The sequence below is a fragment of the Aythya fuligula genome, chromosome 2 (genome assembly GCF_009819795.1).
Source record: "Aythya fuligula isolate bAytFul2 chromosome 2, bAytFul2.pri, whole genome shotgun sequence".
Classification (NCBI taxonomy): domain Eukaryota; kingdom Metazoa; phylum Chordata; class Aves; order Anseriformes; family Anatidae; genus Aythya; species Aythya fuligula.
In genome coordinates this window covers 111,635,214-111,779,280 of record NC_045560.1, presented here as the reverse complement: position 1 = coordinate 111,779,280, position 144,067 = coordinate 111,635,214, and the positions used below count along the sequence as shown (strand labels likewise).

The 144,067-nt window shown below is 36.7% G+C and overlaps 1 protein-coding gene across 1 annotated transcript; it reads right to left on the bottom strand.

Moving 5' to 3' along the window:
- Positions 1-59,602: 59,602 nt before the first annotated feature.
- ST18 (ST18 C2H2C-type zinc finger transcription factor) lies at positions 59,603-127,194 on the bottom strand. The gene is made up of 20 exons (XM_032183221.1): positions 127,141-127,194; positions 125,184-125,214; positions 109,628-109,818; positions 104,555-105,352; positions 101,590-101,724; positions 99,728-99,818; positions 97,658-97,762; positions 96,047-96,252; positions 92,558-92,769; positions 84,398-84,643; positions 78,292-78,407; positions 75,541-75,603; positions 74,648-74,716; positions 69,561-69,623; positions 69,386-69,466; positions 67,736-67,957; positions 64,903-64,991; positions 63,266-63,369; positions 60,786-60,929; positions 59,603-59,963 (listed from the first exon to the last, which is right to left on the bottom strand). The coding sequence occupies exons 3-20, from the start codon at positions 109,800-109,802 to the stop codon at positions 59,823-59,825; spliced, it is 3,060 nt and encodes a 1,019-aa protein (XP_032039112.1). The 5' UTR covers positions 109,803-109,818; positions 125,184-125,214; positions 127,141-127,194; the 3' UTR covers positions 59,603-59,822.
- Between the last annotated feature and the right edge of the window lie 16,873 nt (positions 127,195-144,067).

Below are 144,067 nucleotides of genomic sequence, written 5' to 3'. Positions count from 1 at the left end.
ATTCTCAGGTCCCCTGGAGCAGTCACGTTGGCAGTGCTCCTTGCTGGGTGTGGGCAAAGGGTGGCACACACCTTTTGGGAAGAAGTATTATTTTAGCTGCCAGAACATACGTTATGCTCAGTTTGTATTTTGAAACGTTGAAAATACATGCTAGAAATATATATATATATATGTATATTTTTAACTGAAAGATGAAATAAAACCAAATCTGTGGCCACAGTCATTGGTCTTGATATGCCACTTATGATCTGTTTGACCTTCTTTATGATGTTTGACCTTCTGATTATTTTTCTAGTTTATTACTCATGCCTTCATCTTCTTTTCTCCTGTTAGGAACCAACCTAGGATCATAACAATGAAAGGGTTCCAGTAGTCTGTAATCATTGATAATTATACAACCAAAATCAAGATCAATAAAATGTAAAAAAATAAAAACTAGAATTTGTTACCAAGTCAAGTGTTTGTCTTTCAGATCTCATCTGTAGAATTTACCTATTCATCTGTATGATATTTTACAAATAATAGCGTATTTTAAGCCAAACATTATGAATACTTTCATTACATATTTTTTCCATGTTCCCTAATGGGAAAAGAAATGTCTTCCTTCAGTGTTTCTGCTTTCATCCATTTGTAGCTTGTCACAGAGGTATATTAGTATACAACATGAATATTTCAGCAGAAAGTGTCACCTCTGTCCTACTCATGGATTGTAAACTGTAAGCACGAGACATTCTCCATGAAGATATGTTGATTTGTCTCTAGCTGTAACTGACAGTGAGTCAACAACAGATTTTGTGTCATTCTTTGCTTAAATCAAGAGGGTGTTTTGCTAAATTTATGATGTTATTTTCTTTAGAAGCAACACAGCATTTCAAACTGAGAAAAATTATATGCCACCATGATTAATACTTTGAAGCCAAACAGTTGATGAGCTTCCCTTGAATGAGTCACTATTAAAAGGAAGTTACTATATTTTGCATCTTAAATAATCGCTCAATTTTATTCTGAAATAATAAGTGTTGGGAGATTTCCTGTTTTTTTTGTTTTGTTTTGTTTTGTTTTTTTCTGATTTTTGTTAATCAAATATGGAACAATATATAATTTCATTTATATAAATTAACTTGTAGAGCCACTCTTCTTGTGTATGAGCTAATAATACATTATCATTAATCCTCTTAAGGATAGTCAACTGGCTTCTGTGCGATAATTTAAGAGGCTTTTAAGTCCAGTCATTCACTTAGAGTTAGCTATCTGTTTCTTACATGCTGCTTTTAAGTAGGAAAGATGAAAAAAGCTATCAGTATGTTGCAAATTTGTCAAAAATCCACATCTCTCTTCATTTCTAACACATTTAATATTTTGGCAAAGTGAGAAGGTTAACTTTTTTCCTATGAAGATTTAAATCTTTTAAACAATAGAATTCAGTTGTTATACATATTATGTTAATCTTGTTTTGGATGTATAAACCCCTCCTTTGCCATTGTTATAATTACTTGAATATGGATACAGAGAACAATATGCATATCAGTGAACTACATAGCAGTAGCAGGGGGTTACTTCCATGACTTTATGGGATGTAAAAGTAGGTAGGAGAAGATAAAGAGTGAAGTGAAGTAGATGGGTAAAGGGACAAGGCAGGAAAGAGAAGAAAGAGATTATGACATGCAACTGGGTTTGAGAAGTTACAGAAGATTGCAGAAAATAGCTAATGAGAACAGTGTAAACAAAGCTCAAAAACACAACTTTTTTTTTTTTCTCTTCCTGACTACACAAATCTCTTTGGTCATTTCTGCAGCTTTCTACTATCACTAAGTGCAGGATATTTTCTGTCTGCAGCCTTTTTCATACAGGGAGATATAGACTGAGTTGCAGCTAGGCCATAGTGTCTGTATCATGGAAAAAGTGTCACTAGCATATTTTGGGAAGGCTCTGGAAAGAAAGAGTATGCAAAGAAGGAAAAGAATTTAAAAAAAAAGACATTGAAGGCAACATCTTGTAAGAGGTATACTGATAGTGAGAATGGTAGACTTGGGCACCTCCTTGCATGCCTATTTGTGTGATATGCTGAACACTTTCAAGTGACTGACTTTTAAGAGAAATTCCCTTCTGACAGTCATGATGGCCCTTGAACTTACACCAGAGCAGGGGTGTGCTTAAGGTATGTCAGGGCAAGCCAGGACCATGGAATGTACCCTTCACTGATGGGGAACAGTGGACGTGGTGCTTGGGGACGTGGTTTAGTGGGTGACATTGGTGGTAGAGGGTATGGTTGGACCAGATGACCTTGAAGGTCTTTTCCAACCTTAATGATTCAGTGATTCAGTGATTCAGTCCAATACCACCTGAGCTAAATAAGCAAAGCAGAGTGGTGCAGCAACAGCTCCTGTGAACAACCCGTCAATCACAAGACAAGGCAACAAGCCAGAACTAAGAAGGTGAATGCAGGAAGTCGAAACAATTTAGGGATGGAGATACGTATACTTTAGGTATACTTGCACTGTACAGCAGCCTGAGTATAAATGAATCTCCAGGGGCCATGGGTAGGGTTTGTGAGTGGAGGTCCCAGGTGGGCCTGCTAAGGCCAATGAGTGCATTTAGCCCTGATATTGAGCTTTTCAAAATATTGAGCCCAAATTAAGCTCTTTCACAGGTTAACTTGGCAGGCCAAACTTTGCAGTGAATATGTCAATGTATAATAACCAGATTAACTTTGTACTGGCTAGTCATGTTTAAGGTCCACCGAAAACAAAAAGCAACAAACAAACAAACAAAAACCCACCACATTATTTTAGATGATCTGTTGTGGTCAAAAAAAAAAAAAAAAAAAAAAAAGTTTGTGATTTTTTTCATTTGTTTTATTTGGCCTAACACATAAATCTTACTGTGCGAGACAAGGACAAATAAGCAGACCATTGTTAATGTATGTTAAGCCTTGACTTAGGCTAGCATTTTCTTATTGCATGCTGCTAATAGTGAAAGACCTTGTTAAAGCCAACTCATTCTAATGTGCAACAACAGGAATGAACATTTTGTACTCCAGGTCTGAATAAGTGTCTAAGCCTCTAAATCATATGGAAGATCCTATCATCCTGATTCATCACAGTTCTCAAATTTCTACCAAGCCAAAAAAGTGAAAAACTAAGTAATCAAATATTTGACAAAAACAAAACAAAACAAAAAACCTATAAATCTTCATAGGGATTGAAGGCCCTTAACTGTTCTAGTCAATCTCTTTTTAACTTTTCACAGAATTTACATGAAAAGAAAAGCTCCACTAAAGAAAACCTAGGTATAGGAGAGAAAGATTTACTTGACTGGCTTTTTGAATAGTGTGCAAGTTAGTCAGTCTGATGAAGTCAGTAGCTTCTCATCAAGTAAAATAGTAGCTTCCAATCTATGGGAATACATATAAATAAGCATGTAAAATAGCTAAAACTTTCATAGCAAATTAAATTATTTGGGATCCAACTAGGCAACTGGGTTCATGTGGTTTCTTCAGATACATAGGTATTAAGAGTAAAATTATATACAGGTATAGCATACGTATAAAAAACAACAATAACAACAAAAAAAGCCCAAAGCTACAACTATTTAGTCACATTCCCCTTTGTTCACACATATATTTTATTATAAAATATTTATATGAAGACTACTGCATAGCTTCATATATTGTATGATTCCCTTCAACCTTCAGAAAAGTTGTCAGATTCTTTAGAAGATGATTTAGGAATAAATAAATAAAAGTAATTGCAGTCATTTCCTGAACCTCAGCTGTGAAGAGGAGGTGGTAGAAGTGTCTTATTTTTGTGGAATAATGCACTAGAAACATATTTTAGAAAACCACAGAGAAAGATGCATCATAGACATCAAAGAGCTGTTCTGAATAATTTTACAAATGGCACACTTTCTTAGACTCTTGTTTAGGATTTTTTTTTCTCTTCTGTTATGACAGAGAAGCAGCTTTAGGCATTGCTCAGTCCAGCTTTGTCCCAGATCCTGGAAAATTTGTGTGACATTTCTTATTTGGAACTTATGGGCTTTTGATCATTAGGGTGGCTTCAATTCCTTGTATAATATGTGTGAGGCTGCTGTTAGATGATCATCTAGCCAAGTGAGACCCCAAGGCTTTTTTTTTTTTTTGGCCTTTCATTTGCTGCTGTCTTTATTATTACTGACATTAACGAAGTCAATGCATTACTTTTCCTTATTCTGGCTTTCTACCCAGTAGCCAGGAAGAATCATTGCAGAAGAAGTAGTAGAAGAACGGTAGTTCTTCTTTCTTCTTGTGATTGTAAGAACCATTTAATGACCTTCATTTAAGTCATTCACTGACCTCCTTCAAACCTTAAAACTAATTTATTTTTTCATAGGCTAATCAGTTTCTGGCAACAGAAACAAAGTACATGCCTGTAGTGTTTGTGTAGCTTTTCTTAACTAATTTAGCTGTTGCAGAGGAGCGACACCATTCATCTCAATCAGATCCTGGAAATCAAAACACAATCAGATGCTGATGATCTAAGCCATAATAAGTACTTGATTTGTGACTCTGAGCTGTAGGGAACTGTAATGGCTGAAGACATTTGTAGTTAGACGATGAAATATGTTCTTCATTCAAAATGGGAAAGCAAAGATCTAGCAACTGAGTAATGTAAATTGCCTTCTTAGAGATGCATGCTGCAAACTTTCCAGGTGTGCTAATGAAAATCTGACCTGCTATAACCTGCTATAATGTTTCCAAAATTTCAAACCAACTTACTCAAAACCTGTGTTGCATCTGAAGACATTTAAACTTATTAAATATAAATATATATGAAAATGAACTGTGGTAAACTTTTTCCTTGATGTTTATTATGTAAGCACCCTCTAAATATTGTTAAAGTTGCTCGTATACGCATTTTTATTTCCATAAAGGTCAGAGGAGGCCAATAACACCCAAAGGTGGTGTTATTGGAAAGGTCAATAACACTTCTTTATTTCCTCTGCCTAATATCAGTATAAATTTTTGAGGACAGGGAATGTCATTGCATGTTTTTATTATTGCATTTCACCTATGTATCTCAGCTATCACAATTCTCCCTTTTAATAGATCAACTGGCTTTTGACATTCTGATGTTCGTGTGGTAATCTTTATGCTGATAATTCTGATTTTACAAGAACTGATTTGAGAAATATGGCCATTAGTTAGCACAAATGAGGGAGGGAGTTATGTCACACTAGTCATAATTGTTACTAGTTCTCAAGGGAACCTTGCATAGATCTTAAACTAAAATCATACTAAACAAACCAAGAAGTTTGAAATAACTGTCAGCACTTTACTGAGGAAAGTTTATTAAAAATCTACAGAGAGATTTGTGTTTAGTTGGCATCCTACTGTTTTTTTCTTCCAGATGGGACATTAATAGCAGAAAGATTGATTTGTTTTGCCTATTTTTAGATTATTTTTCTTCACATGGTAAATACTAGAGCAGCATCATAATGTTAGCAAAGCCCCAAAACTCCTAAACCTGGCTGGGAAGAATGTAAGCTGAAAAGATTATGTGAATTTGGTAGGATTCTTCATCCAACAGAAGGCAGTGTTTCTCCAAAAGGACCTAAATCTGCCAGTCAACTCATATAAGTGAACACCTCACTCATACAGAAAATAAAGGACCATGGTATTCGTTACGTCTACCCACTCCTGTTATATTTAATGCCAAAGTTTTTAATGGAAGTTGAAGGATAATTTTTAATACAATTAAATAACAGTGAAATAACGATACTTTTCATTCCCATAGCTTTTCAATGTAAAGATAATTATCTTTGCAGATCTCTATAGAATAGGCATGTATCATTATCCTTACCTTATTGAGTACAGTGAGGCTCAGGTAGGTTAAACAATTTTCTCAGAATTAGAAAGAAAATATGGAAAACCAAGAATAGTACTCTAATTTCTTGTCACCGTGTTCTGTTCTGTGTTCACAAGATCAGCCTTTATTAAGTTGTCATCTGAAGCACCTTGTAACTGGTTATGCCATGAAGAAATTAAATGAGAGGTATCCAAAGATGATTTAGGAGTGTATTGGGTTTATGTGACAAGGTTTTGGTAGCAGGGCTCTGCAGGGGTGGCCTCTGTGAGCAGAGCCCAGCAGCTGGCCCGTGCCAGATCAGAGCCAGCTCCTGCTGGGTCCAAAATGGACCTGCTGCTGGCCAGAGCTGAGCCAGAGAGTGATGCTGGGTGGGCCTCTGGGAGAGCAGACTGAAGAAAAGAAAAGATAAAAACCAGCAGCAGCTGGGAGAGAGGAGTGACAACCACCCCTGTAGACCCCAAGATCAGTGCAGCAGGAGGGCAGGAGGTGCTCCAGGCACACAGCAGCAGTTCCCCTGTGGCCTGTGGAGAGGCCCCTGGTGGAGCAGGCTGTCCCCCTGCAGCCCATGGGTCCCACATGGAGCAGATCTCCACGCTGCAGCCTGTGGAGGAGCCCCCGGTGGAGCAGGTGGATGTGGCCTGGAGGAGGCTGCAGCCCATGGAGAGCCCCCGCAGGAGCAGGCCCCGGGCCGGAGCTGCAGCCCGTGGAGAGGAGCCCATGCAGGAGCTGGGGGTCTAATAAGAGCTGCCGCCTGTGGGGGGACCTTTGCTGGAGCAGTGGATGAACCCTCGTGGGACCCATGTTGGAGCAGTTCTGGAAGAGCTGCTGCCTGTGGGCAGCCCCTACAGGATCAGTTCAGGAAGGATGGCATCCTGTGAGAGGGACTGACCACAGCCCCCATTCCCTGTTCCCCTGTGCCATTCAGGGGGAGGAGTTAGAAGAGGGTGGTTGGGGGGAAGGTGTTTTTAGGTTGCTTTGAGTTTCTCAGTGCTCTAGCCTGTAATAGGTAATAGGTAATAAATTATATCACTCCACCTATGCTGAGTCTGTTTTGCCCATGACGATGGAGCCCTTTGCATTGTATTTTCACCCCCCTTCCTTTGAGGAGGGAGACTGAGAGAGAGGTTGTGGTAGAGTTCAGCTGGGTAAAATCACCACAAGGAGATAAACTATCAAGGCATAGATTATAAAAAGCATTGCACTGAAAATGACTTTTGTCAGACATAGACCATTTGAAGTCCTCGGTGTGCTTCTTTGTTGGATGCAAATTTCTCGTGGACTTTCTCTTCATGACTGGAGGACTCATCAAAACAACAACAACAACAAAGGTTTGATTATATAGCAGAAATAGCCAGCTTGTGTGACAGCTGGATTTCATCTAAGCATAACAAGTTTTCTTATGCTGTAAGGAGCCCAATATACTGGTGATGTCCTCTAGGAGCTTTCATACCATAACCTTTCATTTTTTACTAGGAAAGGGTGAGTGATCTGGAGCTCATGACATGCAGGGAGAGAGCCCTTAGCTGTAGTTTTGGCAGTCTTACTTGTTTGTGGGAAACTGGACAAAACAGGTGTACCTGCCATTATTATTACTATTTTTTTCATTTTTCAGTAGATCTCACCAGATTTTGGAGAACACTGCAACTTGAAATCACTAAAGGAAAACAGTCTCCTGACAAAATTGGATTATAGCTGTCAAGTACAAGCAGAATTAAAATCCCAAACATCCATACAGACTGGCTGATTAAAGATTTGCAAGCAGCTCTGCAAAGAAGGAATTGGGAGTACTGTTAGATGAAAAGCTCATCATGAGCAAGCAACATCTGCTTACATTCCAGAAAGCCAACTATATCCTAGGTTGCATCAAAAGAAGTATGGCCAACAGGTCAGGTGATTGTCCCCCTCTACTCCGCTCTCATGAGACTCCACCTGGAGCACTGCAATCAGCTCTTGGACCCTCAGCGCAACAAGGACATGGACCTATTAGAGCAAGCCCAGAGGTGGGCCACAAAGATGATTAAGGGGCTGGAGCACCTGTCCTACAAAGGCAGGCTGAGGGATTTGGGGATGTTGAGCATGGAGAAGAGAAGACTGGGGAGACCTTATAGCAGCCTATCTATGCTTAAAGGGAACTTATAAGAAAGATGGAGAGACTCTTTACAATGACTTGTAGTGATAGGACAAGGGGGGATAGTTTTAATCTGAAAGAGGGTAGATACAGATTAGAGATGAGAAAGAAATTATTTACTCTGAGGGTGGTGAGACACCGGAACAGGTTGGCCAGAGAAGCTGTGGATGCCCACATCCCTGGAGGTGTTCAAGGCCAGGCTGGATGTGGTTCTGGGCAACCTGATCTAGTGGTTGGCATCCCTGCCTATGGCAGGGGGATTGGAGTTAGATGCTTTTTAAGGTCCCTTCCAGCCCAAGCTTTTCTATGATTCTATGAAAAACAAAAATAATAACTAACACTTAAGGTAATTTTTTGTTTGTTTGTTTGTTTGTTTGTTTGTTTTTCCCTGTAGGAAGAAGATACCTCAATACTAAACTGTAAGGACCATATACCAAATAGGGTGCCTGAAGTAAGTAAAAAATTGTAATCCTGACATTTCTATTTGGATTTGTCTTTAGGGGGCTGACATTTGGATGAGTTCAAAAACTGTTTTCATGAGTTTTTGCAAATTTCATCGACAGCAAAATTTAGCTGCTTTCACTAGGCATCACTGCCAGTTGCCAGGAAAGTGTCAGAATTCTTCTCAGTAAATCTGTTTCTACAGTTTTTTCCCAGGTAGAAAAAAAAATGCAAAGAAAATCTAAGAATCTAAGAAAATCAAAGACAATCTTCTGACTAAAGAAAAAAAAAAAAAAAGAGAACTAGATTTGGAAAGAAAAACCCTGAAAGACACCTCTCCAAATACATTTATATATATGTATATATGTAAGTGTTAAGAATATTATTTTTGTCTTTGTAGCAAGTTCTACTGTTTACTGATCTCATCATTGGTAAAAAAAAATGTGTTACAACCTCCGCAATATTTTTGTAATAGTTGAGAATGATAAGGTTTAAAACTGTACAAAAGAACAATCCTTCTGTTATTAAATGTTTCTCTCTAATGTTTTCATAGGCTATTTTGCATCTTTTTGCTCTGTAGTCTTTGCTTAAATAAGTCAGTACATTTGCATCTCACTCCATGATGATGACTGTACAAAATGAGTTATTCCTTCAAGACCTGATGAGGCATACTGCTGATGGGTGGACCCCAGCCTACTGATGCGTGGTACACCAGAGCTGCCTGCATACAGAACCTCATAACACTTGCTGCCAGGAGTGGGAACACTAAAGAATAGCCTGCAAAAATGCTGGAAGAACGCTTGAAAATCTTACTGCAGCTCTAATATTTTATTTTATTTTATTTTATTTTATTTTATTTTATTTTATTTTATTTTATTTTATTTTATTTTATTTTATTTTATTTTATTTTATTTTATTTTCTGAGAAGATTTATCATGGTATTTCAATTTGAGGGCTATAAACAAGAAGTGCTTTGCTGGCAGTGACCCCAGATACATTACTGACTGTATGCCTTACTTGCCAGAGGTCTTAACCCACTAATGATAGAATGCTTGGTACTCTAAGGAGAGGAATACCCAGTGCTTCCACAGTAAACATGCAAACCATGCTTGAAAGGTTTGCAAGATGCAGTCAGAGGTTCAAAGCAAATACTAATTCTAAATACATAAAGGACTTGCAGTACTGGGGTTCTCTCTCTCTCTCTCTCTCTCTCTCTCTCTTTCTGTCTTTTCTCTCTCTTTGTTTGGGATGGTGGTGGTGATAAAACACTCTTGGGTGGATTTACATTTTTTGGGGAAAGTTTTTTGCAGAGACAGAAGAGAAAGCTTGGTACAGAAGAAGAAAATAATTGCAAGCTTATACATTACTTGGAAAGCATTCATTCTATAAGAACATAATCTGACACACACAAAAAATAAAAAGTAAAAAAAAAAAAAAGTGGTATTCGTCATGTCTAAATCTGATGTAACAAACACGAGTCCAGGGTCTCTTGCAAAACCTCATTTGCTGGACTGGCTTCTGTCTTTAAACCTATGTGTGTTTTGTTTTGTTTTGTTTTGTTTTCCTGCAAACTTATGTTTATTATGTTTGATTTGTTTTTGTTTTTGTTTTGTTTTGTTTTGTATAACCGTTTGCAGTGAACATGGGAGCCCTAACACAGAACTTGCAGTCCCAGGGCTTCTCAAGCTTCTACATCTACAGCATCGGACCCCTTAGCTAAGGTCATTCAGAGTCTGTGACTATAAGGCCCACTGGAATGAGTTGTATCACAGAAGGGAAGGAGAAATACTTAGACATTTCTGTTCATTTAGGAAAGGATTATGTCTGCAAGCATAATGCCATTAACTTTCCTTCTCAGATGTAGAGAAATGTCAGGCAAAACCCTAAGGGAACCGTTCTGGTATGATTTCTTTTATATTTAAAGATAGTGTTCAGGAGAGGCAATCCACTTGTTAAAAGGGTAGGTGTTTTCATCTGAAGTGAAAAATGGAAGGCATTCTGTAAAAGACTTGAAAACAAATTCATCACTTCACACATTAGGCTATCTAGAGATGAGATTTTGGCACAGCTTTTGAGGATAAATGGCATGTCTATTTGATCAAAGAAGTTTTTGTAGATTAGCTGAATATTAAATATGTAAATATACTCGCCTCTAACAGGTATGTAATTGGCAAGAATGATCAAAGTATCCTTTTGACTCTCTAGACAGATACCAAGTATACATTTTCCAGTGTTAAGAATTGCTTCTGTTTCCCCCCCCCCCCTTTTTTTCTTCTTTTTACAGCAGCCTCCTCATCTGCTCTTCTTGCGGGGGAGGGGAGGGGAATCATACTGATAAAGACTTCTTTTGAAAGGCAGAAAGAGGAACATTTGTTGTGAAATACTGATCCTTTGGAAGCAGGAGATGGTAGCTGATTGTGGCAAAGCCCACTCCATCACTCAGGAGTCTGACATCTCTGGCAACAGGCTGGCCAAACTGCATGAATCTGTTGTTTGCATTGCATACATCCCTGTGCTAGCAGCTGTTATCATACTATTAGCCTTCTGCGGTCCTCATATAACCTCTTGAAAGTTATATGGGCTCCATGCTCTGAGACTACCTGCCAAATATTTAAAAAAAGAATAATCATTACCTCTCACTTTCTTTTCATTTTCCACCTGGGGGAGAAATAGCTTGATTAGTTTGGGTGATGATAGGAAGCTGGAGGAAATCCAATCAGGATTTTTCAGTCTGAAGGATTTATTTCCTTTCATTTCATTTATTTCCATTCAGCTGAAGGTAATGAGGTTATGCAGGTCTGATTTCAAAGGCCACAATTTTGAAATGATGGCCTTTGCTTAGGTATACTATAGCTTTAAATAGGTGATTTTGATGAAGTTGCATAAACTGGAGTATAATCCACTGTCTTCCCCTAGAGACATGTTGGCTCAGCAGTGAAGACATGCAGTTGTGTTTTTGTTGTTGTTGTGTTTTGTTTTGTTTTCCTCTCCAGTAAAGCACACAAGAGCAATCTGCTGAGTAGGAAGTGCTATTTTTACATAATCACTTTTCAAACTAGAGCCTCACATTTTGAAGACATTTTGAAGAGACCAAACTAAGTGTCCTAACAGTCACTTCTCTGGCTGCAGAACCGTGCAGGAGAAGCTGTAGCATAGGTCATTTAGTAATTTAATAATTTCCTCTTTAGCCATTCTGCTGTCAACTAACTGAAGTATTTCCCAATAAGCATTCTTCACATTTCTGGGACTTTCCATCTAGAAATTCTCTGCTTACATACAAATAGCTTATTTTAAAAGAGCTTTTTGAATTGTAATTATATAAAAAATAATGGAAACGTGTATATTGTGTTTTCAAAATTAATTTTAATTTACTGGGATGCATTGCTTTAGTATCTGAGCATATAATTTATTCTCACAAACAGCTCTCTGAGATAGAGAAATGTTATTATTCTTATCCTCATTATTCGCATGGGAAACGTTTTTCTGAAAGACATTCAGTACACGCATAAAGGAGCTAAAGCCATCTTTCTTATCTCAAGACAGTGCCTTAAGAATTGTTCAAATGCTAATGAAGTAGCAAATGTGATTAAAGGACTTGTTTACAAGTGATGCAGAGATATCTCTCCCTTGATCATACTTAGTGTCTCTTTTCCTCTGTCCTCTTACTTAGACAGCTGCCATTGACCCACGGTTCCTCTTGTTAGCACCAACACTAGAAGCAGCATGTTTTTCCCTATGAGGGTTAGGATAAATGCTTCATGATTCTTTTGTCTAGGCCTTCCTATAGTTTGGGATGACTCTTAGCAACTCCCCTCTAGCTCTTGCCTATCACAAAGAAGCAACAGTGTTAAAAAAAAAAAAAAAAAAGTCTTCCCCCCCAAGAAAAACACATTCATAAATAACCTGATAATTACATGTTAACAATAACTATTCATAACTTTTGTTGAAGGCCGACCTTTGGCTAGAAAGCAATTTTTTTTTCACTAATTTTCTTACTAGTTAATATATGGATGCAAATTTATCTCATCCATAATTAGCTTCTATGTATAATTGCTGCAAAAGTTTTTACTTAAGAAGCATGGCATGAGGCAAATTAACCTTTTTGAATGGCAAATGGGTTGCATGGTGTTTGTGATATGCAGCTGACTTTTTTTGAGGGGAAAAAAAAAAAAAGTGCAAAAAAAGGAGTAGGTAATATAAGGTATTTTTAAGGCCTCCTGCCACTTCTTCCTTGCAACGTGAAGCACAAGTTCTGTTTTCTATTCTGTTTTCAGAGCTCAGTTTAAGCACCTGCAGAAAATTTTGTACTGAGACAGCATGGCCCGTTTCCAATAATTGGGCTTTGAACTGAGCTCTCACTCTCTTAACTTACTGGCTTGGTGGACAGAAGTTACTAAACATTAGTCAGCTTAAAGCCAAAGCACTTTTTCATTTGCTTAGATGGTGCTGAAAGTTAATTTTAGGCTTAGTTGGACAAACGACTTTTCCCACCTAAGACTGACAAAATGTCTTACTGAGTTTTGAAAGGGGCAGAAGGAAAGCACAACCAAGAGTGTTTGTGTGCCACTTCCATACATGTCTCTGGGCATTTATCTTTTTATTGGAAAAACATTTTTCCTATGGTCTTCTAAAGCAAAAGAAAATAGTATTTTAATTTTAGGACTGGACTTAAATTCAAACATTGTACTTCCAAATGTGAGGTAGATTTCCAATATACACATTATTATAAGCTACTAATTTGCTGCTCTAGTATTCAGGTAAAGAAACAAAACCACACTGTATAAACAGGCAAGTGAGTGCATATTTCCAAGTAATAACATTTTGTAAGTCACCTTGGAAATCACCCAAAGGAATTGTAATATCCAAGCAATGGATTTAAGTCACTGTACATCCTTGCATTATAAACAAATAACAATTATGATATGTTCACCTTCTAAGATCTAAAGTTAGATACTCATCTATGAACTTGAAGAGCTGGAATGCTTTGTATAATAAAAATATCATTGGTTGTTATATTCTTTACATCCTTGTTGTTATATATGGAATGGAAATATATATATATGGAAATTCGTGTCGAGAAAGTGGTTGATATTAATAAAGAAGGGGGAGATTTGAGAGTGTGACCATGGGGGTCGGCAAGATCCGTGGTTAATGATAACATTAGACTCTTAACGATGAGGCCATCAGGAATGTAAAAGAGGGAACAAAGAAGGGTGATTCAGGAGACTCCATGCAGTCTCGGGTTGCTTGTTCTCCAGTCGTTAAGGCATGGAAGTTTCTGGGTGTTTGCTGTTGCTATTATATTCAAAGTTGTTTGACCAATGAAAAGTTGTTTTGAAAAGGACTGCTGTGGGGAGAAGGGTATAAGAGGGGAGCCTGCCCTCAAAATAAAAAGAAAAAAAAAAAAAAAAGAAAAGAAAAAAAAAAAAAAAAAAGAAAAGGCAACACGATGAAGTTATGTCATCAATAAAGAAGTAGAAAGAAGGAATGAAAAGCAACAGGCTGGCAGAACGGAGACCAGGCATATTGATCGCCTCATGAAGATGGGTTCAGCCGAAGTCAGCAAACTGCTCAGAGAAGCTCATACAGAAAGTCGCTGGAAACGGGCACAATGGAGATGGAAAGAAGCTCCAGCTGAGAGAAGCGGACCCACGCACACAACTGCCCCTCGCTGGTAAACGGTTGCACATTATGGGGAATCATACGTCCTTAGGAACAAAGACTGTCCTGGTAACCTTACAGCTTATTCTCTTTATTAACAGACAGTTTATGAGCCTGAAATATGGGACCAAATTGAGGTCAAGGTGTGCGACTCAGCAACTAAAGACGACAAGGTTGCAGCGGGATTGCTCGGCACCTGGTGAGCAATCTCTGAGGCCTTAAAGAGCCATGTGGGGCCACAGTCAGAAACGTGTGGTTTGCCAGTGAGGGAGCTGCGGGCTCCTTTACTGATCCGACTGCTACGCCATCGGCCCCTCTGCTGCTACAGCCATCGCAGGCTTTTGCTGTTCCGCCCCCTGCTGACCTGGACGTGCCTTTTGACCCAGGCCCTATTGGCCTTGAAAAGGAGATGGATATGCTTTTCTTCGATCCGGGAAGAACGGGATACATAAGGCCCGAAGGCCGAGTTGCTTGACAACTTAAAGCAAGACATATTGTTCAAAGGGAATGGAAAATGGATACTTGTTTGTAATCAAGAAAAGGAATGGAAAATTGAGACTGTTAAGTCATGGGACTTATAGGATTGTTTGTTTCCTTTTCTGATTGTACATATGTGCGGGTTTAGTATGTAAAAGCAATGTTCTGTATATTTAGAAATTTTGATGTTCATGTGTGCGTGTTGGTGGAGCATAGACTCCCCGCACACCCAGCGCTGTTTACTTGCCTTTTATACCTTTTATAAATATTACTAAATTCAGATTGAGTTGAGACTTCATTTATAACATTGTGTAAAAAATGCAGTCCACTGAAGTAATTTTAATTCTCACTGTTTGATGTCTCATCTGTATTTTATTTTTTTGCTTTCTTGCATAACAACAGTTTTGTCAGCAACCTCAATGATAATTGAATATTATTTTGGAAAGAAATATTTTATTTTATGCAGTTTATTCAATAAGCTTTGTTTTAGCATGTTTCAGAAGTACTCAGTTGTTTCTAAATTTTATCTGATGGGTTGAACTAAAAAGTTTCTTCTCCTTCAGTTTTTTTTTGTTGTTGCTGTTGTTTTTTTGTTTTTCAAAGAGAACATTTTACTAAAATTAATTGTAGGTCACAGTTAAAAAGTATGTATTAGATTATTTGGTAACACAGTTATGCACTGAGGCATTAGTGTATGAGCTCTTCTGTTGTAGTGCTTTGTCTGAGGAATCTGCTTCTAACTGAAAAACCCCCAGTACAGAAATGCAACTGATACCAAGTAGTGAGAAATTATGTGGTAGAAAAACATTTGTAAGAGAACTTCTTTTCAAATCTAAAGATGAAAAGGCAAGCTGAGACAATTTCCCCCTCTAAATAATTAATAATATTATTATTATATCCAGGATCTGTGTAAAAGGCTGAAGGCCTGTACAAGGAATGCAAGATTTATTTTTCTATTGCTGTTTATTTGAAATATGTACTGCCAGCTCTGGCTGATCTTTTTGACTAGCCAGGTTCAAAGGCTGCCTCCTCAGCTGATGGAGTTCAGTTCTACTTCATGCTAATAAAGCAAAATCCACAGAGACAAGGTGAGAATGTGGCTCACTAAGGAGAAAAGGGTGCAGTGTCGTCAGCTAAGCAGCAGGAAAGAAGAAAACAAAAACTATCCCATGAATAGGTTAAAAATAAGCATGCTCTTAGTTTCTGCTCAGTTTCAGTTGCTGAGAAGGGAAAATAAGGTTTCAGTTCTATTCACTGAGTTTCACCTCTTGTTTACAAGTGAAAACTAACTCGTTTATTGTTTTTCCCAGTGAAAGAGCTACTAGAATGAATGAGCACTTGAGAAATATCTGTTAGAACCTGTGCTGGGGAAATTTCAGTTTCAATTAAGCTTTTGTTTAGCTTTCTAAAACATGCAATGTCCTCAGAAGGTCAGAAAAATATCCCCTTCCTTTGCAATCGTTTCGCAATCTGTATTTTCTTGAGGCGTGCAATGCCCTCTGCTGGTGCGTAGATTTTATATCAAGTTAGAGCACAGGAAACACGGCCAAGTTAGATGCAAAGTTAACAGCTGGGAAAGCATCTTCTCTTGTTCTGTGATTTATACCTCAGTGACAGTGCTTTGCTAGCTATGTGCAGCCTGTGTAACCCTTGTGGCAAATGGCTGGGAGTAACAGTGAGGTTTTATTCAGTGCATCTTTAAAGAGGCACAAAGCCATTCCAGCCTTGCCATGGACTAGCTGTGCTGCCTTGGGAACATGTAAAACTCCTGTCAGTGCTGAAGAAGAATTAAAATCAGAATTATGCTATCATAAGACTAGAAAGAAATCACAGGCCTCATTAAGAAATTAAGGCTCATATTTCACAAAGAATAATCAGATGACAAAAAAAAAAAAGAAAAAAAGAAAAAGGATTTCTCCTGCTAATGTACATCAGTTGCCTATGGCCTATGTCTAGCATTTTTTCAGAGCTCATCTAAGCCTTCATCCTGGCAATTGAACGGCTCTGTTGCTGCTGGACATAATGAATTTTTATTTTTTTATTTATTAAACCTTGTTAACACTTCGTATACCAATACATTTATATAAAAAGAGCTGCTGTGAATCTGTCTCCATCTTTATTTAGCACATTCACAGAAACCCCACGGTGGAAACATTATATTTTATTCCAGCATATATTCATATTGGAAAAAGAATTTGCCTGGCAAGTGTTGGGAAGGTTTTCATTTGTATCTTTTATTTTTTGTAAAAGAAAGGATGAAAAAATTATTGAAAAAGTGCTGAATGAAGAATGGGCATAGACAACCTTCTTTCTCCACCCTTGCATCTCAATCCCATTTCCTTTGGAAAACTGGGAAGTGGAGCTAGTCAGGGAAAAGTAAAGAAAAAATATATATGAAGTGGGAATTGGAAATGGACTTCAAGTTGCAAGTAAAGATCTTGTCTCTGCCCATTTTATTCCTGTGATGTTCCAAAAGACAAGGGCTCTCGATCAATATCAATGAGAAAGTAGGGATATACTGGATAGATACATTATTAAATTTTCTTGGCCCCATTCAAAACAAAACAAAACAAAACAAAACTATTTATATATAGCTTTATAAATCTACTGGCTTTTTAACAAAGAAGTCACTTTTCTATGTCAAAGACCATCAGTCTTAAAACATTCTAACCTTCACGCCCAAGACAAGACACAAAGTATAAACCAGACATAAAAGAAAAGAAAAAGAAAATATTACTTACAGGATTGCAGCAAAAGAGAAAGAGCTGATGCACAAGACTTTTTGAAAATTCAGAGACACTATTTTGTTTCACTTCAGCTGTATTTAAATACTACTGGTGCTGAAAGGTGTTGAGATTATCCAGCATAAACCGATCTAGACATTAAAGAAATTTTTTGCCTTTGGTCAGATTGCTTGTGACAGTGCTGTGTGTTGCAAAGGGCTGATTGTGAAATCAGGCGAACAACAATAATTCAGAAAGTTCATTTGAACATGACAGAGCTGACTGGAGGCTCATTATAAATACCAGCTTCATGTAAGGAAAAGCAGGGGGAATTGACTTCAGTATCCCCAGCTGGTATTATTCCTGGGGGAGAGACACATACACACACGCACACGTGGTCAAAATAAATAAATAAAATACTTGCTTGCGAAAGGTCAAATTTGTTTCCCCTACAAACATTTTTTAATTGAAAATGATTAAAACAAATAAAACAAAACATTCCAGTTGTTTCAACTTCGACATCTATTTGACTGAAAACCATTCTACACATTCAAACAAAAATCTTATTTTAGGTTATGGCTGTTCTATTCTTGGGAATGACCTGTCCATGCCTTTAAGACCTCATCTATTATTTATATGATTCATATAGAAGCATGTTTTGGCAGTTCACCTGAGATATGCTAATTAGATGAGAAAGCTATTGTCCATTTTTAAGTGTTTGCCTGCACTAAAGTCTTAAGCCAGCTCTTTTCCAATTAGTGCAGATATCTTCCCCCACATAACGTATCTTCACATATGGGTACAAGTTGTGGGTTTTGTTTATTTCTTTCTTTTCTTTGTGGGACACAAGTTCATTCTGACTGCTCTCAACTGAGTAAAACCTGCATTACCTTGAGGAAGAGGCTGAGACAATGTACCAGTTCAGAACTAGTGCAGAGTAAGCATTCACCACCCTGAAGCTGCCACACATTCTCCACACACTGCAATTGGATAGTTACTTCTCTTACTGAAGGTTAGCACAGTAACACTGGACTATGTTTTCTTCCTATTAGAAACATTCAGTACTTATGGAAATGTATATATAAACATCAAGTAAAAGATGTAGTGAATGATCCATCCAATGTGGTCTGAAACCATGAACACCAGATGTAGGGATGAGACAAGAGGATCTAGAACTTCATACCTGCAAACATCAGCAGAAGCTGCCAAGAGATGTATTTTAAGACATGCAGTACTACCTACCTCAGGTATGAGGCCCCAGAAATTGAATACATGTCCTCCAGAATTATGTGTCTGCCATTTGGTATGGCAATCTGAACAGGGTCTGAAAAATCACAAGGCTACTTTTTTTTTTTTTTTTTTTTTTTTTTTTTTGAGGGGGGGTAAAAGTAGTGAGGGACAGGCAGGACAATGTCAGATTGACTCTATGGTAAATCCCATAGTCAAAGCTAATCCTAATAAAAATGAGAGTTCAGGAAAGGCAAGGGGAAATGACACACATTACAATTCTAATAAATAATTGCCATATAGATTCTATTTTGTGGCTTACAAACTTCTGAGGGACAGGTCATTTATTTGTTGGAGATACTGCTTGCATTTATCTGACATTCTGTCCCTGAATAATTTCTCAGTTTCTCAAACAGTATTGTATTGATTACCTTTCACTTTTTATTGTATGTTCCTTAAAGAACAAATCACCCAGAGTGCATTAAGGAGTAAACTGACTTTCAATTATATGCCTTTTTGTTATGCTAGGTGTTTTGAATTAGTGGCATATCAGTTTGAGAAGTGTATACAGCTTTGTCTATTAATGTACTTCCATAATATCTAAAAAAAAAACGGGAGCTGCGGTCTTGGAAAAAATAGTAAATCAGCTGAGATGTAACTATTCATTCTACAGAGAATTTCATTGAAATAAAAGGCGATTAAGTTAATTGAGTGAGGTCAGACACTATTGAAGCAATCTATATTTCTTTAAAGCAAAACAGTATGCAAATCATATATGTAAAACAAAGAGAAACAAAGTGCTAATTTAAATCAATCCTGAACAACAACAAAAAGTACAATGTGAAGCAAATTAAGAGAATTGTAGTTGATCTACAAAGCTTAAAAATAAAAGGGGGGAAGGGAGGAGGGGGCTGGGTTGAGGGATCAGACTGTATCCTGGAACAGGTTAAGGTCAGCCAGGCTGAAAGTGATATGAAAGGAAAAACCAGAATCATATAACATACTATATATGGTGAACTGTACTTCAGGCACAAAACCTGAAGTGTGGGAAGACAATATTCCTTTATTCAGTTTAATATATTTATTACTACACAAGTCCTATCCATTCCTCAACCCCTGTTTGTTTTCTCTTCCTCAACTAGTTGATGTGGGAAGTGATGGCCCTTGCTATTGGGGCTTTCAGCTCATCATGAGAGGACAGGAGACATGAAAAGTACCAACACCGTAATCAAGGACCAGTGGTCTGCCAGAGAACATGCTTTGGTCAGGATTAAGCTTTAGGATTATGCAGCATCCTAAAACCAATTTTGTACTTATGCAACACCTGAAACTACCCAGGACCTCAGAGAATTCTCCTGGAGGCAATGTTAAGGCACATGCAGGACAAGGAGGTGATCTGGGACAGCCAGCATGGCTTCACTGGGGGTAAATTGTTCCTGACCAATCTGGTGGCCTTCTGTGATGGAGTAACTGCATTAGTCAACAAGGGAAGACTGACTGATGTCATCTACTTGGACTTCTGTAAGGCCTTTGATACGGTCCCACATGACATCCTCATCTCTAAATTGGAAAGATATGGATTTGAAGGGTGGACCATCCAGTGGATCAGGAATTGGCTCAATGGTTGCATCCAGAGACTGGTGGTCAATGGCTTTTATGTCCAGGTGGAGATCAGTGATGAGCCTCAGGGCTCTGTTTTGGGACTGGTGCTTTTTGATATCTTCATCATTGACATAGACGATGGGATTGAGTGCACCCTCAGCAAGTTTGCAGATGACACCTGAGCAGTGCAGTTGATACCAAAGAAGGAAGAGATGTCATCCAAAGGGACCTGGATAGGCTGGAGAAGTGGGCCCATATAAACTGCATGAAGTTCAACAAGTCCAAGTGCAAGGTGCTGCACCTGAGTCAGTGCAATCCCAGACATGAGCACAGTCTTGGTGAGGAATTTACTGAGAACAGCCCTGTGGAGAGAGACTTGGGGCTTCTGGTGGCTGCATCACCAGAGGAGTGGCCAGCAGGGTGAGGGAGGTGATTGTCTCCCTCTGGACAATCCCCAGATCTGGACAAGCCCCAGCTGGAGAAGTTATCTAGTCATCTAAGAAACAGATGAGTTGGATTCTAACTAAATGTCTAACTAAACCCTTAGGCTACAGCTATAGGTCTCTAATCCCCAAAACTCACACAAAAATTCCTGAGCTCATTGTAAGCTGATGATAATCGGGATTAATGACTAGCACTGAATACAGAAAAGGGGCTTATAAAAAAGATGGAGAGCAACTCTTTGCTCAATCTGATAATGACAGGATAAGGGGGAAGGGTTTTAAACTAAAAGAGGGGAGATTTAGATTAGAGATTAGGAGGAAATTCTTCACTCAGAGGGTGGTGAGGCACTAGAATGGGTTGCCCAGAGAAGTTGTGGATGCCCCATCCTGGTGTTCTAGACCAGTCTGGATGTGTCTGTGGGCAACCTGATCTAGTGGTTGGCCTATGGCAGGGGGATTGGAGTTAGATGCTCTTTAAGGTCCCTTCCAACCTGAGACATTCTATGATTTTATTCTGTGAATGTGCGATGTGGGTTCTCAGCCTGTCTTCCCAGGCTGATGTTTCTTCTTCAGCTGCTAACTGCACTACATCCCAGCTGGTGACAGAATGGAGGAGGAAGATGAATCATTTGGATTCTACTGCCACAGAGTGACTTATCTCTGACACAACTGATGTGTTCACCAAGAGATGTAGCCTTCATCCCCCGCTACATGACTGTTTCCCAACTCAAGGCCTCCACCTCCTGTGAGCATCATCTTTGGCAAACACAGTCCGCTGCACCCCAAGCTGATTATTGGTAAGATAACTGAAAATTCATTAATCCCTAAAGACTTTGTTTATGCAGTTCATCATATTGATTTTTTTTTCCAATCTCCTGTAGTAGCTGCTGAGCAGACCTACGTGACTAATCACAAAAGCAGAACTGCAAAACTTACTGTTCAACTTGTGCTCCTTAGTTGTTTCCCATCTGCTCAGCTCTGTGTAAACAGCACATGCTGATGAACATATGGCTCAGGCAGAGTGAAACTAGAAGGTGGGAGAATACCCTAGCAGAGCAAAGAGCTTCCTACACTAGAGCTGGTTGAGCCTTGGGAAGACAAAAATCCTAATTGTTTACTCATTTACCAATAAAACATTTTGTTTACTTGTATATCAAAACAGTTGCCTTTTTTTTTTTTTTCTCCTTTTTTTTTTTTTTTATTTTTGGTTAAAAAGCAAAAATCTACATGAAATGTAGATAGAAGGCTAAGGCTTTTAAATGACAGCATCTTTTACCATAGGTGCAGACTGGCTGATTGGCCTAGAGATTCTCTTTTAGTACATTGTCCAAGCCCTGTGCAAACTTGCACACTGTTCCAGCACTTCCAGCAGTGATGTCTTGTGCCGGCTCAGAAATTATGTCCCATTAATGTGTCATGGGCAAGGGGTAAGTGTGCAACAATATGTATATACGTATAGTTTATATGTATGCATAGTTTACATGTATAGTTTGTATGTGTAATTTACCAGACCTCCTGGTGGTTTTTCACCTTGATCAGCATGCCACACATATTAACTTCATTAGAAGACCACTAGGTGGCAATTTAGCAGCCCTATTTTAAATGTTTAATATATTCCTTTTCTTTATTGCATCAGACACCAATTGATGAATGACAAACTAAACAAAGTTCTGAAAAGTCTGTTTTGGCTGTTCCTGCTAAATTTACTGAAGTGTTTGTTCTTACTGCACCCTCCTTCCTACCCCCAGATGTTCATTAAATTCAGTGAGTGCCTCTGAACACAGCAGTGAAAATCCCCAGCCAGTTGGCAGGACAGGGAATTTTTATTGTGGAAAACAGGAGTCTTTCAAACTATTAACGTATACTTTACATTGCAGGCTATATATGAGCCCTGAGAGGAAGCTGACCCTGCCTGCAGCCATATCTATATGATCATGAAGTAGTTATATGCTTTAATGGGATGTGAATTTATACAGATGCACACCTAAAATGGCAGGGGAGTTGCTGTGGCCCTTATGTATATCTACTAAATGGCTCTATGGTAACCCCCCTCCCCCTCCTTCTACTAACCAAAGAACAGAAAGCTGGTATGAACTACTTTCATAGAAATTCAAAACTTTTTTTTCCAAAGAAACAATGATTTTATGGTTGTCTGAGAGGATTGTATTGCTGCAGAAAGCACTCCACTCTGTTTAGATGACTAGCATCTAAACAGAGAAAGGGAAGTGACCAATTCAAGTACATATGTATGCAAAAGTACATTATTACAAATACTTGATAACTTATAGGGAGAATGCATAACCTGTATAAGAAAACATAGATGAGCTGCATAGAACTCGGCTGCATAGAACATGTACTCAGCTCTGGTGAGGTCGCACCTTGAGTACTGTGTTTGAGTCTAGAGAAGGGCAACGAAGCTGGTGAGGGGTCTGGAGAACAAGTCCTACGAGGAGCAGCTGAGGGAGCTGGGATTGTTCAGTCTGGAAAAGAAGAGGCTCGGGGCAACCTTATCGCACCTTAAAGGAGGCTGTAGCGAGGTGGGGGTTGGTCTGTTCTCCTATGTGCCTGGTGACAGGACGAGGGGGAATCGGCTAAAGTTGCGCCAGGGGAGGTTTAGGTTGGATATTAGGAAGAACTTCTTTACCAAAAGGGTTGTTAGGCATTGGAATGGGCTGCCCAGGGAAGTGGTGGAGTCACCACCCCTGTAGGTCTTTAAAAGACATTTAGATGTAGAGCTTAGGGATATGGTTTAATGGAGGACTTGTTAGTGTTAGGTCGGAGGTTGGACTCATTGGTCTTGGAGGTCTCTTCCGACCTGGATGATTCTGTGATTCTGTGAACAACTATGTTTTGATTGTATACCCCTATAAACTTTTGGTTAATATTGATCTTTAGTCTCTTGCTTTTGAGTAGATGGATTTATGGGTTTTGCTTATCTGTGAAGTAATGCTCAAGTGACTGATCCCAGAACTTTTGTGAAAAGTATTTTTAGCAGCACCCACGGTTTATGATTCAATAAGGAGACATACAAAGTATTCTTTTTTAGTGATCTCAAGTGACACACACTAAAAGCAGTCAGCTTTTGATGTGCTAACATTTGTTCCCATAAAAAAAAAAAAAAAAAAAAAGGCAATAGCATATTGTAAAATTTCAGCCTTCAGATGCTAAAAATATGAAGAAATGGAAGAAAAGAATTGCTTGAAGTCAGAAATCAACAACACAATATGCAGTGCTTCTGTAGCTTCAAAGCAGGCTGACTCAGAAGCTAATGTTTTGGTAGAAAAGGTCAAGATGAAAATGGTTTATGATTCCCAGTGATCTTTATATTAAGTGACTCTTTGGTCTCCAATTACGTAGCTGCTACTTGATGAAAAAAAATCAACCAGTCTGTTAATATCAGAAAATACTGCAAGCGAGCATAGCCTATAATTGCAGGGAGTGAGATGGGGGAGAAAAGAATAAAAATGGGTTAAAAATAATGAAAGATTTTGTGAAGACTGCCTCAATCCAGAAGAAAAATAGAGCAAAGGATGTTGCAGGATAACACAGTAAGAGGAGTCAAATTTGTCAAGAACTAACAGTATGAATAATAGAGAGATTGATACCGACAAAGCATTTCTTTCGTCTGGGTCCTCTTTCTATTGTGTCTTTCATCTATAAAGAAGATGTGATGGGGATTCTCACTTAGGGTAAGAATAGCTTAGCATTAAAAAAGGTTAGCTGAAGTGGGCACAGAGCTAAGAAGGGAAGATAGTTGTTTCTAAACCAGCTAGGAGTAAAGGAAATTTATTTCTTCTTTCATTTATCCCAGTTTGAGAACTACATTCCTGCTTGTTAATATTAATGAATATGAATATGAATGAATTAATGGGAAAAAAATAGGATTTATTGGAGTAAGAGGGTTTGAATAGATCAGAAACTGAAAGAGATTTTAAGGTTCCTAAGTCCCATTTTTGGACAGCTCAAGACTTTGAAAGGAAGAAGAGTTGTGAAGCTGCTTTTCATACTGTCACTGATAAACAGCTGTTGTTTTCATATTTGTTTATATCTCATAGACACAACCTGCTAGAAATCCCAGTGCAATAAACCAAAGATGCATGTTTATGGAAAGGTACTGAAGTCCTAAAAGATTTTATAGCATGTTTAGGTGTTTTACTACTGACATTGTTCTACAAATGTACTTTTCTTATTCTTCTCTAACTAGGAGGCTCAATTAGTAGCATCCAGTAACAACCAATTGGAGCAATAGCCCATGACTGATGTGGACACCGTAGCTCTCACTCTGCTGGCTAGACGTGACTGTTACCAGTGCACATGCTTACCTCATTCTTCAAAGGCTATTATAGATTTCTTTGCAAGACTGCTTTCCAAGCTCTTTTTTTTTTTTTTTTTTTTTTTTTTTAATAGCCTTTTGTTCTTTGTGCTTTGAAGCTTACAGAAGCCCTATGATTTGATATTGTTAAAAGTCCTCCCTCCCCTTTGTTTTTTTGTAGTTTAAGAGAAAAAAAGAAGGCACACAGATTATCTCCCAGGGTTTGGTTAGGCAACAGGTACAGGAAACCTGAACTAAAGGAGTAAAGATCTCTAACCAAGGCTTTCCTTGTTTGACACTCTTTCTTCAAGTGAAGTAGTTGCAAAATACACTTGAAAAGGCTCATAATGGAAATATTTTTTAGATTAGAAAAAAAAAATCAATGAAAGCATAAGAAGTAGTTTCAGTTGTTTGTTTCCTATGTCCAAACTGAGAAGCTTCATGTTCCATTGATAATCAGCAGCAGCAGGAATTTACTCACCACAAAATAAAAATCGTTAAAAAAATGTTTTTATCCCAGACAAAAAAAAAAAAAAAAAAAAAAAAAAAGTGTTGTAAAACACTTTTTTTCTTTCATTTATTTTTACTTTTTTTTTTTTAGGTAATAATATTAAAAAAATCACATAAAATGCTTTCTTTAACAGAATTTTAAACAGTTTCATAACATCCTTTTGAAAATATAATAATTTTCCAAACACTCTTTTCTGCCTTTAAGCCAAGGCAAGTCAGTATATGCAGGCATTTCAACACATGTATCTTTAAATTTTCCAATTTTAACTCATTTTTACAGCAATTGCTATGTTATATGTTCTGTTTTTTTTTTTTTTTGCTGTATTATTTATTTTATTTAAGTCAAAAAGAAATGGCCAACCAACAGCCACTTCTGCTCTCTATCTGAAACTCTCCCAAATCTCTCAAATATACTGTTATTTAAATAACGTACTTAAAACATTAAACAAAGAATATCCTTTATAATGAAATTAAAGGCTATAGAGTAATTGTTTTTATCATTACTTTCTTTCTTTCCTTTTTTTTTTCTTTCCTATTTTTCCAATTTATACCAGTTGTCTTCCTACTTTATAGCTGTCTTTTATCTTCCAGCAATGGCACCCACCATCTGACTTATGATCACTCTGCGGGAAGTCATTGAGTGACACAATAGAGTTAATGAATTGGTTTTTCACCTCCAAAAACCTGATCTAAATACTAGCCTGAGATAATGAGCATGATGGAGTTCAGTAATGTCAGCAGAGTATTAACTTCTGTTTAAAGGAAGAACAAGCACTGGCAGGAAAATGGATTTTAAGAGATATTTGGAGCAATTGCACCTGCATGCATTATGGCAACTCTAGCCTTCCTTCATTAGACTCATATTCACATTATCTCTTTGCCATTTGAATAGAATTTGGCAGGGTTTTATCTGCAGAGCATATCATCTATCAGGGATCTTTCTAGATATTTAAGTTCCCTACCACTGTAATATCTAAGCAGCACACTTACAGTACCTGGCAGTTCAATCTCAGGATATCTCTATGTACAGAGTCAGAAAGGAACACTTAATCAACCAATAGTAACATTTCTCATCACATACATAAATAATGGCAATATATTTCAGAAAAACAGAAGTACTGTAATCTGGCAAGCACTAGGCTAACTGTAGAAGCCTGCAGGACTGAGTGCTCTTTGCAGTGCAGAAAGGCCAAATACAGTTTATTTCACTATGGATCTCTGTCCTTGCTGAAGGTGGATTGCTGGGATATACTATATGCCTTTAAGAGCTACAAGGCTAACTCTCTCATGCTAGTAAGAGGTCAGCAACACCTTTTCCAGCTCTTCATTAGTGCAGAAGTTTAGTGCACCAGTATGCCCATAGATCACAGCTGAAGAAACTGCAAAGCATGTGATCTTGTACAACTTCTCCTATCCAAATGTAATAAGTATCAATCACAACCAAATAAAAATATTTTTGATTTTCCAAGTTCCATAACTAATTAAATAAATAAAAATCTTCATCCCTCCCAGAAAAAAAAAAAAAAAAAATCCAAGAAGAAGGTTCATTTCTAGAATCAAAAACATGCTACAGACTGTCAAACCATCTGGCCAAAGAAAACAAAAAATATTCAAGTTCGTTGGCATGTTTACGTCTTTGTTCCAGCTTCCTCTCTTTATTGTTTAGAGCACATCTCTTCTGCACTCTCATGGGTGACTTTTTTTCAGTTCCAAACAGAAAGCATTTCTCATTCTTAGTGGAGTACACACTGGGAGAAAAACTCATTGAGAGCAGTCCTGCTGAGAGATACTTGGGGGTTCTGGTGTATGAAAGGCTTGACATGAGCCAGCAGTGAGCACTTGCAGCCCCGAAGGCCAACTGCATCCTGAGTTGCATCAAAAGACTGGCCAGCAGGGTGAGGGAGGTTATTTTCCACCTCTACTTTGCCTTTGTGAAGCCCCAGCTGGAGTGCTGTGTACAGGTTTGGGACCCCCAGAACAAGAAAGATGTGGACCCATTAAAGTGAGCCCAGAGGAGGGCTACAGAGATGATCATAGGGCTGGAGCACCTCTCCTCTGAAGAAAGGCTGAGAGAGCTGGGAATGTTCTGCCTGAAGAAGAGAAGGCTCCAGGGAAACCTCATTGTGGCCTTCCAATGCTATAAAAAGGATGGAGAAGAACTTGGGTAGAGTAAAGGGCAAGGACAAGGGGTAATAGTCTTAAACTAAAAAAGGATAGATTTAGCCTAGAGATTAGGAGGAAATTTTTCACTGTAAGGGCGGTGAAGCACTGGCACAAGTTGCCAAGTTATGGATGCCCCATCCCTGGAGGTGTTCAAGGCCAGGCTGGATGGGGCTTTGAGCAACCTGATCTAGTGGGTGTCATATCCAGCTATGGCAGGGAGGTTGGAACCAGGTGATCTTTAAAGTCCCTTCCAACCCAAGCCATTCTATGATTCTTATCACAAATTCATGATGGGCCAATAGCTATGCTGGTCCACTGATGTAGATACATATCTTAAGGCTATTTCAAAAAATGTAATATCTGACATAAAAAGATCCATATGCACTCACCTACTTCCAAACTTACACACACTTGCCCAAACAGTAAAGATTCTTTAGTTGTCACTTAAGATAGCATTTCCTCTGAAAAACAGCAGCAAAATGACAGATTGTCATGTCTGTCAGTTATTCTCAATCTGCACTTTTGATTTTACTTCTAGAAACATAGAAAATAAAAAGACAGAACAGCTGGATTTCAATGAGCAATGGGGAAGGCTGCATCCTCTTAGCTGGAGCTACAAAACAAACACCTGAGCAGTAGTCCCCAGAACTCATCACCAGCAAGAGAAAGAGGCCCAAACAAGTAAAAGCCTAAAGCAACAGCAACAGAAGCCCCTTCCTCACTTTTATCTCCACAGAATTTATTTCCGTGTGTACTTAACATATCTTCAGAGAGAAGCTCTACTCTTCCTACATGCTCCACAAAACTGTTCAACAGATCCAAATTGTCAGAGCTGATAGGGTGGCTGTCCTGTTGCCTTTGCTTTGATTTCTTTCCCTTACAAAACAAAAATCAAGCTTTCACCTCAATATGCAACAAAATCAGATATTTACAAACTAGCCACTGAAACTTCTCAAGGTATTGAAAAAGAGAATAACCTAAGGAAAACAGGATTTTAGTATAGTGAAACTGTTTGTACCACTCTGTTTACACAAAATAAACCCCACTATATTCACCTCTTGCCACATAAGGTTTATGGTTTTCTAAGTGGCAACAGCTTCTGAGTAATTAAATCCCTGAACATTCATTGACGCTTTACACTCTTCTGTGGACTAATAGTGTTTATACATTAACCATTTTTTTTATCTCTCTTATTTTAGTCTTCCAATCCTAGCAAAATATATCTATTGACTTGTATGGCTTGTACAGTAGGCAGAGTGTAAACTGTTTATAGGCTGGTCTATTTTGTCTTAACCTTTGTCAACTTTTCCCTTTCTTCATGTTCTTGTTTTGTTTTTTGATTCATCCCTAACAATAGTCTGCAAAGATATAGTTTTAGTACAGCTTTGTCCTCCTCATGCCCTCTCCTTCCTTCCCTTCAGCAGCTGTCTGCAAATCCCACCAAGCAGCTGCTGAGACCTTTACATTTCACATGTTCATACCCAAGCTTATCTGAACCCAGTCTATGCCTGTCTTCAATCAAAAGTTAATTTTAAACTTAAACAGATGTTTGTCTGCAGTGTTTGCACAGTTGATGTATTTAAAAGGCAAACGTTCTCTCTCTTGGCCTTTGCTATTCTGGATTATACAAACCAAATTCTCTTCAGGTGTGACTGATGTGGGAAAGGTGGTTTTGCTTGGTTGGTGCCCAAGCCAGATGAACCCCTGGTAGACCTGTATGTGAAGTCTGTCTGATTGCTGTGCGTGTTCATGCTTTGTGCTGTCCTATGGTATTCAGTGCCTCAGGGCCTATCTACAACAGCAAGGATCAGTCCAGGCCCACATCTGTACTGGGTCAGGTATGTGGCTTTCAGTCTTGGACGGCCCTGTTGTGACTAGAGCACAGGTGGAGAGAATGTTCCTCAAGTTGTAAGGTAGAAACTCAGTCTCTTTTCAGAAACAGCCTACAGTCTCTAATTTACCATGACTTTCCTGCATCTGATCCACATGAAGTTAACCTTTCCAAACATAAATTTTAAACAGATGAGCTCTCTGTTCATGGTTAAGTTAGTTTTTAGGGCTGTCTCCTTACACTCAATAAAGCTGAACTGGTTTCTGATATGTTTGAAAGTTTTATTCATTTGTTTGCCTTAAACTGAGATTATACACTGTAGCACTCAATTTTGGTGTCTTGCCGCTCTGGTATAATCCAGGATTTACTCACAAACTTCATGAGTATGCACCACCAAAATGCTGAGTGTGGCATACATCCCAGTGTCTTCTGCACCAGGGTATTGTGCCTTTTGGAACCTGCAGACATGTGAGAAGAGAGCTTAAAAAACTTGCATGACCACAGTTCAGGAATCATTGCTTATGAGCACATATGTCTGGGGGGAAAGGAGGAATGCAAGGATACTTGAAAAGGAGTTATCTTCTACTTTTACTGTCTGCCTGGCAATGCTGTTAACTCCCTTTGCCCTACAGTCCAGCTCCATCTGAGAAAGAAGCTCTGAGATGTGCCAGTGTGTACTGTTATGGTACAACTGCTAAGCTACTTTAAGCTTTGGTGTATTTTTAGACTTCAGGTGGCAGTCTTTAATTATCTTATTTTAGTTAAAAATTTTATCATTGTGATAAGCTTTAGGTGAGTTTAATGGGTATAGGGGGTGTTCTGATAATTTCGTTCGTAAGTGTGTGTATGGCAAGACAGCAGAAGGCAAGCTACTTGGCCTCAGCCTAGCTGCAGTAGGCCTCCTCCTCCTGGAGATAACACCTTCCTCAAAAACTCCTGGACATGCCCTCCTCCGAGGGAGGCGTCCCATGTGAAGGACAGGGTGGACAGAGGGGAAAACTGAGGAACTGGAGCCAGCAAGTAAACAATACAGAAAACAAGGGTGAAGGAATCCTGGGGAGGGCAGCATCAAAAACATAGCCAAAACAAAAGATGAGAAAAAACAATCACCTTTTCCAAAGGTTTGAGAGAAGGTAGTGTGGCTTACAAAGACTCAGAGAATCTGCTCCAAGTTGTTAGTTTGAAACCAAGATTGGATATAGAGACTGTCTCTATCTTGACACACAGGCCTGGGAGGATCCTCAAGTTCTCTCCTGTTTTCCATTCCTGTTTTGAGTTTTATCTGATTTAAAACTATGTGTGTGTATATATATATATATATATATATATATATATATATCTCAGATCAGAAACTAGAAAAACATACTGATATATATATATATATCATATCAGAATATATATATATATATATATATATATATATATATATATGATATAATCCTAAAAAGGTTTTCTAGTCTCTTTTGAGCGACTGCTTGCAAGGAAGAGACTTACGCAGATCAATGTTACAGCTTATTCAGTGTGAGCATCTAAATAGCTCTGAAGTATATCTCCAGTCCTTGATGGCTGGCACAGCAGTATTTGGCTGTGCTAGGCTACCTGAATTATAGTTTACTTGTTTATGCCTTCCCCCAGCTGAGTATTTTGTGTTCACAATTGTATTTCAAAATGTAGTTATCCAGGGTGTATCATGTCTGGATGTGCTCAGAGCAAAATAAGAAATGGCAGAACGACATATTACATGGTGCCGTGGTCAGGTTAATAAACCTTGCAAGCTTTCCAGATATTATGTTGTTCTGGAGCAGGGCTTGCCACCTCAAGCACAATGTCATCTTAAATATTGTTATGCAGCTTCTGCATCTTTGAAGATTTGTGTCCAGTCAGCTGAAAACATGGAGCAACCAGGCTCATTTTTGTCAGCAGAATACCAAATAACATACTCTAAAATCAGCTCTGGGATGATTTGTATTTGTGCCAAAAATACATACATAGAAACAGTAACTATATTTTCAAGCTTTAGGTTTGGTTTTAAGCAAGTTAACAAAAAGAGGCTTTATTTTAAAATCAGCAACTATGTCTGGTATGATACACCACAAACACATTAAAACAGCCTTCTGTGAATGCACAGTATGCATCCAATGATAATACTAACAACATATCTTGTGTACATAATCTTATTTGTACAAAAGCCTAGCAGAGTTCTGCTTTTTGTGACTATATACATGGTGGAAAATTGATCAGATTAATATTCACTTGACAAGCTAAGATCTTAGGTACACTGATAGGTGTTTTAATGTCCAGTGTAAACACTGCTTATGTTTTTCATTGACACTGTTGTGGTTCTAAGCCTGTAACAGGGATGGAATATAGGCTGTATTTTTGTCGGATGTTCAAAAAAGAAACAAGAGCAAGGCAAGCAGTACTTATAAAGCATTTCAAGAATATTTCCTATGCCCAAAGTGAACCACAGACCCCAGGAAATTATTTTATTTATTTATTTATTTATTTTTCAGTAGTGCAGCACACCCAGCTTTTTTAGGGTAAGAAATCTGTCTCTGCAGCTCTGTGCTAGGGAAGTGAAGCTGCCTCAGCTGTCAGCTGAGACCCAAAGTCACAGAGGTGGCTGCATTGCAGGTACAGGCAGGCTGCAATTCTTGAGTGAGGAAGCTGCCTTTTATTACTTGAAAGTACTTTACACAAATTTCATACATTCAGGCAGAAACACACACAGTTTTTCTTCCCCAGGACAAGTTCCTGGTTTGGTGAATTTGGAAGTCTTTGTAATTCAGGTGATGAAACAGAAAGTAGATGTAAGGTGTTTAGAGATTTCGGTTAAACATCATTCATCTGGAAATGGGGATGAGATTCCTGGGAAACAAAGAATGAGTCATTTGTCAGTTTTTTGATGTAACCAAATTGAAAAACCCTCAAGGAACTCACCGCAATCCTAGAACACAAAATTTAACCAATAGTCCCAGTGATTAATTTTATGCAACTTCTCATGGCTCAAAATAGTTTTGTTTGTTTGTTTGTTTGTTTGTTTGTTTTCAGGATCTGAAAGGCTGTTTGCAGTCCTGACTGGGTAAAAACAGGAATGTTTTCTTGTAACAAACACAGAAGCACTGACCTCCAGAATTAAGCAGTAGTGGCATTAGTGAAGGACCTCTTGAGGGGCTGGCAACAGCACACAGAAGCTTCTGCCACTTCAGTTTATTGTGTCTAGGACATACATGTAAGTCATTATTACCTAATATTGGTATTGCCATACTGCAAAGTACATGTAATTTGGGTATTCCAGTATTTTAAAAAGACATTTGGCATCCAAACTCCAACAAGTCTTAAGTTATTATTTGATGTATATTTTTAAATAGGAGGAAAACTGAGTAGTCTGATCAATATGAAATCTCTTTCTGTTGGATATGAAAATGGAAAACCAGAAAAATTAAATTTATACAGTATAGTTATAGTATATTTATAGTTATAGTATAGTTATAGTATATTTATACAGCACAGCAATCCATTTTCAGATCACAGAATCATAGAATCATTAAGATTGGAAAAGACCTCCAAATCATCTGGTCCGACCATCACCCTACTACCAATGTCACCCACCCATACCCCTAAGCATCACGTCCTTGAACATTCCCAGGGACGGTGATTCCACCACTTCCCTAGGTAACCCATTCCAATGCCTGACTGCTCTTTCCAAGAATAAATGTCTCCTAATCTCCAACCTGAACCTCCCCTGGTGCAACTTGAGGCCATTCCCTCTAGTTCTATTGCTAGTTACCTGTGAGAAAAAGCCGACCCTCAGCTCCCAACATCTTCAGGTAGTTGTAGAAAGCAGTAAGGTCTCCTCTGAGCTTCCCCTTTCCCAGAATAAACAACCCCAGTTCCCTCAGCTGCTTCTCGCAAGACTTGTGTTCCAGGCCCTTCACCACCAGCTTTGTAACCCTTGATAAAGACCTTGAGAATGGTGAATGAAAAATTCAATACATTCACTTTTTTTTAGATGTGCTACTGGTAGTACTAATTTCAATGGAGAAGAAGGAAGTTTTCAATTCTCTCTAAATTTAGGAAGAGATCTGAAAGTAATACTGTCAGTAATACTGTGGTCTAACCTTTGACCTTTATAATCATATCATTTGCTATTTTTAATTTACATTCAAGTCACACGGATTCCATTTTGTGGACAGAAAAGAGATCCAAAACACACAATGTGGTTTTAAAAATGTCTTTGAAGTAAATTCTACTCATGCAGCTACTGCTACCAGTTTTGTTGCTTGAACAATCCAAAGAGAGAGAGTTGCCCAGAGAAGCTGTGGATGCCCCAACCCACAAGGCCAAGGTTGGCCTTGTATTCAAGGCCAGGTTGGATGGGGCTTTGGGCAACCTGATCTAGTGGGAGGTGTCCCTGCCTATGGCAGGGAGTTTGAACTAGGGGATCTTTAAGGTCCTTTCCAACCCAAACCATTCTATGATACAAGAACAGTTTACTAACTAGATTTATGGAAAATAATTTCTTAAAACTCAATCCTTCTAATAACACATATAAAAACAAGACAGATGAAATATGTTGTAAGAGGGAAAACTAAATCTGATTAAGCTTTCAAGTTTCTAGTAAAAATTAGATAGAAAATTATGTAACGCATCTTAATGTTTTGTTGTTGTCGCTGCTGTTTTTCCAGCTGTTTTGAGTGGAGAGATCATTGTGGCCCTAGCAAACCTCCTGTTTGTATATCAGAATTTATGGTTAGTGATAAGGGGGAAAAAATGAAAGATTTAAAAATTTGGAGAAAAAATATAAGAATTATTCTCAAAAATAGCCAAAGCTTCTAGCTGCATTGTACATGGTAGAACAACAGCATGCTGAGGGAGATTTAGTGAATGATAGCAACTTAACATGATGCTTGTATTCTGGGTACTGTTCCCCTGTCTGAATGTTCTTAGCCCAGAGGTGCCTCAGCCCAGGAAGGGACAGTGTCATTCACTGCAAAATAAAAGACACCGGTAACTTCCCATTCTTGCTCTGCTACATAAGAGGGAAACACATATTTCTACGTTTTAACTTGAGCATTCAACTTCTTCCTCAATTCCTTCACACAGAAACTGTGTGAACTGTCACTGCATTTTTTTCTTTGCTGTCAAAATTAAAACAAAGGCCCTGTCTATATTTAAAACTCTGTTGCCTTCACTGCAGGCTTCTCAATACAAAGAACATCTTAGTCTTTATCTGTCTTTACCCACAACATGTAAAAAATTCAGATAGATATTTTTAATCCAAATTTAGTAACCATGTTGAGAGGTTTTCATGCTCTACAGCTGTTGGTAAACATAAAGGCTAAGCTAAGCCAGGAGAGTTTAAGTGGCTTTTGTAAACTACAAAGGCAGATTGCTTCACATTACACAGAGAGTAAGCAAAACCACTGAAGTGGTGAGGGGAAGAAAATAGGCAGGAAGCAGCAGACAAATCCAAAGGGCACTAGAAAGCCAAGCAGGTTTCAGGAAGCTCTCTGTCATGCACGTATCATCTGACCTGAGTATTCCTGAGAGAACTGGTGCAGCCCATCCTGTCCCTGCTGCCTGCAGGTGGTATTTTGGAGTCCCAGTAGGTGAGGAGCAGATCCAGTGAAAGCCAGAGTGCCCAGCAGCATCCTGCTGCCACCACAGAGCAGCTGCACTGTGATTGTCACCTGATTTTCCTTCCACCAGCAACTGTTGAGGGACAGCAGTCATCACCTGCACTTGTACCTCACCTTCTCCTCTGGGTTGGAGCATGTATATGCTACATCTGCCCTTGGTGAAACTGGGCAATGCCAGTCTGTCAGGAAAGGCCCTTTTGGAACTTAGAAATGAGAATTTTGCAACTGACAAAGACTTTCTGCATAGAGGTGAAGCGTACATTTGTTTCTTTGCATGTTCCCTACCATCAGACTATGTGCTTGCCAAGTACCTGGGTGTGTTGAATGAAATGAAACAGCTGAGTGTGTGACCTCAAATGTCTGTCACACATCAGAAGAGGTGACAGAGGGGGAAATATTAAGAGCAAGCTGAGGAAAAGTAGTTTGTTCCAACACCATTTTATAGGTGTGGCAAAATGTTTGCTAATACAGTCCAGAGGCAAGAAAGGAAAATACCCCAGCTGTCAGGTGCTGTTCTTCATAGGCACAACTAACAACTAGCAGAGTCATCATGTTCAAATACCTAGGCATATCCCTAAAAATGGAGGTGAATATTTGTATACACCCATACACACATTCTGTTTAATTTTTTTTTTATTTTTTTATTTTTTTTCATGCATGCCATATGGACATTTGAGTGTTTCCTGCTAACGGTATATATGTGCTGTCTGTGATCATTACCCTGGAACAGGAAAATTGGAATTTAGGAAGGATTTTGTTAATAAGCCTTTTTTCTAAATGACACTTTTACAGTCCACCTCTCAAAGGAGTACAGTGCCAACTTTGTTGTGAGGCAGATGGTAGTGAAAAAGGTGGATGTGACTCTGATCATTTAACAGGGAAATTAATTTATGTGATACTAACCAGCCTCCAAATTGGGTTTATTGGCTCATTACAGTTTCTCCAAAATGCCAAAGCTTTATGTTTTAAAGAAGCTGAAGGTTATTTTCAGGATATTTTTAAAAGAGAGTAAGAGAGAAAGAGAAGAAAAATGAATGAAAGAATGGTAATCTGTATTAAAGGTAAGATGGCAACCTCTGTGCAATTTTGGATGAAGGACTTTGCAGATCACCTAATGAATGTTTAAGAAATTGTCTTGTGACGTGGTAAAATGTGCCTTTACCCATCCTTGGCTACTCAATATGAATGTTGTTAGCTTATTAGCATTGTACTTCTGAAGTGGAGACATCTTTCATTCACCAAAATAAACTAAATACACCATGGCCTAGCACTACAACATATAAATATTTCATTATTTATTTTTATAAACAATTTTTATCACCTTATAGAAGAATAATTTAATATCTATTTAGTTTGTTAAAGACAGGACATTGAGGATGAAAGTTGGACAAAAATGAAGATCATTTACATGTGAGTGTTTTATGCCAGATGAATAATCCTTATATTTCACTTAAAAAGTTCATTCCTGGATGAACATTGCAAAGAACAAAGAAACTAACTAATGGGCATAATTTATAACTTCAGTTTTGGTAATTTGTGAGTAATAAATCAATGTCCATCATAATTTCACCATATATCTCATCTACAGTTAGTGTGTTAGCTTTTTTCCCAAAGTACAACATTATATATAATCAACACAGGACCGCATATTTTATCACTACTTATTGCTGTCTGTACTGTTATCCTAATGATTATTAGAAGCCTTTAATACCAGCGTGCTTGAGCAAATAATTAACTGTATTCCTAGATGTACTGCTTAAATTTAATTGTTTCACTTCCTTCCAAGTAGTTTTTGTGCTTTCAAATCATCTAAGCTGATTTCATGTACAGTATTATGAGTTTTGATGAGTTTTGTAAAGATTCCTTAAAATTTAGTCCTGAATTATTATTAGGTAGCAGTATTCAACTGTTATCTTTAATAATTTTTGACATTCCATGAAATACGCACACTATAACTACATGATTAATAAAACAGTACTCCAGAATTTTACATCTTTCCTTACTATAATTTATATTTGTACTATGAAATTAATTTCTTATAGTTCCCTCCCTCCCTCCCTTCCTCTCTTCCTCCCTTCCTTCCATTTTTTTCAAGAACAAATAGTAATTTAGGATTTCTGTTTTAATCACAATATTTTTTTCTAACTTGTGGAGTAGAGACTTTAAAAATACTGGCAAATACACCTGCAAAGAAGCACCAATTGTGATATGGCTAATTCTCAGGCTAATTCTCAGATTAGGTTAACTTCTTCACATCAATTGGATGGGCTTTCTGTAGATCCTGTGATGTAACCTGAAGATGCACGATGCACTTGATTGGTCTAATGATTTGAAACAGCTCACTCTTATGTCTGTTTTTTCGTTTAGTGAGCTGATATTTATCAGCAGAAAAAGAATCATAGGAAATTTTCAAAAAAGAACAAGATGTTGAGAGCCAGAAGCTCTCTCTCTCTCTTTTTTTTTTTTTTTTTTTTTTTCCCCAGGGGAGAAGGGAGGGGGGATTTGAAACTTTGGGGAGTGTCTTCTTGCATGATCAGATGAGTTCAGGTTCCTTTAAAATAACATGCAAAAAAAACCTGATTTTTTTGGAAAGGGTAATATTTCATAGACACTCAGATATGTCTTCTATTACATTTCAGTCTGGCACTAATATTCATTTTCTCCAGAACAGATTGTCTGTAATCTGTAGAAATAAATACCTGCTATAGAGTTTACAAAGTCCTCCAGAAGAGTTTAGTTGGCATTCAGGGCCCCCAAATCCCAAACTGAGACCTAAAATAGTCTTCCCTCATCCTGGAGATATTTATGATGGGTAGCTACAACCCTGTTTGGACTGGACATTTTCAAGGCATCTAGAGCTCTGCTTCTAGTGCCCAGAAACACCTTTACATGTGCAGTTCAGAGACTGTCTCCCCTCCCAGACTATAATTAAGATCCGGACAGTTTGACTCCACCCTGAGTATTCCAGTTCAACTTTTTTTTTTTTTTTTTTAGAAAAAAAGTCTTGCATATGGAATGTTCTTACAAAAACATAGGCATGTAGGAATATGAGAGGAATTGATAAACGCGGTGCCAAAGCTTAGAGGACAAGAGCATGTAGGTAACTACTGTCCCTAGTATTAGATGCTCAGGATAAAAACTTTTTCCTCCATTTCAGCTGCAGGTGGCAGTTGTAGATCAAAATGCCAGTCAAGATACATTGGGTTAGTAAGAACAAGAATTTCCTCCCTATTGGCTAGGCTTTCATTTCAATTACAGCCTAATTCTTCCCTAATTTATGCTGAAGACTCTCTCTTTGGTGCAGTTGCCTGACTTCTTTCGAAAATCAATATGGCTATAAACATTGAAATGGCAATTAGAGACAAAAGAATTACTTATGGAACCTGGTGCAATGAAATGGAGCAATGCAACAGAGGGATTGTTTATCAAATATTTTCCAAAATTTGATTGTAGAGTATATCCCTGTGAAAAGCTGTAGTTGTCCAGTGATCTGAATAATGCACTGTTGTTGTGAGCAAGGGCTGCATGAGCCCATCTTGCAATATTAGGTAATGCTGGCAAGGAGAATAGTATGAATTATTAAAACTTGAAGAAAACTAGTACCTTTCAGCATGCCTTAAGACACACCACAAGTGACCACAAGTGGGAAATGGAAACATTCTTAGTTTATGGTTTCACACACAGCATTAATACAAAACTTTGTAAACTTCTTGTAAATCTCCTCCCTTCCAGCTACCAGATTAGAAGATTCTGAGGCTCTTCTAAAAATATATATATATAAATATATACAAATAAATAAATATATATATATATATAAGAAAATAAGTGTTTTATTAATCTAAGGTTGGTGGTCCCCAAATATATGCCTTTTTGCAGTCTTACCTTTGATTGCTCAAGTCCAAGTCCTGTTTTCTATCAAACTAGCATGTGTGGCTGAAAAATGCTGCAGCTTTCTTTAAGGTTACATCCTGAGAGGAACACGTGCTGCTACTCGTAATGCAGACTTCTGTGGCAATACCTCTTTTCTGTTAAATTTTCATCAAAGCAGTAATACTTTCAAGGGGAATAGGAAGGAAGGAGAACTATTTTTTTAAGAAAGAAATGTGGGCCATCTATCCAGACCAAAGCTATCAAAAAGTGCTACAAACACAAAACATATTGCAGGACTAACCAAAAAACACAAGTCCCCTCTACACCAGCTCACCACAGAGCAGCATCATTGGTCTTTCCCCAGGTCCAAATATTTTCATCTTGCCTGTGTCCAAAAACATGCAGGATGAGGCTTGAAAAAGTCACTGCTTACTCCGAAATAAAAAATAACTGAAAAGTAGAAAACAGGCAAGCTTACATGCAGGTCAGACTTCTCTCCTCCTTACCTATCATGTAATTAAGGGCTGACTTTGAACACTAGGCTCTGAGTTTCCTTAGATGTCGAGGATACTGGGTTACATTGTGTAACCCAGTAACAGGCATCCCAAATGTGGCAGGTAATGGCTTACACTTTAGGAATGAAAAATGCAAATGAAAGGGCCTATTACATTAAATGATGTAGGCTTTCTGCTCCCCCTACATCTATGGCAGTAGTAAGCATTCATTGCCTACAAAAAATCTTATGATAGCCTTCTCTAAGATCCCATGGGAACATTTTTCAGGGTACTGTAATTGATTTAGTACTGAATGTGAACACTTTATAGAATCATCCTGCACTGACAAGTCTGCACACTCCTTCCAAATATAATCCCTTTTCTGTTCAACTGCTAATTTCCACTTGCAATACTATATTCTCATTTGATACAGAATTATCAACTACTTAAAAATGGTTTTGAAAATCTTACACACTGTGGTTTGGATGATTGTCATTTTAACAGATTATCTGTTAGTTAAAAGGGCTAAGGTCCTTCATAAAGCCTAGACCATGTTTTTCAGAGCTACTACCTCCCCTCGTTTTAAGTGGCTATTTGAGGCACCTCAAAGGCAGACTTTCTTAAAATGTCATCTTTTCATCTAAGTCAGATCTGTTTAAAACGGATTACTTTGGTACCCCAGAACATTTTCAGTGAACTTCCTGACACATTCCTACAAAACAAAGCACAGTGACAAGATGTCCTTACTGGTTCACATGACATCATTTAGGGACATAATCCAGCAAGATTTACTATCTGTGGCTGCAGTAGACCCATGCTGATAACTGGGAGAATTATTGTTTCTCCTCATGCTTTACAGTGCTGCAGATCTGGGAAGATGAACATCCAAGGAAGACATGCTGAACAAGGTGGGTTCCTTGTTAGAGTTTTAGGGAGCCCTGCACAGGCATATAGGATCAGCTTTCTGTAAAGCCAGCCCGTGTCTGCCATCACTGGTCATATGTTAGAGCAAGTAGGATGAGGTGGAGCAAACAACTTAATTCCTGTTGGATCAAGCCCAGTTCCTGAAGAGCCATTGTTTTGTCTTAGCATCACAGTCCATCATGATACATGTTCTGGGAGGACACGTTCAGGGCAGTGTGTGATCATTCCTTGTGCAGGTGCTGTGCTTCAGCAGTGCCTGTCAGCCTCTCCCTGAACATAAAGCGCCGGCTGCTATGGGAGCCATGTGCCAAAGTGGCTCTGCAGGACCCCGCTGGTGTCCCAAAGTGTTGGCAGTAAGCCAGCGCTAAAGAGCCCAGCTGGCATTGTGCCACATTTTTTGCAGAAATTCTTGGGCATCTCTACTATCTGCTATTCTGCTATTCTGCTAAGAGAGCACTGTTCTAGTAGTCTACTTTTCATATTTTTTTTTCTTTTCTTTTCTTTCTTTTTTTTTTTTTTTATATATATCCATAATAACTCTTTTCCCATCCCCATTATATATTGTGCCTTAGTCTGAGATCACAGAGCTGGCAACAGTAGCTCTGAAGTTAATTTTGATTCTTTAATCCCAAGAAAGAATATTAGCCAATATTTTCATTGTCAGGAACATATACTATCAAAGGCCTTAAACCCAAATCTTTATTTACATTAGTATATTAAGTTGACAGTTTGATAACATTACAAAAGACAGAGAAGTCTATTTGATAGTGATTTTTTATTTTTATTTTTATTTTTTCATAAGTATCCTGGCTTTGTTAAATGGGCTAAAGCCAACTGAATTCTTCACTGTCAATCACCCATTGTCTTGTTCCATTACACAACCCATTTCTTAAGGCTCACCACAGCAGGAATTGTTTTCATTTTTGTTCTGCTAATGGAACCTGATTTGGAAAAACTCAATGGAAGTCATTTAAGGAGCCTTAGCTTCAAATGAAAAATATGAAACAATTTACTTCCCAGTGGGGAAAAATGTGGGTTGGAGAAAGAAAAAGGCAGTGAAAGAAAGAAATGCACATAGATATAGAATCACAGCTCAGTCCAGAGTGTGGGAGCCCAAAACACTGCAGGAGTAATCCATACAACAAACCGTCTGAGAAACCCACAGGGAGTTTCCAAAACATTTTGCCTCTGAAGGAGATAAAAATAATTTCCATAAGAATTATAGTCAGGGGTTTGTAACCAACACAAAGACGGTATGCTACATTTCTAGCCAACTGTTTCTGCACTGTGGTTAAACAAAAGTTGGTAAAGCTTGCTCCTGTTTCCAGATAATTGTCTTCATTTTGCATCTCACACAGCAGAAATGTCCTTGTTTCAAGTCCTGTAGTCACATCTGTTAGAAGGGTTGCTAGGTATCTCTTTACACACATGCATATATCCATAATAACCCCTACACAATTTTTAGTTTCTTCTGAGTTCAGCCTGACAAATATTTTGTGGCATTTTTACAGTTTTAATTTATTGTTTTCTCTCTTTATAAATTTCCCACCAAAAGAATTCTGTGTTTTTTTTTTTTTTGTTTTGTTTTTTTTTTTTGTCTGTTTTGTTGTTGTTTTTAATATTTTTCCCCAAATATTCTTTAGCATATGGGTAGCAGCAGAAGCAGAACAATCACTATTTGCAATTGGCTTTCTCTTACTCTGTAACTAGCTTTTGTATTTACATTCATGGGTATTCAGCACTGTAGTATCAAAACACCTTATGTCAATAAATTTTTGCTTTTAAGGATTAATTCTCATTTAAAAAAAAAATAGTAAAACATCACAGTACTAAACAGTATAATATTATGGTTAAATGCACAGGTTGCATTATTACCAGTGAAAAGAAAGTACAGCATGCAATGGAATTACATTGTCAAGAGTTTCATCCATGGTTCTTGTGAATTCTGTGAATTATTATTTTTTAATGATGATAGCACTGGAAACAGCATGAAACTTAGCTAGAATTTAAAAACTAAACAGGTAGGTCAGCCAAAGCTGGTGTTAAAGAAAAGCAGTGAGCACTGAAATATTTGAATTCTTCTTTTAGTTTGGTGGTTGGAAACCATAAGGAATAAATTTTCTAAAAACAAACAAACAAAAAACAACAAACCGGACCCTCTACATTGCTTCCTGATCAACATCATAAATGTCAAACGGGAATTCTACCATACTCAAAATAAATAAATAAATTTAAAAAATAAAAATAATAGTAATATATTAAAAAAAATCTCCGTGTCCTGCCTCAACAAAGAATTTAACGCTGAACTTCCACTCTCTTGGTGGGGGCCATCTTGCAGCTCTTCGTATTGGACAAGGTCCTTTGACTTGTGTTTGGACCATGTCACTGCCACTCAACTATCAAGTTTCTGCATTCAGCAAAATCCAAATGGATTAATGAGTTGCTGTGAATGAAGCGTGTCTCTGTCCTCTTACCTTGAAGTCCCATATTCCCAACTGTCAGAAAGTACAGTCAGAAATACTGCTTAAGACATGAGCAAAAACTTTCTATATGTAATGCAATCAAGGTCATAATCTCTAGAGTGCCTGCTGTAGCTGTGGAAGAATATGTTGCCTAAGGGTTTGAACTGAAGGAGAAAGAGTTTTGAAAACTCAGTTATATTGGTATTAATAGAATAGAGCCAGATGGTGCAGTCATCAATAATCTAAAAATATCCCTGGTGCATAGTGAAAAGCAAAGTAGCATGAAAATTAAAGTAAAAAAATTGCACTTGCCAATAATGTCCTAAAAAACCTTTAATGGCAGCTCACCCTATGTTTGCTGAAAGGTCATGCACAGATGCACAAAAGGCTTTTGCAAAGGGTTGTATTCAGAAATGCAGCTTTTTCGTATTCATATAAAATTTTCATATTCATATAAAGAGAATCTTACTGTTACCTGACTGTTTTTAATGTTTTGTTTCATACAACTTAGAATAAAAACTTTATATGGTGGGTTTAATTGATGCCAACATTTTATTAGAAAAAAGCCCTCTTCTTCCTCTGTACATAGCCCAGTAATGAGTCAAAACTTCCTCCAACAAGCCTGATTCATCATTCTCATGTGGGTTTTGATATTGTTTTTACACCCTTGCACAAAAGGGACAAAAATTTATCATCCTGATCAGGTCCTGTTTGTGCAGCTATTGACACCTGTCTATGTACAGTGACAATTGTGGTACAGTGGTAATTGAGACCAACTTTTATCTATATCTACATTTATATAAATAGAGAGAAAGCTATGAATGTAATTAATGTATATAATAGTTACTCAAATAATATATGCATGTGCATATACATACATACAAACATATATATATTTGTAAGCAGTGATCCACCCTGCTATCTGCACAAAAAATAGTTCTAGTCCTCAGCTGCTATATTTTTGCATTACTACAAACCTCTCCATCTAAGTCTGCAGTTGGTAGCTGAATGAAAGAGGCTAAAATAAACACCACAGCAAACATTCTTTTTCCTGTGTTCATGAATGCTAATGAGATTTTTAATATTTTTGTAGACACTTATGAACAAGTAGTCCACACATACAACACCAATTACTTAATGCAAACTTTAAATTTAGTTTAAAACTTTAAATTTGGTTTAAAAATAACCAACTACATATTTACTAATTTTTAGAACCCTTACCTGGGCATAATCTGGGGTTTTATTTTTCCCTGGGCCTAGGGGAGGAAATGACACCAAAAAATAAACCAATTTTATCTCTTTGCTGATCCCCAAAGGAAAAAAAAAAAAAAAAAAAAAAAAAAAAAAAAAAAACCAGCACATTTGTATAGAATACATATAACCTATTTCTCACCAACTAAGGGTTTTTGTAGCGTAAGTTAAAAGGCAAGTAGGATTTTTTTTCTCCTCCCACAGGTATTCCTTAACAATGAATCTGGGAGCCTTTGTTCTATGAAAAATCAAACATCTACTTCATGCCTTCAGAGATCTGCATGCACAGGCTTTGTAAAACAAAGGGTACACAGATTTTCTCAGGACATGTCAGCTTTTATGAGACTTTTATGTCACTTTAGTAACAACAGAAGCAAATGGAACAAAACATGGCAGGAGATTATACTCGCCAAGTGGAGGAAACAGCACAATTGCCTTCAATAAAGCCACCTCAGCCCCACAACTGCCTGTTGGTATTGAAGAGACAACTCAGACCAATAATTCTTAAAGTGATGATGCATAGGGAAGACTGAGTAAAACTTCTTTTTGTATGTATCTCTGATGGGTGGTAGGGGTTGCTGAAAGTCTGTCTGTAAGAGACAGCAACAAAGAGCATTGCTTTGTCTATGGTGGCTTTCCTAAAGTATCAAAAAAAGATCTCAAGGGGAATAAATACCATGAAACCAGGAAGAGAGGTGCAAGTTTGGATGCAGAGTTTGGGGAATGCTAGAGACAACAATACATATAGGATACTCACTTACACAGACATACAGGGAGCCCACAATCTTAAACAGCCTAGTTTGAAAACACTTGAGAGCCGCTTAGGAGAATGGTAGTCAAAGGAAATAGTAGGTATGGAAAGGCTGCTTTGCTCATAAGAGCAGGCAACTAAGCAATGCTAAGATAAGATGTTTCGCTCAGCCTCATGACTTGCCACAGCTTCATATTAGGGAAATGCAGTAACTTCAGATGCATGACCGATGCCTGAATCTAGCCCAAATATATCCAGTTCCGTCAATGATCTTCAACAGCTACTTCTGGGGATGACATTCACTTATTTTCCAGAAAGCTATTCAGTCCTTGAATCATTTCAGAACACTCGTTAAAACAAAACAAAACAAAACAAACAAACAAACTAAAGGCCAAGATAACCTCATTATAGATTTAGAACATCTATAGTTTTTTATATGTTAAAAAAAAAAAAGGAACACATAATTTATGTTTATTTATTTATTATTTAATAAAGCCAGTTAAGACCTATTCATTTGAATGTGATTCATTGGAAAAGCCCAAACAGCAATATGGTTTTGGTCTTGTTTTGTGCTTCCTTTTTATTTAGACAGATGGTGATGTCCTTCTTTCTGTGAAGAATTTCTATTCATGCACACTTCAGGAATAATTTCCCCAAATTAGCAGTGCTTCTTGGGAAATAAATCAATTTCCAGCAGCCCCCTTTTAAGAGTAAGGAGAAATGATTTCAAAGGCACATAAGTGACTCAGGATCCCACATAATTTTCAAAAGTGATTTAAGCCCCCCTAGCCTAGTCTTGTTGCATCCAACAAGACTTAGGATTTGGAGGGATTTACGTGGATGGTTTTCAGCTCTGCTTGGCAGAGGAGCACAACACAACTTGGAATTTCAGCACCTACTTGAGTGCCTGGGTGCAGCTTGGGATCCCTGTATGGGAATTGTTAAGCTCGTAAGAAAGGGATTTTCAGCTTTCTAAGGCAAACAGCTGAGCAGGGAGCTGCCTCAAATAGCCAACAGTGCTAGACTGAAGAATGGGGCTTATGTGTCTAAGCAACTGATGTGATGCCAATCGAGAGGTGGCTCCCCACGCTCAGGCTCCTTGGCTTTGAGCTCTCTGCTGGGCATGGGCGCTGCAGCCAAGGCAACTCCTTAAGCAGTCCATGCCCTAGTTGTCAAAATTTCTGCCTGTCTTGAAGGCCATCTCTGCTGAGTTTGCTCTGCAGCTCCCTCAGCCATCACATAGGATAGCATTGGACTTTCTTACCAACCAGCAGATGCAATTTATTTTATTTATTTTATTTTTCTATCTGGTGTCCTGGGGGACAGCAAGTCTCAGACATGCTGAGGATACTGCTGGATGGATAAACCACAGATGAAAGGACTGTTTTGTTACCCAGGTCAAAATCCCAACATCAGGGCTCACAGGACCCCTGTTTGAGGCAGAGCTTGGAACAGCTCATTATCGTGGTGCTGAAGCTGTGATTAAGCTGGTTTGAATGCCTCACATAACAGCAAGCAGGAGATGTTATTGCTGAATTCCACTGATTTAACTTGATGTGGTTTTTCAGCTCTCAGTGAAGCCTCTTCAGAGGCATAATGGTCTTCACATGCTTCAGATCTTATGACCTGGCTTGAAGGAAATGAATTGTTTTTGAAAAATTGTATTTATTATCATAACCTCTTTATGCTGAGATCCCTAAAAGTGGTAAGTATCATGCCAGCATAAGTAACTAGACACTTAGGTATATGTATTTTGGGGAATCTGAATCTTACAAACTTTAAAAGTCATGGTGCCTATGTGCATCCTCACATACCAAAATGTCCTTACAAACTTAACCCTTAACACTGTTGAAACCTCCTTTTATTTGGTTTGAAGGGAGCTTCTTTGAGTATCTGAACTGCGATTCACAAACTGAACATTGAATAATTATAAAAGTATTCAAAAAACTCTGAAAATGAACTTGTATTCCTTCTAAGTTAACTATTAAACTACTGACTATTGAGGCAGCTGCGCTTTGTATGTGAAGCTCCGTTGTGATTTAATTTTTTGTTTGCTTTGAAGTCCTGCCACCTATTGGTCAATCACAGCAAGGACCGGACCGGCTGGACTTCTCCCTGGGAAACCACAAAGGAAAATGTATCCTACAGCACTAAAATCCTAAACAGTAAGAAGCTTAATAATGTGGCCAGAAGTTAGTTAGCCCCTTTGCAACTGCCAGATAATTGCCTAATGTTGTATTAGCACCCCATTGGGACTAGGCAATAGCTAAACTTTAATTTCTGTCCTGTTGAACCTGGAAAAAAAATCCTCTTCAAAAATCAAGTCATTGAAGCACTCAAATCTTATTCAAAGGATTTGCAGACTTCCCTACAAAAACGTACATATGTTTATTGATGCAAAATAGATTTAAATATACAGATATGCATGCACTACATTTACTTGTTTCCAGCCAAGTTGTACATAAATAGCTCATTTCAAAGCTGCAAACAGATCAATCATTCAGGCTTTATTTGCAAATGCATTCTTCTCTACCACCAACACACTGCTCTGTGAAGATATTGTAGAATTCTCTTTTAGCTCATGTTATCCTGGTACCATAAGACTTTCAAAGGCCTGATGGCACCCTCAAAACCTGCCTGTACTGTCAAGAACATTTGGGGAATGGCAGCAGAGCACAGGCAGAAGCCAAGAGGTATGTGAGCTGTGCAGGACAAAAAGCCTAAGCAGAAGGGTGTAAGCAAAAACAGTGTGGATGCAGGAGTAAAAACTGAGTGAAAAATTGTTCATTTGTATGCCTTCTGGTACTGCGATTTTTGTCTTTTTTTGTATGGAAAGTGAGGATTTTTCCAGACATAACCAGCTTTTAACTTTTCTTAAGAACCTTATTCCTTCAGGAGACACTTCACTCTCAGAGTCCACGTTTGTCAAGCCCTGTGCCTGACTCCTGCCTGATGTCCTCCAGGGCAGAACAAAGCCAACAGCTACCTGAGGAGAGGAGGAAAGCATGTCACAGGGGCCAGCCAGCCCTCTGCTTTCCCTGCTGTACAAAGCAGTCGGCAGCAGGGACTGTGCAGAGGGAGCAGGGATCGGCTTGTCACAGCTGCAACATGGGCTTTAGAAAATAAGGCATCATTGTCAACATGGCTTGCCCTGACAGCTCAAGCAAGTTGTGTTGTGATTGTTCATGTGAAAGGGTCTGGATGGAGAAGACAAAATATTTTAAGAAAAGGGCTTGAAAAATATATCACCAACAAGAAACTTCCAATCTGTTAGCGGTTCTTTAAATATTGGGGACATTAAACTGCTTAATTCACAAGCCTTGCTGTCTTCTGTTCATTATTTTGTGTACCCAAAAGAATTCACTAAAGTGCACTCCACACGATGACAGTATGACAAGGGCCAATTTGTGAATAACTTGTCAACAGCTTGAATGAAACTCTAGAAATCCATAACAGGTGCTCGATAGCTATAATCGAGTGACAGATGGATTAGATACATGAAACCACAACAAACTGACTGAATGGGAGAGGGAGAGAGAATGAGGGTGAGAGTGTGGGAGGTTCATTAACTATAGAAGAGAGCAAAAATACATGAATTATTAAAGAAGCAGCATGCGCCAATTTGTGTGGATGCTTCCTGCTCATCTTCAGTGGGCCTGGGAAGAGGAGCTGTGATGCCAGCTACTGCGCGCAGCAGCAGCGCTCTCATATCGTGACTCCGGGCAGGGCTGAACCAGAGCTTGGCAATGGACTTGATTGCAGAGATCACGGTTGTGTTTTGGTTCAGGCACAGGAGCTGATTCAGCAGTGCTCTCTGGAGCAGACCCCACCACCAGCATCTGAGCAGCACCAGAGGGTGAGCAGCATGACTGTGCTCAGCACATTTCAGTGTCTTGCCAAATACCCACAGCCCATGAGCCAGGGGGTTGCTGCCTGGGGCAAACCTGGGTGCCACAGACCTGTCCCCGTGCTCACAGCCCACGCTCTCTCTCCCTGCACCCACCCTGCAGGCTTGCCCATGGGTCCTGCAGTGCAGGTGGTGATGGATATCCTGGGTTTAGGCACCAAACATCGTCAGTGGTGCCTGCTGCCCATGGCCTCTGCACTGTGTACACCAGAAAATTATATTTTAGACTCTCCTGAGTCTATGCCCAACTTGCATCTCCTAAGCTGGCCATTACCACTCTGCAACTCACTCCCCCCTCTCTCTTCAATGTGTGTTCCTTTAAAGTATTTTTCCTTTAAATTAAATCTTTCCTCTGGTGCACATAGCACTATGCTGCAATCCCAGATTTGCAATCACTCTAGCCAAACAATGGTTTTCCACAGCTACCTATTAAGGGAGCAAGCAAAACCTTGACAGCTGGTTTGCTTTTATAGAGTGACCTATAGTTTTTTGTTTGTTTGTTTGTTTTTGTTTTGTTTTGTTTTTTTCCTGACAACTCTTGCTGTGCCTAGCGTCTTCTCTCAGAGAAAAAAAAAAAAAATAGTGAAATTTTGGAACCTGTTTTGATAATGAACAAGATATAGTTACTGAATATTTCAGGTGCTTTTACATCTGAAGACCTGCAGTAGGTAAAAAACGTTAGTAACTTGATTTCTATTCTCTTCACCACAAATTGCATGTAAACACACAAACAGAACCATTGCTTAGAAAAAGAATTTGCTGTACCTACAAGGATTTATTTGTTGTGTAGTCACTACTGTACTAGAAATGAAGTACAGCCATCTTACCATAAGATAAGGGATTTGAACTCAGACACAATTTAATCTTCTTGAAATTTGGCATAATTCTTATGTTTTATGACTCATAAGATGCACACAGCCCACCACAGTCCAAGCTGCTGGGTTTCCCTGGGGTAAAGCTGTGCTCCCAGGCTGCATGGACAGAGAACGGTCCCCAAAATGTCCCTCCAGCCCACTCCTATCCCCAAACCATGCTAACCTCGAAACAACAAATCCAAAGTGTCAAAATTACACAAGGAAGGCACAATTTCATACTCAAATGCCTTTCAGCTCCTAACAATGAAGAAAAAAGTTGAGTTATAGATACAAAGTGCAGTGAAAAGGCAGTCCTGTACAAGCATATGAAGCTTATGCATTAATTAAATCCCTTATTATCTCATTTAAGCTGTACTTTATAGTTTTTCTTTGGTGCATATCTGCTTGCCTTGGGTGACAGAAAGATTTAATTGTCAGGTTTTTGTTTTTAATTTTCCTGCCTGCAATAACGTTCATACAAAGTTGTGTCCAAGAGGCCAAAAGAGCAAAAGATAAGAGATGGAAAGATCAAAAGCTCTGACAAGGACACTCAACATGCCACTAACTGGGTAGGAAGGAATGATAATGTAATGGCTAGTGCTTCTGCCTAAGACAGAGCAGACACGTGCAGCAAACAATAAAAGCATATTAAAGCAAATTGCAAATCCATAGAGAATCAATCATATTTCAGTATCTGGAAGAGTTTGGATGCCTGGGGTAGTTCTTAACCATAGCTTCTGTAGAAGCAAAATTGAGACTAGAAAAATTGACCTTAGAGAAAGTTTTCTGTTCAGGAAGTGAATTTTCCAGTCTTTTTCAGATCTGACTAAATGTTCCCCTATTTTGGCTGAGAAACCCATTTTATGTATATTAGCCTTGGATCTAGCAGGGTTGCCCTGTTCCAAAGTAAAAAAAAAAAGGGGGGGGGGGGGGGGGAGAGAGATGGGGAACTGATTGCATGCTCTTACGACTGTGCCTCCTTTGTAATGCACACTGTAATTATCACCATGTAGAAAATTTTGCCTGTCTACTCCACAGCTGCTTGTGGGTGAAACAGCAACTATATGTGAGTGGGTACACAGATGTTCAGCTATTGAACCACTTCTTTGCAATCCAGGCCTGACAATAATTTGGATGTCAGGGATCTTCAAGCATCTGATCCAATGTTGGCTTTCTTATTTTGAGAAATAAAGTCAAATTTTGGCCTTGCTGATTTAAAGGATTGAACCTCCATGACAACTGTGTTGACTAGGGGAGATTGGCATTTGCAACTAGGAGTTTCAAGAACATGCTTGTTTTGCATCTCTCTGCTTTGCCTAACCTTTTGAAGCAGGCAATGGGGCACTTTCACTAGAATGAGTATTGATTGAACAAGCACTGGGAAATAGCTGTTGTTTTTTTTGATCTGGTATGCCAGGCACAAACGCCCTGTCTGCCCCAACCCTTTCTTAATGGTTATAATGGTTGTATCACCAATTTACACTTAGGATCACATTGAGAATATTATAGAGACCACTGCACATCTTGATCAAGCTTACTGCTGACAGGAAGATGAAAGGAGCATTATTAGTCCCCTCATTTCACAAATGGAAGGTGAGACAGAAGCACCAGCACCTTCACAGGTGCAGATTCATGCACTCAAGTAACCAAATGGCAGGAAGATGTCTGCCCACATCTTTCACTTCTGCATGAATAAGAGTGAGAATTTGCACCATGTGCACACAGTAAACTGTTTGAGATGTAAATGGCGTTTACACCATTCAGATTTGTTTTTCAGACTCTTCTCACCAGGAGACTTCCCTAAGATCTATAGGTTGCAGGGGCTAGAGCCAAGAACAGCTGCAAAAAGAGTGTTTTTTTCCTTGGCATTATAAGAGCAGCTATTGAAAGAAAAGGTGTTTGCTTTTTTGGATACTATATACAGAAAACAGACACAATCTGAAATGCTTCAAATTGCAACTTTTGTTAAATACGCTCATGTAGACCATGGGTGATTTACGTCCAAGTAGCCGTTGTGAGCAAATGAAGGGCTTAAGACAGCCATTACTTTAGCTTAAATGACCTTATCCTTTAGCCAGCCTGACCTGTGGACACTAATTTCTCCACAATTCAGTTTGGGTTAGTGCTTTCAGCTTGAACCAGCAGGTAAAAGGAATAGGAATTTCATACACAAAGTTTCCTGCATAATTCACCATTTTCCCAGCCAAGTCATGTACAATTTCTACACAAAAATAAATGAAGTGTGCAAGCACAGTTTTTACCCCAAAATATTTTATATAAAAATTGTACCTTCTTGACATTATAAAACCTTTCATTAAAACATTCATTCTTTATTATCAGCATGTGTCACTGATGTAGGGATTCACCCTGTGTAAAGACTGAGTCTAGGTTTTGAATTTACCAAAATTGTTTTTGAGAGACCACAAAGCCAAATATAATAAGCATAATCAGAACTCCTTATTTTAAAACTGAAGTTGAAGGATGACTTAAACAACAATCCATGTGTAAATTGTAATTTCCAGGTTGGTTTGGGACCTGAAATAGCAATATGTCACTGGATCGTATTTTTCAGTGTTAGGGCTATTCCTGTATGAGTGGGGTGCAGGTACAGAGGTGCATGAGGATGTATTAGGGGAGGTGATGCACAAACTTCATGTTAATTTTCAACTCTTCAATATCTTTCTGGGATACCTTTCCTTACTCACTGTCTTTGAAAGCCAACCCAATTACATCTTACTCTAAAGAGGACAAGAAATTCAAAGGATGAAAGAACTGAATCACATTTCAAAGATAAGCATTCATTCCACAGGGGAAGAGAAAGACAGTATTAAAATTTTGGAGGCTTCATGATTGTGCCCCAGGCCAAAGCTGTATGTTCAGCAGCAGGCTGTCACACCCTAATTGCTAGTACCCCTTTGTGAATCAACATCTCTGAGAAGCCAATTCTCCATGATGCTTCTTTAATATACATTTTCTCATTTGCCCCACGTATATTTCAGTTTGCCATCTGATAATTGGAATTGTGTGGGTAGCAGCCGGTACCATCTGGCTTGTTAATAAGTAGAGGATAAAAATGTCTAATGCCTTGCTCTACATAAATACAAGAATTACCCTACAAATAAACAGCTCCTTGAAACCCCAACCTTTGAGAACAAAAGAAAATAGTGTGGTCCTAGCTCATTAAAAAACACTGAGGAGAGAATGAGAGAGCAGTGGCAAAGCCTCATCACTTCTTGTCTGAAGTTTTAGTGTAACTAAAACATATGGGAAAAATAATGCAAAATTAAACGTGATAATGCACGTTTCACACCAAAACATATTGGGCCACTATACAAATGATGCAATTAAAACTGCTGCCTTCAGGAGCCAAAACCCAAGCTGAATAAGTACAGTACAATTAAAGTTTTTGATTTAAAACCAGCAAAAGATTTATCATAATGAACCTCGGAACTGAGATAATATGACTTGGGGGCATCAAAGCTAAGCTATAGAAAGCCACATGTCCTACAATGTGGAGTTAGAATTGGAAGACTGACATCAGCAGATTTTAGGGCACAGAAAGGCTTACAAGTTCATTTGCATGTGAATGGCCAAGACCATGCAAAATCTTGCGTGTAAACAGTGCGGTATTGTAATCAATACTTTAATTAACGGGAAGGCAGTGCAAAGCTGTCTGCATTGGGGAAATAAACTCTGATCCTGTAGGCTGGATGCAAAAGCCGCACTGTTGTGTTTGGATGTTGCTGGAGCTCGTACAGAGCCTTATCTGTGAGGCCTCATATGCACTGCGACAATGTCCTCTAATCTGGGCATAGAAAGGGCATCATGAGCAGCGAGGGCTGCAGCCCTGCTGCACTCCCAAGATGGGGAATGGAGATTTAAGCTTCTTGCAGGGAAGGGGCTGTGTGGCGTGGCCTGGGGCAGGGGGACATGCCGGGAAGCACAGCCAGGCAGCTGCCAGCTGGCTGGGAACTGCCACACACCAGTGCTCACAGGGTCGGGAAAAGGGTCAGGGTAAGATCCCGGATCCCTGCCCCTCCACCAGTCCCCCCAGCAAGTCCTGGCCCAGGCAGAAAGCTGCAGTGGCAGTGCTGCTGTCCTGTTCCACTGGGGTTTCAGAGCCTCAGGCCTTCAAGATATGCAACAACCTCTGTGTGAGTCTGAGCTCAGAGATAGCTTTCCCTTTCCCTATGCTCTGCCACAATAGCAAGCCCAAGGTTGTATACTGTTGGACAAAAAGGAAAAAGACACGTGTTTGGAAGCCAGGGCTGCTCTAATCAAAGTGGAGCTGGTGCAGCCTGGCACCTGACAGACGTCTGCCTTGTGCCTCTCACTCTGTCATTGTCACAGTGACCACAAGAGCAAGAATCCCTGCTTGTCTGCCTCCTTCCTTGCTCAAATATTTACATGCACGTGTGAGGCTTGCACTTGCATGTCCTTTAACACCACACCAGGCACAGGGGTGCAGTTGTCCAGCTGAACTTGCACAGACTGCTGCTGACGGGTTGGGCTGTGTGTACATCGTGCTGATCATGACCAGGCCCTTGCCAGAGCATGCAGCATCTGAGCCTCCCTCTGCTTCCCTCTTATGGTGAATCACAATTTTGCCCTCATAGCAATCAGCTGATTTGTCACAAAATCCATAGGAGCTCCATTAGCTCAAATAAAAGTGCTTCTGCTTTTATAGCCTTTGCTTCAGTTGTTTTGAAATTCAGTTTCTGCATTTCGAAAATTTAGTTTCAGCCTGAGCAGCAGTGGTGGCTGGAAGATATCTTCAAAGAAAATAATATAACATTTATAGGAATAAAATGCAGATTGTGATAAAGCCTTGAGTAGAGGGGGGTGGGGGTGGGAAGAGCAAAACCTAGATAATGGGCTGTGCACAAGTACTGATAATGTGGAGTCTGAAAACAGAAATGTGGGGATTGGTTTTGAGCCTGTGGCATACAGGCTGAGCCAGTTCTGTCAGGCAGAGAAGCTTACCCAGATGCAGCAGATTTGAATGACTTTGCTGGTACTATTCACTGTCCCAAAGAACCGGGGGATCAGTGTTATTTACAATGACTACAACCAAAGAATTTGATATATAGTGTGGTGTTGCAGGTATCTCCCATCAAACACAGCCCAGAGTTACCAAAAATGCCAACTTAGGCCTAGAGATGGCTTCCCAAAGTGCTGTTTCCTCGTTCATCTGCTGGACACACAGGATGTTCACTTGCAGCCATAAGCACTGAAGCTCCCCATGCAGCACTTCTGTTTAGAGATGAGCTCTTCAGCCTGAGGAGCTGGTACTGCATTTTTTCTGTGAAGGAATTCAATTTACATGTGTTTTCCCTGTAGGTTTTCAGAAGCTTTTTAAATACCTTCTTTCCTTCCCTAACATTTTTTGACCAGACATCGGGATGAAAGAAAGACTCCATCCCCCCAATTGTAGGCAATTCCCTCCCAAAGGAATTAAGCTTATCCTGCTCCTAAAGAATCAAGTGAATTTCATCCCAATAAATTTGAAATCAATGTAGAATCTGGCTCCTAATCCAGATTTTGCTTATTGTGTCAGAAATAATCAGGGGGTACACAGAGACTGTACATATAAAGAAGATGTAATTAAAGAAGATTTCAGGCCAGATACTTTAAGCCCCAGCTCCAACCTCAGCAACAATGACAGGGGACTGTTTGGACAGATGCTATCCTCAGTTAAACAAGGAATGAGATTCAGTCCTTTGTGGGGTATTTTTTTTTCCTTCTCGTTTCGTTTTCCATCAGAACTTTAAAAGATGTGTGCACAAACAATAAAATAGGAGTTTGGTAAGGGTTAGAACTAAGTTTGGGGTAACAACCTTGCTGTTCTACTCTTCTGTACCTGGGATGGGTAGAAGTGCTGGCCAGGAATTTTCTAATGCTACATAAACACAAATAGATGTTAACATGATATATATAATGATCCTACAAAGTAATAATATGAGAGCTTAATAGCTATTAATTTGGATTGGTCAGAAGAAGAGAATTTGGAAAAGTCCTTGCTTGGCAAAAATAAATAGCTGAGCCTCTAGCTTCTAAAAATGAGCCCTCTTCAAGGAAGCTGAGGCTGGGCACGAAAATCAGTATCTGGTTTGGAAAAATCTTGCACAGTAATACTTTCAGAAGTATTCAGGAATAACAGCAACCTAAATAGTAAGTGTTATCATATAACTGGAAATTCCTGAGATTTACTTGGACAATGTCTGGGGGAGTATTCATTTAAGAAAAAATGCAGTTGAAGCAATTTGTAGCATGAAGTCAGACAGGAAATCAGACTAATCTTTGACAAAATTATGTGTAAGCTTGGCTGTCTAAGATTTACTAGAGCAACAGAGACAGAAGAAAACCAAGCCAGAATAAGATATTGAAAGGTAATAAAACTGGGTCACTGTCCTACATTACACAAAAGCTAAATGGAGCTCTGTCATTCCACGGTGTCCTGAGTGAGATGAGCAAAGGACTTCATCTGCTGCCGATCTCCTATAAACATCCAAGTAATGTAGCTACAAGAATCAATAAGCAAACTTTAAGCATAGCATGAATGCCAAGGCAGTTAGAATAAATTGTACACGAACAGATGAAGGAGCTATCTTCTGTCATGACTCTGCATCACTGCAAGATTACAAATTCCAATCAAGAAACTCTGAGTTTGTTAAAAATAAATAAATAAATAAATAATAATAATAAAGAAAAGGTACAATATAAGTACAATGAAGGGGCTCTGAGTGGAAAAGACATGATGTAATTAGATAGATACACTAAACCAGCAGGAAAGAAGAGGTGCTTAATTAGTAAATAGAAATATGATTGCAGTAGAAAACAGAAGCTGATTTCTACATCATGGTCTCAAAAACCTTTTCCATGAGCAGTTAAGAGACAGGTTATAGACCTCTTGAGCTGACAGGACAGCAGATATTGACTGTTCTTGCTCTTCACCCTTCTCTTTGACATTTGAAACTTCAATTCCATTCCAATTAGTTCAATCAATGGGACATACGTATTTTTACTGCAGTTAGCACTCCCTTTCCCCACTTTTATGGTCATAGATATAGAACAATTATTCTTGATATGCTCTATCTGAATGCAGAACTTGTCAATTTTGCTAGTGCCATAGTTCATTCTGGCTTATGATTCTTAGCTATGTCTACTCAAAACTATAATTATGTGCTTTAAATTTACCTTGTTTTCCAAATAAAAATATTTCTGATCTATCCATGGGAAGTTGGAATCTGAGACATTTTATCCTATCCTAGAATTTATCCTAAGAATTATCCTGTAGGTATTACCATGCAGCCTAAACAAAAATGTCTTGTTTTTGCTACAACTAGTAGTGGGAAAAAAAAAAAAAAAAAAAAAAAAAAAGTCCATTAGATACTGGAAATATTGTCTTTCTAAAAGGAGCAGATTTTTATTTGTGCAATGTCTAAGCACTGGAAATGTCTTAGGAGAAAATTGCACTGGAACAGTGGGCGGTTCCGAACTGCTGGAAACTTTACAATGGCTTTTATGTTTAAACATCATTTACCAGCTGTTAAAGGTCAGCACAAATCCCATACTTTATCAGTATAAATGAAGCTTACAACTGCCAAGAAAACAATGCATTAAATAATGCAGTGATTTTTTACGTTTTTTTTTTTTTTCTTCAGAAGTGAAAAGGACGTCTTAAGCAGTTCCATTTTTCTCCTCCTTATTTCCAACTGACAAAGCAAAACATTAATTAAATTATTTATACCAGAAATTTACTTACAGGGATGACACATTTTGTACACAAAGCAAGTAAAACATCTGACACATTGTATAGTGCCAGGTGCAGTTAAGAATGTGTAATACAAGTCGGCATCTAGAGGCTAAAAAAACCAACAAACTTGCTGAAATGTTTCATTATCAATTTTTATTTCCTACCATACACCAAATGTACAGCACAGAACACAATTTTGTTGTTTTGATGTAAGAAATATTAATTGTATGAAGAAACAGTATACAAACTACTCCAAATTAAAAAAATGCATACATCATTGCTCTTTACAAAAGGTCTAATTTACAGTATAGCTCATCAATGCATTTAAACACAAAAAAAAATATATAAAGAAAAAGAAAAAAAGATCAGTGCACGTTACAAAACACATCAAGTACAAGGGAGGGAAATAAATACAAACATACTTCACAGAACATCCTGATCAAACAACCAAACACAGATAAATTAACCTGAAGCCAGAGTAAATCATAATAATAAATACATAGGTCAGTAAGATATTTTTTTTTACTTAAATAAAATATATAACAAATTTGTTAAAATATTTAGTAAATTAAATTTTAGTCTTTGTAATGAGTGAACTCATTTTGTATGCATTTAACAAGTATAACAAATGTTCACTTTTGTTTTTTTTTAGCAAGTACAGTAACTTTAATAGCAAATTTTTTTGTTTGGCGTCCTCCTATTTATATTAGACAGCACGTATGGTAGCTTTTGAAAAATCCATTTAAAAATAAACACAGCTTCTAAGAACATACATTTTCCCCTGTCTAAACTAGTATTGAAGAGTTGAATCAACCCTCAAACAAAAAGCAAGCCCCACCTAATGCAGAACAGTGACCACAGTGCATGAGAGTTGAATCACTTTTGAATAGTACTTTTGTGCAGGAACAGTAATAATATAATTGTATATGTCAAGCCTGTGAATGCCATCATATTCAATCTAAATATAAATGAGGCTGATAAAAATAAACACTTTCATTATAGCACGGAAAAATTAAACACACGCTAGATCCATGTATACATTTACACTGAGGCACATATGCACATGAGGTGTGTGTGCATACAAAAAAGGCAGTTTAGCTGGTTGTTTATACCTTTTTCTTAAAAAAAATAAATATAAAAAAAACTTCTGAAACAATGCTTAATTACTTACAATCCCTGAAATAGACATTGCCTCGGTTATAGCAACTGCTAATTTCTGACGGATTCAGAAACTCTGTGCCCAGGCTAACTGGTGAGGGGGACATGCATGAGCACCTCTGCACCATTGCGTGGCCCCATCCCTTGTGCCTGCATGCCCTGTAGTGCCTGGTACCCTACTGAATGACTGGTAACCAATGCAGTGTCAGACTAGTCTTGGTGAATAAGGATGGGAGAAACCAATCAGCGTGTTGCTACAGTTCATTCAAAGAGAAGGGCAACCACAACTGCACTGGAGTAACATTCCTCTCCAGACTGTTGCCTTCTCCACGGCCATAAGTTCAAACCAGTATTGAATGCCATTTCAGGGGGAGATGTGTTTGATTCGTTATGTACAAAATCTTCAGCTTGGGATGTGTTTGCATTCTTCAGTTTCAAATCCATAGCAATACTGGTCACTTGGTTAAAACCTCAATGTATCATACCAAAAGAGTACCAGTCCTATCAAATTATCATTCTTGTTTAGAGATAATTGTCATTTCCCTCCATGAGCTGACTCTGAAAAAAACTGCAGTGGCAAAATAAATCTGAAGTTCTCTTGAAACATTTTAAATAATCATTCGCATAGGCTAAATCACACAGCCAAGTCAAGTGCTTTGCTGATTGCTATATTTCATTATTGCTAACGTATTCTTTAACACACTGTTTTCCAGCATACTGTGCTTTTAAAGAGCCCGAGTTCCCCACTAGTGGGCACCATTTATCTTCTCATTCCGTGCATCTTCACATCTCAACGTTACAGCAAACCCATTTCTGATACAAAGCCATTATAAAAAAGCAGGATGTGAGGAAAATAAAACTAGAACCACAGTTCAGTCATTTGTAACTTTCATATTTTTTTTTCTTCCTGTACAAACCCAGCAAGTTATTTAATTTACAGTATAACTTTCAGTCTATTTAAAATCCCATTGGAAAATAAATTAATAAACACATTTGTAAAAATATGGCAGGCTGCAAAAACGCTGTTAAAAGATAAAAAACAAAAACAACAAAACTCTTTGATTAGAAATAAATAAAAAATATAAAAAATAGTCGCACACACTTTTTACATTCACTTTACAAAAACTGAGTGCAAAAGAAGAAAAAAAAAGGAATTGTACTGAAATAAATACTAACAGAGTGCATTGCTGTTAATACAAATAGTCTGTTGTGTTTTTATTCTTTTTCTTTTTTATTTTTTTTAAGTCAGCTGGGAAAAAAATAGTGCAATGTTGCAATTGTAAATGCAGCATGGCAACCTACACCCCTTAGCAGTACATGAACTCCTAACAGATCCATCTGGAGTTTACTGCTGTTAAGTAATTTCTGTTGCCCAGCAGCTTTCACATCCTACACATGGATGCCCTTCACTGCCTGTTTGATACTTTCCAGCAGAGCTTTGCATTCGGGGGAATAGTCCCGTTCCAGATTGCTGTACATGTCTGTGAGTGTATTTACATATGCTTCGAAATTCTGTTCACTGATTGGCCCCTAAATGAAGACAAAACAGATTATAATTGTAGGAGATAAAATTAAAGCAAAAACAAAACAAAACAAACAAAAAAAACCGCCACAAACAAACACCCAACCCCAAAGCAAGGAAAAGCAGTGATATGGCAAGAGGGGAGAAGTTATAAACCTGATGGTCATCCATACTAATGAAGGATTTGTAGAAATGGAGTTTTGTGTGCAACCACACACTCTTCTAGCAAGAAAAGAGCTTGGAGATGTTATCTTCAGTGTAAGTTGCTTTTCTATTGAGGCCTTTCCTATTGAGACTCTGGGAATATGGCTGATGTCCATAAACCTGTCCTCACCTAATTTCCCAGAGTTTCTCTTGAGATTTGGAAAGGGGACTGAAATTCTGTAGACCAACCTTTTGTGGATTTGGTTTGTGTTTGCAAGACATACAGGATGCGGAGTTTTTGAGAGGCTTTGCTGATTCCAGAAGAATCACAGCACTGAGCTGGATGAAACAGGTAAAAATTCTGACTTAGGAGCTAACAGTGAATACAGATTCTTGTGAAATTTTCACACCTTGTGCAGGGTAAACATTGAGATAGGGAGGGATAGGGAGTGTCTTGCAGTACTGGGCAGAAGCACCAGCGTTGGCTCGGTCTTGGAAGCAACTGAGACTATTAGCAAGCAGAATTCATGATCCAGCATCTCTGAAGAGTAAGTTAGGCTAAGGAGAGCTCTGCTCTCCAGTACTGCATCTACAGCACTCCTGCTGGTCCCTGAGCTTGCTCAGCTGCTTCAGATGCTGGCAAAGCAGACTCAAAGAAGGTGTGAAGCTGCTGGCTGTGGTCTTACCATCTGTGGAAGTTGAATGTCAGCGAGGCTGGAGATGAGGGCTTGGCTTAAGCCAGCTAGCTCCTTCAACAGGCTCTCATTGTTCTGCTCTATGAGTTTGTTCTCTTCTTCTATTGTTTTCAAATTGCTCTCCATAGACGTGATCTACAAAACACAGGCACACAGTCACACGGACTCCTGGCAGTGCTGTAACTGCAGTTTGAACCCAAACTGGCCAGCACTTCTTTGTGAGAGAGGCAACAGTGGAGCTGAAATTCAGGCACTTTTTTTAAGGATGGATATAACCAGTCCACAGCATAGTCACAACAAGGTGGTAGTTTGCTCTGAACCAATGGACCTTGCTGCAGGTTCACAATGAATCACTGCATTGGCAAAGCACCATGGTTGGAGGAGCATGGAAATGAGCTCAGAGAAGGAGGGGTCCGTGCTGAGCTGGGATAGAGAGTGTGGCCTCAGGGGTGGTGGAAGGAAGGAAAAAGGAGGCTGATGTTTGCATTGCTGTCCTGCTCTTACAGCACCCCTGCTGATCGACCACAATGGCAGTGACAACGCTATTAGCAGCTGTGCTACTTTCCTGTCCTGCTCCTGGGTGGAGGGCAGAGCTGTGAGCTGCCTGGGATTAGTGACAGGGCTGAAAACAACAGGAGAAAAATACAGTGGGAAGGAAATTGAGCGGTTGAGCACACAATTGCAAAGATGATCTCCAACCAACAGAATGGAAACACAGGGTTTTTAGAAACAGCAGGAAAAAGCACCTGAGGTAGCAAAATGGTGTCCTTTTAGCACAAACCTGGTGGGCATACGCTGAGCCCTTAAGGGTTTTATGTCAAAAGCAGCGCTGAAAAACTGAAGGTGACAATGGCAGGGGAGCAATAGTCCCTGCTGCCCAGCTCCCCTGTGGTGGCAGCCCTTGGCCCTGCAAAGCAGGGAGTGATGGAGCCAGGTCCACAGGTGTTTTGCCCACCCTCTTCTTGTTAGGACTCCATCCCTCTGTCTTGCTTAAATCTCTTTCTTGCTGTGGGCAGGTTAGTCTTTGACATGCACCAGGACTGTCCCCGGGGGAAGAACCATTTTGCCTGCCTGCACCCCACTGAGGCCTCTTGTCTGGAGCATGCTTGAGGCAGCCTAACTTCTGGCCAGACAAGACTAAATGGAGGTAGAGAAAAGCCATACAGGGAACATGTTATTTCAGCTGTAGTTCACGCTTTGCTGATCAGGCTGTCTTCACCAGGGAGCAATTTGGGGGGGGGGAGAGGGGAAGAAATCTGTTGAAATAAATTAGGCCATCTCTGTGCAAATAGCAAAGTGAGACCAAGGAGAGACAAAAAGAAAAAAAAAAAAAAAAAGTGTACAGAAAAAAAAAAGTGTATAGAAGTCCAGAAGTTATGGAAAAAAAAAAAATACACAAAAACCCTCACTGACATTCAATTTGGAATAGATATCTCAGCAACTTTTGCAGTGTGAAGCCCGATCATTTAGATTCAGCACAGGTGGCATAAACTCCACCCGTATTTAAACTACACATGCTGTGGCTGTTACAAAAACAGCATGAATCAGCACTGCATACAAGCCAGGAAGGTGCAAATACAGAGGGGTGTGGCTGCACTCTGTTTTGGATCAGTTCAGATTTACATGCAGTTTCCAGACCTGTTCTTATTTAAGAACTTTTTTTCTCCAGTTTGTAGTGTCACTAAAATATTAAGCAAGTTTTTGCTCGTGCTTTGACCTGGTTTGCCCAGGTGACTCCACAGGTGCATGCAGGAATCTCCGTGTGGAGGAACATACCTGGCTCACTCCACAGAACCACAACCAGCACCTGGAGGCAATTCAATCCCATCAGTTTACAAAAGAATGACAGTGAACAACTCTTTTCTCTAGCTCTCCCTCAAACTAATCTGCTGTACAAGTTAGCAAAAGGCATCCATCCTTTACCAGGTGTTGCCTGCAGGCAAAATTCAAACTATTTAAATAGTTTGACAGTGAGTAAACTAAAAAATAGACAGTGAGTAAACTAAACTAGATTGTTTTAGGTACAAAATCAATTTGCAGTAAGATTCAGAGCATGTTTGTAAGAGGTGATGCCCTCCCTAACCCGGGTTCTTACAGCAGTCATGGGACTCTGTGGTTTGCTCAACAAAGGTTTGGTCAACAAAGGAAAACAAATGTTTTGTTTTATAAATATATATATATATATATTTTTTTTTTTTTCTGCTCACCGAGATTAGCTCTGAACTGCCATTAGCCTATCACTCACCAGATCTTTATGACAATAACCAGGAATTTGCTGCTTATTTACAGCAAACAAACAAACAAAAGAGCTTGACAAAGAAAGTGTGTAGGATTTGGGTAGTTTTAATTGCTACAGAGTGAAGAGCCCACACAAGAATAACTGCATTTAAACATATAATTTACATATTTTATCTACTTGTTGTCTTTAAATAGCATAAGAAATAGTTAAAACTTTGGCTTTGATGTCATACCTGGGTTTGAAGTTTCATCATATCAGCTTCAATTTTAAGATTGGATTCATTCAGTTCCTTTATTTCCTCATCCAAGTGTCTGATTTCTTCATCACTTTCAATACCTGGAAATAGTTAAAAATACCAATATCAGATTTAAAGTGTCTACATAAAAATAGATATATGAGTAGCAAGGTATGCTGTTACTGAATAAGAGGAAGGTAACAGGCTTTTGATCAAATGACTGATCCTTAAATTGTCTGTGACTTTGCTTTTATTGTATTTTTTTTCTCCTAACTTTAAAGCATCTATATAAACTGAAACATGTAAGGCATAATTAATGCTTTCTGAGATTTTGTGTTTCTCATTTCTTTTTTTTTTTTTTTTCTTCTTTCTAGCACAACATGCAAACACAAGCTCAAAGAAAGAGAAAGGAGAAAGGAAAAAACTTCTGGAAATGCTGCGAAGAGGAACATATATAACGAAACATGAAGGAGTATTTACAATTTTGTTTTAGTTTTAAACAAAATGTAGCAGCAAGCCTCCTTTACAGGGACAACCCCAGGATAACATCTCCAATAGTATAACTGCTGACTTCAGGAAGCTTATCTGTATCTGCTTCTGATCTTGCAAGAAGTTCTGTGGGGGCAAATCTCTATTTGGCAGAAGCACAGTCTTAGATAGGTGTGATAAATAGCGAAATCTAAATGATGGCAAAAGGGAAACTATCAAGAAGCTAAAACGCATTACAGGGAAAAAAAAAATAAATAGGAGGACTTTTACATCCTCACAATTTAGGTAGCGTAAAAAAAAATATCTTCAGCTCTTTACTGAAAGCCCTGTCCTGCACAATACTGTGCAACTATGACTGCTGGCAATGCATATCTTTCTTTCTGCTTACTGTCACAATGAGACAAACTCTGCCTTCAGAAAGTACAGTAGTTGTTGTTTCTGCTTTAAAACCTACAGCCCAGAACCAAGTCTGCTAGCAAGTCAAACTGGGAAATTTATCAGTAGCAGTCCCTGCCCAAGAGGTAGTGTGGACAGAGATGGGGCATGTCGAAGCAAACTCTTGTCCAGTGTGACACAGCTGTTTTGTTCAGCATTTGGAGGCATAAAGACAAAGTTCTCTTATTCCTGTCTCTTACCTATTTAAAGAACATGGTATAATAAAGCAGATTCCTATATATTTCCCCCTATACCTATTTGGTAGTTGTTCCTTTACTTTTAGTTGTCAAAACACTGTACACTTAAAACTAAACCATGTTGTATTCAAGTTGGGAGAAGTCAATTTCCACATCCAGTTTTCCTCTCTTCTATTTTAGTCATTAGTCATTAGTAATGTCAGCTAGTTTGCCTGATCTGCATCTATTGTTTATTACTAATTACACAATTAAAATTGTCTCCAAACAAACAAACAAAAAAAAATGTTCTGAGATAAAATGAGAGCATATGACAAATGTTGAGTTATCATGAGGTAAATGAAAATAATTTTTTCTCTCATGCAAAGATTTTTTTAATTCAAGTTTAGTTATTGCTAGAGACAACTGAAAGGAGTGAGAATTAATGATAGAATGGCATAAAGGGGCATAAGTATAAATGGGAGTCAGGGCCCTTCTATCTAAATAAATGTCATCATCTTTTACAAATTTCCTTACCACCACTTGCTTTAAGCTTGATAGTCATTAATTCTTCTGAAATTTTGCCCTTTTTTATGGCTTGTGCATTCAGAGGACAACCAGACAGGCTGAAACATATAGGAAAAAAAAACATTAGCACCGACTTGAAAATAGCAACAATCCTTTCAGGCAATATTATCATGCACTTGGACAGACCTCTGTACCTAAGGTCACGTCACGATTGCCATTATAGCATAGCTTCAGGGAATGACATAACTCATAAAGAGCTATTTAACTGTATATTCCAGCTTGAAAATTGGCACAGAAATCTCAACTTATAAGTAAACAACACTTTCAGAATAATCAAAATAGCATTGGGAGCTATTATCAAGTTGCATGGAGAAGCATTTACAGAATTCTTGAAGTTCCACCACTTATAAACAAATAAACTATTGTTGCTCAGAGGAAAGGGGCAGTATGGTTGTTTAAGATGGCAAGTTTACCATTCTTAAAAACAATTAGTTAATGAGATGCTTTCCGTGGTGCACAACTATTGCATCATTTTGTTGATACATAATAATGATTGATACAATATTAACTCTGGGTATATCCTATAGACTGTAATAGCTTTTTTTGAATTGTTCTATTATATAATCAGTTTGCTTTTTAACCACCATTCACATTTAATTACATTTTGTTATTTCAATGCGTACAATTTCATCAGATGGTAATTACCTGAGGCAATTTTTATAGCCCACTAAAGGGCTAAGATGAATTGCACTGTTGTAATACTATCTTTATAAATAATAAGGAAACACCTATAAGCTGAAGAACTGGCTCAAGGATTTGGAATTTGTATTCAGATGTAACCAAGTAAGAAGTGAAGAAAAAATTTGTCCTATCCTAGCAGGATTTTTTTTTTTTTTTTTGTGGGTGTGTGTGAAACAAAATTTCTTAACAGACTTTTTAAAATAAAAAAGTAAAAACTGCTGAAGGTTTAAGTTAGCTTCCTGCCAGCTTAGTTAAAAGCCATACAAGGAAATGTGCTAGTTCTCCAGTTCTGGAATACTGTTTAGTTTCTCTGTCCAGAGCTGATAACTAACTGGAAAAAGGTCTCAAAACTATGTTTGACTTGTTGGATCTCAAGTGTGCTATGAAAGGATATAATATCATGAAACTATATTAATGCTGTGATCTTGAGTGTAATCCAGCCTTAAGTAGGACAGAAATCATTCGTATGTGTGAGTTGCAATCAGCTGACATACTTTTTATGTTATTGGCTTGAAGCTTTCATATTGCTTAGAATAAATTAATTAGCCCCAACTTAAAGCGGTGTCATAATGAAAACACCTTAGCATAGGATACAGCTCATAAAGAAAGTAACTGGACAAATCCACTGCTTTGCATGTTTCTTCTCCATTACAGAGAGGACTCTATAATTTTACATATGAGCAGTTCAAAACTCTTTAATTTATCCTTCAGCATTCTTTGGATGGGCTGATTCCACTACATGCTCCATATAGATAAGGCGATAGCATTAAAAGCTAAGGCTCACATGCAGGCTGTTTAAAATTTCACCTAGAGACTTATGGTGCGCATTTCCTCCTGGGTAGCTGTATTTGAGGACTGGGAGCTTTCCAGCAGCAAACACCTCATAAGGAGAGGTAGGGTCAGAGCAGGCAATCTGACTCTGCTGCTGATAGATTCAGCAAGGATGCAGCAGCTTGTAGCAGAGAGGCCTGCCAACAGGTCACCCAAACTGGATCATTGTCTCAACAGCTGAACTAAGAGCTCTGTGTAACTGTGTATTTCTGTGGAGTTTACAGCCAAATAACTAAAAAACAAGTCTAGTCCTGAACTGGAAGTGGGCTATGGCAAAGCCACGGTGGGACTTCCAGATGTGAGGCTGAGAAGGGGGGGAAAAAAAAAAAAAGAGAGAGAGAGAAACAGGAGCGGCTCATCAATACAAAGGGTTGAAAGGAAAGGAAAGAGTAAGAGTAACAGAGCTTGATGGGGGGCCTTTAAAAAACAGTTCAAAGGCTGTGAATTTTTAACATGGAGTTCTGTTGAATCACACTGCACTTACTCTAACTGAATTTGTTCAAGTCATCTTAGACATTCTTGGAGAAGTTGATTCAGAATGTTAGGGAAAAAAAAAAAAAAAAAAAAAAAAAAGCAAAGGAGGCATAGAATAGAGATTTAATTGCCATTATATGCGAAAGACCAAAATTTACCAGATAATAATTCTGAAGCCATGTACTTTGAGTAACATCAATTCAACATGTTCAAATAATTTCATGTTTTCACAATGATACATAAAATCCTGGTGTTTATTGTTACTGGTATGTTTTTTCTACTTTGAAAGAATAGTTTTGTTTGAAGATTGATGTAACTGCAAACTGATGTAACCCATAAGAATTCTACACGTTTTGTGTGTGTGCGGTTCTAGCTATTTAAATACAAAGTTTATGAAAACAGCTTTTCAACTGGTAGAAAGATTAAATGAATGCAGCTATTCCTCTTGCTAAATCTTTTCTGTTGACATTTCAATGATATTTGCATTTTCTATAAAAGATATATAGATACAATTCCATATTTGCCTAAGGAAGAACTCTGTTAAATTTTAAATCATATAGAAACTGTGGTAATCTGAAGAAAAGAACTTGGAAAGTCACATTGTAATGGGAACATAAAATAAGAGTTAAAAGTTTATCCCAGCTCTCTCAAACTTATTCTGACCAATATCAGCTGCAATGTAAGCTGTCTCGTTACTTAAACGACCAGCACAATTTATTCAGACTGTAACCTCATTTGTTGCCATTTCAACAGTGGAATGTTAAGGAAAATGAAAAGAGAAAACACAAAGTTATACCTTCTGTGGGTGACAAAAACATTATTAACATGACCCAGCCCGTTGCAGCCTGGCAAAGGACAGTGTGGCAGCTCTTGTTTGTTCAGTTTCCAGGATAGTGAAGACCCATTGACAGGACTCTCCTTCTGTCTCTTGGCAGCCAAAGGACAACCAGAAGCAGTGCGATGAGAAGTGTATTTACCTGATATGTGACCTTGGCCATCACAGCCTATCACTGGACATCTAAAGAAACACAGCAAAAGAACCCATGTTTTCAATAGAGATAGAAGGTGAAGACAGTCTCAAGAAAGTCTGAGAAAACACATCCAGCTGCCTATGCCACTTTGCACTAATTTTTAAGACTCGGTCTCCTGGGACTCACTCTACCTGAGCATCCAATTCATGTCAAGATATTTTGGGAATTCAGCTGATTTTAAGATTAGGCAATATCAAGTGCACTTGGACAGCCTAAGAAACTAAACAATTCATTTAGATATTGTTTTACCAGAAAAGAATTTTGAAATTCTATCACAGGCAATAAATCACAATCTACAAGTGTATGAAAAGTCACCATTCTCTCTTCTCTATCTATGTTTCTGGCATGAAGCAGAGGGTAGGTTTTTATATCTGGAAAACTTGTACTGTCTCATGCACATACTTGCAAAGTAAGTTAGTTTTATTCATCTCTCTACTTATCTATCTATCCATCCATCCATCTATCTATCATAGAATAATTAAAGTTGGAAAAGACCTCCAAGATCATCTGGTCCAACCATCACCCTACTACCAATATCACCCACTAAACAATGTCCCTAAGCATCAGATCCAACATTTCCTTAAACACCTCCAAGGATGGTGATGCCACCACTTTCCTGGGCAACCTGTTCCAATGCCTGACTACTCTTTCTGAGAAGAAATGTCTCCTAATTTCCAACCTAAACCTCCCCTGGCACAACTTGAGGCCATTCCCTCTAGTCCTATCACTAGTTATCCATGAGAAGAGGCTGACCCTCAGCTCCCCACTCCTTCCTTTCATGCAGTTGTAGAGAGCAATAAGGTCTTCCCTGAGCCTGCCTTTTCTCCAGGCTAAACAACCCCAGTTCCCTCAGCTGCTTCTCACAGGACTTGTGTTCTAGGCCCTTCACCAGCTTCATAGCCCTTCTCTGGACACATTCCAGGGCCTCGATGTCCTTCTTGTAGTGAGAGGGCCCAGACTGAACACAGTACTTGAGGTGCGGCCTCACTGGAGCTATTTATTTTTGTGCTGCTTTGTCAGTGTTATGCTTTCTCTCCTATCATTAGCAAGCATAAAGTACAATATTGAGTGTTATCACTTACTGTTTTTAATGGAATCCACACTCAAGTAAGTCATGCAGTGAATTTCTACTGAGTTTTCAGTTTTTGCTTTTAGTGAAAATTTTACTGTTTAAAACAATAGAAACAATGCAAACAAATACAGCAATCCTTCCTCACTGCTTAAGCTCCAAGTTGATGGACTCCATCAGCTTCACCAGAAGCAGAAACTGGTGAAGCTGGTTTGGCTCCAGCTCTGGGGCATATTCTCAGATAGCTCAGATTAAGTAGGTTATTTCCTATAATGTATCAACTCCTGAACTCTTTTTTTTTTTTTTTCTCCTTTCACAGCTAGTAGACCTGTGTTTTTGTACTCACTTTAGCTCAGGGTCTTCTTTTTCTTCCTTGGTAGGAGTCACTTTGATACCACCTTTCCTGGCACGGGGACAACCAGATAAGCTGAAAGAAACACACAGAACAAAAGCCACTTCTCTTGATGCTGCTTGGCAAGAACACCAACCATTGCAGTCCCAAAACATGGGACAATTCCTACCTTCTGTGTGATGCATAGTTCCCAGTCACATGGCCAGAGCCATCACAACCAGGTGTAGGGCACCTTTAAAATAAGACAGGGAGCTTACAAAACATGACTTCAAAGATAACAGTAAACAACATGTACCTGGTGCATTTTGTCTTGGGTGGAAGAAAGAACAACACAGCTTTTGTTGGATAATTAAAACTAGTTCTTAGTTATTTATTTTTTTTTTCTAAATGAGAAAATTGCTTTATTTTTTTTCTTTTATAACTGAATTTTAGTAAGAAAAATGACATTTTTCATAAAATATGTACATTTAAATACTTCATAGCACTGTTTTCACTGAACATTATTCCTTGTACAGGGTCAACATTACAAAAAAAAAAAAAAAAGCAGATTGATACAGATCTATTTGTAAATTTACTGTTACATGTTTGTTATCCGTCTGATGTTTACATACAGATACAGATATAAATAAGCCCTTTGCCAGTATTTACAGCAGGGAAAATGGAAGCAGAAAAGTTGTTTTACTTTTTTGGACATCAATAGAGTTAGTGTAATAGCCAGAATATGAATGTAGTGGTTTCTATATTCTAGCACTGTAACCATACCTCAGGACTATATCTAACACTAGATTCAATTGGGTATTCAGTTTGGCAATCAGATTATGTTTATGTCCCATCTTTAAGGGTTTTTTGTGTATGTGTGCAATGTGTGCAATGTGCAGAAGCCTTTACGAGTATGAATGTTTAATAATAAAACGTCCATACAATTTAAAGAAACATTCCTGCCTGTCATTACAGTTGGTCTGGGAGTGTAGGCTCTGCACTCACTAGTAGTGCATGAAAAATGTGCTCCAAAAGCCCACAGGAGTCAGTAGATCTTTTCATTGACTTCTGCAGGTTTTGGGACAGGACCTTCCATCTCTGAAAGTAATTTTTCAGAGAGTTGTTTTTTTTTGTTTTGTTTTGTTTTCATTTGAGGGTATTGAATTTTTGTTTGTGTGTGCTTGTGGTTTTAGAAGAGAATCATGCCTCAACACACAAAGCAGTATAAGCAAAATATTTACCTTTAGAAATTGTGCCAGCCATTTCTACATTTCTGTGTTGTACAGCACTACGTTCTTGTGTTAACTATCCCTAAGGGCCTTTTGAATTCTATGATTTTTACAGAGTATCAGAATAACAGGAAGAGTAGTGCCAAACAAACATTAAGGAAGCTTGCGCTGTTCAATACTCTCATAAGGGTCTCAGTTGTTACTGAATCTGTCCTGAGAAGAGGAGATGAGTGATTTAATCAGGTTGTTGGTAGGCTGCCATGGAAAACACCTACAAATATAATTGTAATGTCACATCTGAGTATGCAGGTGTATCTCTTAACAGAATATGTAAAAATGTTTCTCTGTAAATGATAAATTTGTCAAAATTATGATTTCTTTTGGACATGACCAAATTTATTCACTGATTCAAGTGGAATTCAGCAAATAATTTCAACTGAATAAAGGAGAATCTTTTTTATTTAAATGTCAAAACATTTCATGATGACATTTTCTGAACAAAATACTTTGGCAGAATGCTATGCTTCACACTGACAGTGAAGGTAGAGGTGTGGGTTGCAGAGTGCCAAATATGCTTGACTGTAGAACTAAATGTTGACCTGTATGAGCATGGGACAAGGACTGGGCACAATGTTATGTGGAGCATGCAGCAAGGGCAGATGTCTGGAGAGCATGAATGCTCATAAGTAAAACCAGAATACCTGCCAAATACTATGGGTATTAATTTTGGCTACTTGTTTTATCAGATGATCACAGATGGAAGAGCTGTCCACATAGACTGGACATGGATTTTAATTCATCCAGAGCTCTTTATGGGACACATTCAGATCATGAGTCTGAGAGTTATGGACTTAAACAAGACAGTGAGCTAATTTTGAATCTCCCCATCTGCCTTTGCCACTCCTGACAGTGGTTAGATCGAACAACCGGATTAGTATTTAAAGTATTCTTTAAAGATTTAAAAGTAGTTTTTAAAGATTTGAGAGTGAGATAATTTCAATATTGATTAAAAGATGATGTTTTAGGCAGATTACTGACAGATTTGTAAGAACCTTCATTAGTAAGATTCCTGATCTTGACCACTGGGTCAGGGTTTCTAAATATTGGTTATAATTTTGTATGGACTGTGAAAGTCCACAATACAAGATGCACCAACAGTGTATTGCCTTCCAGTCAGTAATACTGTGGATCTTCATCAGCTTTTAACTGGCTGATGAGTTTGGACTGGTGCCTTATCTCAGGGAGTCACCCTCTGTTATGGAATCCTGTACAGAGCCAAGAAAAACAGATTTATTTTGGAGGATCAGAGGCCTCAAGAGCTCAAGCTAAAAGATGTCAGCTCTCAAGTCAGTGTAGGTTACAGATTCTCTTATACATCAAGTCGGTTTTCTAAGAACAAATCTTACTGTGATTTCACGCATAAATTTTTGTAACCATGCACTGAGTACTATAATTTTGTGCCCTACTCGAAGAGGGTTGCTCTATCTTTAGGTAGATGAACTACAACTTCACATAAAATTGATATACCGAGCTGCTGATCTAGCCGCATTTCTGACACTTTTACTCACTGTAAAGGTTGTAGAAATAGTTAGATAGACACTTTAGTTATGGAAATCCCACAGAGGTCAGATAAGAAAGGTATTGACTAGAGAATATGTGAGGTTGTTTATGGAATATATATAACTATCAACTTGTATGAAACCTGTCTAGAAGAACTGGTAAAATCTCTCCTAATAATTGATATTTAACCTGTAGAACAAATAATCTGAGGATAGGACACTCTATCTATTCCCTAAAGTTTCTGAAATGTAATAAGATATTTTTCTAAAGTGCACTTTTAAACTTCTTTAAGGTTTTTGAAGCAGTTCTTTGGTGAAATGAGAGTGTGAATCAAGTTAATAGTCACAACTCTCCCTTATAGCTTTAAAATCCATGAGTCATTATCAACACTTGTATATTTTAATTTGACCAGCTTAGATTGCACTCTGCAGCGAGAATCCTCAGATATAAAATTTATTGAATCTAACTCCAAAGTTCACTTTTTGAACAGATCTTCCTTATTTTCAAACTGTAGATCACATGGAAGCCTTGTATCTTTGCTGGCTTAGAGATTCACAGTTAAAGCCAAAATCCTGTCTTGATTCTGGCAAAGTAAACATGACTAACATTTGGAAAAAATACACAGCTTTTTCATATTCACAACTAACTACATGAGGGTACTTTGGTGGCCTGATTCTATGAACATTTATGCCCTTTGCTCACATCCCTGTGAAGTAAAACCAACAACTGATATTGCTATACTACACCAGTATGGTATGCATTGCAGCTTTTGGCATTAGATTTCATTTAGTCTACCCTTTTCAAAATCAGAGTTTTGTTTAAAATTTCACCTGAATAATGTTTGCAGGAAGCTAGAATACAGTGGTACATTTGTGGAAAATAATTTTATTTAGCCCTTTTCCCTTTTGCAAATTGTCTGTGAACAGATTTTGAATTTTGCTCTTTTTCTAGCTAATTGAAATTAAATGCTAAGTGCGTTATGCAACATATTTCTGTCTGTGAAATGTTCATGAACTTTGACTTTGTCTTTCACAACTCACTTATTATACATGGCGTACAATGTGCAGTTTGTCATTTAAGTCATATGCTGTTGCTCCTCTTTCCTTATGGCATGACCAAAACTCTAGAAGCTTTAGTGGAAAAATAACCATATTGGTATGCAAATTTCCTTATTCACACATGAATATGGGGGGAGGGGCTGCATGAGGAGCAACTATTCAAAATATTTGTGTGAGTGTCTATGTATGGCAGAAAGCCAACAAAAGCAGGGACAAATATATATGACTCAGCAAATGATTTCAAATTTGTCAGCATTTTCACAAGTCAGTTCCCTGCTTCATGTGCTGCTCTTTTCAAAACATACTGAAACTAGACTTTATACCTTTGAGATTCAGTGATCTAAAAGCTCAAAAGTATTGTGCCTGTGTGTCAGTTTACCTATCTGTCAGTTTACCCTGGCTTTGGGAACTGCTTTAATTATTTGGCTATAAAAAATTAGTGGCCTTACTTTACCAATTTCCCACATCTCCAGCAGGTTCATCACCACAGCTACCATCAGTTAGGCATCTTTTTTGTTCATGCTGTTGGACTAGAGTATGAGACAACTTATATTTAGTCTCGGAAGCTAACTTGTGACTAAACACACATGCCAATCCTATGTGTAGTCTGTCCTACTATAAATATCATTATACCAGCATAATAGTGCCATGGTCAGAGTTTTTCTTCTATCTGCACTAGGGATGAACCTAAAGGACAGAAAGGACAGTCACAGGATTCTCTCCCTTTTACATGCATTCATGAGTTTTCCAAGCCATCTATTACAGGATCCAATTTACAAGTTGCAGAGGGAAAGCTATGAAAGAACTCTAATTATCCTTTCCTCTTTCCCACGTCCTTATTGACAAAGCCGATTCAATAACTAGATGACTGGTTGCCAGTGCCTCTCTTGACTACAGATTTTTGAAATATTCATATGTCCCTATACATCTGTCTATATAGCAGAGCCTGCACAGTCCTTTTGTAAGTGACATTTCATGGTGAGAATTATGCCAGCACAAAATCATATGACTTGATGTCTGCTTCAGTGACATTAAACTCATAGTGCATGGTAGTGAATGACAAAAAATGATATACAAGAATTCTGGTATGGTTTTTGGATTTCGTCTAACTTCTCTGATCAGACTGGGTTATTTGCCAGATCAGTAGCACGTGTTAGATATTTCCTCTTTATATCTGAGTCAGAAATAAACTGCAAGAGGCCTCTCAGTGTTTATATTTTTTTTCCCTTGGGTCCTAGCTAATTCATGAAAATGAAAATGAAGGGGTACAAAAAAGAAGAAAGGCAAATGGAGAAATAAAGTCTGCTTCAACTGATGAATTTCACTGAAATATTTCATATTTAATTGCTCAGAGCAATTCAGATATGCAACTGGGAACATGTTGGTCAAAGATAAACAAAAATAACTTTTTTATTATTATCCATACTTACTTAAGCTCCTGTGAGTTAGCAGCCATAAGGGATTTTAATGTCTTGTCAGCTAACGGGCACCCAGAAACACTGAAAAAAACAATGTGGAATGTTTCACTAAAACAGAATATTTTTTTTCTTAAAACAACAACCTCCAGACAATCTATGACTTCAAATGTGAAAAAAAAAAATATCTTCAAATATTTACTGATATTTGCTGTTGACAAAGGAAGAGCAGCCCATAAAAGCTGTATGTCTTAAGTTACTGAGAAAATATATGGTCAGGGCCAGAGGTTTCAAAATCTCCTTAAACCTGCATGGCAAGCCAGTATTACACAGAATGCTTCCTTTATGTTGCCTACATAAAGGGCAGGTGGAACATCTGGCCCGTGTGTCTGGGAAAAGGCTTCTACCTTGCTCCCAAAAGAAAAATATTGTTTCAACCCCCAGGTTAACAGTAGGCTATTCTGAAGGAAATAAATAGCATCTACAGAATGTATTAGCAGATCTATGAATTTCAAAATCACCTGCAGAGATATCTACAGGAACATCACTTAAAATCCCATGTACCAGCATCTGTACAGAGTGTGCCTGTACACTTAAGGGAATGAAAACTTTACTAAATGACTTATCTACAGGTCTCTGCTAAGACATACAGTTTGAGTAATAAGCACATCCTGCCTAAGTCAGTCTATTCTATTCTATATCTAGTCTATTGAGTTCAGACCTTCACAAAATGTAACAAAAACAGGAAAACAAACAAACAAACAAACAAACAAAACCAGAAACATTACTGTATGGGCAATTTTCTGCAAATTACTTTTGAATACTCATCCATGGTTACTATAAAATGTTAAATGACAACAGATAACAGTAACTTAATTTCCTGCTTTGGGTTTCCTGTTGTTTCTTACCTGCGGTGTGAGGCATAGTTTCCTGTTACATGACCACTACCATCACATCCTGGAGTTGGACAGCTATGCAAAGATGTAATGAGAAATTGCATGAGTATGCAAAGATGAAATGAGTACGTATACTATATCACATACATGTAGCTTACCCTGCAATGACTTACATAATGGTGCTTACAGAAATCATATTCATCATTACCCATCTCATAAGTATTAAGACACTACAAAAAAAATAAAAAAACTTACATAACAATTCTAGTTTTCAGTTACTACTTGAAACATATACGGACAAAAAAAAATCCTATTTCCACAAATGCAAATTACCCAAAACCTTATTTTTTTGATCTATGTAATGTGAAACCACCATGGTTTGCATAGATTTTTCAGTTATGACTTGTATTCTTGAAAGGACAAGTTCACTATTGCTACCAATTTTTGACAGCAATTCATAAATCCTAGAGCTGAAGTTTTGATCTGACCTTGTATGTAACAAAGACTAGAGAATAATAATACCCCAAATCATTTCCTCAGCCTCTGACTAAAATAAAGCACCTTGTTTAGAAACACATATATTCTTTATTTGCTGAAGTAAGTGAGAAATAGGTATTATGGTTGTGTGTTAAACTAAAAGCATGTCAGTTGAAGCACATTTTCCTGGAGAAAATGTTTGACCTGGAGAAATGTTACAACTGCTGTTTTTCCTCAACCCGTCTTTGGTCATAGCACTGAGCTCATTTATCACATTGGGATACAATCCTCTGCAAGAGGGCAAAGATGGCAAGAAATGCAATTTATGGGCAGAGGGGGAAGAATAGGTGAGTTAAATGTATCTTTCTATAGTATTTTAAGCTATTTTATATAAGCTATGTTTAAGTATTTTAAACATTAGTTCTGCAGAGTCACCTTATAAAGGGTTGTATCTTCTTTCACTGGGCCTATGTTTAAAAAGGTCAAGCCAAAAGCTGTACAGAAGCTTTTAGCTAGTGCTACATGAGTAAGGCATACAGGAGATCCTCATCTGGCTATTTATTCTGAACTGGCAGAATGCTATGAACTTTTCCAATTCTGTAAAAAAGCCTTAGGAGGACATGAGTGTCATTTTCACAGCCCATTCCAAACTGAGCAGTGCGGTGTTGGTCAAGAGAATTAATATGGAAAAAAAGAAAAAAAAAAAGAAAGCACATGCATATGTGCTTTATATGCATTATATGGTATTCATATAATGGTGTCAGAAATTTTTTCTCCACAAGTACTTTTGCCATTTTAAAAGCTTCCTCATGATGGAGCCACCTGTACTGGATTGTTCTGTATGAGTTCTAAGTTCAGTGAGATCAAAGAAATGCAGTGGGATCCCTATATTGTCTATAGATCTTGCTGATGCATTAAAACTTTGTTATTTAATTTTCTGGACAGGTATATTTAAGGTACCTCTTTCTACTCACCATGTGAAAATAATACACTGTAAGGTTATCACTGCTTTTGTAAATACTGTGAGGGATTATTATTTAGGAAATTAGAAATGTATTTTACAGACATCTCAAAACAGGTCAATATCACAAAGGAATAAATATTAGAAAACAAAAGCCATTAGAGTCTTCAGCAAATAAACTCAGTGATTTTTGTATGCAACTGTTTTAGAGGAGGCAAAACAAACATGACCTCTAGCAATTTAGATCATGAACTACAAGTGCAGATACAATGTGTTGAGTAGACAACATGCAGACTGCACGGCATGAGGTGAAAGAATCACTCTTCACAGAAGCTTGTCCCAGCGAAATATAATTTCTAAAGACAGAGGCAGATCTAACTGATTCAGTGCCACTGAGTCTGGGGAGCAGGACACAGGGTGACAGGATGCAACTCGTTTATTTTTGGGTGATTCTGTAGTGATACATTATAGACTATCATTACTAAGCAATATGGAATGCAGTTGCATAGAGAGATTTATTCTGTTTGGGGGACAAAACGAACAAACAAACAAATAAAACCAACCAAACAAACCCACCCCTCTATTGTTATCAAAGTGGTGTTGACGTGAATCCAGTAGGCTTTTGTGAAGAGCCTGGGATTTTAAGAAGTGACTAGTGTTATGAGCTGTCTGGGACAACTTTACTGAAAATAATCTGAACTGAAACAAGTGGCTGTGTGCAAAATGACTGAACAGAATTGTCCTGGTTTCTTTGCTGTTTTTGATAGCAAAATTTTGGAACTTAAGACTAAGAAAGTGAGTCTCTGTACTTGGGAAAAGACATCATTAACCTTTTCTTCCGGAGTGTGAATTTGTATGTCCACTGGATTTTCAGCAGGACAGAATGACTAACTCAGCTTTGAAGGAAGCAGATGAAGGAATTAAACACAGATTACCTACAGGTTGGAAAACCATTGGGGCAGCTCCTTTTTATCTTGCATTTTGTCTTGTGAACTTCACATTTTTAATATCTGAGAAGTCCCCAGCACTTCTGCCCAAACCCTCAGTAGTAGAACTACTGAAGGCTTTCCAAATAAAGTTTATTTAGTTACATAAATATTAGCACAAACTACCTGTAACATGCTAAAAAAACTGTGGAGAAGAAGCTGTTGCCAAAACTCACATCTACTGAGTTGCATAGCTACAACAGGAAGCTACCTGCAGTGATCAGTCATGGAAGTCTCCCTGCTCAGCTCCCTCAAATGCACTCCAAACCCACACTTAGAACAACAGCATAGTCAGTATTTAGAAGGGCAGAGGAAAACATGGCATTTTTTGTGACTCACGTGATGAGTTCCTTTTTGAGATCTCTTGAATGGAGCTTGGGTTTAGGACTTGGTATGGAGACATCTCCTGGATATTTTTTTTCTTCTATATTTTCTGGAGAACTCACTGGATCTTTCTGAAATATTAGATGAGAATGTGACAAAAGGTTTCTCTTGACAAGACCTTCCACATTTTCAACAAGTAACTTGAATGTCTTGGAAAACATTTTAAAAAGTGCCACAAGAAGCAATGAGGAGAGATTAAGAAAGTTTAATACATTAATAATTTCAAGGAATCATAGATAGACTTTTTTAATGTTGAACTGTATACTTGTGAAATTATTTCTGAAAGTAGATGCTGTTTTAAGCTGTATATAAGGAAAATCAGGTTTAGATTTATATAACACTGATAAAGATCAAAGAAAAATACACAGGGAAAATTAAAATGGCTTTGGAATATATAGAGACAAACAGGATTTCAGCAAGTATATCTTTGATTTTTCTGTGCAAGTACCTCACTGAGTTTTGTACACAAAGTGAGTACCATTGCGCCATATTGCGTTACAAAATTATAATCATAAATAAAAAGTTATTGTACATAAAAATATGTAAATACAAAACTTTCTAGGTTTGTAGAATGCAATGACTTGTCTTATGCAAAGAGAAGATTTCTTGTTAAAATAAAAATCCCAAGGGGAAAAAAAAAAAAACAACGACATTTTCTTAGCAGCAGGCTGGTAAGAGTAGTTACTGATTTCTACTATTTATAGATTAAAATCATCACCATTACAAGGCTGTTTGATGGATGGTATGGATTATGGGTATTAAGTCCTCTGGGAAGGCATTTTGGAAATCCAGTGCCCTGAAGAATACTACGTTTTCATTTTCTGAAATAAAAAGGTCTTTGACAATTTCATATAGCATAATTCATATTGTTTTGAGGATTAATGTCTTCAATTATTACTATTTTTATGAAGGCTAAATATTTCCTTTCTTGAGGTATGCTCTGTGGATATTATGTTATTCAAGAAATCTCCAAAACCCTTACCATTATTTATCAAATCTGTATAAACCCCTGCTGGGAATTCATGTTCTGATTTAAACCCTGATACTCAGGCAGGTAGCACCCAAAGTTTACTGCATGTAGGAGCCGAACTGCTGCCTGCGGTCAAGGGGAGAAGCTTCCAGTTTCTGCTAAACTCTCAGTATTGGTGCTGTAGATTCTCTGGGCTTGTGCAGCTGATTAATGTGCCAGGACAGAGGGGCAGGGATGTCTGCAGAGCTGTTAAGCACAGAGCGGAGAGCTGAGGAGAATCTGGACTGAAAATGGAGATTATGCCTAACGGGACTTGTAAGCTCTGCGGGGGTGTTTCTTCTGATAAAGCTTCCATATGGTCCTCAATTCTGGCAGCTCATCTTTGCCTGTTTGGAGACTGGATCCTCAATATGACTTCCTTCTGCTTTCTGATACTGGCTACCTACTGCCTACTGTATCTCACACTATACATACATATAGAAACCGTGCCATATTATTGATCTATCAATTACTACTGATTATTGAAGCCACATTTGTGGGGTTAGTTTGGGATTAATCTCATCTGCTACAAATATAGAAAGCAAAAATGCATATCTTCTTTTCTAAAAACACCTCCATAGTAATTATCAAATAAATCTTTAAAATATAAAAGTAAACTGATATATTTCATTTTCTTAGAATTTTATTTCTACAGGAAAATTTCACAAGAGGAGTAATAGATAAAATAAAAAAAATATATATCAGTATTTCTAAAATGTTCAAACAGAAATACTAAATTTTTGAACATCCTCCAAACATGGTAAACTAAAATGCTAAAGACTGGAAAAAGGAAAGACAGTTTTATTCAGGATTCAAGAAACCTGAAAGGCCATTTTGGAACATCAAATTAAATCCTGGTTCTTGTGGCATGTGGGGGTGTTTTTTGCCACTGCAATCTGCAGAAAGGGGGTTCTAGTTACTGACTTTGTCTTCCCACATGTTCAGACCTGCCTTTCTTACATATATGAAAATGAAAGCTTCTATAGGGATTATCACCATTGTAACACCCCATAAAATCAAAAGCTCCCAAGAGAAACCAAAGATTGTGACCTTCTGTTGCCAGCTGAAAGAGCCCAGATGTCAAAATAACTCCAAAAACTCTGAGTAACATTATTTCCATTTAATGTAATGGAGGTTGAAGAAGGCTGGCTTGTTGTGCACATTTCCTATCAACTCCAATAGGTTGTATTTGTATTACTGAACTAAAGGCTAATGCTGTGTTTCTAAAGACTTAGTGAATGCTTCAAATGAATCTTAGCAAAGTATGAAGACTGGGCACACATCACCTTCCTCCATCTCTTGTCAAGTGTCCATCTGAAAGGAGCCAGGTATAGACAGTGGTGGAAAGACCACTTGGACACTCTACTGGGCTCCTGAACTTCATGATGAACCTCAGGATACACCTGCAACCAACAAGAGTTCCTACAACTGATCATGCTGTAGGGCTTCCTACTATTTTCAGTTATAGCTTGTGTTCTTTATCTCAAATGGAAGATATCTCTTGATCATTTGATGAAAAAGAAACTTCTTTGTGTTAGCTATTCATCATGTCACTGTTTGATACCTGCTGCACAGAGAGGACTGACTACGAATTATACATATCAGGACTTGACAAAATATGACAGTAGTGCATTTGATATACACAGCTTCATTTAATGATGTTCCACTGAATGTTTAACAAAAATAAGATGACAAGATTAAGGTTGACATAAGTATTTCCACTACCACCAACATAACTGATACTAAATAGTTTTGAATTGCAATATTTTCATTTCATATCTTTGAAGGATTTTTTTTTTAAATTTTAATTGTGGATTTCCTGAATTAACTTTCTGAGATTAGCTGTCATGTTTTTTAAACCAACAGCTATACACATACATGCACAAAGGCCTACAAAAAACTTCATAATAACTTCTCCTTTGAAAAAGAAAAAATCTCCTAAGGACCAAAGTGATAATAGAGTTTGCTTCCTGGTCAATATCCCTTATTATATTTCTAAGGAATGAGATACAGATATATGGATATTTAAACAGATGATTTATTCAGCATTGTCTTTGCAGCTTGTGAAAGACTCCTATTATTCAATAAGCATAAAATTATCAGATGTGTAGATGCTGCAAAAGGAAGACAGCACAATGGGAATGCAAGCAGAGGAATATTAAAACCCCACCTTTCTTGGCCCTCGAGTCAATACATGTGGCCCAAAAAGGAACACATCTACCTGACATGAGCAGACCTAAAGACCAAGCATTTCTTGGCCTCCACACTTAGGACTGAGCATAGAGCATCAAGCCTTGGGTTGTGTGCTTCTCCAGAGATTTAGCTTTAGATGGAGAGCCCTTGGAAAAACACCTTTAGTGCTTCCCACTTTTTGGTCATTTAAGTGGTGATCATGACAGCTAATCAAGGCCAAATATATGTATATATATATTTCCTTTCCCATTTCAACAGATTTATAATTAAATACTATTAAAATTCTGAAGAATTCCAGACTAAAAGGAAAATCAGAACCAGCCCAATCAGTTCAAACACTACTATTTTCTGCAGAGCATGTGTGTATTCACGCATGCACACTACAGAAAGCAAGCAAGCAATGAAACCCCATTAATGTACAGATGGAAGTTTATATTGATTTCAGCAAAGACCAGAACATAATGGTAACATGAATAACAGATAATAGCATCTGGCACTTTTAACATTTTTAAGCCCTGAAATCTTTGGAGAACTGACAGTTGAACTAACTGACAGCTCTAGTTATTTCTCAGCGCTTTCCTTTTGGAGAGATTTTGAGCTTTTTCCAAATTCAGATATTTTTTTTTTAAGGGGGCATCTGGACAGGCTATTTCACTGAGAGAGAGAGAGACAATATTTTCTGGAAATTACCACCAAAATTAAGCAACTGTTGTGCATATGAACCAGATAACAATGAATTAGAAATAGATATAATCAGTCATTTTCTTTGCATGAGGATAACTGCCAGTCTTCGATTTGCAAAACAGAGCCTCTGGCCTTGAGATCATCGGACATATTGACATTCCCTGGGATGGCAAAAGCTCACAGAAGAGGTCTGGGTCCAGAACCTCCATTAGGAACAAACCATACAGTGTCAAAGCACAGAGTACAAGGGGCAAGAGAGCCATCTTTATGTCCTTTGGATAGCGTGCTGATGCCTTCAGTTCCCTGTGCCAGTGCCAAGGAAGCAGGCAGCCACCTATCTCAGCTTTCTGAAAGTCCAGCAGGGAGCAAGGAGATGCTCCTGCTGTAGCTCTTTCTCTGAACTGTGGTGGCAGCAGGAAGGAAGAATGGAATGACAAGCACCCTGCCGAGTCTGTGACACCAATTGATCCCCTGCAGCAAGACAATTTTCTCAAAGCTGGACATGCTTGTCCATTATGTGGCATGAAGGGGACCTTCAGTCTACCACTTCGTATAAAATGTACTCCAAAGCCCTAATAGAAAGACCATGCTCCCAGAGCCTCATGGCTGAGGCAGAGAGCATCATCAGCTCTGCAGAGGTTACAGAAACATACTCTTCAAGAAAACCCTGCCTCCAAGAAATGGTCCACTGTGGTGCAAATGTCTCATTTTGGCAGGTCTCTTCCTAGTGCTGACAGATTTTTGTTCTTTTTGCAACTAAATTATCTTTTATTTCCAGGTATTTTTGAAACTGGGAGCCTGAATCCCCACCTTCAACCTTAAACAGCTTTACCCCGTCTATGTCTTTTTAAAGTACTAGTTTTGATATCTGAAGAAAAGATAATTTCATAATTATTAAAATGTTCAAATACCATTATTTAATATATAAAACTAAATGAGAAGGAAACGTATTTGCAGATGAATAAAAATTCCAAAGTAGGACATCTTTTATTTTACTTTGGAAAACTATTAGTCGGGCTTGTTTATGTTAATTGCCAAGATTTTACCTAATTTGACTGAAAATCCTCTGATGGTCCCTTCCTAATTAAAAATAAATAAATAACTTGTGTTCAGACAGATAGTCCCAGAAAAAAAAAAAAAAAAGAAAAAAAAGAAAAAAAAAAAGGAAGACAATAGGAAACTATGCTACCATGTTACCAAGATAGGATAGACATGACAGAGCAAATTATAAACAAATTATAACAAAACTAAAATGAAGACCATAATCAAGTTGGAAATGGCAATCTAGAAGATTAGCCATGAAAGATGCAAAGTTACTAAATAAAACCATTTACTGAAATTTTAGTTGCTCATCTTTGCTGTGTTTTCAAGTTTGAGCTTTTATATTTCCTTGGATAGGCTGAAAAGAGAAGACATCTGTATGTACTTATATATTTTTCCCATGCTCTTTCCGTATGGGATAAAAATCACCACAATTGGTGGAAAGTATTTATATATCCTTCTGTGCTACTTGTAGCCAAAACCTTCAGGAGTTACTAACAATACCTTTATTTCTGAATGCTCTCCATCTGACTTCTCAACAATTAGACTCACATGTGAGGTCTAAGACTCACTGGTAGAGATTTACTGAAATACATTAAAGGTAAAACAAAAAGTTCTTCACTGAAAGAATACTGTAGGCAAGGGTCTAAGCATGTGTTTAAATACTCGGATATTGAGTTATCTAGTATGATATAGAGCTGGTATGAAAAAAAAAAAAAAAGCTTCAACATGAAGAGACTACCTTGGCACTTTTTGTTTTGAGTGCTAGGTCGTTTGGGTATATGTGCTACAGGACTGAGCCACTAGGAAAAAAAATTAAGAAGCAGTATTTAAGTGTGCATGCTTTTCATTTCCTTTTCTTAGATGCTTACAGGCATTCACAACCTTTATAAAAATTCACGGTTGTTGTTTTCCATCTCTGGAAGTAGGCTCTGAAAGCAAGATCTTTCAAAATGAGTAGTGATTTTTATTTTTTGCCATATCCAACAAAACATTAAAGCTAACTCAATGTTCACAAACTTCTACTGTAGAAATAAATTCCCTTTAAACTTCAGCAAATTGGTCATCCCAAAGACCATTATCTGACACTTATCCATGGGAAAAAAGTCATTCAGAAACTGAGAAAAAAAATACCTCTTTTTCTTCTTCTTTCCTGCCATGTGTCTTGCTGTAGTTGATTGGGGTATCCCAGCCTTCCTGCTCACAAAGAGCCTGGTAGAAGGCTGCATTTACCAGGATACTGCTTGTTTTGAAAGGAGAAGAGGAAGGAGTGGGAAGTACTGTACTGGAAGAAGTGAGAGGCATAACTTTGTCTTGGCTTCGGTTCTTTTTCATGCTCAAATCCAGAGTGCCATTTTCATCCACTTCTATCTCAGCTCCCTGACATACAACAGGAAACAGAGACATGTTTAGGTACAGAATGGTGAGGCTGCAACATAACCATGTGGTGCTTTTAAAGGATAAATATAAATGCATGCTTTTATTTAAATTTATCTGAATCTAAAACCAGCTTTTCGATTTATATCAGTTAATGTCCAACTCTTAGGCAGACTTAAATGCAGCTTCAGTAATGGTGTCCCTGCATCTCAGCTTAAAAATAGTAAGCAGAATTTAAATAAGATGCCTCTAAACCATAACCTATACACCCTAAATCTAGTTTTATTTAAAAAAAGTTTAGCTCTAAATCTTCTTGATCTTTTTACTCTTACAGAGAACTATGACCCCAATTCACTGTTAAAAGCATTAATGCATTGTTTAGGTCACCAACAGCATTACTATTACATATGCTCCCTTCCCCCCACATCCTAGAAATATTACAACATCTGCATCATGGGGGAGAGATGGAGGGGGAAAGAAATATGCCTAAAAGAAACACAGTATGAGATTTTTTAACTAGAGTTTCATGCATCACTGATAATAACACGTTGCCTTAATCATGATTTGGCTTGGAAATGACCTTTTAAAAATTTGCCACAAGACATGGACCAGACTAGGCCACTAAGGCACAGTTCTGCACTCAGAGCACTAGACTAGGAAACACAGCATGGAGGATGTCCCTGAAGGAGATATCCAGTATGAGTTAACACAACATTTGCTACTCTGGGAAGCAAAGCAATCAGCAGCCCCTGATTGCAGGGGATTTTTCACTTTGGAAAGAGACCCAAATTCTGTTTCTGGGCTGGAAGAACATCTCAGTTCTTGTTCACAGGAAGGGACAAGGGCTGCTTAACTTTATGAAGAGGACCAGGGAAGGAAATCTTTAGAGTTCTGCTTTAGAGTAAGTTTTAGAGTAAGTTTTTAGCAGAGTAAAATCTCCTCTTCTTGGAATGAAAAAAGTCTCCTGAAAGTGCAACTTACTAATGGAAGTAGCAAAAAATTTCATGTTATGCTCTCTAGTGTGTTGTGAGGACTCACACAGAGTTTCTTCTGTATTGAGGGACCAGTATTTCTTTCTGCTTTTGGACACAGGTCCAAGTAGGCTTTTGCATGCCCATACTATCCTTGCATGCAAATCTTCTTCCTAATGCTCATTGATGAGATATTGTTCCTTTGCTCTCTCTCCATGGACAGATAACTAATGACGTGTTGGGGATTTTACCACTGTGAACTTCTCTGTGGATATTGCAGTTCCATTATAGAGACAATTGCCAATATGACCTTTGTTTAGATCTTATTATTAATTATTATTATTATTATTGTTGTTGTTGTTGTTGTTGTTGTTATTTCTTTTCTTTTTGATCCTTTGCTCTTGCTATTTCAAGGCACTGTCTGGAATTAACATGTATATCTTAAGCAGGGAGCAACACTGAATATCGAAGTTTAGGTAGGGATGAGTATACATGTAAGATTGGTCCTCACTAGTGAAAACAGTTATTAAAGTCAAATAGGTGAGTTTTACCATTTTTTTAGACCTCTTTCTTAGGAAGGGGTGAGACTCCAATACAGAGAATCCTATTCTCTTTCTTCCTAGTAACTATTGCTGCAGATTAAATGATTAGTCTATCATGTAATGGTTAAAGATAGGGCAACCCAGCTGGACTGAAAGCACAAGCTTCCTTCATGCAGACATGTCCTTTACCACTGTCAGAGCTGATTCATTTAAAGGTGAAATGCATCTGATGAAATACTTCTAGTCAGATGAAAAAATTTTGGTAGATGAAGATTGAGGTCCTAGTGATCTCTCTTTACTCAGGGACCCTGATTCTATTTTGTGTACATGGGCCTATGACAGATTCTCACCTAGACTGAAGTACTACCAAGCCATCTGCTTTTCCCTAGTTCAGAAACTCGGACACCTTATATTTGCTTCTCCTGTATGACAAAGTTCACATTTTCAATCATACAGCTTAAAGAGAGAGATGTTTTATTATATTTATGGGAAGCAAATACACTTCTAATATGTTCATACTAAGACGCTTTGGTTATATCTTTCTGCCCCTTTTTAGTAAATAGTTTAATCTCCTGTGATAGTTTTAAGCCCTGAATTTGACAGTGCAGCTTATCCTGGATAATAACTTAGTAACCACAACATCTTATGCCATCTGTATAATATCAAATACATTTTTATACCAGCATTAATAAACCTTAGTTACAAAAATCCAAGATATTAACTATATCAGTGCCAAGTGCACACTCCAGGATCTGACAATAGAGCTCTGCCATGATCATCCCAGTGTTTTTTGGCTTCCTAGTTGATATGTAACTATAGCGATGAAACAGAGCTACAGTAATCAAGTTTAATGACCAATGTAAAGTAAAATGCTAAATATTGTAGTTGCTGACATTTTTCATAATAAAAAAACTTGGGTTAAGTCTGCACAACCAACATTCACATAAAATTCCAGACCTCTGTGACAGATGGCTTAGAAAAGGAAGCCATGTGACTGGGCTGCAGTAGTTTTATAGTGCAAAACCCATAAATAGTGCAGATTCTCTATCACTGACAAAATATCAGCTACTCAGAAGGCAACATTGACAACAGAAAGGACCAAAAGCAGTCAAGGTTCCCTCCTTGATGAAACTGCATAGAAAAATGTCAGGAAACGTAATTTCTGAGAAACAGTTAACATTAGCTGCAACAAGGAGCTTTGGGTGATAAGCAGAACATTTTACTAATGTGGATATTTAGAGATTCCTCAGCACTTTTCTGAAATTCACATATAAGTTGGGTTGTCCAACATCTACCTAATTTTGGTCAGGAAAGGCTGGGTTGTGTGTTTGTGAAGTAGAGTACAGATGGGGTTTAAGTGAGCTCACAGATGCACACAACAATTAAATATAGTCATGGAAAAATATCCCCTTTTGCCCATCACAGGATGGATCACACGTTTACAGCATGGCTTTTTATTCAGAACAGTATAAAATAGCTATCACTTTGCTGCATTCATAGTAAACTCCAAATGGCAGAGCAAAAAGAGAGGATGGTCAGAGCTACTGCTCCAGTTTTCATTCCTACTCTCATCCCACCCTCCTCTCAATATGTCTCCTTTGCTTGTTTTACCACATTTATTTTTACATTAATTTTAAAATGGAACTAAAAAAGACTAAAATGGCAAATGGCAAAAAAAAAAAAAAAAAAGCTATAGCAGTGCTATGACATGCTGACAGAAAATGGCACTTACTATGCTTAGCTCAGACTTTTAAAGGCTATGTACTCCTCAGTAAAAGCAAGATCTTATTACTGTTGACTCTAGTACATGCAAGAACTAGCCTATATTTATCCATTTATCATGACATATTTAAAATACAGCTACAGAAACAATGTATATTGTTCTGATTTTTCCTTAAAAATGTAAATAAAATAAAGATGTGAATGTAACTTATTATTACCTAACATATTAGTTTACTGTTGTATGAGTCTTTGGAGCCTGATTTTGATCTCATTTACATTTACACTAGTGTAAACTAGGGAAAAATCCACTGAAACTATGAAGAAAAATCTACAAGGGTGAGAGGAGCCATACAGTAATTAAATTCAGGTTACTCCTTATCTACTCCCACATCAGTGACAGTGCAATCACCCCCACAGGTTTTACAAGCAGCTGGAAAAAGGAGTTCAGAATGAAAAACGAGAGAAAAATGACTGAAGCACATTTTCTTTATTCCATGATCTACTCCGTGAAAAGATAAGGTACAAGTAGTACTCTATGAAGAGTATGCATCTAAAATGAACACTAATATATTTGTACACCAAAAAAATGGTCTCTATCTTCTTCAAATGTTTAGTCAAGCTTTTTGTCAAATGCTTAGTCAAGTACTTTAAAGTCAAGCTTTTCTCAGTCTCCTTTAATTTATGACCTAAATATTACAAAATATTTTCTAGGACATTATTTAGTCTTGAACTTAGAATTCAACTATATAAGCTAAAAATATATGTGTATTTTTTTCTTGGTGGTAAATTACTCTTGCATTTTTTCATATGTTTATCATCCCTTCTATAGCTCACAACATTTAATACTCTGCAATATGTCTCAAGTAATGATTACAAGTTAAGCCTTATCTCATAGCTGGACCAGAAAGAGTGAATTATTATGTCTGCATGAATCTTATTTCAAACCTGTGACCTTAGGGAGATTGTATCATTACATATAAGGGGTTTCATGTATCCTTTGGTTAGCATCAGCCATAGCACTGATTACTAAGTAAGTCTAAAGAAACAACATTATCAATGATTTTGCACTCCCACTAGTAATTCAGTCTGCATTAGACAGCTCAAAAGGGTTCTTAACTTCTGGTATTGAGAATAACTCTGTAACTAGTACCTTGCCATGTATATGTACACTATTAATGCAAATACATCCAAAAGAGTACAATTTATTCTATTCATAGCCAATAAGAATAAATGCATTTGTTATTCAGATTTAAAGGTAAACAATCAAGTTCTTCTGCAGTAAAATAAAATACTAATCTGAATCAAAAAAAAAAAAAAATCTGTAACTGCCTAACAATGTTTGAGATACAGATGAAGTCAGTTTCAGCCCTGAAAAATTCACAAAAATTTCACAAAAAAAAAAAAAGAAAAAAAGAAAAAAAAAGGCAGCCAGGAACTCACTCAAGGAGCAATATGCACAGCAGTAAAACAGAATAGAACCTATGATATTCTTTGCTGATTTTTCAACCTTTTTTTTTTCAACAAAGGTTTTAAGGTATTTGGAATAAAGGAATGCCTGACAAATGTGTTAAGTACTGACTACATTATTGAAATAATTGATGTAATTATCACTGTCATCAATATCCAAGAATGGAGAGATGACATAATTTTGTTCAAGAGCAGAATTTGAACTTTAAACATTTTTTAGCAAGTGTCATTTTTTTGTTTTCTTTTAAAGCATAGTGTGCATATGCCATTTTGTCTGAACAGGTGGAAAAAGCACCAAAACATTCAACAAAATGTTTGGCAAGCAGTGGTGATGAGGATACAGATAAACTGCATTGCTTGCAACTACCTCTGTGAGATGTGAATGTGGTGAGGCTGTAAACATCAAAGATCTCTGGATGTTACAATGATGTAGACTCTAGCACACTGCTAGAAAGTGCAGGCTAAGTGTTCCAAGGGAGTCCTTCTGTTGAATTCAATAGGAGGTGAATGAAGCTGCAGACCAGGATTTGGCATACAGACCACATGAGAATTGGCTGATCATCGTAATATTCAGGGGAAATGTTTATTGAAGTTACAGGTGTCTGCACCTGTGGGGTTGAATAGCATAGACACTGTAACATTAATGTGGTACTTTTAAAAAACAGTATCAGGAAGTATATAATTATCTTAATATATTGCATACAGCTGATAGATAATTCACAGAGAAAGCTTAAGATCTATTTTACTGCCCACTTAAGAGTAAATGCATTCTTTTAATTGATTTATTTATAAATTAATAATTTTTATATAGAATTATTAGGCAGATTACCTCTGTACATTGGTTCTCTTTATGAAGTTCTGCTTACTGACAGCACTGTGAACGTGTAATCGGATTTCACTACCCTTGAAACAATTCTCTCTTATTTTTTTTCTTCTCCCTTTTGAACTGATATGTAAGGAAAGTGAGGACTTTCCCTAATATAATCGAAAATCCATTAAATTAATTAAATTTGAAACTGTGCAGTAAAAAACAGTCACTTTTTCATTTAAGTGTTATCTATATTTACAGGGAAGTCATCAATATTCAAGGTAAAATGTCCAGCTCTTACTAAAAATCTGGCAATGCTAAGAGGTCAAGAAATAAAATTTAAGTGACAAAAAGAAAAAAAAATGCCTTCAAGAAAAAAATTGTGCTAAAAATATTTTGGTGTTCTCCCCATCTGTTTAAGAAAGGCAACATATACAATATGTGCCTTGAGAGAAAACAAGAAAATGACAATTGCTTGGAACGTTTGAAGTTCAAGTTCTGCTGTTAAAACTTAGAAGCACAACATTTGGACAGATATGACTATTTCAGATGTACTTGCAAAAGGTTTCCTACCATATTTTAAAATAAGAAAACATCTTCACTGAAGGGAGTTTTCTAGAGGTGTATTTCCACAACTTCCTGTTTGAGTCCTGAAAGTAATAAATAGCCAAAACCAAATAAAAATGGGTTTTGTGTGGTTTTGGCTACCAAATCTGTTTGGGGCTTACTTGCCTGCGTTCTAGCCAGAAGCTAATTCTGATTCTTCTGTCAGATGTTTTGTAGCAGTATGCCCTCCAGAAAATCTGGCAAAAGTGGAGGCAGGCAGATAGCAAGGTATGCAGGTGATTTTCTTTTAGGCTGGATTCTTGGCTCTGAAAAAAGAGTAAGCTATGTGCCCCAAGTGTCCCTCCATATCGTTACTATTATGTTCACTTCTATTCAAACCTTCCCCATGATTTGGCAACTATGAAGCAGGTACGGAGGAAAAAATCTTTGGGTTATGCCTGGTCCCTTTATTGCTCTTGTCTGGCAAGAAAGGTCTGTTGCTGAGGTCAGCCAAAGGCTGCAGCAGCCATTTAATACAGCCATTGGCATCAGTTTCCATTTCCCTGCTAGAAGTCTGTATTGAAGACCAGTGGAAGGAGGTCTCTGCTGCAGCTATCTGGAATAAATCTGCCACCCGCAAAAGATTCCATGATAAATATTTGGGGTAGATAGTGTCTGTATTACAGGGGATGCATGTGGACACATTAACACTAGAACATCTACTCTGTGGCATCTCACAACACTGGTTTCAAGATCCAATCTTAGCAGTGGTGAATGGAGGCAGAACAAAATTTGTAAGCCAATAGCCACAGAAGGCACCCTCTAGCCAGCCTGAGACTGGTATTGTAACGATCATCACAGAGTGACACTGACTTGCAGAGACACAGTTCATCTGTCTTTTGGAACACATATCGTGACTGGGAGTCCCATAGCAGAAATACACCTGATAAATACACCTCTTTCATTCCCCAGTGATCTCTTCTCAACATCTTGCAACAGCAAGAGCTTTCAAAAGTTTCATTGCAGTGGAGCATGTGTGACTTTAATGCAAATAAATAGACAACAATACTCCCATAATCATAGTCATAAGAAGAAAATCTTGTCTATTTTCATAAGCATTATAATACTATGTAATGGCACAGAAAATAAGGTTTATAGCTCACACAGTACCATTTATAAATCATAAAGATCTGTGAGGAAACGCAGAGCAGAAACCAAAACATGAAAGCCCCACAAACATCTATGATATTAGGCAGCTTTCCATTACGACAGACATGCCCAAATTATCTATCGCCAAACACTGTGGGTCTGATTCTCCCCTCCCATTAGCAGAAAGGACCATTTTAACAAAGTCACTTGTTATTTCTCTCCCTATACCTTGTCAAACAAACTGTTATGAGCTCAGAATGCAACAGACACTATAGGTATAGTTCTGTTTTATTGCAAGCAAAATCTCACCTTGATTAATCACTTTATTTTTATTTTTTATTTTTATCAGCCTCCTAAATGATTGCTAATGGCAGGATTCAGAGAGAGGAAAATTCCCTCTTTAAACAGATCTAACACATTATCCACCACAGATTGTTGCTGGATTTCAAATATTCTTCTTTTTTCTTGCCACAAAACAGCCCCCTTGTATTTAATGCTCAATTATAAAAAGAGTAACAACATAATTCCTGCAATTTATTTATTTTTATCAGAACTGGTCACTACATTACTGATTTTTTCTCTCTCTCTCTTCAAAAGAGCATGCAAACAGAAGCCTCCTTTTTGGGGATTTAATGCAGTCACTAACATGAAAGACAGTTTATTCGCACAGTTCAGTAGCTAGCACACCCTCCAGGTTCTTGGACTACCCTACCTTGGCAGACAGACTCTGTGGTTTGTTGGAGAGGATCTCTGCTGCTTCCCTGCAGCGGGTGGAAAGGTTCAGGATAGCAGCAGCTGCTGCTATGTGGGTGTCTTCACTACATTGACCGTAGCTATAAGAGTTGGCATGGCAAGGGCTCTGTGTGTGGGCGCTAGCACTAGGCAGTCGATTAGAAAATTTCACTGGATTTGAAAAATGCTTTGCTGTTGAAGAGAGATTTGATTAGCAATTGCATATATGTGATTTTTCCCATTAAATAGTCTTGTTTCTCAGACTACAATTTTATGCATTAAAATATTCAAAGAATACATTTAAAACAATTAATTTCCTACTGGTTCTAATGGTTTTCTGTAAAAGTGGCTTCAGAAACATGTTAATTTAATTTTTAGCAGAAAAATAACTTTGTTATATACACATTTTTCAACCAAGCATCTGAGACTTTTACTAAGAATTTTCTCATTCCTTAGTCAGGCATTAAATGCAACAATGTCTAAGGAAAGACTGAACAAATATTAATGCGTTATGAGTCATGACCTGATGACACTGATTGACAAATGCAATTGCAAATATATCCTTATAAAGGCTTTCTCTTAGAGCTCTACTGTGTAAAAAAATAAAATAAGTGACTTGTCCAGTCTTTCCTAAAACAACATTGCTTACCTTGTTTAAATTACCCTACTTAAATTAATAACTCTGTTATTTAAATCGTTTTGTTCATATGAATAAGGAGAACAAGATCAGTTTCTTGAATGTACTCCAAGTCATAGAAAAGCTTTACCTGTTAGGAATATTCAGTCTTGTTTATGTGGAAACTTTAGTAATTTGTCTATCTTTCAAACAATTAAAAACATGCAAACAAACAAAACAAGCAAACAAAAAACAAACAAACAAACAAAAAAAAACAACCCTGAAACAACCAACAATGAACATTCAGAATACAAGTAGTCTTAGCTGACCTTTTTATATTGGTTATCATTTGGAATAAAACACAGATTCACTAGGCTAGAGGTCAGTTAAGAATGAAGAACTAGCAGGTGAACAGAAAAGCACTTTCACAGACAAAAGTGGCATTTGTGGATCTGTTTTCTGCTCCATCAGCAGCACTTACTCCAAAACAGGTAGAAAGAACTCTGCTCTCTGTTCTGGATTTTGGAGTTTAAGATGTCATTAACTGCTGCAAAAACACAGCATAATGATCTCAGCACTTAGTAAGCAATAATAATTTATTTTGTCTGTAGCTCTTCCAGTGTCATACAAAGATACAGTAAGCAAAATCCAATTTCTCAGCCTACACCCAGATACACCAAGAACATTTCTGCATATAGCCATCTGCTCGCTACATAAAGATCTGAGCCCCAAGGCTCAGATCCCTTTGGATGTTGAGCTTTGGACAAGTGTATTTTAATGATAAGACCTACACAAGACATTCAAGAAATCTTTCCTCAAACTTGGGATGCTGTACAATAAATGCTTGTTTGTGTGCACTGACTGTAACTGAATGCCATGTTTATTTTTTCTAAATACTAGCATCAGTAGAAAATTCATAAGGACTTCATGATTCAGCTTTCTCTTTCTCCAGTGCAAATGAAAAAGGATTTATCTATCCTGTCTATCCTATCCTTTTTATACCTTATCTATTCTGTGAAACTATAGAACAAATAAAATGATCTTCATTTTTAGCAGTTACTACATCTAATTTGAAAACCACCCTAAAATACAAAACCAAACCAAACCAAACCAAAAAAACTATGAAGGATACCTGTTTTGTCAACAAACCAAGTTTATAAATGCAGAATCCACAGAGGACTAATGATGTGTTTTTGGCTAGCTACATATTTACATAGGATGCTGAACCAATCTCTAAATCACAGCTTCTTATTGCCAACTTTTATGTTTCTGTACACTCACCTGCTCTTTTATTTTCACCTTTCCATTTAAATAATAGCTATACACTGTAATCTTGCAAGAACAACTGGCTGTAAACTTCAGTACTGATATACATTATACATAAATTGCATATGTATAGATTTGCATTTGTATAAAAACATTTCAATCATTTTTCCTTGAAATGAACCTGTGAAATAGACATGCATCTGTGCAAAGAGACAGCTAATAGAGAATATTCAATTTTACAAACAAAATTGGAAAATCTGCCACCCAAGAAGCTGGCAATGCACATATTTGCTTACATCTGAACAAGCCTATTTTCTAGGCCAGATAAATATCTGCTTTTCATTTGGAATTTTAAATGAGGTATTTATACATATACACAAATACATAGATACCTCCATATATACATATATATATATATAGTATATACACATTCAGAAACTTGCAGAAATAAATACAGACTTTATATATATATAATATATTATTTGAAGTATATTATGCTGTATATATGTATATACACATATTAAAACGTTCTGCTTTTCTGTTCACCTTACTATGAAAGTTCTCCTTCCTTGGTTTAAGTGAGATGTGATTTTTTTTTTTGTTTTGTTTTGTTTTCTTTTTTTTTTTTCTTTTTTTCCCATGAGCAACAACAAAAGCCAGAAGAGAATCTTCTGTCATATTGCTTTGGATTTACACTGGTCTGAACCTATATATGGTGCAATTAAACTATTTTATTCCGTTTCCTTTGTGGAAACTGAACTGTTTTTTTCTTGAAACTAGAGTATGTTATAATGGTCAATACAATGGCAGAATCTTGCTGAAGTTTGCTAAGAAGATTGTGAAGAGTATCTGCAGTAAATAATCCCTGTTCACACACAGCATCTCATTTGTACAGAGGATTACCTCAGGAAATCTGTAAATGATGCAAGCAAGAGCACCTTGATAACAATTTGATGTTATCAAGGTTATGTCTGCATTACAAATATGGTGTAGTACAGAAATATGGGAGATCAAAATGAATTAAATATAGGCCTCAATGTAATACAGCTGAGGCATGCGGTCATCTAGGAGGAAGAATGTGTATGGATGAAGTACCCTTTAAAACTTAACTTGGATTTCTCTTATTCAGCAATTCATAGTATCTTATGCAGACACATTCCATGGGACTTCTCATGGCAGCATGCTGTTACATGAGTAATGATATCACAATTTAACCAAGGAGAAAAGCAACAGATAAAATGTAAATCATTCTTTTTCATTCCCCTTTTCCTCTGATAATCACTTTTAAAAGAAATGTAAAAAAAAAGTAAACCATATGGTGGTCTTATTTAGCATTCTAGCAGTCTATATTTAGCAAATTAGTGCTTATACTTAGCATTCTGGCAACAAGTGGTTAAAATGTTTTCTCCAAAGACTTTTTGAATTCTGTAAGTTTTAAGCCAAAGAAGCAAGCAATAACAGAAAAATTAAAATAATTATCTACCTATCTATCTATCTATCTATCTATCTATCTATCTATCTATTACTATATATATATATAAAAAGCCCGTTTTCCAAGATAGAATGGAATTTTACATTCAAGCTTACATTCAAGGAACTGGGGTGTTTTTCGTCCTTGCACCATGGGTGCCATTGTGCGTTTGCCAAAGACTTGTGCATCAAAGCTGGCATAATCAAATGGTACTTTCCCAAACTTCTCCTTTTCTTTTGTGAGGGTAGATCTGGAGGAGGTGACTGCCTGTGAAGTTCTGTAATTGTACTGAGCTACCTCAGGCTGCTTAGTTAAATTTGTGCTGAAAACAGAAGGAAGAAAAAAATGAGGAAGACAAGAAAGGCAAAAGAATATCTAAATTACATTTTATTGAAAAGTATGATACAGTTGCATCTTGGTATCAGAAAGTGTGTTGATTTTGCATGTAAAACCTACTGGTAGATGAGTAAAAGAAAGAAATTATGTAAGTATGGCTGACCTAGTAATTCAAAGCTGTACACAAAAATATTTCTAGCATACTCTAGTAATGTTGCAGGCAATTTACAAGGAGGATACCACCAATTTGATTCTAGATTACCATTGTAGCATTATGTTTCTTTTTTTTTTTTTTTTTTTTTCAAAAAATTGTCTGGATTTTTGCAAGTCACAAAGGACTTGTAGTGTTATGGATCACTATTGTTCACACTTTACTATGAAGGAATATGGTATAAATTTAATATAAGATGATCTAAAATAATTGCTTCTGCTATTTGGGGTGAAAGAATGATTTACAGTGTGTTATTCCATTTAGTTACTGTTCAGTAACTACTTGTCTTTAGTAATTTCCTAAGGACTTTTCATATGTAGAGTTAAGGCACGTGCAATTGGCAGACACATGGACATAATATTCTGTAATGGCTCTGAAGGAACCATTAGAGCTGATCATGTCAATAATCCACAAATTAAAGTGTCCCCAAATAGACCTGAATATAATAGGTTGTAATGGTTGTGGTGCCAATGATGTGCAAATTATGCATGTCTGTAGGGTCCATATAACTCTCAACAAAATACAATCACAATAAAAATGTTTCCTCTTTTTGATGCCATTGTATAAAAAATAAATTAAACTAATTAAACCAATAAACTTAAAATAAAGAAACTCATAATATGAATTAATCTAGAGTGGGGAAACTGAATAAGCAGAGTTCTCAACCCTTTCAGATAACTGCAATAACAATACAACCTGCTACTTGGAATCACTGGAAGATGCCTCTGAAAAGAACCACAAAACAAATGAAGGCTGTGCTACTAGAAGTGCAATAAGGTCAAAGAGATCTTTAACCATGTTCCAGTGGCCAAAATATTGCAACAACGGAAAATTTTGTAAGATAATTTAGAACATTTCAGCAGAGATAGCAGATTTGGTTTATGGAAGAAAGACATCTGAGAAACATTCATGAGGCTATTTGTATTGAAATAAGATTTAGTAGAATAGATCTGATTGCATTTCAAAAAGTATGTCTATTATCTTCAATGTCAGCCACACTCACAAGGGCCAGCAGAATGCTGCTTGACAATTTTGACATATGGTCAATCTATTTACCTTCGCAGTAGTTCATCTTCAAAAATTGAGTTACCTCTGTAGCCAAATAGGGTGAAAGACCTGAGGACTGATTAACAGTTTGTGCAGAAATACTTTGGTCAGACTAGATCATGAAGGCTCCTACCTGTGAGTCTGATCATGGCACTGTCCCACTTTTGGAGATTCAAGCTGGGTTTTTTCCTGGGACATTGCCAACTTTTCAGCTGCAGCAATTGGACAACCAGAAAGACTGTTTGAAAACAAGGTAAAGAGAAGAAACAAAAAGAAAAAAAAAAAAACACAAAACTTTAAATGAAATTTTAATTAAATAAAACATACTGCAGAACCCAATGGCTTCGAATTTCTCTGGGGCTTATTCATTTATTGGAACAGCAGCTGGTATTTCAGGTTAGATTCATTTGTCTACTGTTCCTTAATGCAAAACTCTGAAATCTGCATATTTGAGGTGATCTGGAAACTGAATAACGTAGGATATTTCCACCTTTCAGCTTAAATGTTTTGTGGCTGGAAAATCACTAGTATTTTTTATCCAAATGACAATTATTTTAACAACTAAACCATGGATATAAGCCTCCTAATGATTAAAAGGAAAGTGGACTGATGGAAAATAAACAGATGTATGTGAACAATGACTGTTAACAAAGTGCACATTGTGTCAGTTCATTTCAGGTTGTGCTTGCTTTCTTCTTCTTCTTCTCCTTCTTCTTCTCCTTCTCCTTCTTCTTCTCCTTCTTCTCCTTCTCCTTCTCCTTCTTCTCCTTCTTCTCCTTCTCCTTCTTCTCCTTCTTCTCCTTCTCCTTCTCCTTCTCCTTCTCCTTCTCCTTCTCCTTCTCCTTCTCCTTCTCCTTCTCCTTCTCCTTCTCCTTCTCCTTCTCCTTCTCCTTCTCCTTCTCCTTCTCCTTCTCCTTCTCCTTCTCCTTCTCCTTCTCCTTCTCCTTCTCCTTCTCCTTCTCCTTCTTCTCCTTCTCCTTCTCCTTCTCCTTCTCCTTCTCCTTCTCCTTCTCCTTCTCCTTCTCCTTCTCCTTCTCCTTCTCCTTCTCCCTCTCCTTCTCCTTCTTCTCCTTCTCCTTCTCCTTCTTCTCCTTCTTTCTTCTTCTCCTTCTTCTCCCTCTCCTTCTTCTCCTTCTTTCTTCTTCTCCTCCTTCTCCTTCTCCTTCTCCTTCTCCTTCTCCTACTCCTTCTCCTTCTCCTCCTTCTTCTCCTCCTCCTCCTTTTTTTTTTTTTTTTTTTCTATTTGATTCCTCATGTATTTTATACATAATCTTTTGGTCCCTCTGATTAAAACTTGATGGTATCTTTCTGTATCAGAGGTAACAACAGAGTGTGATAATCCTTGATTGTGGTGCACTTTTACAATAACTAATTAATCATTAACACAGCAACAGAAAAAGGAAATTGCTCAAAAATTCAGTTGAACAAAGACATTTTTGAGTATTTTTCATCTCAAGTTTGGTCATTAGATTGACAATATATTATTCCAGATGAATGGCCCTCCAAAAGAACTATAATGGAATATTTTGGCTTGCTGCCTCCCAGCAGACAGCAATGCTGACAGGAGCCATGCTGACAACAGTGGCTTCAGTTCTCTGCCTCACCTGCAGCCCAGCTGTGATTCCCCAGCTGCATATCTGGAAGGCTTTCCTCTATTTTACTTTCTCCCTGCAGGCAGAAAGTTAAACAGACAAGAGTGTTCCAAGCAGGAAGATGACATTCCTGAGGCTTATAAATGGAGTTCATTTTTATGGGGATTCTTAAGTATTGCCCTTAAAATTTCCTGTTTTGCTAAAACAGAATGTGCCTTGATGGGAAGTTCTTGCCAAAGACTACCATGTCAGTAGTGCAGAAAGAAGAAGCTTTGGTTTCCATCGGGATTACCAGTTGTAGCAATAGTAATGAATTTGTTTATTCCTACTTCTTTTATGTGATGGTGCTTCACTGTGAACACTGCAGTGATAATATAGTTTGAAATCTCATCTGTGAAAAAGAATAGTGGAATTTTCTATCCTCAGTACTGAAGTCATTTTTTATATAATAAAATTAAACACAATTATCTTCTTATAAATAATACAGACTTCCCTTGCTGTTCGTAGACATTCTGCAATCTAGTATATAGCATCTAATTCCAAGACATGACCACCAATTTATTCATGAGTACGTGCTAGATTTTAAGCAGACAGGAACTGTTCAAAACTACCTTCTGTGTGTGTTGCGATTGCTGTTGACATGTCCTCTTCCAGTGCATCCTGGAGTGGGACACTTTAAAACATTTTCATGCATGGCAAGAACTAAGGAAGAAAAAATAAAAAAGTGATAATAACATATATCAGTGAATATATATATAAATACATTAAAACAGAACATTTCTTTTTCAGACACAGAATATTCTCTATTCTGTCACATTTTGACCCCAGAAGAAGAGAAGTGAAGGACCTACAGTGCAGCAAGACCATTGACTCGAACATATATTGGTTTACTGCTATGTGTTTGTGGTGTGGCTTCCAAGATGCACACCATCTTTTCTTGCAACTTCAAAAAAGCAAAAGCAGAAGTTAGCTAGGATGTTTCATCATGAAGTCCCTAGCCCTCTGGTTCACACACCATTAAGACAGTAAATGAAAAAATGGAGACCATAGAGGAGTCATAGACCCCGTAGTTGGGCTACTTAGCTGGAGTCTCCTTCTGGCTCAGGGAGGGCAAGTTCTCAGGTACAGGAATGATTTTCATGCCTTCTGCCTTGTAAGATGATCTGAGTATGCCTCTTTGAACCCTGATAATTTCTGATCATCTGCCCTGTGTTCAATCTACTTTAGACAAATTGATCATATCCCCAAATAGCAGTTTATACCCTCAACAGTGATTACAACCTGTTGCATGAACATTTCTTATGCCCTTGCATATGAATCATCTGTACTAAGAGTGATGCCTGTGTAAAACAAAACATCTTTGTATGTCTCCCCTCATGACTTTAATACTGCATTTCCCCCCTTTGGGTGAACAGTACTTCAAGAAAACTGATTGTTCAGTCAACTGGTTTGTTCTATCAAAAAAAAATGTGGTTACAGATATATATATATATATTTTTGGTCAGCAGGACAGAACGTATCCGGTTAGAAGTGTGAAAATCAACAAGGGCTTATTAATTTTAACTTTTTAAGAAGTTAATGCTGCTAGAGCCTTCCAAATGCAGCAGCCTGCTTAACTCAGCAGACATTTCCATAAATACAGTTTAGTACCAGATTAAAAAAAATAAAAAATAGACCTGCAGTTAGAAACAGAACAGCAGTAAAGTTCAACTATCCTTTAATATATTGTTATGCATGCCACCACAGAAAACAATTTATGTTGTTTAAACAACTAATTTCATATTAAGTTTTGGCTTATTATACAACATTGCATTGCATCACATTGAAGGATTACACACACAAACCAGGGCAATCAGATCAGCACAGTTAGAAATAAATAGGGAAATTCAGGCTAGACTGGCCATACCAAGGTTAGCATGCTACAGTCCTAGGAGAGTGACTTGCTGTGGACCACTGTTGTGATATGCTGATGAAAGTAACTTCTTCGAGCTCAGTGGTAAGAAGGTCACTCGAAACATCTCTGTACAGCATGCCCAGGCCTCTTAAGTTACCAGCAATGTGAAAACAGCAGCCTCAGTGGGTGATTACAGCAAATCAAGTCAGAGGCCTGAAGCAGACAGGTAGTCTCTGTTCTCTGTTCCTTACACGCAGCACACAATATTCATAAGGCTACATTATGCAAGTCTTTCCACAACACGGGGATAGTTTGGCTCTGATCTTGTTCTTCCCAAGATAAGATCTGGTGGATCTTATCAGGCCACCAGATAAGTCTATTGCTATTTGTAGTGTGTCTGATAAGTAGTGAGTGAACTTCACAAGTGTGGGAACTAGGACCATGGTCAAGAGCTGGATGGCTCCTCTCGGACTCATTCTTCATTCTCCCTGAGAAAAAGAATGTTTCTTTTCCAGCATGAGTACCCAATACCAGGCCAGATACAGTTCTGACTCTGGACTGCAGGTTGATGATACTCACTTTCTAGTGGTACTCTAACTTTATGTGGACAGCCTGAGAGACTGCGGTGGTGGGGGTACAGCCCAGTCACGTGCCCTGTGCCATCACATCCTGGTATGGGACATTTGGTTTCTCTCTTTTCAGGCCTGGGTGAATCTGCAGAGAAATCAGATAAGGACTTTGATTGGTTTTAGACCCTGCCTGCAGTAAGCTGAGTGATCTTATCAGGATGCTAATATCTATTTTGTACTTCAAACAATATTCATACACAAAGTTTTAACAGATTTAGGTGATTTCAGCATCTTTTTATTTTTTTTATATACTATGTGCTGCCCACTCCCAGTACACCATTTATGTCATAAACTGTATAGCTTTAGGATTGTGGTATCATTTTTTCCATTCAGAACCTCAAAGAGGACAGAAGTCACAATCCAATAAGCCAGAAAACTGGCAGCAAGATCTATAAATGAATTTAAAAAAAAAAGAAAGAAACAAAACAAAACAAAACAAAACAAAACCACAATCTTTTACTCTGTTAATGTCAGGCTTCAGGAATCTGGGACAAACAAATAAAAGATGAGGTGCAAAGCAAACAAACAAACATAAAAGCATTTCAACCAGAAGCCATTCCTTAAATATCACAAATCTGTAGGCTGTAGGTTCTTTGTTAGGAAACTGAATACATGCCACTTTACATTTGAGAGGCAAGGCAAGCAGCTCCCTCTGGTACACAAGGCAATGCCTCTTTGTGGAACAACCCACAATGACAGTGAAAACATGGAGCAGCCGATACCCTTTCAAAGGCGAGGTCTCAGCCTAGCCCCAGAGCTACCACCCTGTAATGGCCACAGTGCATCCCCAGTTTTGTTTTCAAGCACCTAGAATTGTGCAAGAAGCACTGGTCGGAAAGCCTTTATTTGATTTCCAATGCAGGATCAAAATTCTGGGTGAGAAAGGAATGAATTCTGGTCCAGAAAATCTCTTGTGAGAAATCTGCAGGAGAAAGTGGCCGCATAAATTGCTGAGGATGGTTTTAGCTCAACCTGTGATTGGCTGCCAACAGCATTCGGTGCTGGGGGAGAAAACAGCCGCAGCCAGCACAGGGAGCAGCCTCCTTCAAGCTCATTTTGTTGGACTGCAAGGTAGGACATGCTCAGGGACAGGATTGACAGAGACAGCTGAGGGTTAAAATTCTTGGCAAGACTTTAGTTAAAAAAATAAAATAAAATAAAACAAAATAAAATAAAAAATAGGGAGGAAAGAAAATAGATGGAACATCAACAGAAGACTACATGTTTTTTAGAATCATTGTGAATGTAAAGTGCTGCAGTGGTGGACAGAAAATAAAGAGGGACCTTAAAATATGATTTAATTTTTTCCCCAGTAATTGGAAAGGTTTATCATTAAGAAGATAGGAAAATGTAAATTTAAGCCATGTTTTTCTGATGTAGCATCCAAGAAAGAAAATTAAGAGCTGATGGATCTGATAGTGGATTTTCAGCACCAGAAATAAAAAAACAGCTAATTATGTAAAGTGAAAAAAAAAAAAAAGTGCCTGGTGCTACATTGACTAAAATCATACAGTGTTTATACAGCCTGAAGAAAGCCTAGCTTGTTCCTCCATTAATGTAACTTCTGAACTCACCTGCAAAATATGGCTAATACTAATATGAAGCAAAATCAGGAAGGGCCAAATTTTGCCATGCTTACCATCATACCCTCTTTCTATGTGTGCTGTGAGAATGTCACATTTGTCACATGGACTCCAGTATGAACTCTTGTAAACAAAGCTGATCTCAGCATAAAAAAAAAAAAGGTATCTGCAAAATTCTGTCATATATTACAGTAATCTGAGCAAATAAAGGTTAATACAGTTTTACAAGGAGGTAGACTAACACCTTGCATGTACAACTAATGGAAAGACTCAGACAGAAGAATAAGATGGATGATACACATTTTCTGCCTGAATACAACAGAAAATATGTATACTTGCCACTGCTAAATAAAATGGTCAGTTATCTTACACAGTAAAGTCTTTAAATAATTAAACTACTCTAATATTTGCAAATGCCACAGAAGTAAATACATGGATTCTAACATAATGCTCTAAAGCATTAAAAGTAACTTCAGAAATACCAAAGTAAATCTATTTGTTTAACAAAAGCAGAAATTGTAGCAATGCTGGGGTGACCTTACTATATTTGGAAGCCAAAAAAGGAAAGGTGAAAAGACAGATGAATATATTGTTACTTACTACAGCAGAAAATGTGCTTATAAAATTACATCTTTTGTCATTCTGTAAGTATCCTCAGTTGAGGATTTTCAAACCAGATAACCCAGTTTACAAATCAAACACAAATCTTTTAAATCTCCACTTCTGGAAGCCCAATTAGATACTGAAAACGGAGCAATGTTCCTGCAGCTTCGTAGGAAGTCACAAAGCACCAGAAACGATAAAAGATTTTGGAACTTACTGGTAATTCTACTGATGGTGAATGAGGCAGAAGAGCACGGCGTGTGCTTTCCTGGCTGTAGTAAAATGTAATGTTGATATATGAAGTAGACAGAACTCGGAAAACACATGGCTTAGGAATTAGGTGGTATGTATGGAAGAGGCCAATTTTTCACCCTAACCTTTCCTTAAGCATGGTTTTAATGCCTTCTTTTTTGGCTGCTGAAATTCAGGAGCTCTGTGGAGGAGGAAGCGGAGGAGGAGGAGAAGGAGGAGAAGGAGTGTCAGTGCCAGCTACAGAGCCCTTTTAGTAGCCATTACTGATCATTTCACATAGTGGTTTGGCAGGATGCCAAGTACCCAGTGTTTAACCTGGTTAGATGTAAGGCACTAGTGTGAAGGTACGTAATTAGCAAAATTACCAGCTAAATTCCAGATTCTTTACTGCTGCTATAAAACCTAGCTCAGAATCCTTTATCAGTCACAGGATAAATGCTTAAGCCATTAAGAACAGCCAAAAAAATACTTCCTTACGTTTGTTGCTAAATAACTGTCTCCCACCAATGTCAATAACTTTGGTTTGTCTCCTTTCCCCTGCTAGATGCTCCAGGAGAAACCTATCCAGTTCCTTGTAGGTGCTGTGAAAAACATGCCCTTGCTCTGCCTGCAGAGCTATTGCTTCTTCTAGCAAACTCAAGTTCCCTTTTGCTTTGTCCAGCTCAACTGACATTTCTGTTGTTTCTGACAGGCACTCATTGTCATCTTCTTCACTTTCAGGGAATGCATTCTGAATTTTCTTCTCAAAAGGATCTGGGTGAGACTCCTGGGGTGCTCTTAGCTCTGTTTCTGAATCACAAAGTATTTCACAAGGACCAAATTCTACCTCTTCCTTCTTAATTTCTGGGACTTCCAGGATGCTAGGTTGATTACACTCTACAGCATATTTCTGAGTTAGATGGGGTTTTGCACTAGCTTCTTCTGAGAAATTTGAGGAGCTGTCCCACTCATTATCCATGATTTCAGAGTTACTTTCATTTTCCTCAGATGAACAATATTTGGGGTCAGAAATAACAGTCTTTTCCTTTCCTTCAGCTGAATTAATCATGTAACATTCATCAGTGTCATCACTTTCTGTTTTTAGAGATTGGATACCGCTATCATTTAGATTTTCTGTCACTGCTTGAGTGGGTGCATCTTTTGCTAATTTTCCCATGTTCATCAAAGACTTGGCCATGGCATCTTGATAGCTCAAATAGTTATCTTTTCTTTGACTGGAATTTTCTTGCCCACCCAAATGAAGAGTTTCCTCAGATGGCTTTGGATTCCTGTCCTCTGTATATTAAAAAAAAAAAAAAAAAAAAAAAAAAAAAAAAAAAAAGAGGGAGAGAGAGAGAGATGAAAATACATAAGAATAACTGCTTTTTGTATCTTTTAGAAAACTCTGAAATGATTAAATTCACCAAAGCTTTATTTGAAATGACTGCTTGTACCATCAGGAAAAACCCTTCTAAGATTATATCTACTTTATATTATTGCTCCAAAGCTATATGCAAAATAAATATGTTACCATTTTTTGCTGATGGTAAAGATATGTATTGTTTTAGAATGTACAACTTCATTGTATAAATACAATGAAGTATACATATATACAAACATACTATATATGCACAATCTATGCATATACACATACAAGCACATGCATTTAAAAATTCCTCTAATCTATTTTCACTTTTCTTTCATCTAAGATTCCCAAATATTTTCTCAAAATAGATCCTAATTACTTTTTTAGTCCCATGAAAGACCTTGGTGGAAAAACCATCAATACTTCACAAAGGGCAAGCTCCTGGTCACCATTGCAATTGCCACATTAAGTGATATATCAGGTCATGCACAGGCAAACAGAAATGGTTGTTATGTACAGACTCATAAAGGACTTGTTAAAGACACCACTGAAGTGCATCCTGTCTTTATAAACATCTTTCTTCAGAAGAAAAGCAGCAGCCAGCAGATAATAGAGGCTGCATGTAGGAGAGGTGGTCGGTGAGGAAGACAATATGCCTTTTGTATCTCGTTTAATTTTTTTATAAACATTTCCTCTGACAAGGACACTCAAAAATACATCTCCATCATCTTCCTTTCTGGTAATTATCTCTCTAAAATCAACACTGGTTTGCCAGGATCAAGTAAATATTGCCATAGTAACTAAAAGCATTTTTGGATGAAGGGAAGAATTTAGTCACAACACTAGCCCCTTCAATAATGCTGATTATAGGGTACATTCTTTTGTTGGGATCTATTCAACATAAACTGAAAAATTTAACATTTTACTTCCTAGAAAGGAGGATGAATAAACAAGTACAGACTATTTCCCAAGATGTATCTGTTCTCTCCTGAATCAGAAGAACTCCAGGTTTAAATAATAAATTAAGCATAGTCTAAAATGCAAATGAGGTTTCTCTCCATAACACAGCAAGCTATTAAGAGAAAGTGTAAAGGGTTATGATAATTTTAAAGTATTATGAACTACAGAAAACAAATAAAAAGCATTTTCAGTGAATATGTCCAATTCATTGAACTATTCTCTCAATCCACTTAACTACCCACATGTGTACAATAATGATTTATAGACATTATACCTAATTATGCATATTTGGGCTGTGTTAGAGTGCCTAACAAAAGCTCTAGAAAGCAACAATTACCTCTGTTGCTTAGCTACATAGTTTAAAATATTCCTATTAAGTGCAGATTATTGTGGAGGGGAAAAGGGGGACAAAAATGCACATGTGCACCACAATGCATTTCACTTTACTGCTGCCAAACTGTTAGCATTTTGGGTCATTTCCAGTTTACATAATTGTTTGGTTCAACTGTTTGTTATATGTTAAAAGAAAATATTGATTAATTCTTATTCTTCTTCAGAAAATTGGGCTCATGCAGGGAGAGGTGGCCTTGTGCACTGTGTGCATAAAGTTATGTTTTAAAAAAAAGTCTGTAAACCGTAATGTAACTTTTTAGCAGCTGGTCCAGTACCACACACATTGCAGTATTCTGAATAAAGAAGTCTGTTGTCTTTCACATATCAGCAAGTAAGTATGATGATTTGGCTCTCTAACAAACTTCAGTTAAATGGGTTTTTATTATTTGCTTTTCCGCCATTTGGAGAAGAACGCAGTAACATCATTAGGTTACTTCAAGAAGTAAGAAGTTCTAGTTTTAAAAGAAGTCTTTCCACCCTTCAAAACATAAACAAAACAAACAAACAAAAAGCTTGATAATAGTAACAGCTATTTTTTGATTATTTTTCTAGGTGAAAGATGAAAAATAACATAAAAGCTTCATAACTAGGTGTTTGCTCCTTAAGTCATCACAACTGATGCTAAAACTAGGAGTTTTTTTAAGTTAAATCTCTTAAAATTATTGTTGAACCAGTCTTAATGGTACAGCTCTCTCAGCTTTGCTTTTCACTCTATAAGCTCCAAATTTACTTTAAAAAATAATCAAAACTCCGTTTAATTTACAGATGCATCAATGCACAAACTGAAACATTAACAGATGCAACAAGAATTATGAATTCACAATTAAATGAGCAATTTTACAGTAAGAAATTAAAAATAAACCTACATATCCAGGTCAGTTTTATGCTCTAGCTGATGTTTGTTTGTAACTACTTTAACTAGTAATAGTTAAATAGTAGTACAAAAAGAATAGCTCATATTATCAGTGACATAAGCAGATTGGGATAATTTTAATCAGTGCCAAATAAAGATTTCTGAATTATTTTTCTTTTCTTTTGACTGAATAGCCGAGTGTAAATAAGGTTCTTCTATGCTTATGCAAATGGACCTGGGCCAACACCTGCCTTTTAATAAATAAATAAATAACTTAGTTTCATCTGTATATGGCATAAGTTCTACCTGTACAATCATCAAAATGCTTTCCCTTCTGCAATTTTCCCCATCTGTGAAGGGTGCAGACATAAGGGAAAGAAAAACACATTACTGAGGGTGGCTCTGAATGGTCAGAAACCAGGATGAATAAATACAAGAATATCTTAAACCAAAAAAAAAAAAGAAAGAAAAAGAAAGGAAGAAGAGAGAAAGAAAGAGAGAAAGAGAGAAGGAAGGAAGGTAGGAAGGAAGGAAGGAAGGAAGGAAGGAAGGAAGGAAGGAAGGAAGGAAGGAAGGAAGGAAGGAAGGAAGGAACCAGAATTTTTACTTAAATGTCAAATGGCTTCCCTTCAGATTTCTGATGTTAGAGGATAATTATATTCCTTATAGTCTAGACAGGCACTAAGATCTATGATGGTTTTTGTTTGATTAATTTAGCTTGGTAATGACGCCAAAAAAAAAAAAAAAAAAAAAAAAAAAGAGATTGGGTGTCACCTTATTATTTAATGCTCTGTTTGAAGTGGGAGCTCCCTTCTAGGCTTTCACACCGATGGGATGCAGATCTCTGGAAGAGACCCCCCTAGAAGACTTATGAGTGTCAACTGTCTGAAATCTTTGCCATATAAAAACAAGACAGAGTCCTCCACTGATTAAAATAGAACCAGGATTTGACTCTTTAATATGAAAGACAGTTGTCTTCTTCTATCTGTTTGTAGTTAGGAGGTCAGGGGTGAGGACATTTTGTTTCTAAGGAAATCTATTTAGAATGGATAAGGTCTAAATTCTTAATCTCAGTTCTGTTTCCTTCCAAAACATTTGAGAAGTTTGTACAAGAAACAGGGCAAAAAAATAAATCATTGTTAAATTCCTGTAATAACCAACAATTCGTTCTGTTTTCACAGTATCTATGATTAGTAATTTTTCAGTCCCAGACCACTTTGTTTTTATCTTTATATTTGTCATCAAATGATGACCTTTCCCTTTAAAATACATGCAGCATAAACTTTATGGATTTCTCCTCACTTTCTTGAGTAACAATTTGTACAGGATGACATATACAACATCCATTTTAGTTTGAAATTTCTTGGCCATCTTGAATGTATATATAAGGAAAGAGCCATAAAGATATACTATAGCTATATCTTTCTGTCTCTTCATCCTCCTCCATATTTTGTAGTATACACATTGCAGAAGTTTCTATAAATTGTCGGACATGTTTGGCTTAGCAGAGTTGAAATAACAAGTATAAAAGTGCTGAGTCTAATAATCATGTCAAACAGAACACATGTAGCAGTCACATGCATGAAATTGCTTTGCTAAATGTTAAAGTCAAAAATTTATTGCTAAGCTTTTTTTTTTTTTTTTTTTTTTTTTTTTTTCCCCTCCTAAGAGCTCGATATATTCCCATGAAAATCTGCTCTTCATAAATGTGTTTTTCTCAGTGGGGGCATAACCTTGTTTTTTGACAGAGCTAGTGGAGAAGCAGATGCTGCTCTGTATCTGACCTGCTGCAGTAGTTGCCTGTCTGTGAGACCTACACAGCATTTACTAGACCCCAGGAAGAGTTTGTACAAAATAATCGGATGGTTAAACCTAGACAGAAATGCGCCATTCCAACTCCATTACAAGCCAAACACATTTTGCATCCTTTCGAAAATACTGTTTCATAGCTCCGTTTCTGTGGGATACAGATTTCAGCAGAACCCCACTACATGACTACCTGGAGCTGAACTGCTTTCGAGGACATTGATATCTTCCTGTAAATCTGTCCTGTCTTCATTTTCTTCTTTGCATTCCAAGCTGGGGCTGTAGTGGCGGGGCTTCATTAACAGGGACTTCCTTTTGTTGACAGGTATGCCTGAAATCTGCTCTTCAGCTTTTCTCTTCTTAGCCATGGAGCATTTGTAGGCACTGCAATGATCAATGGACAACAATAGAGAAAAAAGTGGGAGAAGTGAGAGGTAAATTGTTTAAAGAGATGCAACCATCCTTTAGTTTATATTTCAATTATAAAGGAGAGGACTAACAAAATATTAATTCACATGCAGTTTCAAGTTGTGTTTAGAGGATATTTAATATTAGTTTATGTACTTGAGGTTCAGGACACAGGCAAATACACCATTCTTCTCATTGTTGCTGAAATCTCTTTGGGGAAAGGGGAATGAAGAGGAAGACAAAACCAAAAAAAAAAAAAGCCCGTAACTCAATACATTTAAACTTAAGTAAACATATGTTAATCTAAACTCTTCTATGCAGTAAAATACACCCAGGAAAAGATGAATGAAGATACAGGCTGGGCTTATGATTCAGAGAAACAGTTAAAGGGAAAAATACACTACCAGTTATAGCATCCCAATCCTTTAGCTTCGTTATCTTTTCGCCAGTATGAATATTTTCTTGTGTACTTTGTGTTGCTGATCACAAAGTGATGAGGTTTTACTCATTTGTTTGATAACTGGTATAAAGTTAAGATTAAGATAAGCATGTGATTTAACAACCGGTTTTACTATTGTTGATAATAACTAAAAAGAGCCGGACAGAATCAGGGTGGAGGGATACCATAAATTTTATACTTTTAATGTGGCATTTGTTTTTTTGTATTTTTACACCTAATGCAATCATCAGGTCCCATTCATGCTATTTAATTCTCCCCTCTTTATTACAGTGCTCCACACCCACCTGGGCTAACCCAATTGCAACAGCATCTTGGAATATGCCCATTTCTTGTTATATACAAGTCCATGGGTTGTGACTGCTTAGGTATTTTTGTGCTGCTTTGAGTATTTTTTTGAACAAGCCAAGGTTGTTTTTTTTGTTTGTTTTGTTTTGTTTTTGTTTTGTTGTTTTTTTTTTTAATTAGTGTTTTTGAACAAGCTTCATTGTCTTTTCTATAGGAAGAAGAATGTCAAAGCTGTTTATAAAACTGTGATGGGGAAAAAGAAAGCAAACTTTGACCAAACATCTATTGTGTATGACCAGAAAACATAACACATATTTGTGTCATGCTAATTTTGCAGCTGAAAGGTGATATTTAAGTCTCCTTTAAGTTTCCATGTATTCACATAAGCTGGAAATTCATACACTTTGAATTTAATTTTTAGACACTGCATGCAGTTCAACTACAGAAAACGTGTCAGACACTGTACCTTCAGAACATTTTTGCAATATGACTCTCAGTATCAGTCCCAAGCATTGGTTCCATTTCATTAGCTTCAGCCATAAGAGTCTAATTTTAGCTCTTCTTTGGCCTCTATCTAGACTCTGGAAAGAGGTTTCATCAGAGAGTTCAGATTGGATATTAGGAAGAATTTCACCGAGACTGAAATTGCTGAACCCTAGAATAGGCTCCCTAGGGGAGTGGTCACAGCACCAAGCTTTTTGGAGTACAGGAAGTGTTTGGACAATGCTCTCAGACACATTGTCTGATTTTTGGGTGGTCCTGTGTGGAGCCAGGACATGGACTCTGTGAACCTTTTGGGACCCTTTCAACTCCGGATATTCAGTGGTTCTATGATCCCTCTAAAAACTAGATATACCTGATAAACTGGGTGATCTAATCCCTGGAAGAGGCCTTGCCCAGTCTAGCTGCCTAACTTATGGAAGAATGACATGAGAAGAGATGAGTGTTTTTTAATGAAGCATATTTTTAGCAGATTTGATATGTTGATATGTTTTTTTTTTTTTTTTTTTTTTTTTTTTTTTTTCAGTTCTTCCAAGCATTGGCCTGCATATTAATTTGCATCTACAGATATGTAATAAAGCTTTTGTCACCATGCATCTAATCTGCATGGCATTTAGATGATACTTCATACAATACCTCACTAAAGAGTCCTGAACCTTCAACACCCTTTTTAAAATAACTTTTTATGTAAGTGATTTTGCTTGGATTTATTGTTTTCTCACACACAATATTCTAATAAATTTATGTAATATGAATTATTGTGTTCATATTACAGCTGTCAGAGATGAAAAAAACTACCTATATGAATCTGTGTAATCCACTCAATGGTTTCTTAATCTTAGGTTTCTCAATCTTAGGCCAGCATGCATTACAAATCTACAGAATACCCTTAGGTGTTAGGTTTTGCATTTGGCTTACTGACTTTGCTGTAAGATTTGAAAAAATAAAATAAAATCCATGTCTGCAGAGAACTCCTATTGGTTACAGATATTACAAGCTCAACAGCATAAATTAATCCTTCCAAGGTATCTTATGTGCAGTAAATTGGCTCAGGTTCTGATTGTTTTGGATGAAACCATATGACTAACTTGAACTTTTTGTTTTTTTAAAAATATCCATTTTTGGCTAAGCACCTTTTTGGCAAACCATTATTGCAAATATGAAGGACATGGAAATATGAAGATCTGCAGTTTGGGGGAGGGGTGGGGATGTTAAAATTCTACCATATGTATCTTAAACACAGTGAATATTCCTCATATTCTGAATGCTCAAATGTTATGGGCATCTGCAACACTAACCATCTGATGTAGTTGAAAATATTACGGCTTCTCAATTATTTCTCTGTTTATTAATAGAGGATAACATGAATATCACATTAAAGTTCAGAATCACAACAGAGTAAGTGTCACATTGGAAATGATGTCCATATAACAGACATCAGAAATGGATGTGGTGCAGATGAATATGCACAATTTATTTCTAAGAAAGTACAGTCAAGTGTTTCTTAATTCATAATTGTGAACAACAGTTCATACCATTCATGTTGTTTCAGGCAAAATGAATAAATGACAGATGTTTGAAAACACTTCACATGCTGTTGCTTTATTAAACAAAACCTTCACTAGATTTACCTTTGACTCTTCCTCATTTATTTGTCAAGCTTCAAATTTACCTCCAGTAGTTATCATACCAGTATTTAGGACAAGATGAATTTCCATTGTTTAATTCCCCTTTGACAAAACTACGGCTGTTTCTCACACAAGCAAAATTAATATATTTTTAGAACAGAATTTCCAATTAAATCATCTAGTATGCCCTCTGGTGTAACACAGGTCATAGAACTTCATCTAGCTCTTCAGCATTAAATCTGTAACTTGTCTGACTATCACGTATATTCTAGTCAAGGTAAGGAAAAATGTAATCAGAAGATTGCTGCTGTGGGTTGGCACAGCAGCTGTTAAAGCCACTGGTAGGATAGCCACAAACACAGACATCAGCAAATCACAGACAAGACAAGGTACTACTACAGTACTACTGCTACCTGCTCTCTGAAGTCCCATTTTGGGAAATGAGAGCACAAGAATCCCACTTGACTATAACTACCATGATCTGGCAGTAGCAGAGACAGCTTTGATTAAGGCTGCTTATATGACCTGACCCTGTGTATTCTTTTGGATCACAATGGAGCTTCACCTTCTGAAGAAAAAGTAACTTGAAGTTCTGTTTTGGTAAAATTTCAGGCATCAGTTTTGCTCACAGTTTACAGCAGTAAATCCAAAATTGCTTCATCAGTGTCAGGAGGCCTACATACAGATCTGCTGGAAGCCCATTGATCATTTTAGAAAGTTTCTCGTTATCTTATCCTTATCATATCTGTTTCTGTACATGAACACCACACACACAGATTTCCTCTATAGTTCCCATCATTTTAAGATAAGTGAATACAAGAGTTGCTACTTTACATAAAATCATTCTTGACACCTACCACAGGAGGATGAAAACAAAACCAAAAACAAACAAACAAACAAAAAAACACAAACCAAAACCAGTTGTTGCTTTTTTCCTAGGAAATGTAAATTAGTCTTCATAGGCCCGACAGAGATTTTTCAATGCTAGAAGAATATATTCTTGCTTTTGGCGTTGACTGTTTATAGTGTTGTTTTTGACTTTAACTGGAATCTACTAGTTTGCAAGAGGCAGTTTAAAGGTTACTTACCAGCAATTCCATTATTTCCCTTCTTTTCTACATTACAGTGCTTAAAAGTAAGAATGATTGATAATGAACACTGAGAATTTTACTACTATGAAAAAATATATCTGTCCCTTTGTAACATTCATGGCATGTCGAGTTTATCATTGTCTTAAAGTTTCTATTTCTTTCTTTTCCTTATGTGCATTCACACATACACACATGTACTTTAGCACAGATTTGTCAAGCTGTAGTTTGTCAAATGGTAAACCTATAATTTAGCTTCTCTATTACTCATCTCATAAATTCAACGTCTAATAGTTTTGTTGCTATTTATCAATGGTCTGCTTGTTGTCATGGAACACTGATTCAGCTGTCAAGGTTATTTGGTAATCTGAGGCTCATAAAACAGGAGAAGCTCTTTTTGTCATGAGCCTAAAGCCAATGCATACTTTTTCCAATTTAACTGTACTTAAATTTTATGAATAATTAATCATTTCAGTATTATTGATAATCAGAAGATTTTTTATTAGTATTATTTTTTGGTCAATGACAACTAGCAAAAACAATCTTGTGTCAGTTACAACATGATGCAAAAGATTAAAATCTAAGACCTACTTTCATGTGTTGAGGCAGGGACTGGTAGTATACAGACACAGTAGTGCACTGACTTCTCTTCACAAAGCAATGCTTCAGAAGAGAGAGCTTTTAAGAAATACTAACAATATATAGTTTTTCCTACTGTTGAAAATTATAATTCCCATCTTCCAATCTTATCCTTTTTTTTTTTTTTTTTTTAATTGGTTCATCTAAGTGACTTGTTTTTCAAACCTTTAACCTGACCTTTACCCACTTTGTAGCCAGCAAAGATTTTTATTTATTTATTTATTTTCACAGCAACTTTTGAGCTGGAAAAGCAGGACAACAGATCTAAGAATGGCTATGGTTAGTAAAACTAGGGGCATGTTTAGCCTGATAAATGATCTTGCCAGCTGCTTTAGGTCTTGATCAAGCTTTGTTCACAAACTTTCAGATGCCTTGCAATGATCTGGAAGTCAAATACTACTTTTTTCCTTGCAGGAGGAAAAAGTTGATATTCTAGAATTAAGGGACATATCACTCACAGCTGAACCAATATCTTACAAATGGCTGTTATGGTAAGATTTTCTTCTAAGAAATTTAAGACTGAAAAGGAACAGAAATTCTGAATGTCTCCTCACCTTGGTCTGCTAGTTATCTACGAAACAGATGAGCTGGATTCTAACTAAATGTCTAGTGGCTTCCAAAGCCTCAGGATATAGCTATAGGTCTCTAATCCCCAAAACTCACACAAAAAGTCCTGAGCTCGTTGTATTAACTGATGATAATCAGTATAAATGATTAGCACTGAATACAGAAAAGGGACTTTTCTGTACCAGAAAAGATGGAAAGCAACTTTTTGCTCAATCAGATAATGACAGGATAAGGGGGAATGGTTTTAAACTGAAAGAGGGGAGATATAATTAGAGATTAGAAGGAAATTCTTCACTCAGAGGGTGGTGAGGCACTGGAACAGATTGCCCAGAGAGGTTGTGGATCCCTGGAGGTGTTCAATACCAAGTTAGATGAGACCCTGGGCAACCTGATCTAGTGGTTGGCGTCCCTGCCTGTGGCGGGGGGGTGGAACTAAATGATCTTTAAGGTCCCTTCCAACCTGAGAATGATTCTATTATTCTATGATCTTCTCCTAGGACTGATCACATCTGTTGAAAAAACATTGATATTTATTGCATTGACTAAGAATGCTAGAGGCTCATGAAAGAAGCTGCAGTGTTAGACCCCAAAGAAACAGAGTGCAGGTTGTCTGATCACTGCAACTGAAAACCCTAATAAGTACTGTAAATTAAAGCAATGCCAGATAGATGAAAGCAGTTGGGGAGGAAGGTAGAGCAAGTTTTTCTCTGTTAAGTGGGATATGATAGTGCACTTACAGATGTTTTGTATATTAGTGAGTTTCTCCCTGAACACGCTTCAGCACAGTTTAAATGAAATGACAGTTCTATCTACCTAAAAATAATTAAAAATAGTAAAGTAAGAAAGAATTAGGAATTTGGGGGTGTGGGAAAATTATCCAGAAACAACTGCTTGCTTTACAAGTTATAGGTGGCAACACAGTGACTAACTGAAAAACTTCAAGGAGTAAGAATGTGCAACTGAGAAAACTGTAATCAAAGGATGGGCTACAGTTTATTGACAATCTAAGACTGAATTAAAGCAGAAAAATACTCCAGCTGAGAATTCCTGAAAAATCATTTGGAATAGAATTCATCAGGTAAGAATAATTTTCTTCAATCAGCATTTTAAAATATTAAAATGTCCCCATTTAAGATGTTCCCAGAGCTTAAACCAATAAATTGTGCTTAAGAAAAAAAAAAAAAAGTTAATCATTTAACCATTTAGATTTGGTGAGTTGTTTTCACTAAAGCAGTGGTCGAAACTTGGAACTTATGTCTTATCCCAAAGATAATTAAAGAAAATGAGAATGTTTCTCATTTATTAATATCACACACAACATATATTATATATATATATATATACATTTCACCTCTTTCTGTCTTTAAGAAACCCATACCTTTATCCTACAAGTTGTGTCTGTGAAAGGGACAGAACTTGTTCCTCTTCACAATCATCCCAGGGTTAAAGGGCTTTCCATAAATAGAAAAGGTTACTGACATACCTGAGCCATGCTCTTTTTTAAAAATGTCAGAGTTGTGAAAAGTTCAGTCCAGGGCTGAACAAGATGAAAGGAATGCACATGAGGTAGAGATGGGAAGAAAGATAAAAGGGAAATTCATATTTATGAACACTAACGTAGAGCAAAATAACCTCAGCTTGGGGGTATAAAAACATCTGTATATATACACAAATGAAAGGTTTAGATAGGAAAAAGGAAACAGAACTGGACAGATAATATTGTGGAGAAAATATGGTATAACTGAAATCTGGCTGGACAATGATATTAAAAGATATATTTTATTTTAAAAAGACATGCAAGAAAAGCAAAGCTGCCACAGCCTTGTTCATGAAAGAGGATTTATTAGCCCCCATAAGAAGGGGCCAGGGAGAAATGGGTAATGGTATTGAGTCATTATGTACTGATCTTGGAGATGTTTCAGACAGTAAACTAAATGTTATAGGCCACCTGACCAAAAGAACAATTGGACTGTGAAATGACTGAGCAAATAAAACGAAGCACGCAAAGAGTGGAGCAATGGTAAATCAGCAGTAACATAGGAAAAGGTATGCAGTTATGGTCCTCTACCCATGTCTCACAGTCACTGTGATACCTGAGGACAAGGATTTTGCAACAGACAGATTTTGATTAGAATAAGAACTCAAAACTTATTTATCATGCTCATGAAATGCTCACTTTTTTTTTTTTTCTTTATTCTCTCCCCTCCCCCTGTGTTTTTTTTTTTTTTTTTTTTTTTAATCTACGGCTTACTATGTCAGTATGGTTCTCCTTATAGGAAAGGCAACTCTGAGAACAACACAGGTTCTAATTCTGTTTTCTCAGTTTCTTGTTTTACTTTTAAAACATTGTAGGATCATGAGGATATTCAGATTAAAAAAAAATAATTAAAAAAGTGCATATAAATATTATAATTTAAATACTATGTTAATGAAGTGAATGGCTATTTCAGGGTGTTATTCTGTAGGTCGTTGATCAAGAATTCCATTTAGCTAGAGTTGTGGATTTGGACCCTTTTACAACAGATAACGTTTTTTGTTAAAAGCTAGTTTAGAGGTAACTTAATTTTTATTGCCTGGAACACAAATTCTTAATCTCAGTAATAAAAATGAATACCCCAAAGTTGGGCCAAACTGTCTCCCTACCCTCTTTTTCTCACTCACTCACTCACTCACTCACTCACTCAATCTGTTCAGGTTCAGTAAGTCAATAAATTCCAGGGGGACCCAAGACAAGAATTTGGCTTAGAACTGATTAAGTTTCTAGGTAATACTACAGATCGTCCTGTCAGCTTTTGGATCCAGAAAGTCTTACATGTGAGTGATCAGCCTGATAACCCCAGTAAACTCTTAAAAAGCATACATGTAACTACAGTCTGGTTAAAGAAGATGTAAAAGAAAATAGAAAATAAGCCTTTTATTCTAATTATTTATTTATTGATGATTTCAATTTATTTGTTTGTTTATTTATTGACAGCAGACAATGGGGTCATAAGCAATTAATTTCAGGTACCTTCCTTTAATGCAGAAGGAGGACCCATGGCTGTATTACCTTCCTTGCTTTTCTATCTTCTGCCTGTACAGTCTGTTTCAGCTTGCTTTTTCTTTGCTGAATCTGCCCTTGACACCAGTCAGACAGAGCAATTCAGCTAGCCATAATATTCAATTCATGATTAATATACATATGAGACAGAAATCAGGGGTTGGTTTTCAATCCTTATATGGTTTGTGGTCATCCAAAAAGATCTACCAGAAGAGGAAACAGTCATTTGGGGCTATAATGTTCTGATATATTCTGTCACTCAGCAGAAGGCATTAGGACATACATAACTCTAAACTCATATGTATGGATAACATTTACTGTGTGCTGTTGAACACCGAAGTAGCAATGGGGAAGATAGCTCCTAGACTACATTAAATAATGTAAGTAAAAGTGTTAGTTCAAGGTAAGGGACATTATAAGATGCAATAAACTTTCAGGAAGAAAAAAGAATGCAAAAAAAACACTTTGACAGCCACAATTAAAGTGATGTGAACTTGTCATATATTATAAAACTATCAATTTCAGAAAAAAAACATACTGAAACTAATGTAATTTTTATATTAAATTGAGACTTTAAGAAGAAACACAGCAAAACCAAAACCAAATAAAACCAAATTAGTGAGGACAGTTTTCTAAATAGTTAAGTCAAATAACTATCAACCTCAGGATTACTTGCAACATGTTAATGTTATCGCTTGGGCATATATTATTTCTCTTCATTGAAACAATGATATTTTTTACAATGAATTTTCAATTACAACTTGCAGTTTCATTTAAAGAATGATATTTCAATTAAAAAATCTTTTATTTGATGTTCATTATACAACACTTACATAATTATATGCAAGCCACAACCCACTTAGCTGAACATTTGAAAGCAGAAAATCTGAGGTGGAAAACATTTAATTTTTGAATTTCTTTCTGTGTTTTTTTTTTTTTTTTCCTTGTTTAATTTTTAGTAATATGGTTTAACAGTACTGAAAGAATAACATGTTTTTGAAGTATAAAACTGCATGGGGCTGCAAAAAAGGCAAAAAGTCTGAGGTCCCTCAGCTCATCAGAGCACTGGGAAAGGAAGAGTAGAGGAGAAGGAGAGGACAGGGAAAAGAAAAAGGACAGCACTACAGATTTCACAATTTGTGCCTTCTTAAAGTGGGACTAGAAGGAAATGTGGGATGATATTAGACATGACAGTCCAATGAAGTCTTATTAACTGAGAGTGATTGACATATAAGATACAGGCATAAGGTTAGATGAATTTAAACACTATTGTTTTTTTAGTTCTGTGACCACCATACACTTGCCTTTGCCTCACAATCAGTAGCATGTACTGATTGTTCAGTTTTTGCTAATTATTGCTGTTCAATATTTTCTATCAAACATCAATTTCAAAATATTTTTCCTTAGTAAAACCATAGATTTCCAGAGATTATTTGTGCAAAGTACTGACTAGCATGCTAGTCTAAATTTGTTAAGAACCTAACAGTGTCATCATAAAAGAAAAAGAAATAAACAAAATTTATTGAGAATTTTAGAAAATATGATTAATGATATCATGACAACTTTGATTATATCAGAAGTCATAGAATAAGAAGCAGAGGTTAATGTTTTCAAAGATTCATAACCATTTCAATATCCACAATGCCTAGTGCAGATAAATTTCTTTTCCAAACTAGAGAGCAAACAATAGATACAGTTAACTTATAATTCTGGTACTAGATCCTGGGAATAGAGGATATGTGCTTGTTGTTTAATTGAAAATCAGTTATCAATGAAAACAGCATGATACAGATCTTTGTCTCAGATTCAATGCCTAATATTAATATATCATACAGAAATATTTGAATGACTAGTTGGCATAACTCTGTCCCAGCCATTTACAGTCATAGAGGACACTGGAGAAGAGAGCTGGGAATGTACCTATCAACACCTAATATTAAACTGAAAAGCAAGCAAGCAAACAAACAAACATTTTTGTCAAGCTCGGACTTGTCTGCACAATATCTGAAACAAAATCAGGATAAATATCCTGACAATTGACATAACTCTATGGAACTTGACCATCTTCATTTAGAATTTTCTAAGTCTATTTGGACTCAGGGACACATTTTGTTTCTGTAAAGCAAAATAAGGACTACGAGGACAGTCCCACACCTTCTGCCAGTAAGAGACAGATGAGTCATCAGGAAATTCAAGAGTCCATCTCATTTCTTTTTCAATTATGCTTATTCAAGATTAGGACAAATGTGCTTTACCCTAGTCATTTTCAGAAATCTTGAGTCTATGACCAATTTCTGTGGAAGCAGAAGCCAAACCCAAAGGACAAACTTGACAGTTTTCCACATGCAGGCTAGGAACACACAGTGTTCTCAGTCATTTTCTCAGCTTTAGGCAGTTGTTTGGGATAAGAGTGCTGTGAAGCTAACAGCTACATGAAACAATCACAATCTCAGTTCTTACTGAAGAGTATCTTTGAGTCTTTTTGTGTGATTTGTTTTCATATGCCCACTTCTCCTTCCATCAGCAAAGTACTGCTCAGTGCTCAGGTCATCTGCCAGGATACTGCTTTCTTTTCATACAAACTCTTCTTCAAAACCTTGTTACTTTATGAAACTCGCCAAAAGAGTTACTATTGAATCATTCATTTTTAAATGCATTTAGGAATGCATAACCCATTTCTTTCATGTTATGAACTTTTCCTGAGTGGCCAAATTATCTGCTCTCCATCAAACTCTCTGCGTTCATTCCATTGCTGTCTGAAACTAGAGCTCAGATATAGCAGGATACATATCATCTACCAGTACTAAATAAAAAGTACTTTAGTTAGCAAAATACTTTTCATTATGCTGTCAATATTGCTATTTATATTGACATACCTCTTAAACATTTTTGTTAAATTTGAGGAATACATTTTAGTGACATAAATCTTTTGAAATACTTCAGTGCCATGGACTGCAAGGTTGCTTTCCTGCTTTCTCATTCTCCCAGTTAAGAGAAGCACAGGCTGCAGTGCCTTATTATCTCTCCTACCAATGAGACATCCAAGGCAGCTCTGCTCTACCACCTCTGCTAAAATATTCAAGACACTTATCTCTCTGTTTTATCCATATTGTACCTTTAATCTGAATACCCAAAACGTCTCACAACAAAACCAAGGGTTCCAGATAAAAATTATCTTTTCTTACTTTAAAAAAAAAAAGGCCCTTCTGATGAAAAGTTCCAACACTATAGAAAGTACATAACTACAGCCAAAAGAGAGCAGTTTTGTTCTACAGGACTTGAAACATAAGTGCCTTGTAGAGTCTTCACTAATCATTAGTGACAGAAGCCAGAAAGACTTGTTTTCACCTGTATCTAATCAAGAAATGGAACCATTTCTATTCAGACATGGACCTGGCCAAACTGATCTATGCTTTTGTAATCCCATGCTTGGATCAATCCAATTTGCTCTTCTTTGGTCTGACCCAGATGCCACTCCATAACCTACAGATGGTTCATCATACTGTATCCCATCTGTTAAATAGAACACAGTAATGAGAATACATCACACCAATATTCCTCACTTCCCTTTGGTTTTCATTCTAATCCTTAAACACAGCTGAAGGTCCTGGTCCTTTCACTGGTCCATGACTAAATCATCTAAGAGAAGACTTCTTTCTGCTTCTTTCAGAAGATGGATTCAACAGAGAGGTTATGCCTGAAAAATGACAGGTTCAAACTTGAATATATGGGACAGAAAGCTCCTGGCTTCAGCACTCACTTTACCACATATTGTGTTTTGTTTTGTTTAGGTCATGATAAAAAATCAACCTCTTTCTGTGGACAGTTTAGCTACCAACAGAATAACTAAAACACTATAGTCATGTATGAAAAATTAAAACATAGTTTGTAAGTAAATAGTTAAGGCTGAAAGGAGAAATAGTCTCATATTGAAGGGTTATTAATATCTTCCGAGGTTAGCATACTATACTTCAACACTACAGAATATACAGTAGATAAATATGAAAATCTTATTAACTAGTAACAATATTAATAATGTATATGTGTGTGAAGAAAATTATATGGGTTTTAAATTTGAAATTCTTCAAAGCATATAATAACATAAAATCAATATAAGTTTGGAATTTAAATAGGAGTGGTCATAGAATCACAGAAAGTTTGGGTTTGAAGGGACCTTAAAGATTATGTAATTCCAACCCTCCCTTCAGGGTAGGCACACTTCCCACTAGATCAGCTTACCCAAAGTCCCATCCAACCTAGCCTTGAACACTTCCAGGGATCCACAACTTCACTGAGTTCCAGTAGCTCAGCATGCTCTGACTAAAGAATTTATTCATTATGTCTACACTAATTCTACTTTTTGATTTTTTTTTTTTTTTTTTTTTTTTTTATCTTTAAACCATTACTCCTTGTCCTATTACTATGCTTCCTGATAAAGAGTTACTCTCCAGCTTTCTTGTAGGCCTTTAGGTATAGTAAGAAAATGTAATGTGTACATGTCAGTAGCTGGTAAAAAAGTACAATGTTATAAAAAAGTACAATGTAAGAGAATTCTTAGTTATTTTACTTGACAGAAAAAAAATAAGCAAATAAACTATAACAACAACAAAAATTATTTGGCCCTTAAAGCAATGTTTTCCTTAAAATTTAATTCCTAAGTACTATTTCTCAGGAAAACATGGATAATAGCAAAGCCATTATCCAGACTTCTTGGTGAAATCTTGTCTTTCTTGAAATCAATACATTTTATTTATTTGTTTATTTATTTATTTATTTATTTTTGGCATTTAATTCCGTTAAGCAAGAATGCAACCCTAGAAATTATGAGAGAAATTTTTATGCATTTTTGGTGTTTTCAGCTCTTTGTTTCACTTTTTATTTTTTTCGTTCTCTACTTTTGTGAAACAACTTAATGAATAAGAAAGGCTAACAAATACTCTAGAACCAATCAATGTTACAAAACTAATAATAATACAATATGAGCATGTAAGCTTATGTAGTGCTTTTCATGTATAAGTATCCCAAGGCACTTTGTAACAGAAACTCAATAAGGAGTGCAAAAGTGCTTTGTCAGATAGGATAAGCCAGGGGAAAATGGGAAATTAATTAAGCATGGATTTAAATTTGTCAGCCAACACAGCATTTTCTGACTTGGTCAGAAAAGACAGTGGTTCAAATATCTTTATCTAGTGAACACAATAGACTTTTTCATTCTTTATTTCTGGAGGAATGTTCAATAGTTCTTCCATAGTAATATGAGTGTGAGTAATATGAATAAGTTAGGCTACATTTTCAAAAGGAAACCCCCACGTCTCTAGCTATTATTTTTCATACACAAGCAAATTCACAAAAGTTGATCACCTGAACTGTATGTCAATAAAGCCTTTTGACTGCTGAAATACCCAATATGAATTTTTGTGTAGTAGAAATCACAAACACCGAGTTATGGATTAGACAATTTTATTTTATTTTATTTTATTTTATTTTATTTTATTTTATTTTATTTTATTTTATTTTATTTTATTTTATTTTATTTTATTTTATTTTATTTTATTTTATTTTATTTTATTTTATTTTATTTTATTTTACGTTTAGTTCAGTGTTTTAAAAAAAGTGTGTTTCTTTAAAGATATACTACACACCTCTGCTAGAAAAAGTAATCTGCAACACTGTATTTCCTAAAATTGTATGTATTTGACAGGGAAAGTGAAATTGCTTGGGAAAACCTATAGTAATTGATAATGCATAAATTACAGCTTCCCTGATGTTGCAGAAACTTGCACATCCTCTATTTTTCAAACATTTTTCTCTGAGGAACACATGGACCATCCTCATTTTTGGATGACTGCCTCTTTGGATTAATGCATCCTTCTGGTGCATAAATTAGGGATGCACAGAGGAAAAAGGAGAAGCACTAAATCTCAGAAAACTGAAGCTGTACAGAAAAATGAGGTTCAGGGTAGAGCTGAGTAAGTGCCTCACCATGAATATTTTATCTAAAAAGTTAGCTTCCACTTCTGTTTGTCAGAAATATATAAGAAGTTTATAATTTCCTGAGTTTTATTATAAAACAAAACTCTAAAATATAATGTCTTAACTGCAAATAACTTCCTATAAATATTTCATGCCCTATATTAAGAGAGAGTGGCATTTTGATTGATCAAATAAATTACATGCTCTTGCTTTTATTCCCTAGATGGATGAGCCCACAAACACATACTTCAGACGCCTGCTATGCTTAGTAGCATGTGATGAAGAAGACTGAGTATGAGAAGTTAATTTAAGCAAAACTCCTAACAGTTTTTGTAAAAATGTTTCAGGATTTATATTGCAGAATTTGTGATTTGGATGAATAATTCAGGATTTACTTGTAAATATCTTCTGAGGGGAATATGTGAGTGAACATGACATAAGAGTGAACTTGTCCTCGTGAAAACCCAAATTGTACTTTGATTGTACTTGTTCTTTGTTGAAGATTTGGTGCCAAAGGTATAGCAGATATAGCTCGTGGAACAGCTATTGGAAACTGATGTAAATATTAATAAAATTAAAATAGTAATATAAAAATTTTACTAGATTATTGATGATATCCTTGCAGAATTTGTTTATGGCTGAAATATCATTCTCTACACAAATTTGAAAAGTACTTGCTTCTACTTCAGTAAAATGTGGAAATTCAGCAAGTACTTGTTGAAAAATGAGTAACTCGTGCATTTAGAATTTACAGCAATTTACAGAGACTATCACTGTTACAAAAGTCATCTAACAAAACTATATAAAGACTAATGTCTCTTAGACTGTTGAGAAGTTAAAATGTTATAGTATTTATTACTGATCAGAAACCATACCTTTTTATTGTGTGCCCTGACATAGGCTACAAATAAAGACAACGTACCAGAATCCTGAACATTAATTTATTGCATTATTTTTGATTATGCTTACATAATTACTTCTAACCTTCTTATCTTCTGTATATTTAAAAAGTGAATCAAGTTTCCTTTGTCTGAGACATGCTATGTCTCTACATATTGAAGCATTTGCTGGATTTTCTATTAAAAATTGGTACCCTCGGTATGAATTTATTGATATAATCAGAAAATAAAACTGAAAAAATAAAAGACTTGAGTTCTTACCTGAGCTCTTGAGCTATAGAGTCCACTTGAACTGTTAATAAAAGCAGAAGGAAAGAATGAATTAGTTTACACTTCCAGACTTGTGCTTTCTTCAGCCTTGCACCTGCCCATCTGATGACAGAGGAATGGCTATCAAAACACAGGTGATTATTTCATGCTAACCAGAGGACTGTATCTACAATTAGCTACAAAGGCAAGTATTAACTGAACAAATAATTCTCATAGTTATTTTAGGACACATAAAACGTGAAGGATGATCTTCACTGGAAAAACAAAACAACAACAAAAAACAAACAAACAACAGAAAAATAAGAAAAACTGAATAGAAAGAAGGCACTTTTGTTTGTTGAAAGTGTAAAAAGTCTTGGATTCTTCCAAATTTTAATTTAAGTTAACAGTGCTGAAGGCAGGCTTATAAATACCTGCCCATGCAAGGGTATGCAGCATACTGACAAAGCCAACAGGTGGTTCTAAGGATTATTCATGTTGCACAGGCAACTTTTGTTTTGCTTCTCAGAAAATTTTCTTGATCTATTAATTCATATACGTGTGTGTACGTTTGTATAAAATTATAAAGAAATAAAATTCATAAGTTTTAAAAATACGTAATTAGTGCTTTAAATGAAAAGAATATGAAAGGCATATCCGCTATTAAATTTGATTGAAATCTATTAGCTAAAACAGACTCTTTTAACTGAGAAGATATGCATGAGACTGCTGAGGTGAGAGAAACTTCCCTAATCAAAATATTTCCTATCCAGTAGCAAGTCCTCTGTTCTTATACTCTTGAAGTATATATGAATTTTACATTACTTTCAGTGAGCATTACTGAGAGATGTTTCAAAGACATGAAATGCTTATCTCTTTTGTATTTATCACCTCATCTGTGGAGAGTGGGTAGCATCCCCACTCGTTTTCTCTCTGTCTTTTTATCAGTGCAGTCTAGCACTTTTCACTCTTTGGTTAGTTGAGACTAAATAATTAAGACAAAACTGCTTTTTAATTTTTCATTCTGACCACAATTCAAAGCTGAAGGCACAATATTAACAACCCAGATCTACTGAATTGTGACAATGAATCAAACTAATCTTTTTTTATTATTATTTTTTCCCTACAATCCTAAGAGTGTACAATTCCCATTAAAATCAGATTGAAAAATGGGTGCTTTGCACCTCTGAAAATAGTCATAAGCAAAAATGTTTGTAGGGAAGGCAAAACTTTGTCATTTATTTTAACGTATCTCAAATTTTCGGTCATTATCAAGAGTCACAAAAAGTGTTATGAATTAAAATAAAAAGTTATTTTCCTGAAAGGGTTGTATTGCTAGTCAATCATGTTTTCCAGATGTTGAGATCATTAAGGGCTTGTTTATCTCTCAGGACTGCATTTCCATCTGTTCTTTACAAAAAGAGGAATAGCTGGGAAATTAAACTATATTATAACTTTGCAGAATCAAACATAAGCACAAGTACTTTAAAAAGACACAAGGTTCTCCTCTGTTGCATACACCTGTGCCTTTTGATTAAAGTAACTTTACTTCTGGACCATTTATGCAGGTAATTTGCTGATAATTAATGGCACTAGGCAGAAAAACACTCAGGTGGCCTAGACAAAGTTTGGTATGTTATTTTGAATGAATCCATTCAATATTGTCTAGCTTAGGAAAGATGTCCCTAAATAAAATCTTTGTTTGCATAATAAAAATCATATTTATTTATTTATTTATTTTGAGAATTTGTTCAAAGTAAATATCATACAGTAGATTTTTTTTTCTGTTTTTCTTTAAGCCATAGCTAATAACATCGTGCCCCTTAATGTCATCAGTCTCTGTCCCGCCTTGATTAAAAAAGCAACCCTAAGGAAGCTACAATCTCTCTTACTGCACATTAGGGACTGTGCACAGGAACATTTCATGGTGTGCTGGACACAGGGTCATGAAACTTGCTTGCTAACTCACCCTTGGTTCCTTTTGAGCGTGTGCGCAGCTTTTTATTTTCCCCATCTGCATCCATCTGTAATATTAACACAAAGTTTTTAATTCATTCATTTTGCCATTGAGAAAAAAAGTCTCAATTTTTTCTTTGTTTGTTTGTTTTTTTTTTCCCACATTTCCAAAGGGTAGACAGTAATAGAAAGAATAATCATGCCTTATTAATCTTGTCAAAGAGATAAAAAGCCATCTGTGAATATCTAGTAAATACCTAAGAGATACCTTTAATGATACAGATTTGTTTAATAAAGTGATGGTAATGGTAACTCTTTAAGGTTTAATGACAAGGTCTACAGGTGTTAGCTGAAGGCATAAGGTTAGAAATTGCAGTGTTGTGTGACTGTTGCTTTTAACATTCTGGAAGAAAAGGTCCCACAAAGCCCCAGTGCCTACAGTCATGCTGCATGATTGTAACTGTCGCATATCTGAGTAGCTGCAATGGAACCTGCATCTGACATGAAAGCCTCGTGCTTGAATGTGCATAATTGCACACATACAGTTTTGAAATACTTCATCACTTAAATCAATCACTTCTCATAGAAGTTTTAGTCAAAAAGACAGTTACAGATTTGTATTAATTTTGGGGAGAACATAGCCTCCAGGTTTGCATTTCACATAAAATAGATAATTTATTATTAATTTTTTTTTTTTTTTTTTTAAAGCTGCTTTCATAAGATTTCTAACTGAAATAAGGGATGCCTTGCAAGAATTGCAGTTCTCATGACACTTTTGGCTACATCTAAACCAGCAGTGGAAATACGCACCTTCTGGTCTTGGATCTGGCCCAGACCCATAATTGTAGGGGCAGGTTTTCAATCCATGGATTTTATTACAACCCCCTGAAATTCAAAGGGATTAAGATTTCATGTTCGGCTGCAGTGACATGCAGCAGATTGTATAACAGTATAATGTTGAACATGTCCAGAGAGAGAAAATCCTTTTCTTTCTAAAACTCTCAATTTTTAAGTATGGAAGAATCTGTCATAAGGAATTTTTGGCCAGGAAAAACAGCAGGAACTCAATTTTCTTCAGTTTATGGTAGTATCTTACTACCTATCTTTACACTGAATCTCAGTTTCCCTCTTTGTAAAATTGTGATGATCCAACACACTGCAGAGGAAGCAACTCCCATGTGTTTCTGAAGATCAATATGCAGAAACAACTGCAGACACCAGCATCTGATTTATATCACTGTGCTGGGCAATCGGTAGATGCATTCTATGGGTAACAGAAGTTGCCAATGCCTGACAACTGTGAATCTTTCTCTGTAAAAGGTCGCAAGACAAAAAGCCATGTCAGCAGATCCTCTCCATTTTTTCACCCTTCCTTACTGAAGATCAGCAGCACTGATTTGCCCCACAGGGGGAAGATGCAATAAGCTGTTTGTGCCTGTTTCTATGTATAGAGTTTGCAGATCTGAAGATTCTTTATTTTTAGCTTTACATGACTCAGAAAACTGAGATGTTTTGAAGGTCTAATCTGAAAGAACACTGCAGAATATGACAAATTTGACCTGAGAAAGAAAAAGAGTAAATCTAGCCTTTCTAGAGGTCAAAACGCGTTTCTTTAATTTCCTTTTTTTTTTTTTTTTTTTTTTCATTTATATATATTTTTCTGTTCATTGTTATATATGATTGCACATCATATACAGTTACAGGAATCAACGTACCTATTTGTAGGAGAGAACACAAACATTTGAATAGGCTATTTATGTACTTGAAGAAGTTTAATTCTAGAACTCAGGTTAGCAACATCTAAAATGAAACTATAAATTGATCGAAATGATTCTCAAACCCAGACAATGTTATCTTTTCTCTGTTTAAATTTACATCTGATGTTGATTATTAGAAGGGAAGAAACATAATTGGTTTGTGTTTAAGTATTGGGGTTGATGTAAGCCTTTACTTGTTACTATCCTTAAAACCTGGAGAATGAGTTTTTGCAATGTGACTGCAATGGTAATGGGAAACATGGCTCTGTTCTCTGATGCTGAGTTGTGATTGAAGGCACTGACCTGCCATAGACTTATAATAGGGGAGCAGGTGTGGCAATGATGGACTTTAATTTCCTTTAATAAACCTTTTATGTGCCACACTTTTACTGCCATTCTATGCTCTCCAAGGTCCTGCACATAATAGGTTCATTACTTTTGATTACTATAGTCTATTGAGACAAACAACTCCAGAACACACTATATATTATGTTCAGTTAAACCAATATAGACTATTTATCCACTGTGCATTATTTCACCTGCAACTCTACAGACAAAATTAACAACAGCTCCTGTAAGCTAAAACTATTAAAACCACTGGTACTCCTTTGTCATCATTTCATAATAAATACCACACCAATCACAGTGCTGCTCTTTTAATTATGAAACAAAAAGTGTCTACTGCTTCTACTGAACAGCAGTTACTTTCGTCTAAATAGCATGTTGTATTGTGATGAATATTTAAAAACTGCACAATGAGTGAAAACCAACAATAAAATCAATGTAGGTGATTTTTCTATTGATTTTCTTTCCTTGTAATACTTTGAAATTATGAGAGAGGTTTAATCAACTCAAACCTAAAATTTATTGTGCTGTTTAGCCCAGTGCATAGCACATATTAAAAGAATCATCGTGTCCAAGTTGCATAAAAAAACCTCACAGCTTAACTTACAAAAAGTCCTATGCATTAGCTTGAAAATTATACAAAAGTAACTAAATAAAACTGTGAAATATTTCAAGTGTGTCAGCATAAATATCCCTCTTGCTCAAAATTTAAATACAATATCCTTGTTTTTTTTTGTTTGTTTGTTTTTTGTTTTTTGGTTTTTTCTTCTTTCACAGATTGCCTAACATTTAAAAAAAGTGAACAAAGTTCCTCACTTCTGATTCTTATCTGCTTAGTGACTGTTTTACATGAAATTATATCCATAGACAGTCTGCAAGAATACAAACTTTTAAAATATCCTTGGAACATTAAAGGGGTTAAACTCTAAAAAAAAAAATTCCATCTAATTGTTTTAGAGGTAATTGTTATCTAGGTGTGAAGTTGAGAGATATATCTTATTACTGTTGTGTACTGCAAAGATAGGATGTATTCTGGGTGGTGCTTCATGCTTTCAAAGTCAGGGATTATCAGCCCTCCCTCTTGGTACATACACCGTCTTGAGACAAAAAGCCATAAAAGATAGACTGGTCATATCTGCACAAAATCCATGCACGATGTTTTTTGGTTTATTTTTATTTTTTAGCTATCAGCATAATATCTAAGTGATCGCCAGGGAAATTTTATCAGGAGCTACAATCCCATATTTGTTAGTGGCAAGCTTCTCAAGTAAAAATATGTCCAATAACAACTAACTCTATGAATAGTGGAATGAATTTCATTGTGTCTTACAACTAGATTCTCTGACCTTATAAGTAGATTCTCTGATATGATGGGGTTTAAACTTGTCTAAACACTTTCTTTTCAAATTTAGTTGAAACTGTCTAAGGTACTTTAAAGGAATTAGTGGGAGAAACTAATTAGTCAGAAACACAGAAAGAAACAGAGAGTTAACATGTATACAGTCCTAAATGATTAGCAAATCAGGCTAAGAAATGAGTAGCTGCCTTAAAGTTCCTTAGTTATGCTATATTTCTGTGATGTGGAAATTTACCGTATATGGTAATGTTGAGTTGTTTCCTGAGATCGTCTTCCGACAAATTTCACTATGTTGATGAATGCTTTCTGCCTGACTTAGTGAATTTCAATCCTCCCTCCTTCATTATTGGTTGAGACATAAGGCTAAGTCAGTAACTAGATCCCAGAAAACAGACTGGAGTCACTGACAATACTGCATATTCTGTTTGGAGAAACTGGAGTAACTTGCTACAGGGTATTCCTGTTTCTTCAAATGAATTTACTGGAGGAAGCACAGCAATCATACTTTTTCAGCAAACTATTTCAGAGTTCCTGGCTGCAGAAACCAAATGTTACTTTTGGTTGCTTTGCAGTCAGTGGACTCAAGAGCAGCACCTGGAAATACTTCCCTGAGTGAGAGAATTAGGATTTGGCTCTGAGTTTGTTTTTTTGTGTGTGTGCCTGGAGTCTATCTGTGCACATGTGCATGTACTGATATTATAATGGGATCCAAGAATATGACTAACAGCTGAAATAGGGCATGTGCAATAAATGTTAATAATAATAATAGTAATAGTAATTATTCCAATTTACTTGAACATTTTTAATTCTCAATTTTGGAAACTAAATTGATACTACAATCTTGGTAGGATAGTTTTACAGCATATTACTGTGAAAGAAAAAGCTGTAACTTGAGAAAACCAGTGCTGCTGATACGCATAAAAGTGAAACAGACCTTCTGGAAATAGTTATTGTAAGAGCTATGCACTTTCTAATTTCTAAGATAAACATTGGGCAAGCAAAAATTAATTTACCTGAGTGAGTGTCACATTTCTGGAGTGGAAGTCTGATTCCTTTAGTGTAACTAGATAGAGGAAACTAAATCACCAGTTTATCTTGTGGTAAGGTATATGAAAGTTGACATTCTCCTGTGATTTTCCAACTAAAATTTACATCTGATTTTAAAAATGAGATTTGGCAATTTTTTTGGCAATTTACTGGTTTTGAGAGGTCAGAAAAAGTTTGAGAGGTTTTGAGAGGCTTTTCTTTACTCTTTGTAGTGTGTAAACTACATAAGACTACATAAAGGTAAAATCTACATTTGTCATTAGACTGATGAACTTAGCCAGAAAAAAAAAGATAGACATCTTCTAAGGCACACAAATCCGTCCTTAAGTCTCAAACAAAAGCAACAAGCTCCATAATTGAAGTCAGACACTACTATGCACTACAAACCTCTCTGTGCTGTACCTGTGCCCTAAGTGACATGATATGGTGTGTTTCTCTCCATAAAATAACTAAAACCCTTGGAATAATTTTTTTATCAGTGCTTTTGGTACCTACCTTTTAACAACTCATTTAAGAATAAAACAATAAAACTCATTAAAAGGGAATGTTGTCATAACAAAAAATACTTTTTTAGACAAATCATAAAGCTGCCAGTCTGAAGATTTCCTACAGCTTATTTGGAAATACATATCAGGACCTGGCTGTTCCATGAATATATGTGTGTGAAACACATCTTTCTGCCACTCTACAATGTCTATTATTTATTATTATTATTATTATTATTATTATTATTATTATTATTATTATTATTATTATTATTATTATTATTATTATTATTATACAATATATAATATATAATATATATGTAATATAATATATAATATATAATTCTATATATATTACTAATTATTATTATTATTATTATAGAAGTATTAATTTAAGACTGATGGTGAGAATTACGGGGCAAGAAGAAAATGCAAAGTGCACATATAGCAACTTCTAGATAAAGTTTATATATTCTTATTACTGGTTTTAAAAAATCCAGTCCAAAGACACTATTTTCAGGAACATTGATTGCACTGTGGCTTACCATTATTTGTTATTTTCTTTTAGTCACATTTATGGCCAGAAAGGATAAATAAATAAATAAATAAATAAATAAATAAATAAATAAATAAATAAATAAATTACAAAGTAAGTGTTCTTGACAGCTATTCCTGAGAATATGACTTGTTGGGGGGTATTGATTATTCTTATCCAAGGAATCATCCCACCTTTATTTTTGAAACTTTTGCCTTAGTTTATACAATACTATACTTGATTTCTTTAGGAGGAAGTTGAACAACATGGAAATAATTGGTTCAAATGAATAAGTACATCTACTGAATGCAAACTTTATGTCTATAACATATAAATTATCAACAATTTGGCTGCATGTTTACCTATTTTTAAACGCAGATATCTTTATAGTGAAATCACTACTTCAAAATACGCAGCAGCAAAATAAACCTTAAATCAGAGACAAGCTTGAATAGTTTTGTTACAAGGATGATTTATTTTGATTCTCACTTCTGATTTCTGAGTTGTCACTGCTGTTGTATACTTCATCCATGCAACTTTGCACAACTGGCAGTGCTGAATATAAACCAAAGCCATATGTTTATGTCCTTTTGCCAAACGACTACAGCAAATAGTTGTATTATTCCCTTAGGTAACCAATGTGTGCCAAGTATTTCTATTAGTCTGCTTTACCAAGGCTTTAGAGGGCAGAGTCACAGTTTTATGAAATTAAGGGGCAACTGCTAGCTTTTTAAATTTAGGAAAAAAATATATAATCTACCATGCTGAAATGCAGCTTAGCATAAGGTGGTGTGTGATCTTACTTTCTGGAGGCTTGTTTCCTGGATTTTTATTTTTGATGTATTTCAAGATCTTGTCACTATTTCCTGGGTTACTATGTACTAAATATCGTTTTTCTTCCTAATGAAGAAAGGAAACATCAATATTCAAACATAACAATGTTTTGACACATAAAGATCTTTCATAAATATGATAAAGTGTTTATCCGACCCTACTGATAATAATAATAATAACAATAACAATAACAATAATAATAATAATAATAATAATAATAAACCACTATGCATTAATTGGAGGGAAAAAAAAAACAACACACACACAAAACAAAAACAAACAAACAAACAAACAAACACAAAAAAGCAGTTCCTCACCAATTAAATTTAAGCATTGCATTAAGAAATACATTCTCACTCCTGAAGTCATATATATTCAAAAGTATTTGTGTTCTTGGTATTTAATATTAACGGATGATAGTTCAGAAACTTAAAAACTAGAATTTCTATGTATTTACAGAGGTTTATATCTTTTTCAATATCACTATTTCTGATCCTTGAAATCTAAGACTACTGTTCTTAAAACTGCAGAAGCTATAAAGGAATATTTTCACTGTGCATGAGACACTATACTAATATTAAAATAGAGATGTATTTTGATTCAAATTCTTTTTTTTTTTTTTTTTTTTTTTTTTAATAAATTATCCCACCTTTGTGTATGTCCAAGTGAAAATATGTACAGATTCCAAAGGACCAAATTCGTCAATGTTTGTGCTCAAGATGCCTTGACTGATTTAACAGATAATCCTGAAATTCACTCTCTAAAACAACAACAACAAACAAAAACAAACAAAAACCAAACAAAAACACACAAACATAAACAAAACCCAGCCATACTACATAAAATACAGAGGAAATGGGACACTCGTTACATCAAATGGACAAATAATTGTTACATTGTGTTTTTTTTCAAAGATGTGTTACATAGGCATGCGTTTTTTCTTTCACTATGGTATTTAAAAAAAAAAAAAAAGTTAATGTCTTTTCCACTAGCTTATCAACTTATAAGAGAAGTTTTTCTTAATACACAGACAGAAAACCACTGTTTCCTGAAAAATCCTGAAAAATCCTGAGAAATCCTAAACCAAACAGTTTTACTACATCAGAACCCTTTTAACTGATTAAGATGGTTCAGTACATAATGTGGAATAAATGACACGCATTCTGATTTTTTATTTTTTACTTTGAATATCAGCATTTAAAGTTGGGCAGACTGATAGTGTTCTTACTGTAAGCAAGCTGACATCTTTGATATTTCTGCATTTTTAATTTTTATTAATTTCAGTAAGGAAACTCCTGCCAAATTAACAATAATGATGAGAGAAAAAGAGCTGTAGCTTGTATCTGAGTATACAGTACTGAGAACTGAGTACTCTTATATTCAGAAATAAGGAATATCCACACCCTTCAAACACTTAAAAGAAAGTTGAATGCACTTGCAACCTGAGAATCTATGATTAGTTATTATACGGAGGTTCTGTATTAGCATCAGTCTTACCACTAGTAAAATATAAAATTTTACTGTCACTTGCAATTTCAGAGGTGCTTTTCAAATAATATTCAGTTTATTTAGTAAAATATATCTCTTCATTCTAACTATTCCAATTATAGATTAATGACAAAATTTGAAGATAAACTTCTGGAACTTCAAGGTGAAACTTTAAGTATTCATTTAATAATATCTGATTAAATTTTCCCAATAAAATTTGTAGTGTTATATTACTGAAATTGGAAAGGTTCATTCTAAACTGATTCGCAGAGAGGCTGGAGTTTATTGAGTGACTAGTTTCAGCTTGAGTCCCAATAGATAGAATATTAGTTGCATCCCATGAATAACTTTTAATTAAAATAAATAAGCTTTTATCAAGTAGCAAAACAGACAACAGATGCAACATGACGAAGAGGGGAGAAAAAGGAGAACAAAACATCCCAATACTGAAAAGTATTTTTAAGCAGTTTTTTTAGCCAATATGTTATGGAAAAAAAGAATGTTTTTTACCCTCAAAGGCCTCTTTCCCTGTTATTCTATTAAAAAAAAAAAAAAAAGGAGTTTTTAAAGCTTTCTACCTGTCTTGTCTATGTTCAAGATAAACTAACGTAACACAAAATCTCTCAGAGAATACTTACAATAGTGAACAAAGCATTTTCTAAAGCCTACAACTTAGCAGATTTGTTTAAAATCCTATCATGTTACGTATTTATTAGCAATATATTTTTCATTTATTTTCTCAAAGATTGCCAATAAAGAACTAAATCACATAAGGGAGTAGCTGTAAACCCTTTGAGTTTCCTAATGTCAAACTCATTAGCATTCGAATAACCACACAGCAGCACATCATCTGCACAATTGCAATTTTTTACTACTTTTAATAGCGTTTCTCAAAGGGCTCATTTTCAACTTTCTTCAGTGGTTAGTTGGTTCTCTGGGGAAAAGGAGCTTCCTGACGCTCACAGCTTCCACTCAACAACCAGGCCGTTTGCTGTCAGAAGCATCAGCCCTCTGCCCTAACCCCATCTGCTGTCTCTCTCATCCTAAGGGAGGAAGAGTTAAGACAGCACAGCTGAGATCCACAAGGAAAAGTGCACAAAGGACAGGAAAATGTACAGAACTTTTTGCATTTAACTTTATATAATAAGCTAACACATTGAAAGTCCTCCTTTAAAGAAAATGAATCTGGGCTAGATCAGGGATGGGGAGGAGAGTCTAAAATTGTTTTGGAAAGCTACATGCAACAATGCCATTTGCTATTTTACTCCCATCTGCCTGGTACACGACATCATCAGCTATCTTTGAAAAGCAAGGCATTATAGTATGACAAAACTAAAACTTTATATAAAGCACAAAACTTGACCTCTCTTCTCTGTTTGATTATAACAGAAGTTATTGGTTAATAAGTTTAAATGTACTATTGCTTTCTCTCTTTTACATAACAGAGTGCTGGCAAACATACAGCTGATTTATGGGTGAATATTCACATTTGAAGATATTATGTTTCATAAAAACTCAAATACAATGTCATGCATCTGTCATGCTATAAACAGGGTATGTAAGATTATGCTGTGTCATGGGATGTGACACAGCGTAATCCTACACACCCTGTTAATAGCATTCCCTTAATGGAATATAAACTGTCTGTTGTTTCTCCAAGAAGCAATTTACATTTCAAATGTTTTTGTGGGATCTGATACTTCAGGTAGCACACAAATTCATTTCGGAGAGTTAGTGTTGATTTACATCAAAATCCAAAATTTTATAAAATAAAGTTATTCAGTTTTTTTTTTGTTTGTTTGTTTTTTGTTTTTTTATTTTTTTTTTTTTTTGGGGGGGAATATTTTATCTATATAAAATAATTGACCATAGACATGTCAACTGGAAAATAAATAAAATAAAATAAAATAAAATAAAATAAAATAAAATAAAATAAAATAAAATAAAATATAAGATCTCAGCCTCAAGAGGTCATCTATCTAAATTATTGGCAACTCTGATGGTAAGATTGTTGTTGATGGGAGTAACATGGAAATAATTTACTTATTTGTCAACAAAGTCTCTATGGTGGGGTCATTCCCCTTAAGACCACCAGTCTGTTAATGTAAAGACTTTTGGCCCAATCTATTCATGGCTTGCATAAATTCATTTATCTGTTTTAGTAAAAAATTGGGAAGGACAAATACCTTTGATTTACAGGTGGTGACTGATGACACCCTATGCAGGTTGAGGGAAGTGATTGTCCCCCACTACCATGAGGCCCCACCTGGAGTGCTGCATCCAGGTCTGGGGCCATCAGCACAAGAAGAGTGTGGGACTGTAGGAGTGGGTCCAGAAGAGGGCCATGAAGATGACCAGAGGGCTAGAGCACCTCTCCTATGAAGACAGTCTGAGGGAGTTGGGGTTGTTCAGGTTGAGAAGAGAAGATTCCAGGACGACTTCATTATGGCATTTTGATACTTAAAGAGGGTTTAAAGATGGAGAGTGACTTTTTACATGGGCATGTAGACATAGGACAAGAAGGAATGGTTTTACACTAAAAGAGGAGAGATTTAGATTAGATGTTAGGAGGAAATTCTTTATTCAGGGGGTGGTGGGGCATTGGAACAGTTGCTCAGAAAGGCAGTGGACACCCCATCCCCGGAGTGTTCAAGATCAGGTTGGATGGGAACCTGGGCAACCTGATTTAGTGGGTGACATCCCTGCCCATGGCAGGGGGGATGGAACTAGATTATCTTTAAGGTCCCGTCCAACGTGAAACATACTAGGGTTCCATAGTACCTGAATTCTTTTTTTTTTTATGTTTTTTGTTTGTTTGTTTGTTTGTTTGTTTTTAATCCTGTCATTGAAGCTTGCCTGTCTCCACCTTTTTCAAACAGTACTTCATTTCTACTAAAATGATAAACTTTATAAAGACACAAAGATGGAATAAATGAGTTGTTTGATTTGTCAATGTAATGGTTCAGTGAAGTAACCTGGAATCTTTGCAATTCACTCTTTGGTCTATAGCCATTTCCAGTGCAACATGATTATGTACTGACTCTTAAGTGCCAACCTGCTGAGATCCGTGAGTCATACCATGATACTGATGTGAATCACCATTTGGGCCCTGATCCTCACTATCATATGTGTGTGACAAATCCCTTCAAGCAACTGTTCTTGTTGACCCATTGTCTACAGGTAAAAGTCCACCCATTCAGGTCAGATTACCAGAAAATTCCTGAAAATTTAATAATATCTATTCTACAGTTAAAAGTGATATCATCCAAAGTCTGAGGTAGTTTTTTATCAGAATTGCAGTATACAAAGCTGTATGACATCTGTAAAAGATGCCTAACTACTTTCTTTGAGCATAACGGATATCATTTCCAACAGATTAATTTGATTTTATCTAATTTATCATATCACTAGTTGATGCATTGCAAATATGAAGATGAAAAAGCACAACAGTTTGTGATTTGTTAACTCAGAATCGTTGTAACAGCTAAGGAAACAAAATCCAATGTGCTCACCATTGTGATGTAAGAACAATTTTCATGTTTCTACAGTGACAACGATTTCTCTTTCTCAAGGTAAAATATTTAGCATTTGAAAATATAAGTCTCTAAGCAAAAGTTGCCATTACAAAAAGTAAATATATATTGAGCTCTTGACTACAGTCAGATCTTTATCCTGCACATGCTGAATTACATAACATTAAGTTCTTCACAAATGTATGGGTCATCTCAGTGAGACACTTAAGCACATTTATAATGTTCAGTACATGGGTTAACAAATTAATTTCATTCAGCCTTCTGAAGTTACACTTTAACATACTCACTGGATTACACAGGGAATTCTTGGAAATCAGAAAGGAACTACTTGGACACATTATTTATTTATTTATTTTTTTAAATATAGTTTGAGTTTCAGAAAGGAATTTCCTTGGTGAAGAATACTCCCCTTTGCACTTCTTTTATTAAGTGAACAGTACAAATCTGTGATGTGAAGCAGGATCACAGCTACTTCAACCATTGCATTTTCTTTCCCAACTATAAGGCTGAACTGTATGTTATTTATTTCTACCCTGAGATGAATAGGAGGTCACATTACCAGTGCAAGACAGCTTCGTAACACTTGTAGTTGTCCTTCCAGTGCCTGTAAAAATACATTCCTTGCACTCATCCTATCTTTTTAACATGACTATTATTCCAATGCCATGTGCAAGATCATATTTTGCCTAGCAGAAGGGTTTAACTTTCACCTGATTTAAGCAACAAACTATCCCTCAAAGATGCCTGAGGGTTTGCTGTAATTAACATAACTGCATTTAGATGCTATTCATGACTGATAATTCCAACACCTTGTGAACAAAAAAAAAAAGGTTGCATGCTGTAAACATTATAAACATATTCAAATAAGCTTAACACAATCTGCCATGCTTATTTCTGCCTAGATCATGGACCAGCGAAATGGTTAATGCAAATGGATTTATAATTTGCTTTGGGGGGCCAGTTTCTTCTCCTTATTTATTAGCCCAGCTGATGGGGCAGATTTGATGAGGCACTTCTGGAATAATTGAGTCATCACACAAAGAAGGCTGCTAGCATTCAGAGTGGTTTTATCAGCAGCAAGCAGGCCTGATTACTGACAATTACACTCTGATCCGGTGATGGAGGAGAAAGAGCCAACGAGTGGGAAATGTCCGTGTTTCTATCCAGGAATAATTTCTACATTCATTTTACATGCTAAGTGTTTCCTATCTCTGCATAATAAACTGTAAACAGGAATAGATGGCACAATGTCCCTTAATATTTCCTGGTAATGAAGACACAAATGTACAGTGAGTGCTGATAAATATAGATGAAACATAAGCTATTCTCTGAGTCTGTATTGTTACCTTTAAAATAAATGCATTTTGGTGGTAAAAGCATAATCATAGCTAATGCAAAAAAATGACAGAAGATTGAAGCTGTCCTTGTAACTACACAGAAACTTTGTAAAAGTCCTGTTAATCACTGCTGTTCTAGAGACTCATAAGCTGAAGGTGATATACAGGAAAGAACATCATTTTGTTTCTCAATAGTCAACTATGTAGAAACTCCTTTACTTTGACACGGTAAAGGAGAGCAACAGTGACCTCCATTAACACTTCAGGGATAGAGCACATCTCAATGCTAAACTGAAAAACAGTGAAGCTGGTCCTGGAAGACATCTTCACGATGATAAATTCTCATTTCCCTCCCACCAGCCTTATAACGAATGACAAAGTTACAAGTTCACGAGTTGTGTTTAGCAATGTATTGCTCTGTTTCAGAGTTTTATTTATTTATTTATCTACTTAACTACCTGTTTATTTATTTATTTATAGCAACCAAAATGATGTAAGATGTCTGTTATTAACAAAATGCTGGAAGCAGAACTTTGGAAAAATCTATTTCTTCTCTGACTCAGGAAAAACAAAAGTAAAAACAAAACCAATACCAAAAAATCAAAACAAAACAACAAAACAAAATAAAACAAACAAACAAACAAACAAACATGGAAACAGAAATACCAAAGAGCTGAAATGTGATTTTGTGTTTCTTGATGGGCAATTATAGATTTCAGCTGGAAAATGTTAATGCCCCAGTCTAGGGAGAGTTCTTTTTTAGAGTTGATCAGGCATGAAACACTGAATAATAAACTTCTGCATGCTTGTTTATTCCTTTTCCTCTTTTTAAACTAATTCATAGCTTCAAAAGAACTAAAAGTTATTCTCTGTTCTCCTGTGGTAACTATGGTAACTATGTTTCATTAAAGTAGCCACTTAACTTCAAGGCTTGTGTTACAATGATATGCATTATTTGGAGTAAAAACACACCATAACAACCTTATGATTTCAGAGTAATTTAAAAAGAAAGTTCAAAGAGCATGCGTCAGTGGTTCTGGAACACAGGGTTTATTTTATTTTAAAACCTGTTTACTCTTTTTCAGCCTGGATGACTTTTCCTGCATGGAGTCATCTCTGTTGTGAGGTACTGTGTAGGGGGACCGCTACTCTCTTCAGCGAAAGATGACTGCTCAATGAAGGGGTGCTTAGTAGCTGCAGGAATGAGGCCAGAGTGAGACTCCTGAGCACACAGATTGGTATAACTAAAAGCAGCAAAATTGTATTGCTTTAATTACTCTGTTACAGCTTCCTCCAGCAACAGGAAGATCCTGGTCCAGCTACAAACTTGCTGTTCAGGGACTGCTGTTACAGTCCTCATACCGTGCATGGTTTCCATCAAGCCAGCAAAGAATTAATGGGATTGTACAGAATCTACAGAAGTGTTGGTGCTGATTAGGTTCAGTCAAAGTGGTCACTTCTTAAATACTTACAGGCTTAATCTAGGTCACTATATTACCTCCCCGTGATTTCTGACTGCTCCAGCCAAATTTTATGGGATTGATTTAACAGCCAGTTAGGACATCACAATTCTTAAGCTGGACAAAACCCATGGCTAATTAGCTCATTGAACATTCTCTGACATGGAGTCAGATGGAACAGTGAACCTAAAAATACAAACTATTTTTATAAAAAGAAATGCAACTACCATTCTGCTATCCTATGCATTCTTCCTCCCCTTTCTAAACAACAAGCTCTCTTCATTAAGTATGACAGGCATGTCCCAAGAAAGGGAAAGTCGCACAAAGGGAAGAAGTGTGCCTTCCCTCAACATGCAAATCACATATGTTCATTAACTAGAAGAGTGCCATGTGAAGTACAGTCTGCCACCATCTAAAAGACTTGTAATGACCCTAACTGTTAAAGATAATAGGACTTGCTTGCACTACTGCACTGCCCTGAAGATCTTGGAAGCATGCCGAGTAGCACAGTAAAAAACAAACCAAGAACAAAAATGCCACCTTGAAAATCAAAGTAAGAAAGGACAAGCAAAACCACTGACTAATATTTGTCAGATATAAATGTATGCATGTAAAATGAACACTGGGACAACAGAATTTCAGATCATGTCTGTGGAGAAAGGAAAAGTGTGTTCAGTCTGTTCTAAGTTATGTCAAGAGACACCGGGAACAGCAGTTTAATCTCTCTTTTGGGGGCATTTTATGATTCTAGAGTGGGGTGAAGGTTATTTCATAAATTGCCATCTGTCTTCTGCCACAAACTTAAAGATAAGGCACCATGACTGTACAAATTCATCATAATAACAATAAATAAATACATAAATAAAAACCTCCACTACCAATAAAAAGATTCTTTTCTTGTCTCTGACACTGATCTATTCTTGGACCTTCAGCAAGTCTCCTAACCTTTAAGCTAAATGTAGCATAATGTAGTATAGTGCTGTGAAGAGCTTTTGTGCATTCCTAACCATGCTTTAAGGTAGTGAATATTATTTTAATCCTCATGCATTCATCAATTTAATAGCTTGCTGATGTCTTCACTTCTTCTGAAACTCAACCTGATACTCCAAGAGTACTTGGATTATTACTTGGGATTTCCAAGAAAAAAGTGTTTCCTCTTTCTCTTCAAGCTTTTTTTTTTTCTTTTTTTTTTTTTTTCTTTTTTTTTTTCTTTTACTAAAAACAAATGAATGGATAAAAAAGTATAATTCTGAGAAGAATGCCTACTAAGTAATGCATGATGAATAGCAATATAATTTAAAAAAATATTTTTGAGCTCTCCTCTCTTAACATGTTAGGCAATATAGAGTAACCGTACTCTCGGCATGTCAGTTCTTTACTTTAAAAAACTGTTTCTTTTACTTTCTGATAAAGAGAAAATTATCCTAGTAAATATTATAGTGTCTGTTTTCTTTTTCTTTGAATGTTTTTGTTCTCGGTGTTGAAAATATCAGTAAGGTGTGTGTGTGTATATATATATGCACATGTACATATATATGTTTGTGTATATATATATATGTACACGTATATAGGTTTGTGGTAATGCTAGGTTCAAATATGGTATCCAACAAGAACTATATTTCATTTAAAAGAAACTGAAATTGTAAGCGTACTACATATATGGTAAGAAAATGTCTCATTGTACTACTAAACATCATGGAGTTGACACTATAAAAAAAATGACACTATAGAAACATATCTTTGTAATATTATTTATATTAGTTAAATATTATTTATATTAGTTAAATAATAGCAATCTATTATTTATCCTATTGTAGTGAATTTGTCTTGAGTAGGATGAAAAAAAATATTCCTATGGAGAGAAGTCTTGCATATTTCATCAGTTTAAACACAGTTTCCCTTCAAACTTCCTGGTGTAAGCCTGGCTCCATTGAAAATAACCAGAACACTCTCATGAACCTCAGTAATAAATGTTATTTACATGTGCAAGCATTCACATACACTTGGTATTAATCACACAGTTATAGAAAGACAATCCTGACCAAAGATCTTACAAAATGAGATGATTAAAATTCTTTTGGACACATTAACTATAAATAATAAACAGTACGGTAGAAATATCAACAGCACATTAATGAAATATTGTTATTGTAGTTGGTAGTTCTGTCATTTTGGATAAGTAGGCCTGTATCAGGTGTCTAAATATGAACATGACAGGCTGCCTTGATGTTTGTACATCACTTTAAATTACAGGTTCTGTCTCCTGCTGGCAGGAGCTGCAAAAGCTACCTGCAAAAGCTATCTGCAAAAACTACCTGCAAAAGCCACGATATGTGCAGAAACAGTGTGAGATGAGGACCAGCTTTCATGTACAGGTCACAATCCTTTTCTTATATGCTGTACTCACCTACCCTAGTAGGAAGATTTTTGTTTTCTTTCTAAAAATGTTTGCAACATTTGTATAAACTATGTCCTGATAAAACAAGTAGTAGCTGTGACTTTTAAGTAATCAGACTCGCTAAGAGCTTCATTATAGCAAACAACAATGTTCTACCTTAAGTCATTTTGACAATTCATTTCTGTGCTGCCCACAGACTTGGAGCATTCAAAGCTGGGACAATATCCATCACTAAGAAAACTCCAGAAGCAGCCAAACAGGTGTGTACTTCTCTCAGAAAAGGCCTTTTTAGATAGAGGACCTTTTGTACACTAGTTCTATCCTCAGCCCCTTTCAGGGGCCACACCTGAGAGAGAAAGTGAAT

Bases quoted from the DNA above. Each gene is read 5' to 3' on its own strand.
- ST18 (XM_032183221.1), bottom strand. From the start codon at position 109,802: ATGGCTAAGAAGAGAAAAGCTGAAGAGCAGATTTCAGGCATACCTGTC. The intron at 97,763-99,727 runs GTAGTTTTGAAC...GTTTTCAAACAG, and splicing joins AATCGCAACACACACAGAAG to TCTTTCTGGTTGTCCAATTG. The intron at 84,644-92,557 runs GTAGGGTAGTCC...GTTGTATGTCAG, and splicing joins CACAGAGTCTGTCTGCCAAG to GGAGCTGAGATAGAAGTGGA.